The 144,179-nt window shown below is 42.9% G+C and overlaps 4 protein-coding genes across 4 annotated transcripts; 3 read left to right on the forward strand and 1 right to left on the reverse strand.

Annotated features, from left to right (window-relative positions):
- The first annotated feature begins 21,762 nt into the window (after positions 1–21,762).
- Positions 21,763–29,023, forward strand: lig4 (ligase IV, DNA, ATP-dependent). The gene is made up of 5 exons (XM_083759103.1): positions 21,763–21,870; positions 23,293–23,939; positions 24,682–26,114; positions 26,511–26,654; positions 26,845–29,023. Exons 2-5 carry the CDS (start codon positions 23,301–23,303, stop codon positions 27,383–27,385), a joined length of 2,757 nt encoding a protein of 918 aa, XP_083615229.1. The 5' UTR covers positions 21,763–21,870; positions 23,293–23,300; the 3' UTR covers positions 27,386–29,023.
- Positions 29,024–36,343: 7,320 nt separating this feature from the next.
- LOC310853941 (NALCN channel auxiliary factor 1-like) lies at positions 36,344–86,088 on the forward strand (the record flags this gene model as incomplete). Its single annotated transcript, XM_083758415.1, has 3 exons — positions 36,344–37,447; positions 81,305–81,476; positions 85,730–86,088. The coding sequence occupies exons 1-3, from the start codon at positions 36,617–36,619 to the stop codon at positions 86,086–86,088; spliced, it is 1,362 nt and encodes a 453-aa protein (XP_083614541.1). The 5' UTR covers positions 36,344–36,616.
- A 23,477-nt stretch (positions 86,089–109,565) lies between these two features.
- Positions 109,566–111,527, reverse strand: LOC310853942 (endoplasmic reticulum chaperone BiP-like; the record flags this gene model as incomplete). The annotated part of the gene is made up of 1 exon (XM_083758416.1): positions 109,566–111,527. The coding sequence occupies one exon, from the start codon at positions 111,525–111,527 to the stop codon at positions 109,566–109,568; it is 1,962 nt and encodes a 653-aa protein (XP_083614542.1).
- An 899-nt stretch (positions 111,528–112,426) lies between these two features.
- Positions 112,427–114,223, forward strand: LOC310853943 (CTP synthase 1-like; the record flags this gene model as incomplete). Its single annotated transcript, XM_083758417.1, has 1 exon — positions 112,427–114,223. One exon carries the CDS (start codon positions 112,427–112,429, stop codon positions 114,221–114,223), a length of 1,797 nt encoding a protein of 598 aa, XP_083614543.1.
- Between the last annotated feature and the right edge of the window lie 29,956 nt (positions 114,224–144,179).

The following is a 144,179-nucleotide window of genomic DNA, read 5'->3' on the forward strand; positions in this document are numbered from 1 at the left end:
TTATAGATACTCCCACTGGCTAGTACACCCAGCTGGATCAAAGCGCCGGTTTGAACTGATTGGCATCACTATCCTCACAGCCTCGTGTTCTCACTGGTGAGGCCTAAAAGAATAATAATAATATATATTATATTATTATATTATTATTAAAGCCAGAATCAACACATAATTGTACATTTTACAGTTACAGTTTAGGTATTTGACACAATTGACAGTCTTCTGCAGAGTGACATTATGAGTGCGAATCAAAGCAAAAGTAAGCACGATCAAGTGCAAACAACAATGCAGTGCGTTACATTGGTGCCGTGACCCGGATCCGGTTTCCCCGTGGGAGGAGGTCAAAAGGGGGGTGAGTGTCAACTGTTAATTGTGGACGACACCATAAAGCATTACACGTGTTTACAATAGGGTCCACCTTGTTCAATTCATCATAACATTTAGAGACGTACAAATATACACTACTATAGCCAAAAACAGGAAATCATCATAGAGGTAAAAATGGGGTGATTCAGATTTGATAGGGTCCATTTTCGAATTGCAGCCGTCCGTAGGTGCCCTTTGAATGCGGTTTTGAAGGAGTCAAGGGATTCACATGTCTTAATGACTGTTGGTAGGGCGTTCCACATTTTGGTGGCATAGGAGCGAAAATAATTTAGTCCCCAAGTAGTTTGTGCCGAATCTGGGTTGCACATGGTTTGTTGAACTCCCTCTGCTGTTATGGGTGTGGACTTCGTTGACATTAAGGAAGTATTTAGACAGGTACATGGGTATCTTCATCTTGGTGGCGTATTGAATCTTGTGGACCAGACCCATTGCAAGATGCTGTACTCTGTCGTCAACCCTAAGCCATTCCAGCCTATCAAAGTGGGCAGGGGTGAGGTGGGTTCGGGGAGTGAGGCCAAGTAGTAGCCGGACCAGTTTGTTTTGGGAAGTCTGGAGTCTTGTTTTAAGCTAAGGGCCTTTTAGGTACTGTGGTACCAAGAGGTGCATGCATAGTTGAAGAAACCTTGTACGAGGGCTCCTGTTAGGGTCTTCAGGGTGTTTTTGTTGACCAGTGAGGAGATCCTGTATAATCTTGTTCTTTGGTTGACTTTTTTGATTACGTTGGTGGCCATTTTATCACGTGAAAGATTTGCCTCCAGGATGGAGGTATTTTCATCTTTACGTGTGATAATTGTCACCCACTCTAACAAAGAAGCCGATAATCATTGCTACTCTACTTTGCTATAGCCCTAGAGCAACAGGGGGTCTACCCAGTAATAAACAGAAAATACTTTTTCAGGCGGGTCACCAATTTCATCCAATCAGGAGCGAGAGAACCCCATTTATCAGCTTCAATTAATTTGATGTGGTCTTTTTGTTCATTTGATCACTTCCAATTTTACTTATTTATCCTATATATCCAGTATGAGTTTTCGGTATCCACTATCCTGACCAGAATTGTATTTGTTTTATATAGAAAAGACATGCAGGAGACAGAGACAGGGAGACTCAATCTAGTCGTTACAGTTGGTACCTTATAGACTATAGAGCTTCATAACACATTTGAACAAAAAAACCCAAAGACAACTCTCTGAACTCTTACAATTAAAATGATCTCTTAAAATGTGTCTGTCTGTCTGTCTGTCTGTCTGTCTGTCTGTCTGTCTGTCTTGTTGTTGTTCAAGTCTCTAACTCAAGCCCCTGTTTTCTTCTGTTTTCTTTCAGGGTTACCTTGGCAATCCCCCCTCCCCCTCCCTCTCCCTCTCTCCACGTGTCTCATTCCCTCTTGTGTGCCTTGACTGTAAACAACTCCACGTGCTTGCAGAGCATGCAGAACGAAGGACCCGCCCCCTCTTGCACAATATGTCACCCTCCCTACTGTTTTTGCTACCAGCCTACCACACACACACGGCCAGTTTCCCGCATGCCACATCACTTCCGCAGAATCCACACATGCCTGCTTACACACACACACACACACACACACACACACACACACACACACACACACACACACACACACACACACACACACACACACACACACACACACACACACACACACACACACACACACACACACACACACACACACACACAAAACTGGCTGGCTGCTGCTGCTGCCAGCTCAACACATGCTTTTCAAAGGGACAGGAGCACAACAACACTGCATGATAGTCATTGGTCAATTGGTTCTAATTCCTGTCACGCTATACGTTTAGGCTCCAGTTTCAGACTGAAACGACTGAAACAGTCGTTTCAGTCATGAAACGACTGGACGTTTCATGACGTCCAGTCGTCATGAAACGACTGGACGTCATGACTGGACGTCATGACGTTTCATGAAAACGTCATGAAAACGTCATGACGTTTTCAAGTCATGACGTTGAAAACGAGTCAACGTCATGACTCGTTTTCGTCGAGTCATGACGAAACTTCACCCTGGTTTTTGCGAACGCTGCATTTACAAGATTTCCGTATATATAAACATTCAGATTTCAAATATAAAGTACTCAGTACTTAGTAGCAGCTCCAGCGATTAGAATTTCTGCATCCCGCGTTGTTTAATAAAAAGCATTTTTATCCGAGCTGTTATTTTGCCATTGGCTTTCAACTACGCGCCCCTATCGGTCGGGAGGAGGGTGGCACTCGGTGTGTTCGATATAGGTACGCTGACCGCCCTGCCAATACAGACTAATAGGCGAGTGCGCTCCCGGTGTGCAACTGTGGATTTCCCAAATGAACCCCGTTTGAAAAAAGTAGCCGGGGAGCTCGGACAAAAATGCTTTTTATTAAACAACGCGGGACGCAGCAATTCTAATCGCTGGCGCTGCTACTAACTAACACCCGTGGGACACTTTGTGAGTACTTTATATTTGAAATCTGAATGTTTATATATACGGAAATCTTGTAAATGCAGCGAGCGCAAAAAACAGGGCAAAGTTTCTGCATGACTGTCATGATAATCATCATGGCAGTCATGTTCCAGGGCTAAGGCTCTGTTTAATTAGGATTCACACATTTTAGCTAAAAACAACAACAACCATAGAACTAAATTCAAGTTCAGCTGCATTTAAATAGGCTTTTGGATTCTGGATTCTGCCCTCCCTCCAAAAATGTAAAAAATGACAAACTTTCCTTTTGCCCCAATTCCCCGCCGGCGGGGGCAGGCGGCTGTCCACCTCATGGTCAAGGTCTCAGGTTCCAACAATATTTTAGATTTTCCCTCTTGGACCCCCCCTGGGGTTTAATAGGTTTTAAGTAGCATGTCACATGACATGTCAAACTAGGGGGTTTGGCTGTTTTTAGCCCAATGAGTGTATTTTGTGCAAAACTAATGCTTGGAATGGATTCAGAATCATGAAACCCCCCTAATTTGTCACATGCTACTTAAAGAATAAGGAAGGTTTGACATTTTTGCCTGCCATAAGATGTTAATGGGAGGGTCACAAGAAACCCCTATAAAAAATTACCCAATAGCGACAGCCGATCAGCAAGTGGATTCATGAATGTATGTATATAGACAATATTCTAGGCCAATTAAAAAAAACTATATACAAAATTTCCCACTTTAAACAAAAGAAGCCTGTCGGCAGCCAGACTATTAAGAGACTATACTTGAATGGATGTTTGTCTATACCTATAGCTCCTTTCCCATGCCACGTAACATTTGCACCATTATCAATATAGACACAGGCTATGCAATTTGTCACTGCAGTGACAGTGACAAATCTCCCAAAACAATGTGTGTATTTTTGCCTTGTCAGGTGTGTGTGTGTGTGTGTGTGTGTGTGTGGGTTTGTGTGCGCCCCAGGGTGAGGACATGTGTAGGCTATTTCTCACTGCTTGAACAGGTAACTGGGGCTCTGAGAGAAAACAAGCTTATATGCAAATCCTGGTCGTGTGACTGTGATGCCATTATCATTCATCTGCCCCATCACCTGCGTGCCGCATGCGGAGCCGCAGGCCTGCATGCCATTCAAAAGGTTCACACGCTTTCCGCTGCATGCTTTTTGTACATGGTTAAAGGCGGGATATCTTCAATAAATCAAAATATGGATGGTCGGCACTCGCTGCGCGCACCCGCGCCCACTCTATCCGTTTCTTCCAATCACATTTATCTCCAATTCCTTCTCTCAGATGGCATTTACACGGCCCATAGCAGACACTGTGATGGTCGCGATGATGCTGTCAGTGCCCTGATCGCACCACCGGAAGTGATATGCGACAACACACACTGTATTAGACCAGTAAGACACCTGAGGTCGCATGCACGCATCCACCTGGGTGAGAGCAGACTGCTGGGTGAGCAGTGAGCACTGGCGTTTAGTCTTAGCACTGGCTGCCGGGCGTGGCTGCACTAATAACTTTGGGGCAGGCCCGTATAGAGTTTGAATGGACAGGTATCAGTCAAAAGGGAGACATCGAAGAGGAAGGATGGATGGGGAAGGATCAACATATGGAATTTCAGAACAGGTCAGCTCCAGATATGGAGATCTAAGGTTTTGAGGTCAGATGTAGAGTTGCTGGCCAATATTGATGACATCAGGGATCTCCATATATGGGCTTAATATTGATGACATCAGGGATCTCCATCCATCATGTGACATGATGTTGTCACATGATGTCACATGCTCCATCCCTGATGATGTCACATGATGTCACATGGTCCATCCCTGATGATGTCACGTGCTCCATCCCTGATGATGTTATGTGATGTCACGTAATCTCTCACCCAGAGCGACCAAACAACCAACCAACACACACACTGACGGGAAATGTGCGATTCCATTGTTAACTGTGACCTTCAGTCGCAAACAATATAACATCCGGTCGCGGATTTTCGTCTCTTCAAAATAAGGGTTGAGCGGGGGAAATCCTGGCAGTATGAGGTGAATTAATTAATGAATCCTGGCGGGTAGTGGACAGTGTTGTCAAAGTTACTATTAAACATTAGTATTACCCCCCCCCCCCCACCCACACACACACACACACACACACACACACACTACACCCCTGGTTGATCTCAATGCTACAAGGCAGGTATTCCGTCCGTGGCGTCAGCACAGACGGAACATCTCTCTTCTACACCTTCCCTTTCCTGCTACACTAATGTTCAAGAAGGACAACTGGCTCAGGTCTATTCGAGAGAAATACCACTTCTGTGAAATGTCAAACTGTGAAGACAAAACATACAGTCATTGTATAGAGGCTGTGTATGTTCCTCCTCCAACTTGCATAACAACATACCGTACAAATACCATGTTATAGTGGCGACATACGGCACACATGTTGAGCCACATGTATGCTTGCAACTTGGCCTCAGTGTGTGTGTTGTTACTGTACGAATGATGTCACAGCTGTAGCCGCACTGTGACTCCAAGGCCACGCAGTCACCAGCAGTGGTGGAAACAGTACTCAATATCTGTATCAATACTGCATGCAGTACTCTATTACAAGTCAAATAATTCTAAATGTACTTGAGTAAAAGTACAAAAGTATTGGCATAAAAATGTAGGCTACTTAAAATAGGCTACCAAAAGTAAATAATTCTGCATAATGTCCCATTTCAAGTTTTCAAAATGTATACAAAATATTGAGCTTGTAGATCGGCTATTTTCAAATGGCCGAAATGTATCTAGAGTATTTAATGTAAGTTTTGTAATAATAACACAAATCTACAAAGTAACTATAGTAACTAAAGTTTTCGTATTTATAGCGGATTAAAGGAAAACAAGTGCCAACCCTGGATAGCCATACATGGAGAAGACTGGATCATCACCTAGATCTGCATATATGGACAATCTCTCTGCACAAGGCGGAGAGAGCTTCCTGTTAGTTTTGGCATGAGAGAAAGGACAGTGGGCGGGTCCGCGGGGGGTGCCCTGGGCGGGTCCGCGGGGGGTGCCCTGGGCGCGGCGATCGCTGGGGTGTGGTCAGCACTGGTTTACTGCACCTGGCCGGCTTTGGGGCTGCCTGCCCTAAAGTCATTCGCGCAGCCGTGCCCAGCAGCCGGCGAAAACTAGAGTTCTCAACAGGCCCGAAAATTAAGGCCCGGCCCTACATGGGCCCTAACTGGGCCCTAATGGCCCGAGGCCCTACCTGGCCTTAATAATTAGCACACATTTTACGCCCTACCCGTCCTGAAAACGTAAATTTTAAAAAGGGTCCATGTATGGGCATTCCCAGACCTGTTGTTTCAGGGCGATGTCGCTTCAAGTTCTCACCATCATGTTTGGACATGATTTGTTGGTGAACGCAGAGCCAGCAATACAAAAACTAAGTGCTGTAACATACCAATTCACATTTTAATATTCACATGAATCCATTATTTACAAGGACAGGGGGAGACATTTTTCCCTACTTTCTATACTTCCTGTCTGCACTAAAAAGCTCTTTGGATTTGCAGAAAAGCAACACATAAACGATCCATTACGCAGCTCACGCTTCCCCTCCAACATGTAATCCACACAACAGGAAAGGCGCACGACTGTATGACATCAGAGTTTTAAACACTGTAGTGTGTACATCTCTCCCATATCACGAATCCAAAAACCATGCCATGTGGGACTTGTGGGTCATGCACACAGTCTGTCAACAATAGCATGCAAGGGGGATTATGGGTTGGGGTGGCAGGCTGTGCACACTATGCATGCTTGTTCGTCAATCTGTTTCTACCTACAGACTACTACAGTATAAGCACGCCACCCGAGTACATCGGGTATGCACGCATGCAGACACATCTTTCCTATATTATTTTTATTTATTTATTCATAGTGCAAACATGACAAACATGATGAGTATACAGTGCACCTTTCCCCCCCTTTTGAGCTGCCAAACAGACAGACAAAACCTATAGTGTTTAACAGTGAGCTGAAATTGTGTAAAAATAAAATAAAATAAATAAATAACATATACAGAAAATAATCAAAAATATAGAATCTATAACTGATAAATCGACGATTTTTTTAAATCAAATGTTTTTTTTATTTAAGACAAAATAGCACAACCAAACAGGTTAACATCATGAACGAATAAACAAAACACAAGAACAAGACAAGTAATACACATACACACAGAAAAAGAACAACAAACAAACAATCCCACCCACCCCCCCCCCCCGGGACCAACGATGCCACAAAATGCACACCTGCGCCAAGATTCCTACCACTGTGCAATAGGAAAACGATAAAGACTAAATCATATCCTTGTAAAGAAGGAAAACGATATGCACATCCCAGTTTCTGAATACGGTGCTGGACCCAAAAAGTGACTAAATGAAGAAACTTCAGACTTTTAATTCATCGACTCAATGCCCAAACTGTAGGTTGGATATTACTCATACTACACTGCTGTTGACCTACAAGAGCCATGCACACAACGATTTTCCACTCGCCTGGACTGCACACACGCACACATGTCCACTCACCTGGATACACATCACATGCACACAGGAAACATGGTATAAGTCAGAAATCTAATCTAGCTCAGCCTTGGTGGGAGGGAGGGAGGAATGTATAGAAGGAAACATCCTCAGGGTTTTGGCACCTGTCCAAATCTGGTTTTCACATCCTATAGGAGTCTAATCTCACAGCTTTTTTGGTAACAATGTATGTATTGCATTTAGATTTTTTTTGAACAAACAAACAATACAACAGAACAATAAATACATCAGACAATACAATTACTCAAATACATACAAATACATATATAAATAAAATATAATATAATAAGGGCACTTAGAATGGTAACAACAACAGAGTCCTTATGGCCACAAGACCAAACAGCTGCAGAGAATACAATTAGACATTTTCAGTTTCCACCATTAAATAAGATAAATCATTAACCGTAATATATTGGATAAACCGTCCCCATATTTTATCAAACATCTTTTGTTTATTCTTCAGAGTAGCCAATAAGTGATCCTTTCCAGAGGAAGGCACAATGATAGCTCCCTAAACCACTGAGCAATACTGGGTTTGCCTATTTTTTTCCACGATAAAGCTATAGCCCTTTTGGCTTGTAGTAAACATAAATCTAAAGACCTAATAGAAACAGTTTTAAGCTCAATATTTATCAACAATATCTTCTGAATCTCCCTCCTTACTTCTTCCCAGAATTCTTTCACTCTTAGGCATGCCCACAGACAATGGAAAAGTGTACCTTTTAATCTCACAGTTTTAAATCTATAGCGAGGGTATTGGCCCTTGTGCCCACAGAATATGGGCTCAGAAACTGCTATTACAGCTACTGTGTAGGTGTCAAATCAACCTGATTATGTTGCTTTTCAACAAGAGGAAATGTAGCCCAATGGTGACATGCTGCATATGTTGCTGGTATACTGAGCTAGTTTACTCTCAAAGATCCTGGAGTGAGTCCCTTCTGTTTTAGCTTTGTACCCACGGAAGTGTACTGCACAGAATGTGTGAATGACTCAGTTAATGCATGAATGGCTTATTGCTTTTTTCATCTTATGCCACGCAAGAACCGTGACAGATCCCACATGAGATGGATTATATGGCACATCATTGTAAAACCATAACACCAAGTTGTGAATAAGACAGTTGGTTGTCAGGAGGAATAGAAGTAGTTGTAGTAGTTTTCTCTGTTTCTGTTGAGCAGGCTACTACAAATCTAAAGCACCTACCTACTGTACCGTGTAGCTAAATAGTTTTGCAGTGTGCTGCTGAGAATGACAATAAAGATATAGTGTAGCATCCATCCATCTTCAACTGCTTTTCCGTAGTTAATTGGGTCGCTGGGGCAACAGCTCCACCAGAGAGCTCCAGATTTCCCTTTCCAGAGCAACATTAGTAACTTCCTCCTGGGGGATCCCGAGGCGTTCCCAGGCCAGATATAATCCCTCCATCTGATCCCTCCATCTGATCCTTGGTCTGCCCCACGGGCTCGAGAGACATCCTAACCAGATGCCGAACCAACTAAGCTGACTCCCTTTCCAGGCAAAGAAGCAGTAACTCTACTCAAGAGTCTCTCTCACGTGACTGAATTTCTCACCCTATCTCTAAGGGAGATGCCAGCCAACCGTCGCTTGTATCCGCGACATTATTCTTACTATAGTGTAGCATACTACTGTATATGTAATGCTTAGCTTGTTGAATGTGGTACTTTCTATTTTCATCAAAACTAATATGTTATGGAAATGCATTTTAGGTTTTGTCAAATTCTGGTTCAGGAACTGTACAAGAAGAGGTGTGTAGTCAGAGCTCAGCGCATCACCAAGGACAGCTAGGCATCGCCACAGCTACAAGCTGTAACAATCGTGGCCAGGCAAGGAGGTCTATACCGCAGTATAAATTAAGGGCAACACCACCAGGTTCATGAACAGTTTCTACCCTGCTACCATCAGACTGCTGAACAAGACATGATCACTGCCTGTTGTCAGGCTGGACTTGGACTTTTGCTCTTTGCCACGGACCTACCTGTGGACTAGTGACAATGAAATTACCTTATGTGGACTATGCGGTTGAACCTGACGTGCACTGACACTCTGCACCTTAATCCCAAGTACAACGCGCTAATATTTATTATTCTTGCACCTTAACTAACATCACACACCTTATGTCTAACTACAGGTACTTACCACACTGAATAGATACAGTATATCGTGTGTAAATATGTAGATTTCATTTATCTTTCTCTCACTTCCCCTTGCTCACCCTGTCCCCACTCTTCTTCTCCCCTGTACTGTCTCTTTCCCTCTTTTCACTTTTTATGGAAATAAGAAAATCAATGGAGCTTACACAAAAACAAATTTCCCACACTGTGTAAACCCTGTACACCTCTGGTGTGACAATAAAGTTGATTCTGAAGGTCCTGGGTTCGATTCCCAGGCACCGTCAACTCAGCATGTGAGTAGCACGGCTTTAAGTATACATGTAATGCGGAATTACTGGGAGACGATGGTGAGTGTTGCACTCTCCCTCAGCAATCCATCTCCCAGGGGTCTAGCTCATGCATTGTAAAGGGCACAGACACCAATACCGACAATAAACCACTCCGACTCACATACATTTCCATACAGAGCTCTCTCGTGTTTGCGTGGAGAATTCTTTAGCCTGATGCATACTTTATCGTCGTACGAGGCTCATAACAAAGTCACACACATCCACACACCCTTTAAAGGCAGGTGATGAACCCAAAGGGAACAAAGAGGCAGATGGCCGCCCACCCTAGAGTTCTGGGTTCCGGGTTCTGCCTGACATTTCTTCCTAAAGGGGAGTTTTTCATTATCATTGTCGCACTATTGCTTGCTCTGGGTAGATTTGTTTGTTGTAAAGTGTCTTGAGACAACTTGTTGTGATTTGACACTGTAATAAATTTGAATTGAATTGAATTGAAAGATCAAAGAAAGGATAAGAAGTGCTCCACACACACTGTAGGCTATAGATCCCTTAAATTACTAACTACAACATCAAAATGCAGCTTGTAGATCTGTTATGCTCGGTGCAGGACAAAGCCTAAACTAGGCATTAATGTAATCAGTGGTGGGCAGGACACTGGACAGTCACTATTTACTTGCACAGAGCAGAGCGGACACATTTGAGTGTCTGCTCTGTACTTAACTTGAATATTTGTATTTTTGGATACTTAGTGACTTTCACTCTACATTTCAAAGACGAGTATTGTAGTTTTGACTTCTCTACATTTATAGGAAGGGGAAAGGTATATTTAGATAGATTAACCACTTCACTCCATCTATTTCAAATAATTGACGGAACACTATGATTTTAATAATATTAAATCATAAATGAATAAATAAGTCATTTTAAAAGGCTTTTAGATCGGCTATTCTCAACTAGCCGTATCAGAGTGGTTAAACTGATTTTGATTACGGCATTTGAACATTTTGCTGCATTGGAACTGAATGCAACTAAATTGGGTCAATGGAAAAATAGCTGCACAGCATATAATGTGCGGCTTGGTGTGTTGTGTTTGACCTTAGTACTGCAGCTGAATGTTTACCTGCTACGAGGAATGTGAGCTTATGTAAGCCTTTATCTATCAGAAAGTACACGTTCTTCTGTTACCTGGACTATAGGGCACACACGCACACCAACACGTATTGCAAATCATGCCATATACATCACTGAGCTAATTTATAGAACACACGCACGCACGCAAGCACACACACACATCCTCTTACAGACTTACACATGTGTGTTTTACACACCAGACGAGGTCAGAGTGTCCAAAAAGCATGCGCTTTTATGAGCAATAACAGGGCCTTTACAGTCACACACCAAAGATAAAGGTCCATTCAGTTTACGCATGCTGAACACACAGCGAAAAACACACAGCGCAGCCACCTCAGGGGATGTTTACCATCCTGTGTGTGTGTGTGTGTTCCCATAAAGGCTTAGGTTGAAATTACATACCATGCCCCATACGCTCTATGGAAACTTCCTCCCTTGTTTGCCTAAAAGTGCATGACGTGTTTGCGCTTTATATTATCAGTGATATTGATGCTCCGTTGAGGTCAATAGTTTTTTCCACGGCGGATTCCTGTTCTCCGCTGCCATGTGCACACGCCCACTGCTGGGCGTGCACTGTGTGTGCTTTCACAGCCAGTACACTCAGTGTTCAATTCAAAGCTATAAGTATCAAAAACACTTTCTGGTTGAAGCGAATGGTGTAAGGATGGAGTGTCGTGGTTTTTGTACTTTTTCTGTTTTGCATTTGAGTTAACATTACTCTAATATTCGAATACGGTATTCATATATGTCTTCCCTGTGTATTGTTGGTGTTTTCCTGTAAGCTGAAAGCCTTCGAGTCAAAAGGCCCAATCGAACATACACCATTCTTTTATCATCATAACCCTAACCCCTCCCCCATTATCATACAACAAACAGCTGTGGGCGCAGCTTAAGTTCAGGTGGGTGGTGCTATGGTGAAAACCAGGTACCGGTATACTTAATGAACTGGTTTGTGTGGCCACATAAAACATAATTTTAACAGCTTTCTAAACAGTTTTTTTTTTTTTTAAACAATCTTCCTAGTATAATCATAGTAGGCCTACCTGATGATCATGTTTTAATAGAATCACGGCTTTAAACCGTTTCCAACAACAGCGTCCATCAGAATTGTCTGGGCCTTGAAAGAGAGAATAGCCACGGGATGACAGTGATTTGGGAGATAAAATGTTAACCACAAGGCATGAAGAGATGTTGAACCTTGCAGCCATTCCAGCTTTGTGGGTGAACCAACGAGTCTCAGATGAACAACACCAGTCATCTTAATGTAATTGCCAGGGATAAATCAAATCACACTGGGTACACTTGCAGCATATCCTTCTAGTCTGGATTTGTTGGTCTGGATACAGAATTACTAGTCTCGCGATAGCAAACATTCTGAGATTTCCGACAACCAATCGTCTAGCTCGTCGTTCTCAAACATTCTATTTTCAAGGAACCAGTGTCCATTTGGAACCCCCTCAAGGACCCCTGAGGGTCATTGGACTCTGTCGTTAACAGAACTATAGCTCAACCATCTGGGCACCTAGGCTGCTGAGCAGCGGGTTTCGACTCCCGATCCCGGCGGCCTTTGACACGTGTCTTCCCCCCCATCTCTCTCCCCATTTCCTGTCTACTACGACTACTTTCAACCTATCAATAAAGGCAGAAAAAGCCAAAATAAAATAACTATGCCTGCTTTGTAAAGCATGAAAGTCACTGTCCCAATATAAAGGGCGGGAACACGCACACACGCACATATGTTTTCTGGGGGAAATGCGCTAGATCCATTTCTAATGCCACAATCTGCTTCAGTCTGCACGCCCTCCCCAACCCCAAAGTGAGTTGTTTCCACTTTCCAGGGGTGTGTTTGTATATCTGTGCAGTCAGTCTCCAAGTAAAGTCAGCAGTCGAACCTTCCAGAAGGTCTTATCGCACCGCGGCTGCACACACTGTGCCACACAGTATACCTGGAAAAACTCAACATACAAATCCAGGGAAATGGATGTACAGTACACCGACCTGAACATACCTATGCAATGGAGCTGTGGTTCTCAACCTGTAGGTCGGGACCAGAGGGGCAGTCAGACAGATATTTTGTGAAGCCACTAAGGAAATCGGGACTTCCTGAAAGTTCATATAATGGCCTGTTGTGGCGCTGTCATTGGGCCCAAAAGGATCTAGAAAGATGGCGATTTACAATTCAAGGACTGACAGGCTTCATCCTTCATATCAGACCCGGAGAATGCTTTGTCCATATTTCTTTACAGTCTATGGTCAGGACCCACGTGATTTTGAGGGGTCCCCAAATGACAGTGAAGTGACGATTTAAGGGCTTTTAAGATCTTTTTTAGAGAGACCAGCTCAGTTGCCTTGTGGTTAGAGTGTCCGCCCTGAGACTGGTAGGTCGGGGTTCGATCCCCGGCCAGGTCATACCAAAGACTCTAAAAATGGGACCCAGTGCCTCCCTGCTTGGCACTCAGCATCAAGGCTTGGATTGGGGTAAGTCCCTGGCGACATACTAGCGTCATGTCCAGGGGGTGTAATGTTCACGCTACAGAAACAGGAGATAGGCTCCTGCCCCTATGGGCCTCATAGCTCTCCATGGCTTACTTATATTATAAGACCTTTTTAATAGCCCCAAAGAAAGAAAAGGAAAAGACTGCATTACTGGATCAAAAGTGATGAGCAAATACTATAAAAACTGGTCAACATTGGCCAAATTGTCAAATAATATAAGAAATTAAAAAATTAAAATATTTATCTGTGGAACAGAGTCAAATTAAATTGAATGCCTCAACTTTTACGTTCCATGCTTGTCAGGGTGGGGTCCCTAGTTAAAATTATATTTTGGAGGGTCACAGCCTGAAAAAGTTGGGAACCACTGCAATAGAGCCCGGTAAGAAGACAAAAGGGTTGAAATTGAACTTGCCCAATTAAAACATCCCTAATATCGGGCTAAACTGAACAGATACCCATAAATAAATCAACCACTGCTCCCTTGAAAAGAGGGAAGGTTTTTTTTCTCCCTCTGCTAAACCCAATATACTTCAATGACTGGAGTGCCCAGTGCTTACTTACTTTTACATCAAATCTCTTTGCGGATAATAGCCTAATCTATGGTCAAATTGATCTTCTATTTTATGTGAATGTTCGTCCCAAAATAGGGACGCTAGGATTTCTGCGGTTGAGATGGGGTGAGTCCTGGCCAAAATGCATCAACACATGAAAGGCAGAACAGAATGCTTTAAACGTGACATCATCTCAATGGTTGTGGTTTAATAGGCTGTTTACAGCTCAGCATTTCAAGGGTGTGACCTTCCATAGCTTGCACAATTCAACATGAGGTGTTGGCATCTGTTCTGAGCACAGCTGTAAGATGGCTTTAGGGGTCAACTTTCAAACAAAGGCACTCCTTCAAGTAGAGAGTGTGTGTGTGCGTGTGCGTGTGCGTGTGCGTGTGCGTGTGCGTGTGCGTGTGTGTGTGTGTGTGTGTGTGTGCGCGCGTGCGTGCGTGTGTGTGTGTGGGCTAGCTAGATGTGTAATTAAATCAAAAATAAATAAATCTCATGATGACATTTTTAGTTAGTCCATCCGAGTTAGTCCGTCTGTGATTTCTGATTGGGACAGACAATTAGCACACTGTGTACAATTGTTTAGGTATTGGCATTCGTAAATCGTAAACCTATGTTCCTGTTGTTCTACATCTAGCCAACTGGTTGAAGAAGCCGCAGATTGAGGATTTAACTTTTGCTCTTTTGAAAAATCAGAGAACATTAGGGCTTTATGGAAGATGCTTATGTATTCTACTGGTAGTTTGGCATATTCTATTACTCTAATGAATCCTATAAAAACATACTGAAATCAGTTGTGGGGACTGATCACTTTAGTCCATGGTGACAATTAATGTCTTTCTCTAAAGTAAACTGCCACAGAGGTTTACAGAACAAATGAAAACAGGTAATAAACAGAATGGTTAGACGGCATCGTGTCATCCAAAGTTGTTTGCGTAGTACAATGTTGGCACCACTTCCTGGATCCAGTCCAGACTTTGATACCTAGCCAATCATGCTAAACTCCATTCGAAAACAGCAAAGTCATTATTTGGGATTATGCAAGAAGTTGTTTTGGAGTGGTGGAAATTAACCAAGTACACTTACTCAGGATACTGTACTTAATTACAATTATATAATTCTACTCCACTACATCTCAGAGGCAAATACTGTCATTTTTATTTACCGGTATGTCATTAGTACATTGTACTTTTACTCCACTACAATTATTTTAAAACTTTACTAGTTACTTTGTGACTTTTTGGCAATTATTACAAAACATACAAACAAACAATTGTCACGTTGCGACACATTGTGAGCTTGTAAGATCGACTATTACATTTCTTTTTAATATATTATACATTTTGAAATGAGACATTCTGCATAATGAGTACTTTAAGTACATTTCAATGCCAATACTTTTGTATTTTACTATTTGTAAATTGCCAGTATTATATTGCAGTATTTTTTTTTAAACAATATATTTATTGCATTTTCCTTTTTACATTTTTACAAACAGACAGTACAACAGTATTGATACTTTTACTTAAGTAATTCTTAGTTTTACTTTTTCCACCCGGGTGACAATGTACTTTGACCGTCTTGTTGTGCTCAATACAAGTATAGAAAGCGAAGTTGAGTTCAGCCATGTGATATTTAGAGCGAAGGTGAGCGTCTATCAGCGACACGCCTCAAAGGAACCACAGCAGTGACTTACACCAAGTAAACAAGGACTGTCGGCAGAGGGACAACAAAACCCATGTTAAAATTGGCCTAAGGGAGGGCCTCTGAGTACAGTAAACTCTACGTGGATGACGATGACATAATAGGAGAGTCTTGGTGGACGGAAAGGTCAAGGCATCCAGTGATAATGTACAAAACAGAGCAGCAATTTCACGCTCTTATTTCTCAAATACATAAATATACAATAACAAATTTAGCAACTTCATTCTATATAGATTTATAGTTATAAGAGATTATGACTATATTACAATGTTCAAATTGCGGTCTGAAAATGTATAGTCATCAATAGTCATCATAAATAATCAATCAATCATAATTTATATTTCATATTTCAGAGCCCTGTTAATCCAACATTGCCTGATTATTGCAGTTGTGCTTTTCTGCATTGCACAATGGACTGGGAGAGAAGAATGGCAAGCAACAAAATCACCAGACAGATCCTAAATACTATAAAGTAAGTCTGTGACTTTGAACTTTGACCTTTTTGACACAGGAATTAATCTCCAGTGACTAAATTAGGGTGAAATCCGCTAAACACAAACGCACTAACTAATATACTGACAGATAATTCAAAGTTATATTTCCATAATTGTCTCCACCAGGCCGAATGTATGGGGAGAGAGTATGTTTTGCACTCCGTCCGTCCGTCCGTCCGTGTGTGTGTCCGTTCAGTCAAATACCCATCAGATTGTGTATCCTGCCCAGAGAAAAGGTGAGTCTCCTCAGCCCCTGGGCCGGGGTCAGGGTCACTCCAGTGCAGGGGCACTATGATACTGACCTCTTGACCTGCATACTACTAGTACTGTAGGTCTGCTGACAGGAGCTCGACTGGACTTTGGCCACCAGGTGATGACGGCGGCTAGCCAGTTCGGAGGAAATGCATGTCACGCTTTAAAAAAAAAATCAAACAGGAAGAGGACAGAGTGTCTGTGAGAAAGGAGAAAGTCACGAAAAGGAGAGCTCACACAAGATCGAAGCCAAGACAGAAAGCAAGAGAGATGGTACACCACAGCAGGACTGCGTGTTGTTATGACACAGAGAGAGGGAGAGAGGAGATTGAGATGCTGAGAGAGGGGTAGGTAGGGAGGGAGAGAGAGCAATTATAAACAAGTAACAAATAAAGGACAGAGCACAGCATGGAATGGCAGTGATGTGTGAACGCCAGTCTAATTTTAGCAGAAGGTCACTGGCCGCCGTCTGGCGCTCCCTGATAGTTGGAAAAGACACGGACACTTTGTATGTTTGTTATGTGAGCGTGTGTTGTTATTACGTGAACAGGATCGCCCTGTCCTCGTGTGTCCTGAGCCCGTCTAAAGATCCTCAGGTGCAGTCACTGCTGAATCAAACCCCGCTACGGAAAGTTGGTGAGCGGTTTTCGATATGTATGTTTATCAAACAACTTATTAAGAATACAAGAACAGTACATGAGGGTACACAGACGCTCAAACAAACCCACAGTGTGTTGCTAATGTGCGCCAGCTTGTGTCCCCGGGCCTTCATTTGCAGCATGGCGTGATCTTGTCGGCGTTTTAGAACCTTGGATATAATCAAGGTTCTGAACAGAGGTAGGCCCACTACCAAACAAAGTCATGAGCCTGTAGCAGGTAGGCTATATTTACTGCATGCCGTGAATGGCTGCTTGCTTAAGGATGGTGGGCATGCAGCAGCACCCGCTTATCCATCTCCCTCCCCACACTGATGGGAAATCCAGACGGGACTATACCAGTTAATGCACTGTTCCTGATTGACAGTGATGTTATGTTAACTTCAAAGTGTTGATCCCTCGTTATCCAATTGGTTAGATAACCTCAAGAAACAACAAATGCTTCAGGGTGATATCAGTATAGGCTAACAGAAACAAATCGACAACGTCATGCGTTCCTTTGTAAACAGACACAGGCTCAGAAAGTACATTGAGTGCTGCTTAATCATCTCACAGGAGGAGTACAGCACAACACGGTTACCTGACTCATTCAGCTCATCGCTATGCCTTCATTTCAGAATCACTATAGGCTCAATTCGACATGATGCGCCCATCTACCCCCCCCCCCCCCCCTCTCTCTCTCTCTCTCTCTGTGCGAGCTGATGCATGCCACGGAAGCACAGTGACGTCAGTTGTTTACCATCTTCTAGGTCGCCGCTCATTGCAGTTGCACAGGCACATACAGCAGAGCTTATGTAACAAGCCGCTGTTATGATCCCGCCGCTAGCGAGCAAGCTCGGCTTCCCTGGCCCGCCTCTGCATGAGGGGGGGGGGGGGGGGGGGGGGGGGGGGGGTTACGTGACCCTGCTGCAGAGCAGCAGAGGACTGTTTTGAATGATGCTACTGCATATGTAAACAGAGCTGCTACCTTAAACACATCTTAAATCTGAGTTTATTTTTGTATATAGCCCTATTTAAATATCCTGATTGATATCTTGAGAAAAAAATGATATAAGTTGTCCCAAAGTGACTGCAAACAAATGCTGCTATTTGTTTCAAAAAGCTTTGTTTATACCCTGTATATAACATGTATATAACAATGCAATGTGACATGTGGCTCTGTTTACAAAATGCTGTAACCCTCTCCAACTGAATATATACTTTCCCCATTTTCAACAGTTTTCACGATATTTTGACACTTGCTTTGGCAATGTAAACGTAGGCCTATGTTCTCTCATGCCAATAAAGCTCCTTTGAGTTGAATTGAAATGAATGGCTTCCCTGACGCAGACTGTAGCTCGCCTCCTCCGCTCCGTGCACACAGCCACACACCCCCATCACGTCCCAGGCCAGTACTGCACGCACACATGCAGCAACACATCATACAGTACAGAGGGACCCGGACCAGTGTGGGTGTACTCGTGTACTATTCTTGTACAGTATTGTACGTGCGCGCGCCATTCAGGCAGCACAGCCTCCTGTATCAGCAGTCAGCACCAGTGTCTTGGGTTACAGACAGTGGAAAAGCAGTGAGTGAGTTCGTTCACCACCACCACCACGTACCACTCCCCCCAGCTACCGAGCCCATGCAGGCTCCTCCACTGCAGCACAGAGAGAGAAGTAAACAACCGAACCGTGGCTGTGGCGTGTGACTCAGGGCTCCCTGCCTTCCCTGCTCTGTGTTGTGCACGCAGGACGCAGCTAGCACGCAGCGCCCTCTCCCTCCAACACGTCAAGACTCAAGCAGACCAAGGTGTCCCCCTGTTGGTGGACGGGTGCAACTGTCGGTTAACAAATGATTACAGCAGTGGATTTTAACCTTTTTCATGTAAAGGGCAAGGCCCATTATTTATTCGGCTTTTGATCCACGGACCATCATTTGATGAGATTTTGCCTCTCAGACCCAAAACTGAGAACATTTTGTCCACAAGCTAATTTTGACCACAGCACCTCAAAGGCCCCTAAAACAAGGCTCCAGACTTCCCAAAACAAACTGGTCAGGCTACTACTTGGCCTCACTCACCGAACCCACCTGCCCACTTTGACAGGCTGGAATGACTTAGGGTTGACGACAGAGTACAGCATCTTGCAATGGGTCTGGTCCACACGTTTCGATACACCATACACCACCAAGATACCCATGTACCTGTCTAAATACTTCCATATGTCAATGAAGTCCACACCAACAACACCAGAGGGAGTTCGACAACAAACCATGTGCAACCCAGAGGAAGTAAGTGAGCCCAGAGTCCAGACACTGTGCTCACTGCTAAAATCTAAAATATCTAAAACCACATAGGATATTACACACATAAATAACCTCAGGAAAGTGTTCTAAATCTTCTAAACGTCATTAAAAGGAGAATTCCATACTAGAAGGCTTTTTTACTGTTATTTGTAGTTGGAAATAAGCGAATTAGCACAAAAATCCAACCCCCATTGAGGGCTTATGGTAGGTCAAATAGCCAATAATGCACTTTTGCACAAAATAACACCTGGACCTCTTTGGTGGGGACATAACTACAAATAAAGTTAGGAAAGCCTTCTAGTATGGAATTCTCCTTCAACAAATATTGTTTTTGTGTCCCTTTAACCCTGGGAGTGTGATACTGGAACTCTGTGTGTAGAGTACGGTTTAGGAACTTTTCGGACAAAATGTGCTTTTTGACTAGAACCTTTTCCCTCGTGTGATTTTAATAAGCTAAAGCTAACATTCAACATGACAAGGAAGATTTGTCTTGTTAAAATGTTTCACAAAAACATTTCTTTCCTCCCGAAGATCTTTTCTTTTTTAATAGCAGCTGTATACGTTTTCCTTTTCCTCGTTTTACCCCATGAGAACCACTGATCTAAAGGAAATAGGAATACTCAGTCTGGTTACTTCAGTGATCCACAATGAGATCTTAGTCTGAGAGGTTTAAAGGACCACTTCACCACTTTTCAATGTATCTTTATATAATAGGTCCTCACTAATAATCATGAAAAAATGGCACGATTTTTTTCTACTCAGTCTGTGTCTCATAGGACGGCTGTGGGCAGTTTAGAAACCGTCTTCCAGTGACATCATCATTAGGCAGATTATTTTTTATACAAAGATATTTAGATTTTCATTATCGTGAGAACGATGTCTTCCATTTTCGCATTGCAACTTTTCAGGACTAGAAACCCTGCCGTTTCTATTAGCCTGTATTCCCCATCGATGATGTCACTGGAAGACGGTTTTCTGAACTGCCCACAGCCCTCCTATGAGACACAGACCGAGTAGAAAGAAATTGCACCATTTTTTTTCATGATTATTAGTGAGGACCTATTATATGAAGATAGGTTGAAAAGTGGTGAAGTGGTCCTTTAATAAATGACAAGAGCCAAGAGGACTGTGGTCATTGTCAAGACAAACTTGACCTTTACACGCACACCCACACGCACACACCCACACGCACCCACACACCCCCCCCCCCCCCCACACACACACACATACACACACACCTTTGACAGGGAAATTAACTTTGACTAATTTCAGACTCACTCACTCACTCTCGTCCGAATGTTTTGCTCTAATAAAAAAGGACCAGTAACATGGGGACATGCAGGTGCTATGTTGTTGATATATCCAAGCATGTGTGCGGTGAGTAATGTGAACTGAATGTGACAGCTTCCAGGCTGCTGCAGGCAGCCCTCAGGTGATCTGGAACACGGTCCCAGCGCACCCTGGAATGATTACTTTGCAAGTAAGTCAATGCACTTGGCTCATGTGCATGGGCCATGGCATGCTACCATCTGGCAGTGGAAATACCAAAACACGTTTGTGAATGATGGTATCAATGCCACACGGTTGAAAATCACAACTCTTAATGATCTCTTTATAAGCATATTTCCTGGCTACAGTAGGCCACAAATATGTATTTTAACAGTATATATATATGAGACAAAAAAGGGACTCCTGCACATCCAAAAAGATGGCACCTGACGAAGCTCACGGCAAAACGCGTCGTGCTAATAAATAAGTTTGATGCAGTAAGTTGTCCGTCTCTGTTCCCTGGAGTGTGCAGTCCCTTCCTTTTTTGATATATATATAGTGTGTGTGTGTGTGTGTGTGTGTGTGTGTGTGTGTGTGTGTGTGTGTGTGTGTGTGTGTGTGTGTGTGTGTGTGTGTGTGTTCAGTAACAGAGGCCTCCCATCTGTCCAGTCCAGTAAAACTATCAAATATAAGCTGATAAATGGGTCCTCTCTCCTATTGATGAAATTGGCAACCCACCTGTATTTTCAGTTTTGTATGGGTCCAACTTAAGAGGCATCACATTCACATTTGTGATTCGTGTATAGGCTAAGAATGGTTATGAATTTATCCTCTTTTGTCACAACCCCCCCCCCCCCCCCCCCCATACATCAGTGAGGTATTCTGATGGATATGTTATATGTAACAGTGTCAGTAACACTATCGAGCTGAGTTAATCATTCTCTTTCTGAAAAGATTTCAGTGTAGAATGTCGCCCTCTCCTGGTCGAAGACAGAACAAGATTATTATTTCTGCAAAACAAAACGACGACGAGAAGGAACTATAGTTGAGCAGCTCATGTTTCCACGGGAAGATTGCAGTTGAAGGTTTCCGCTTCTTGTACAAATAAACAGAGTATTCTATGGAGACGTTGAAGACTAATTTAAGTCTCTACTTTCTTTTTTTTAAGTGACTCAGATCAAGGTAATAAATTAATTGAGGTTTGGTTAAAATACATACAAGAGGATCCCGCTTCCGATGCCAGTCAGTCACAAGTTGCTGTGCAACGTTTGTTATGAATGATGTTGTCTTTTGTTATTACATGCGTTTGGCTGCCAAGTAAGGGATCATGGGATTGGTGTATTGTATGTATTTTTTAATATCGTATTGTTGTTTGTGTGGTTTTATGAGGTAATACAGCTTTAACTTCAGGGGGGAAAAGTTAATATTAAACTCAATATTCCACAAAATCATTTAATGTTATTATACGTGAATACCATTATCAATAACATAGGTGATGATGATTATAGGTGACCATAACCATAAGTATAGTTAATAATGTGCAGCGGGTATAAAAGTGTAGGTTGTTATACTGCTAAAATAAAACTGCTAAAATAAATACTGTAGATCTACATCGACGTAGAGAACAGGGTGTTTTTATATTGTGCAATTTTCTTTTCTATATGAATTGCATGACATGGGATATTGTGTAGCCTGGTAACTAATAATTACTATTTTACTAGGAGTTGGATGTAAGAAGGGAAACAATTAGGTCTCTACTCTATATAGGTCTCTGATTAACCTAACCCTGGTCCAGTGCTTACAGCGAGTCTCTCACTGACGCCCTGTGGGAGTCCCTTCCACAGCTCTCTAGCAACCTTCTCACTCCCGTGCAAGGGTTTACAATTCCCAGCAAATAAACAAAACGACTTAACTACTCACCGACACAAAGCCTGCTAGACCTTGGTAAAAGTATATTCTCGAAGCTGGGAAGCATCTCAGGTCCCCAGCTTCTCTCTAAAATATACTTTGTGCCATTTTAATAACGCAATGTACCCTGAATATACCGGACAGAGTCATTTCTTCTACTATGGCATTTCCGGGTTTTGCTTGCACCGATCTGGTTGGATTCATTTCATTTAATGACTAAAATAATGCATTTTAGAGAGAAGCTGAGACACTTCCCAGCTTCGAGAATAGACTTTTACCAAGGTCTAGCAGGCTTTGTGTCGGTGAGTAGTTAGTTACGTCGTTTTGTTTATTTGCTGGGAATTGTAAACCCTTGCACGGGAGTGAGAAAGTTGCTAGAGAGCTGCGGAACGGACTCCCACAGGGCGTCAGTGAGAGACTCTCACTGTAAGCACTGGACCAGGGCTATGATCAACCTACAGTACCTACAATCACTCAGGGTCATCTTCACTGATCAAAGTTATATTTAGGTATTCAAAACCTAATGTGCAATAGTATTATCCTGTATAATCTTGTGTATAAATATTATTATATTTAGTCTAATACTGTAGGATTTAATTCAACATTTTATTTGATTCATTCTCCAGCAAGAATATACTGTAGCCTACTTGATACATTGTTTTAACTAATGTGACTCTTTTGTTTGATATATTACAGGTTTCACCATGGAGGGAACTTCCAAGAGTGACACTGCCAGTGCTGACCAGGCCTCTGTCGCAGCGCAAGTTCCCTTCCTTCACCTGTGCAACATGCTAGAGAAGATCCAGAAGTCCAAACTACGCCCGGACAAATCAAAGTGCCTCGGAGATTTCATAGAGTCATGGAGGAAATTCCACACCGCCCTTCACAAAGACAGTCCCCAGACGACGGACTCTTTCTATCCGGCCATGCGCCTCATAGTCCCCCCTTTCGAACGGGAGCGGATGGCTTATGGCATCAAGGAGAGCATGTTGGCTAAACTCTACATAGACGCGCTGGGCCTCCCGAAGAACGGCCCGGAGGCCAGCAAGCTGCTGAACTACAGGGCTCCCACGACGTCCCTGCAGGGCGAAGCCGGAGACTTTGCCGGCATGGCTTATTTCGTGCTGATGAAACGGTGCTCCGGGCACGGAAACCTGAGCATCAAGGAGGTCAACAACTTCCTGGACTCCGTGGCGGCCAGTAGCTCTGGCAATAAGAAGGAGCAGGTGAAGAAGAGCCTCCTGCACCTCATCACACAGAGCTCTGCACTGGAACAGAAGTGGCTCATCCGCATGATCCTGAAGGACATGAAGCTCGGAATCAGCAAAGAAATAGTCCTCCAGGTAGGGATGGGAATTATCAATGAATTAATGAATTCATAATTGATACGTTTTTCTTTATCTTTTAATCGATCAACCGGTTAGTTAGTTATAATGAATTGCATTTTTATAGTGCTTTTCCAAGTGCTCAAAGCGCTTTACAATGGTTCATGCATTGGGAGGTGAAGTGGCGAACAGTCGACGCCAGCGTCTTCACTTCCCACATTCACACACCATTGGTGGCGAGCTCACACCGACTCATTGGAGGCAATGTAGGGTTCGGAGGTAGATAGGAGGAGCTAGTATTCGAACCGCCGACCCAGGGATCATTGGACGACCTGCTCTACCTCCTGAGCCACAGCCGCCCAGTTGATTATTATTAGCATTATTATTATTATTTTAATCTGAGAATCCCTCAGTGTCTAACATAAAAATCTACATTTTGCTGATATACAGAAAAAATACAAAAGGCATATTATATTCCTTAAACAAATATCTATTTGACCATTTGAGATACAGGGCCAGGCAATGGCACCTTTTTATGAGGAATGAAATGTCTTGTCTATCACATGCAAAAGCAGAGACGTTTCTGTGGATACCAAGGTGGGGGGGACTTTTTTTTAACCAGCCCAAATGTGCGTTCCTCGGCCACGTGCGCAGACAGCATTACATTTACAGAAAACTGCCCAATGATCGAACCACAGAATGTTCGATTCACAGAATGTTCGATTAACTGTTAAATTTAACAGAATAATCTCTTGACCAGGTGTTCCACCCAGATGCTGCCGAGCTGTTCAACGTCAACACGGATCTGAAGAAGGTGTGCCGGCAGCTTCACGACCCCACCCTGTCCCTGAGCGACGTCTCCATCGGACTCTTCTCCGCCTTCAAGCCCATGCTGGCCGCCGTGGCCAACATCCGTCAGGTGGAGAAACAGATGGGTCACAGCCCGTTCTTCATTCAGACCAAACTGGACGGGGAGCGTATCCAGTTGCACAAAGACGGGGACGTGTACAAGTATTTCACCCGAAACTCTTTTGAATACACGCAGCAGTTTGGGGCGTCGCCGCTGGAGGGCTCGCTCACGCCGCACATCCACAACGTTTTCAAGCCCAACGTGGTGAGCTGTATACTCGACGGCGAGATGATGGCGTACAACCCCACCGCGGAGACCTTCATGCAGAAAGGGAGCAAGTTCGACATCAAGAGGCTCATGGAGGACTCGGAGCTACAGACGTGCTTCTGCGTGTTCGACGTGCTGCTGATCAACGGCCAGAAGTTCGGCAAGGAGCCGCTGAGGACGCGCTACGACGCACTGCAGACAGTCTTCACTCCTGTGAAGGGCAGGATCCACCTGGTGCCCAAGAAGGACGGCAAAACCATGCAGGAGGTTGTGGATGCTCTGAACGAAGCCATCGACGGCAGAGAGGAGGGGATCATGGTGAAAGATCCGTCGTCCATCTACAAACCCGACAAGCGGGGCGAGGGCTGGCTGAAGATAAAACCGGAATATGTGGACGGTCTGATGGACGAGCTGGACCTGCTGATCGTCGGCGGATACTGGGGCAAAGGGCGTCGCGGCGGATTGTTGTCCCACTTCTTGTGCGCGGTCGCCGAAGCTCCCAAGCCTGGTGAGAAGCCCTTTGTCTTCCACACCCTCTGTCGCATCGGCTCGGGTTACACCATGAAGGAACTGTACGACCTCGGCCTGAGGCTCGCCAAGCACTGGAAGGTCTACCGCAAGAACGACCCTCCGGCGACCATCCTGTGCGGCGCAGAGAAACCGGAGGTCTACATCGAGCCGTGCAACTCGGTCATCATCCAGGTGAAGGCGGCCGAAATAGTGGGAAGTGACATGTACAAAACCAACTGCACCCTGCGCTTCCCCAGGATCGAGAGGATCCGAGAGGACAAGGAGTGGCACCAGTGCATGACCCTGGCAGAGTTGGACGCGTTCCGTAGCAAGGCATCTGGTAAGCTTTTTTCACGGCACCTCTTCATCGACGGCGACGAGCCAGAGAAGAAGAAACGTAAGGTTCCGGTCAAGCCCAAGAAGATGGTAGGCATCATCTGCCATTTTAAATCCCAAGATCTGTCCGGGGTCACCAAGGAGACGGACATGTTTGAGGACGTGGAGTTCTGCATCCTCAACGGCAGTGACGAACACCCAAAGGCTGAGCTGGAAAAGGGCGTGGCCAGGTATAATTCAATTATTTATTATAATTTATTACTTGATTAAATGTCCAAAACATGTCCAAAACATGTCTAAAAGAGGACCTCAATGGAAATAAACTAAAGTCTCACGACTTTCTTGTGTCATCCTCGAACTGCTGTAACCATGTGGTTTTATTGCTTTTCAAATAAATCAAATCAGCAGAGATTAAATTAAGTGCACGGCACGCCACGCCACCTCAACCATTTCAAGCAAAATTGGCCGATTTACAAGCTTGTTTGGTTATTTTACCAGTTTGATTTTGTGAAACATTTTGCATATAATAAAATGCCCCAAAAAATAAGGTCTCTTAACTTTGTAAGATTTATTCTGTCACATATCCCAGGCATAAATTAATAATCACATTTCCTCCACCATTTCAGGTGTGGGGGCATCGTGGTGCAGAACCCCGGCAGAGACACGTACTGCGTGATCGCGGGAACGGAGAACATGCGTGTCAAGAACCTGATCGCCTCCAACGAGCAGGATGTGGTGTGGGCCGCCTGGCTGCAGGAGTGCCTGGACAGGTTAGAATGGTTTTGGATTTTTCATTCATTTGGTTTGGACTTTTTTCTTTCTAATTCAGTTAGTTTGAATTCGAGCAGGTTTGCTTAGTTTTAGTTTGTTTTTGTTATTTTATTATATTTTTTATTTTGTTCAGTTAATGATTCTTTTTGTTATTTTGTTAGTTTACTTTAACTGTAATAACCTTGACAGGAAGGCGGTGGTGCCGTGGCAGCCGCGCCACATGATCCACATGTCGCCGTCCACCCGCGAGTACTTCGCCAAAGAGTATGACAGCTTTGGCGACAGCTACTTTGTGGACACGGACGAGCAGCAGCTGCGGGAGGTGTTCGGCAGGATTAGCGGCGTCGAGGCCTCGGCGGCCTTGGATGCGGGCCGTGTGGAGGCCCGCTACGGCTGGGAGGACCTCCCCACAAGCATGTTCAGGCCCTTCAGGGCCTACATGGACCGCTATGCCGACATAGGGGACCCTATGTCCGCGTACCCCAAAACCGACGTTCCCGCCTCGTGTCTGGACACGAGGGCACTGGAGTTCCGCTACTACGGAGGGTCCTTGGTGGAGAGGCTCAAGGAAGGCGTCTCGCACGTTATCATAGCGGACGATACGAGAGTGCTGGATTTGAAGACTCTCCGGCGGCTCTTTAAGAAAAAGTTTAAGATCGTGCGAGAGTCGTGGGTGACGGAATCCATCAAAGCGGGTTATGTGATCGATGACACTGACTACTTGGTGTGAAGACCGTACTAGTGAAATCTGAAATTCTTAAGTCTACACCGGACAGGCACTTCTACCTCAACATGACGGTTTACAAAAATGCATTTTAGAGATTCAAGGTATTCCAGTTTGTGGGCAATTCAAAATGACATTCCGAAAATATATGCATTCCTACTTTCCGTTTATTGCCAAATAAATATGACAAACATTCTACAGGGCTTATAGATCAGCTATTCTTGCCAAACGTTTGTCTACTTGTCTCGTATGACATACCCACACAATAGGGATGGGGTCATGGAATTATTTCCAAGAAGTGTCTCATTCTGTATTTGAACAGAATACCAGGATGTTGTCATCAATAAGCATGAATTAACATGTCTTCTGGCAGTGTCCACTCAAAAGCGTTTGTGGCCCACCCATTTGACCACTTAACATGGCAGCCGAAAAAGGCTGCCATGTTAAGAGGTCAGATGCGTGGTCCGTGAGCAATTTCAGAGCATTTTTATTTGAATGATCAATCAATCCGATTGTGTTCCAGATTGGATCAATATACTTTTACAGTATAATATCCTATTTATCAAACTATTTTTCCATGTTTTGTTTTAAACCATACCATACCACAAATGTAGTATAGTGTTTGGAGTCTTATCATTCATAATGCAACTGGTCATCTACTAAGTCATAAATGTCTTAGTGTTAGATTATAAATATTAACCTTTCTGCCACCTGTATAATAGGAACTTAACTCCTATAACCATAACTCCTGATTTGTAAGTAATGATAAGTGGGCTCAAGAAATAATTGCTGAAAGGACATCACCCAGATATCTTGAATTCCTATAATAATCCAGTCGTTATTTATTTGCAATCTCCAAACCCCCTCTGTGCAACTATATGTTCAAGGTGTGATTAATAAGGTGCTAAGAATTTTAAAGACTTGCTGTACAAACACCCTGACCTGTACTTTCTAAATCTGAAAAAGGGAACTGGCCCTTTTAACACATTCTGTGACAAATTTCAGTTGAAGCCCAATGACAATATCAAATTAGGTGGGCTAATCCTCTGTTTCTTATGGGAGAGTGGCGTTTTTGTAATTTCATTTCAGGGCACTTATTTCTTTCCAAACCAATCTATGAATCACACTGTATTGATTTAAACAGCTGTAAGGGAATCCTATGTTCCCTCAGCCCTTTGTTCCCTCTGCTCTACATGTTTCGTCAGTTTAGGATGGGTTATTGCATATGTGGTCTAGCAAAGACTGGTTCATTTATCCATTAAATAATATGTTCTTTTAGGGGTAAGCTTATTGTTCATGCAATTAATGATTATATCACAGCATTTTTTGAAAAAGGATCTGACTTAAATGAAATGGGGCGACTGCAAACAAGCGGATTAAACTACAAAACAATGACAAGGCATGTCATGTATTATTTGGTTGAAGTACAAACAAAATACGCCAAGAATATGTAGTTCGTCTGCGTTTTGCATAATTTAATAACACTTCTAGACTCAAAGTACTCAAATGTTATAATCGGTTGTTTAGATAATCGGAAAACATGTTTTCTACCTTTTTGTTTTGTTTTTTCTTTGCTCTGGAATCTTTGACTATTCTGCACTGATGTAAAAAGGGAATCAATATTTCTGAAATAAAATAACATCGTGGCATGGTCAATGTTTTGGTTTTACTTTCTTTGAGAAGTGAACATACTTCAGTCAGATAACTCACGAATGGATTTAACCAATATTTATTATAGAATGAGAATACAAGTGTGCATATAATATTTTATCTTGGCTTTTGGCTCTGCTACATTTTTCTCCCTGCTCGGCACAATCAAACACCAGGTCCATTATTAAACATTAAGAGCAGGGAGATATGGCCCAGGCCGTAGCGTAACGGTCTGGGCACCGGACTGGTGATCCAGTCGCGGTGTGCCGCGGGTTCGACTCCCGGACCCGACACGGCCTTTACCGCATGTCATCCCCCCATCTCTCTCCCGTTTCCTGTCAGCCTACTTTCTATCCCTTAAAAAATCAATAAAGGCTTAAGCCGCAAAAAAATATATATATCAAGAGCAGGGAGATAGATATACAATAAAAAACCCCAATGGCCCCATGGGGAACATAAATAACAGCCCACCGGTGGTGGTGGTGGAGGGAGCAAACATCACATAACAGGAACCATAAGCAGAAGGAAGGAGGAAGAGCATGCAGTCTAGTCGGCTTAAGTAGCCCACCCAATTGGTCAGCTGACTACCACATCAGCGAATGACATGTGGGTCTTGCACACACTGAATACACCCACATAGTAATGCAGCATATTAACCCCTTGAGTATATGTATGCGCCCTTGAGCACGGCATGAAACCCCTCGAGTATATCTGACTCGCAAGCTACGTATCATTTATTATATTCTAAAAGGCCCAAAAACAAGAACACTCTTGCGTTGTCTAGGAAACCTATATGTGTAAAGCTGTTTGCTCACAGCACCACTATCTATTTTCGGGTGACTGTTCATTGCGAACGCAGTGAGCCACTTACTATGACAGCAAGGGCTGAATGTCTGTGTGTGTGTGTGTGTCCCGCTGTTACACCACCCGCCCGCCACCAGAGGGCGCAGCTGTAGCACACACACAGGGCGCAGCTGTAGCACACACACACACACACACACACACACACACACACACACACACACACACACACACACACACACACACACACACACACACACACACACACACACACACACACACACACACACACACACGAGCTGCGTTCGCTTCCCGCGTTTGCGCGTCTTACTTGTATATTTAACCCTATGTTGCTGATGTCTGAGGTGGGAGGTTCTTTCAGTACCTTCATGATGCTCAGTGACATCACAGAAGGTAGGTTTGTTTCCCTGCCCACAGGCAGGTGTTTGGGTGAATTTCACCCGTGTTTAGTGATAGTGTGATAGAGAAAAATGTAAAAGGTACCTCACGTTGTGACGTTGCCATACTGCTGTAAGCTACTTCAATCTATTTTGACGAGAAATATATTTTATGGAATATTTTTCATTGGGTAAAATATACCCGTGTCTACTGTTTAGTGATGGTGTGACTAAATGTACAGTATGTTTAGTGTTCTAGGGCTAAATGACAAGCTATATTTTTCCCCAAAAAATAGCAGATCTATACAGGTTCACAACTTTCGACACGCAACACCAGGACACGACCAAACAAGTATAAATCAGGCTTTTAACCCATTAAGACCTGAGGCCGATTCTACAAATGACTTAATCTTATATTAAAGTAAAACAGTTTTCTGAAAAACCTACATTGCTATGTCAGTGATTCTCAAACGCCTTCATGTAAGCACCACCATATATATACAAAGATTTTAAATTATGTCAGAAATAGCAGATCTACAAGCTGAACGGGTTAAGAGTTCATACCCAACTAGCGGACTTGTGTATGCGTGGCGGCAGGCAGGCTGCACACGACACACAGTGTGTCTTGTTGTCACCGCGCCCCCTGATAAAGGAATCCACAGCCGAGCACTTAGAAGGAGCAGATAATGAGTCATAAGAATCCAACGACAGAACGACAGCTTTGCAAATAGTCATTGAGAGCTAGCATTGCACAAATGCCATTTCCTAATGGGATAAATGCCCTAATTAGACTGGTCTGGGTCAGTGAGTGGAGGGACTGTACCACTGCGCGCGCGCACACACACACACACACACACACACACACACACACACACACACACACACACACACACACACACACACACACACACACACACACACACACACACACACACACACACACACACACACACACACACACAGAGTTTGGAAACAGACAGTGGCTGCCTGCCAGTGGGATAAAAAGTAACTAAGCACATGTACAATGTTATATGTACTAGTCCTTACCCGTTCTGATATATTTCAACTTGTATAATATATTTGTGTGTGTGTGTGTGTGTGTGTTTTTATGAATAAAAACAGCATTATAACATGAAAGTATTCTTACAAATGCATGGTAGGGAAACGTTTTCATGGCAAGAGCAAGGACCGCAACATTTACACTTATTAGACAACAGAGCCCCATTTGAAAAGTATCAAGGACCCCCAGTTTGACATGCACCTATATATGGAGTTATGGACAGTGGCAGAGATCCAATTTGCAGGTGGATTTGCGTCCAAAACGGTCTCAATTGTGAGCTTTGGCTTGCGAGAACTCATGGCTTTTGCAACCTGTGATGTTGTGAGCTTGTAGATTAGCTGTTTTCACCGGAGCGTGCGCTGTAGCCACTTCACGCTGTGTGTGTGTGTGTGTGGCTTATGTTCAAGACAGTTGTATCTCGTGTTGTGTTTATAGCGAACTGAAAACGGCCACGCGATGACGCACGCGCACACATACGCACGTGCGCACACACAGCTTAAGTAGTTTACACACACACACGCTCACAGCGAAAGTAGTCTGCACACACACGCACGCACACACACACACACAAATCCAGCCAGGCAAGGGCAGAAGGTTCCTATTATAACGACAGTGGGTGGCCACCTCAGAGTAGCCTGCGCACACGCTTTTAGCGAGGTGCTAAGCAAGGGTTGTTGTGGTATATCAATCAATCCGTCCACTCCATGTGCGTGAGCACGTGCAGTCTTTACGTGCGCGGCTGCACGCTGTTTCACCCACGTTTGGTTAAAAGTGATAGGGCCTATCAAGTGATCCAACAGAGCCAGCCCGATAGATAATCATTCCGTTGTGATCGTGGCCGTGCTGGTGCAGGAAAGATGAGATCTGTAACTGCGGGCGAAACAACTGAAGTTACGCGGAAAACTGTGTCCCAGTATTAATCAGTGACGGTCCCAAAATGCAATTCACTTGGAGTTTTGCCGCCCTGTGGCTGCGGGGGGTACTGCACCCGGGTGCGTTTTTAATTCACTAATAAATGAATTAATAATCATTAATGTGTCAAATCGAAAAAAGGGCTCCGTCACGCCCTCCATATTCATATGGTCAATGCCTGTGTGAAAAGTGGGAGCGATTGGTGCAGGCAATGAGGAGATAATGAGGAGATAAAATGCGGTCGGACACACACACACTCACAGTCACACTCAGACATTCGCTCTATTATAGTATAGATTAAGTAGTAGAATGTATGTGGATATTTTCACAATATAAAATACATTTTTGGACATGCTGTTGTTGATGATTCGTAGCAAAAGAGGCTGAACAAACAGTCGAAAGACACGCACATCCAATTACCTATATGTAGGCTGGGTGTCGGATCAAAAGACAGTCATAGAGTAAGAATAAAAAAGTCTGCACACCAATTTCAGCTCCCAATAATTTGTTACTTTAAAGGCGATAACGTTAAAGGCGATAACGTTTCGGGCCAAAGCCCTTCCTCAGACCTTTATTTACTGTGAGTACTTGCATTTCGAAATACGCAAGTATTCAAAAGTACAAATTGCAAAGTGAATTTTGTTTCGGGCATCTGGTTAGGATACCTCTCGAGCATCTCCTTAGGGAGGTCCTCGATGCACGTCCCACTGGGAGGAGACCAAGGCAATTGGAGGGATTACATCGACTCACTGGCCTTGGAACGCCACGGGATCCCCCAGGAGGATGTTACTAATGTTGCTCTGGAGAGGGAAGTCTGGAGCTCTATGATGGAGCTGTTGCCCCCACGACCCGACTACGGATAAGCGGTTGAAGATGGATGGATGGATATAAAGCTTAATTCATCCTACTATAAATGCACCACGTCTCTGCGTGTCTGCGTGTGTGTACGGTTGCAATGCACGTAACTCCAGAACCGTTTGCCCCACCGACTTCAAATTCGACACGTGTTCCACACCCCGACAGGGTGTGCAGTGCCCGGTATTGAGTCGGTCGGACCCACGGTTCTCCGGAACCACCACAAAAGGCTCTGGTCAGGCTCTGTTAAACAGCTCTATGTATTATGAAAGTATAATCATTGCTAGAGTGTTTCTTCAGAAACAGGAGTCTCTCCCCGTCTCTCAGCTTTTTAGTAAACAGAAAACGCACGAAAGGGCCAGGACCCAGGAGGATCCCAATTTCAACCAATCAGGAGAGAGAGACATCATACAGCATACAGGATGAACAAGGGAAATTGGAAGTAATGCAAAGAAATAACACAATTTTAAACTGGAACATAAACAATGAAGCTGATGAATATAAGTATTCTCTCCTGATTGTATGACCTGTAGGTAACCCACCTGAAAATGTATTTTCTGTTTTTTAAAGAGATGAGAGAACTTGAGAAGTGAAGAGTGGATACCCCCCAGCTACTGAACGTGAACAAACATTAGTAAGCTTTCACTAATTGTTCACAAAAATCACACCCGTGTGAACTGAGTGGTGCAACTCTCTCTCTCTCTCTCTCTCTCATTAGCAGGCAACAGAGCAGCACTATCTCTCTCTGTTTCTGGCCCCTACTGGTACTAATAGTCATATACTGGTGCTCAGATACACATAGGTACGCACGGACATTGCTGGTTGTAGAAGTGGTTGCACCACTCAAAAACACAAACATTCTGGTAAATAATGGCCATAGAGCACCGAAGTCCTGACGTTACTGTCAGTAGAGGGCGCCAGTCCACAGGTTTGTGTACTTTTTATTTTCATTGAAATCCCCATAGGGGGATTTTAGATATCTTCAGAAAAATAAGGTGAAGGTGGAAATGTACAAATATACCCAAAGAGTAACACATTAAGCGCTAGAAACGAGTCAAACAACCCAGAGACTAAATTTCCGGGTAGGCGGGTGGCTGCAGCTGCCCGTCGCACAACAGAAACTGTTAATTAATGATTATACTTTTTTTTATATAAATTTTTTCGTGGTTAGTACGAGTCGAGTCACCACCAGCTGAGCTTACGTCAACGAGGTATCTCAGGAACAATGTGTTGACAGCTGGGCATATTAGCAGCGGCACCCCACTGACAGAAAGGCAGAGATGATCGGTTTACGATCGGAACACAGTTCTTATATGAAGCGACCTAAAATCCCCCTATGGGAATTTCAATGCAAAAAAAAAAAAAAACACCCGTGAACTGAGTGGTGGTGCATCCCTCTCTCCGTTTCTGCCCCTACTGGTACTCATAATACTGGTGCTCATTAACGTCACATAGATAGGTGAACACAGACACACAGAGTCACAGACACACGCTCATTGCTGTTCCTTGGAGTGGTTGCACCACTCAGAAATACATGAACCTGTGTACTGGCGCCCTCTACTGAAAGTGACGTCAGACTTCGGTGCATAAGGCCTACTAGATCATCATCATTATCATCATCACCTTTATTTATACTCGGGAGTACAAAGGGCAAGCCCTCATGTTCAATGTAGCCGAAGTTACAATACAAAACAATACAAATCAAAGTACATATAAGGCGTGATGCCTTACATTATAAAATCGTGGTAAATTATAAAGGGAACTTTAAGCAGAACAACCGTCAATCAAAACAAACAAAACAAATTTTGAATTAAATTGAAACGGGAGCAATCACGGTTTAAAATGTTTTTGGAGCATTCCTTTGAGCTGGCCAAAATAATGGTGGCAGGGAGCTCAGTTTGAAATAATTCTGTTCTGATGTTGGGCCGCTGACATGTGAGAAAGCTGCATGCTTTGCCCAACTCTGTCTGAGCATGAGGAACCTTGAGGTTGGCAGAGGAAGTGTAGCGCCCAGGATTACATTCGATAATTGACACTGCATGGGTAAAAATGGGTTGCACATTGTGGGACCCCCCCCCCCATAATAAAAACACATTACAAATTAAATTGGCTGCTGGTGACCTTTTGAATATATCAAGACACACTGTGTGCCAGTTGATAAGAAAGTTACTTTTATGACCTGGTCACAGCTAAGAGCTAATAGATTAAAATGTACAGCTTTTTTGTGCACACACACACACACACACACACACACACACACACACACACACACACACACACACACACACACACACACACACACACACACACACACACACACACACACACACACACACACACACACACACACACACACACACACACACACACACACACACACACACACGTATTTTACTTTCAGCACAATGGACAGCTCATATCGAGTCACTCAATGAAATGAGTTGTCAACCATGAACCATTGATTGAGGATTATTTTGAAAAAAAAAGGAAAGAAATTGATAATAATAATAGGCTAGTAGTAGTAGCCTAATAACATATATAATTACATCTGAATATCAGATGAGATGGGCGAACAGAAAATACAGGTAAAGGTTTAGCTGGCCTATCTCTCTAAAGCTTATTTTACTTTCCTCGGCTTCCGATCATTTCATATAGAGATCAGGTGTGTGTGTGTGTGTGTGTGTGTGTGTGTGTGTGTGTGTGTGTGTGCGCGCGCGCCGTCGCGGTCACGGCGCAACAACAGCTGACGCTCGGCGGCGCAAGCAAGCTCCACGCACGCGCGCGCGCACACACACACACACACACACACACACACACACACACACCCACACACACAAGCAGAGCAGCCGCGCGTCTCCGCGTCCGCGCGCGAACATGGCGTCGGCAGCAACTTGATCCATCCGGGAGCAGGATGATGATGATGATGATGATGATGATGACAGTGTGGGCATAAAAAAAGAAAAGAAAAAAGAAAAACACCACATCACATCCTAGGCCATCTGCCGTGAGAACCTCGCCATGTTGAAACACGTCCGGGCCCTCTAGCTTCGTCCCACGACCAACGGAGCCGGGTTGGAAAATGTAAATGCACGCGAGCTAGTGTGGAGTGTGTGTGTGTGTATGTGTGTGTTGTGTGTGTGTGCGAGAAATACGCAGAGGAGCAGCTGCTGCTAACGAGAGAGAGAGAGAGAAGAGGCTAGCAGAGGAGGCGCTACAAGCAAAAAGGAGGCGAGACATGATGTTGCTAAAGAATTATAGCATCTTCTTCACCGGAGGAGAGGAGCCATGGAGGAGGATCATCATGATGCGGCCCGTGCTGGTGTGTTGTTGCGGCATATGATTTCTCCACCACCGGCAACATTCATTTAATGGGAATTATCGCCGATCGTCGCGGAGGAGGCACGCCAGGACAACCCTGCTGTTCACGAGGAGAAAAACACAGAGAGTGGACCGAGTCCTCGTCACGTCAATGACCGTTGTTGTGGAGCCAGCCGGAGGAAAGGAGCCCCCGCGGTGGAGTCGGCCGGCGGCGTCGATCGACGAGCCCGCCGTTCCCAAAATATGACCAGGGCTGTTTGGACGTGTTGGCACCACGACCACCACCACGAGCAAGACGGCGACCCCCACCACCGCGGCAGCTTCCAGATCTGGCTAGAGCAGCCCCGCGAGAACGAGAAGCCATTCACCGACTCGGAGAGGACCCAGCGATGGCGACTGTCCTTGGCGTCGCTCCTGTTTCTCACCATCCTCCTCTCTGATCACCTGTGGTTCTGCGCCGAGGCCAAGCACCGCGACAACTTATCCTCCTCCGACGCCGGCGACATGCCGTCGCCGCCGGGCACCCACCACCATCATCCATCACCACCACCATCATCATCATCATCCCCCCAAACCCGTTTAGCACACAGCATCAGCCTCAGAGGAATTATTAACCCACACGAGAATATTTTTATAGGAAATAATTCTACCAAACATTTATGGCGACTCGAAACTTGCCACCACCACCACCACGATAATAGTTTATCTAAAGACTGCTTCACTTTTGGAGACGCCGACACTTTGTGCCAGGGCCTTTCCGACAGCAACAACAACAGAGAGGGAGGAGGGGGTCCGCCGCGGACTGTAAATATGAGTGATTTGTACCTTTCCTTTTGTAACTCCTATTCGCTACTGGATCTGTTTAACGGCTCGACGAGTCCGGACAATTTGAACTGCAGCCTGTCGGACGTGCTAATGGTCGGCGGCGGCGACACTAGCAGGTGCAGCCTGTGCGTGCAGGCGTACCAACGCTACGACATGCACGCGCAGGAGAAATACGAGGACTTTGAGCTCATGACTCTGAAATACGAGACGGACGCGTATTCGGTGAGGACGTGCATGGAGCAGTGCAAGGTAAGAATAAAATTGCTTTTTTTTCTCTCTCTCTCTCTCTCTCCCCCCCCTCCTCCTCCTCCTCTCCCTTTTCTTTTTTAAAGCCGGGGGATCTTCTCTCCATCTGTTGATTTTGGGGCCAGATAGATGCCTCATGTTCCTCCTCCCCCTCCTCCTCCTCCTCCTCCTCCTGTCGTCATGGAGACGGACTGACAGATTCAAGGAGACTCCAGGCTCCAGGCAGCAGCACACAGGCCTCATGTTCATTCATCTCTCTCCACAGCATTGTGCAGCTCACATGCAGGCCCCCGCAAGCAGGAGCCCCTTCTAATGTGGACATGGAAGCCACGCACGGCTATTGGCTTTCAAAGCTCCTCGACAGCAGCCTATAGGTGACGCAGGGCGTCCTGTATTCTTTGACATTGACAGGCCTATATGAAAGTGTGTGTGTGTGTGTGTGTGTGTGTGTGTGTGTGTGTGTGTGTGTGTGACTGTGTGTATAGTATAGGCCCCTGGTTGGGCCGCTCTCTATATCGATAACCCAATTACCAGAACGCATAAGAATCCTATGATAATGATGGCCACTAGTGTTAAGGAAGGAGGACCAATAAGCCATATAGCAGCAGCAGCAGGCTGTTATCGGTAATTGCATGCAACTTTCGAGCCACGTTCGTACGTCAGACAGCGTGTCAGCCCGTCCGTCGTCGCAGGTGTTGTTCGACATGGCCGCAGCACTTCACGTCGAGTGCATTTCATTAAAGTGGAGAGGTGCTTTCCTTGCCTAATGTGCCGGAAAGCTCTTTTCCTCCACCATGATGTGTTTGCTCATTATTACAGCCTGTGTGTGTGTGTAGGCCTCGTTGTGTCCAGATGCTTAAAGCAGTATTGGGCTATATAGTCTACTTCAGACAAAGAATTAAAGTGCAGGCAACAGCCGTTCGTTCTATAGCCACATGACTACATCGTACAGGGTCTTGTCATAATGCTTAACCACACTCGCACACACTGGCACCCATATTTTGTGCACGTCATTAACATTTTAAAAAGCAGATCTACAAGATCACAAACCAGTAGCAATGTGATGTGTTGTGAACTTGTGAACATTTCTGAATTGGTCTTATTATAAGTGGTTAACTGACAACCTACAATAATATAGCCTTGTGATTTAATATTAACCTTGGCATCCCAGCTTGTTTACAAAGTGTGTAATGATAAACATGGCGGGGCATATTGGTGGCTTCATACACTAAAGGACGTTATATTGTCCAGTTTATTTTGTTGGTCAGAAGGTCTTTATAGGGGCACGGTGGCACATTCGGTAGTACTGTCGCCTCACAGCTAGAAGGTCCCGGGTTCGATTCCCGCTGTGGATACTGTGGGCGCTGGGGGCGTGTTCCCTCCTCCGCGTCAGTGCCCATACCCGATGGGGGGTTGGCGAAGGGCCTTTCACTTCAGAGGAAGTGTAGCGCCCAGGATTACATTAGATAATTGGCACTGGGTGAAAAAGACTGGGTTGATAAAAATTATAAAGATAAAAAAAAGAAGGTCTTTATATATGGAAGCGTTTAGATGGAGAGCTGTCCATGGTGCTGACTCAAGCTCCACTCACAGACGCCCTGGCCTTGAATCCACAGATGGGGACCATTCATTCACCAATCAGTTCACAGGGAGGGAACAGTCACACATGGAGGTGTCAGAACCGGAATCGAATTAGGCCATCTGCGTTCTTATACGAAACGGAACATAATGACACACACAGAAGGCACAGAGTCCCATTTGCCATGTCCTTCTAGTTTTGCGACTGCAGAAATGCTTTAGTTCTCTTTTACCTCAAAAGACTACTTTCCTCTTTCATTGTTGTAACTTGGACCTGACAAAGGCCTTTAAAATATCCATCCCTCGGCTGCAAAGTCACATCACCACACACGCACGCACGCACACACACACGCACACGTTTTCTAGTATCCTGACATGCGTGGCTGTGATAATTCTTTGCAGGTATAATTTTACAGTACAGTCATAGATACTTCACCCACCCATTTTTCATAGTGGCCAACATGCATAATTCTGCAGTCTGTATATGAGCATACTTTGCATATGCAACATTCCAAAGCAATTACAATGTATGACTTTGCCAAATAATGACTGCATGAGGAGCAATATACTAACTGCATTATTTTTGTAGTTGTTTGTCAAATCTTCTCATCCATGCAAAAGAGAATATTGCTTATGTTATGTTCATTATGTTGGTGATATGAGAGTGAATGAGAACCAGTGGGGAAAAAAAGAAACAAAGATTCAAGTGTGACTGCTGCAGCCACAGAATCAATGTCTGGCCTTATGGTTGAGAGTCAGCATGGAGTAAATCCAATGTGCTACATTGTCTGCATCGCTTCATTTTGCAACGCATCTAAATAGGGTTCTCCATCAACCCAAACTAAGGAGTTGATACTGACATTTGTCGTGTATCCAGTGATTCATTTGTAAATTATTAGGTGCCGGAGGGTGCGTGCGCGTGCGATATGCACGTGCAGAATTATTATTATTATTTTTATTATTATTCCCTTTTTGCCGTAAATTTAACACAATCATCGGCCAGTGACGGGGCGGCGAACACAATAGAGTAGGCACGGTGGCCCAGGCTGGCCGTAAGAACACAATATAGTAGGCATATTTAACATTTGCAGTTCAGCTGGCCCAGCAGCCAGTTGAACAGATCAACATAATGGAATGTCAGAACAGGTCAGCTCCATATATGGAGATCTAAGGGTGGAAACGGGGGCAGCGTCTTGAATGTACAGGGTTTGATGAGGGCCCAGGTAGGGCCGGGCCTGCCAGGCACGGCTGCACAAATAACTTTGGGGCAGGTCCGTCTAGAGTTTAAATATGGAGCTGACCTGTGTATCCTGAACTAGCTTTAACCAATTACAGCCACTATACTGAGTTGACTGGGGTCCCCTGAGGTTAAAGGCTTTTTCCCCTAATTCCCTCTACACCAAAATGCCGAAAATAGCTTATCTACAAGTTCATAGTCTCGCGTAGCCAGGCAACTATTCCACAATCTCCGTATGCTATATATAGATAAGAGTCTGGAACTAAACCTCCCGAAATCCGAGCAAGGAAGCGGCCATTTCCATTTACGAAAAAATATCTTTACATTTGTTCTCAAGCTATATATGCTTAGATGATTTCGATAAATTTGCACGACTGTAAAGACTAAACGGAAGTGGGGAGGAGGCTTCACTGCCGCTTCATCGCTTGCTCATGATCAGAGCTACCGTTGTTCCAGACTGTATGACGGAAGCATTTGAAAATTGCGAGGGGCAACAGTCTGGCCACGTGAGACTAACAAGTTCACTGTCCATCACCTCGCTTGTCTATCTTTACTAAAATGTTTAGCCCAGAATAAGGCAGCTATAGGGTTCATGTATGTGGTTAAACACAGTCACAGTCACAAACGGGTCAAGACATGCACATGTTCCTCGGCCGCCTCTTGGCATTTGGAGCGAAAACAGTAATTTAGTCAAGCAGCTAATTTCCCCCCACAACGACCCTTCTGCAGCACATATCACCTTCTTGATTATAGGTTTGGACAAGTCCTGTACGGTGCTCCAGCAGCACTACAGAGATAACAGAAGTGAAACGATAACGTTGACTCCCCGTTGAGATAATGGCTACCTGCCTTCTAAAAGCCTCGGTGCGCGTGCGTGCGTGGCGTGCGTGCATGTTCTGGCTACAGCTCAAGTAGTTATCTGTAAATAAGATATGGCTATATGGCTAGATATATCGACAGTATACACAAAACCAAGAAGTAACAGAACAAAAGAGACAGAACTGTCATGTCAGCAAAAAAATAAATAATAAAAAATTGGCAGCTGGCACCTGTCTGGACAACGTGTCTCCCCCCGCGATCACAACAATGTCCAGTTTGTCCACAATATCAATTCGGCTACGCATGTGTGTGCCGCCCCCAGAGAGAGAACGATGGAAAAGCTATTTGACATTTCCACGATCAAGGTTTGACATGGAGGTATTAGCCTTTGTTGTGCGCGGGGAGAGACCTTTGTGGTCCCCAGGTGGTGCTTTGATCTCCCCCTAGTCCCCCCCCCCCCCCCCCCCCCCCGAGGGTGAAACAGTATGCGGTTCAACATGGACGTTATTGCTGTTTTCTCCATGCTGGTGGCCCATGCAGTCAGACTCAGCCATCCATCCATGCCTCTGGCACTCACTGTCAACCCAGCCTGCCTCTCACACACAGACTGCCCCCCCCCCCGGGTCACCCTGAGTGAACCCAGGTCACCAGTGGTGGACAGTGGTGGAAGTAGGTTTTCTCAAGTACCGTACATAAAGTACAATTTTGAGATATTTGTACTTTACTTGAGTATTTATAAATCTCCCAATATTGTCAAATTGTACGTTTGACTCCACTACATACCTAGGAAGGGGGAAAAGTACATTATGAATGAACCACTTAAGCTGTTTTTCAAATATTGTGAGAATAGCTGACCTACAAGCTCACAATGTGTTGCATTGCGACACATTTTTAGAAAAGTTCTGGGAAAAATAATAATAATACAATGCAATGGCATTAAAAATTCTAATTTGACTGAGCAACTTGTAGTGGAGTAATATTTGAAAAATTACAAAAACTTTCTTTTAATGTCCCTTTAAGGGTCCATTTGAAATCCCCCCTCAAGGAACCCTGAGGGTCCCTGGACCCCACTTTGAGAACCACGGCATCTATAGCCCAAAATAGCTGATTTATGCCTTTGTTCTCAAGATCAGATTCTGAAGGAAACAAACAGCAGAGGGTGCTGTTTTTCCCTTTTTGCAGATGGGTTCCCAGATTGGGGCAAAGCGTTCAAGTGATAAAGGACTGGTTGACCAAATTGTTTCTATATATATATAAAGTACAGGGCATTCTTTGCTTTATATTGGACATGGAGAATTTCCTGTTCAATGTGAATGTTGACCGGTAGGAGATAGAGAATGATGAGCCAGATGAGACCGCTACCCAGTAGTGGAAAAAAACTCAGTACTCAATTGTTTTACTTAAGTAAAAGTTTCAATACTGCAATGTAGAACTACTCTGATACAAGTAAGAGTCCAGAATTCAAAATGTGCTTGAGTAAAAGTACAAAACTATTGGCATCAAAATGTACTTAGTAGAAAGTATACTCACTATATGCAGAATGTTCCCATTTCAAGTTTTCAAATGTATAAAAAAATATTTTGAAAATAGCAGATCTACAAGCTCACAATGCGTCGCATCACGACACATTGTGCAGCTTGTAGATTGACCATTTTCAAATGGCCGTAATGTATACAAGGCTGAACTGTTTAATGTAGGCCTATGTTTTGTAATAATAATCAAAGTAACTAAAGTTTTCAAATAAATGTAGTGAAGTAAAAGTACAATGTTTGCCTTTGAGATGTAGTGGAGTAGAAGTAAAAGTATTGGAAACTGGTATATTCAATTCAAGTACAAATACCTCAAAATTGTACTTAAGTACAGTACTTATGTACATGCACTTAGTTACTGTCCACCATTACCCAACCCCAATGGCACTAATGGATGTGCATATTAAATATGAAAAGCTATTTACCAGCAGCGAAGGTTTCATAATCAAAACTGAGCCGATGAAGCATAAATGTAGCTTTCTCAAAAGCATCTTAGTGATATATTTAGTGGTCTACTGTTACACTCTGAGTCACAGAGGAGTACACATCATGTGAGCCGGTAGCACCGCCCTAAACCAGTCCTCAAACAGTTTCATGTCAGGGACCCACTCACAAAAAAAAACATGCAGTAAAAAGAAAAAATGCCCGTAAAAAGTAGGAATTATGTATTTATTCTAACATGAGATCTATTTTTTTGGCATCACAAACTGACCAATCATACATGAAACAATGTAAAATGAGTAATTGCCTAGTGCCAGAATCTTAAAGAGTGCCATGATTTTATTCCACCCTAAAACATGATCGTCAGGTCTTATTGTTATATATAAGGAGGAAGAATGTTTTCAAAAAAGTGTACAGTATTTGTTAAAATGTCGTTTTTATGTTCATAAAGTTCATAAAGTATGCCTGGTTTGCCTGGTGGGTGGTGATGAACTTAAGCCGCACCCACAGCTATAGTTGTATGATAAAGGGGGATGGGTTAGGGGAGGGGCTGATAATGTGATGTCACTATATTACTGTTTTTGAGTGGTGCAACCACTCCAAGGAACAGCAATGTCCGTGTGCACCTACAGTATGTGTTCACCTATGTGGCCATGAGCACCAGTATATGACTATGAGTACCAGTAGGGGCGCTGTTGTGCCAGAAACAGAAAGAGAGAGATAGTATTAGTGCTGCACTGTTGCTTGCTAATGAGAGAGAGAGAGGAGAGGAGAGGGGGGGGGGGGGGGGGGAGTTGCACCACACGGGTGTGATTTTTTCATTGGCACGTTTGACTGTCAAGGGTTCAGCCTCCAGGAAGAAACCCTAAATACAAAGTGAATACTTCATTGCACATAAAAACTACTCCATGGGGTGTCTAATGAAGTACATAGACACATGAAAATCTTGAAAAATACAAAAAATGTGGCACCAGTAACATTCAAGCAGTTCATTTATTATTATCAAGGTACCTTTTTGACCCCTAAAGCATTGGTTCTCATTGGTCCTTGGGGGGGTTCCAGGGGGGCCTGCAGCAAAAGTACTTAATATAGCATCACAATTATCGTAGCACTTTGGCCAAAGCTTCGATATTGCGTCTTTTAATTTACACCCGTATAGGCTGCCAATGACTTGATATTGAGTCTTTGATCGCTTTGTTATAAACTAGAGCGGTGCCCATTGGAGCCTCTACAGCGGTGCCCGTTGGGCACTGGCCTACTTGGAACGATGCAAGTTGGAAATGAATGACCCACCCAGATATTATGTCTGTGTCCCTTTTATGCCCATATATGGAATTCTTTGTCAGGCATGCCCAAATATGGAGTCTATGCAGACGTCAGAATGATGTCAGAACAGGCCAGCTCCATATATGGACACTGGGCAGGGGTCCTGTCCAGAGCCCGGGCAGAGGCCTTTTTAAATCTACTTTTAGCCCTGGGCCGGTTGCTAGGCAACGCATTGCTCACCCCCGCCCGCACGAAACCTGCTCACGCACCCATTTACTTATGTTTTAACGGGATCTTTAGATGCCATTTTCTCAGAAACTATACGGAGCTGTCCGTGGTGTTGATCAGACATCCGAGGTTCAGATCAAATTTCAGATTTTACAGTGCATCGTGATTAGAATATTAACGTTTCTGGAGAAAGATAGCCAGCGTGAGCTAATGCTAACATTAGCTTTTTCTTCTTCTGCTTTTTTGGGGAAACGAAAAAATGGAGGTGCTTCATAGTAAAATCTCACAACATCCGCGGGAGCCAAGCGATATCGCTGATGGCCACATCTCTTCTTGGGTTCCCTGGTACAAAACACTTTCAGATTGGGCCAAATGCATATAATTCTGGGGGTCCTTGGTACAAAAAGGTTTGAGAACTACTGCCCTAAACTAAGTGATGCCAAGAGGCAGCGACCACGTTAGAAAGCTGCAAAGCTTTATGATTACTACCACGTCCCACGGTCACAGTGCAGCCTTACAAAAGTAAACACAGACAGAGAGTTGGACAGTATAATCCTGTTCCATTTAACATGATCTTCTATCACAATCCAAATCATAATGGAGCGCACGCAGAGCAACATTATGGCGAGCAGCGCACATAATTATTACAAGAACGGAGATGCAAGGAAATGAAAAAAAGGAGACAGCAAGGTTTGTAATTAATCCATGCCGGTCTGTCGGTTCCCCCATCGTCTTCTGCTGTGATTAAAATAGTGTAGCATGTTTGCAAGTTCTACCTCACAAAACTATGCAAATTAGCGACTCCCCCGTTGGCAGGGAGTAATAAGTAAAGTAAGTAATAATTACGACCGCAGGCCGCATTTACTATGAAAACTTGCATTTCCTGTCAGTCCGTCAGTCACCTCCATATATGGTCACGCATCGTGACATCACATCTAGTCACCCATGTCTCCATATATGGCCACACATCGTGACATCAAGTCTCCATAAATGGTCACACACCGTGACATCACGTCTCCATATACAGTATGATCACACATAATGTCAGTCTGACATCATCAAACCCTCTACAGTGTAGACTCTGTAGAGGCTTTGATGATGCGTCGCATTGTGAGCATTGTTGTGCCAGCCTGGCTCATATAGGCTGGAGCAGACAGCGGTATAGAAAGCTCATCCTGGCTTGAACTTGCGATAGTGTTTTCCCCCTGAATCAAAAGGCTTTTTGGTAAGCTCTTTAATTGACTAGTGGCGGTGGTGTAGTGTCTGCACAAGCTACGCGCGGTCAAGCTTTCTGCCGTGTTGTGAAATGAAAACCGCTAAGGGGTCACTCAGAAAGCAGTGGTGGAAGGTAACTAAGTACATTTACTTAAGTACTGTACTTAAGTACAATTTTGAGGTATTTGTACTTTACTTTAAGTATTTCTAATTTCCAATAGGCTGTGACACCTGCTTTTACTTCTACTCCACTACATCTCAGAGGCAATTATTGTAGTTTTACTCCACTACAATTATTTGAAAACTTAAGCTACTACTGTGGAAGGGTTATCATAATAGTACTTATATTGACCCTATAAACAATTTAATATAGGTATGGTTTTGCACACTCAATTATTAATTAACGTTCCAATTTTGGAGCTCTGGCTCATGGATTAATAACCTGGCCTTTATTAATCCATAGATATATAAAAGCAATAGATACAGTTCATTGGAGCGATGTGTCTACACTCTCCAGTGAAGCTATAGGAACTTCCTAGCAGCGAAGGCGGAAGTACTACTGGTCAATGACATGTGTGATCTTTCCGGGACTTCATAATTTCAATCCAAAGGAGCTTTATTGGCATGAGAAAAACATTTACATTGCCAAAGCAAGTGCCGCTGGGAAAGAGGGAGTTGCGCCTCTGATTGGCCTACCAGACTTCCCCTTCGTGCTTCCGCTATGCTTCGCAAGGAATCTTGGGAAAGCTTGCCTCCATGTTGCCTTCAAGAGAGACACACGCCCCAGAGCCGAAGGAGGCGTCGTCTACCTGTTTTATGTCTATGGGTTCAACTCTGGTTATCCCTAAACTACCTTGCCTTTTTTTACTATTTTGAAAATAATTTTTGAATAGTTCAACTAGCCGATCTACATCGACACGTTGTGAGCACAGATTGGCTATTTTAACTATTCAAAAAAGTTTTTCAAAATAGTAAAACAAAAAAAGGCAAAGAAGTTTAGGGATAAGGGGTTTAGCATGGACGAAAATAGAACTCCATTGGATGCACCATTCGGTAGCGGTAGCTGATACAGTATAGAATAGATACAGTATACTCTATTAGCCACCTCTTCACACAGTCGAAGAATGAACAAGACTGATTATTTTGTTTCCAGGTTCCACTCCCCTGACTCTTATCTTGCTGCGTACAGTACAGTCATTTGGTGCTATAGATCTAGGGCACCCTGCTGGGTCAGCCAGTCAATAGTACCAGTGGTGGAAAAAAGTACTCAGTTGGTTTACTTACCATATTATGTAGAATTAAGAATGTAGAAGTGATTTTTTTTTTTACCTGAGTGAAAGTACAAAAGTGAGGCTATCAAAATTTAATTAACATTTGATATGGGGCTCTATGGCCTAATTAGTTTCAGTTTGTAAGTCCTGACCTAGGATTGGAAAAGTTCAGGAAACTGAAGCACACCCCATGCAAATATATGAACACGCTTCATGCTACTGAAGATCGATTTCACACGTTCGCAATGCAATGTGAGAATGACATGACATGACAGAATGAAGCCGTCTTCTTTGACTTGTGCTATTAACTCCACCATATGTACCGTTGTTCACTGTGGATTGTGGACACAGCGTTTGTGCCCGGCCGCACATTTTCTTTTGCATTCGCATATGTGCAGCATGGACAATGTTTCAGACATACTAGCCCTGGAACATGACTGCCATGATGATTATCATGACAGTCATGCAGTAACTTTGCCCTGTTTTTTGCGCTCGCTGCATTTACAAGATTTCCGTATATATAAACATTCAGATTTCAAATATAAAGTACTCACAAAGTGTCCCACGGGTGTTAGTTAGTAGCAGCGCCAGCGATTAGAATTGCTGCGTCCCGCGTTGTTTAATAAAAAGCATTTTTGTCCGAGCTCCCCGGCTACTTTTTTCAAACTTTTTTGCACATCGGGAGCGCACTCGCCTATTAGTCTGTATTGGCAGGGCGGTCAGCCTACCTATATCGAACACACCGAGTGCCACCCTCCTCCCGACCGATAGGGGCGCGTAGTTGAAAGCCAATGGCAAAATAACACCTCGGATAAAAATGCTTTTTATTAAACAACACAGGATGCAGAAATTCTAATCGCTGGCGCTGCTACTAACTAACACCCGTGGGACACTTTGTGAGTACTTTATATTTGAAATGCGAATGTTTATATATTTTAATTATTTGTAAATGTAGCGTTCGCAAAAACCAGGGTGAAGTTACGTCATGACTCTCGTATGAATACGAGAGTCAGACATACATTACGCTCTAGATTTAGTTGAGGGAAAGGGGAAGGTATCAAAAACGAATAGAATACGCACATCACTTGGTAGAGAACCTGGTCAAACTTTTTTGTCAATAAAGTATAACTTTTGGAGCAGATGAGTGTTCTTTTCTCTTTTTCAAAAGTGAAGGTATCCCCATAATCCCTCTCGCTAATTCTAACGGAATTATGTAATATGTTATTAAGTGTCTGGGACATTGTAAACTGCTAAAGTTCATTTTGCAGTGCACTTTTCTGGTGAGCATCAGTATTTTCTTGGGTGTTGTGGCAATCTATCTATGATGCATCCGTTTATATATCATTGTACATGGATTTTTACTTTGTAGTTATTTCAAAAATATTTGTCATGGTCTGTTGACAATGTACTGTAGATGATTACGTTTTTGTCTGTGCCCTGAGGCAAAATACAAAATAGAGTGTTCAGATGCGGTTCACTCACTGTGCAAGCGAGGCGTGTACCCTTTTTGTAATGAAGGTTCAGCACATTCAATACGAGTTTAGAGCCCTCCATTAAATTGAACTTATTTGAATGACATTTTATTTTCGTGTCATGCCACTTTGGCCCATCCCACACATTTAACAAAATAGAAAACAACTGACATGTTCTTGACCTTCCTGTTCAAATACTCTTTATGCAGAATGTTGCATATAAAAATCGTATGAAAAGAGCAGTGCGTCGCATCACGATGCATTGTGAGCTTGTAGATCAGCTATTTTCAAATGGCAGAAATATATAGGGCTGATGTGGTTAATGTATGTTTTGTAATCATAATAATAATAATAAAGTAACTAGTAACTAAGGGTTTCAAATAATTGTAGTGGAGTAAAAGTTTGTCTCTGGGAGTAGAAAATACTCAAGTAAAGAACAAATATCTCAAAATTGTACTTAAAATGTACTCAGTTACTTTACACCACTGACTATTACTAAATGTACACAGTACCTTACCCATATTCTTTTGCTGCTTATAGCTCCGTCTTTCTACAGCTATACAGTACTTTGATTAGTTCCAATTTTCTGTTGTTGCAACAGCCCTAGTCCCGTTGGCAGTTATTCTAGTCGTCACCACTGTAATGATCTAAATGGAAGTTGGCTGGCCTGCTGGTATTGTGCTATATAGCTTGGATTAATTCCCTCTCCCTTGGAGACCTGAGACCAGATTCTACAAATATCTTCTAAATCAGGGGTCTGCAACCTTTTTGAAAAGGAAGTGCCATGTTTTTATTTAAGCGATATTACACGCGTGAGGGTCTTTATAGTCATTAATACACGCCTGCAGTTCCGAAAGGTATCGCAGAAGTGCATTCATGACGATAAAGAACACCCTCGTAGCACTACGACCACAAATGTCCCAAGAAACTAGCTAGCCTAGCCACAGAGTCTGCTGCACTCTGGGAGAAAAGCACAGCTGAAATCTTTGTTTTGATTAGGTGTTCCTTTTTACTGGTTTAATGAACGGCTAGAAGCTGTTGTATCATTTCTAGATACGGTAGTCACTAGTCAGTGTGCCATTAATTTCATTTTATTGGGCATACCTCGTAAAATATTCCAACATAAGTTTTTCCCTTCTTTTGAAATATTTTCTTACATTCTTATAATGATCATTAGACTATAACCCAGCAATACGCAATAACCACCAGACTCACTCCCCAGTCAGAGTTCAGAGTTTTAACCTTTTCCCCGCAAAAACACGTAGTCTGCGTTATTTGTCTAGAAGTGACGCTGCCAAAATACGTACAGTGTATATACGTTTATTCAATTGTAGGCTACTATAAATGTGTTTGATTCATTCTAGTGGAAAGGCTACTCACAATAGCTTTGGATGGCTATCTGTTGTTAGCTTAGACCCTGGGCTGCGCCATCTTGATTAGTGCACACGCAGTCGCGCACGCACGCTTTCAGTGGCTTTAGTATCCAAAAACCTCTCCCAGGCAGCATTTCTGGTCAAAACAGAGCTTATTGCATGGAGCCTGGTGGACGCAGTAATGGCTGCCAGCCACTGCTTTCTCCAGGCAAAAAATAACATCACGTCGAGACAACACACACCATTTAGCTGACACAACATCCGGTCGCGGTGTTTTGGATCTTTAATAACGGCACGATATCCTGGCATGTTATTAATTAATCCTGGCGGGGAAACGTTTAATTAATGTAGAATGGATGTCATTGGTATACATACAAATGTGAGGGACTTCATTTCTTTATTTAATTTATTTTTTAAATAGTTTATTTTAAATCAGAAATCCTGTCTCTCACACTTATGCCAGTGTGCCAGTGATCAACCTCCTTTGTCCAATGTTGGCACCGGTGCCAAAGGTTGCCTACCCCGGTTATAAATCATGACAGTATTTATTATTATCAGTGGTTCTCAAACTATTCCATATTGTCAAGGTGATATGTAATTGACCGCCGACTGAAAATATGTTGGACCAGGATTATGAGCTTGTAGATCTGCTATTCTTCAACAGCTGAAGTTTCAAATGATGGTTAAAGTGGTTAAAAGCCAAGGTGTCAAAGATGCGTTCCAGTCCTAAATGGGTTAGAGTGGCGTGTGAATGTACACCCCGTCGTCTCACTGGGCCTCTGTGTTATTAGCGAACCACTTTCATTTTGTGAAAAATGAAAGCCTGGATTTACGCATGGGCTGCACTGGCCTAAAAGTGGGAGTCAACCCTTCCACGTAGGCGTCGCTCCAAATTATGTGACGTCAGGGAACACCGTGAGGAAATCATTACCAGTGGAACTTCAAACGAGGCTATGCGAGGCAAATGAGGAGAATAGCTGAAGAACCCACCACACCGTCTAAGAAAAAAACCAACGTGTTCCGACTCTGTGGAAATAACTTTGACAGTCCGTTAGAATGGTATACTCCAGCAACCAGTGGTTTCTGCTTCTGGTCGACACAATAACAGTGCTGCACTGGGGGGGAGGAGAGACCGGGGCTGACGGACAGATCGGTGAACCAATCAGGATGTGCGCAAATCTGAGCCGTGACCCTCCCATCTAGGCCAGAAAGGTCTAGCGTTAGCTCAGGCTAGACGTGGTGCAACAGTAGGGCTGTCACGATTATGCAACTTTACTGGACGTTTGTCACTTTGTGATGTGTTATCTGCAACTCAGAGTTATGGAGGCCTGTGAAATTGAAAAGTTTTTGAACCGCTGTGATAGACTTTATTATCTCTGGAGAAATGTGTTATGGGCATTCCGCTGCTAAAAGCACAATGACATACAGTGCATACATACAGTATGACAGACATAATATTGTTCAGTAAGGGCAACACATTATTAGTCATTTTAGCCAGGCCTGATTCTACAGTAGCTCTTTTAACGTCTATTGATTCATTACGTCAATTACGGCACTGGCCATAAGCCGGTTAATTCAAGTTGGCAGCTTCAGTCTGTCAAATCCTGTATGTACAGTACACAAAACTGAAGAAGAAACAAATAAACCAGTAAGACGCCTGAGGGCATCTTACTGGCCCTAAAGGGCGAGGTGGCGTGCACGCATCCGCCTAGGTGACAGCAGACTTCTGGGCGAGCACTGGCTCTTTGGCATGGGGGGTTAGATGAACATAATGGAATGAATTCTGTATACTGACCATATATGGAGCGTGTCTTGAGTGTACAGGGTTTGATGTGTCAGATCAACATATGGAATGTCGGAACAGGTCAACTCCATATTTGGAGATCTAAGGGTGGCATGGGTCACCATGAGTGTCAGTGTACAGGGTCTGAGGAGGGCCCTGTTAGGGCCGGTCCTTAATTTTCAGGCCATATATGGTAATGCCTGGGGTGATGGACCGACCAACCAACCAACAGACGGGAAATGCAACGTTTTCATAGTAAATGCAACCTGCAGTCACAACAAGAAACAAACAAACACATGGTATTGGTATATGTATGTATGTAAGAAACATTAAACTTGGACTTAAAAACTGTGAGTGCACCCTTATGGCGATAATTATACTTGGAAAGCATCCTGGGATCTTCCTTCGTATCCAATGATGAGCCCACCACAACATCATCGTCCAAAAACCAATTACGGCAAAACATTCATCCCTTGGGTTTTCTAACAGAAGGAAAGTCTTTGTTTTCTGCATGTCTCACACAGAGCTCAGACAAATACAGTCAGCACTCTGAAAACTGACATCATGTTAGTGCAATACAGCATCGATTTCCTGTAGGAACGTGTACTGTTTTTTTAGCAGTGCACAACACTGCTCATTTAAGCCCAAACCACACCAAAGGGTTGGGTCGGGACAATACGTTTTTTTTTAACACTTTGACTTCTATTCACGAGTTGCTCGAGTTAATTCATTGTAGAACACTTTCCCTGCAATTGACGAGTATGTTTTCATTGTTTAATCCACGTTTTTAAATCAGTTTTAAGTCATACGGGAAATCCACCGGACAGAATGGGATATGATTATTATTATTTTTGATGACGTCATCGCAAAAAGGTCGGTCGCTCCGGCGTGCAAAGCGATAGGAAATTGAGTCCCCATTGTTTACAATGGGAAACCTGCCCCGTCTGGTCTGTTGTTGTGGTCGGCACTTTGGAATATTTTTGAACACTAAAACAAGCGATTACACCGTTTTAAAGTGGATTTTTCATGGCAAGCAACTCAGCGGTTGGTGTACTGGCTGTTCAAAAGTAACTTTAAAGGGTAAGACCACTTTTTGAGCTGAGTTATTTTGCTCCGTTGTGTTGTTTATTAGCAATTTAAGTAAGTAATTTAATAGTCGCTCAGACTTCCATTGTAACAGGGAAACAGCTCTCAAAGTCACTCTTTTAGCACATAAACCAACGCAACAAAAGCTGATTCTGACAGTTTATGACATCAGGAAAACTCATAAAAAAACCCTCATAACTCTGTCATTTCTCAACAGTTTTGGGCACGGGGTGGCTCACCGGAATCGGGCCGGCACCCTGGGCGCGTTCCTGTGGGTCTGGAACAAGCCCTCCTCCCTGGCCCGTGTGTGTCTGTGTGTTGTGCTATAACGCTATTTTCGGGTTCGGACAGACCCAGGGACACACATAGCTGTCTATAGGAGTGGTTGCACCACTCAAAAAACAGTTGAAAATGGGGAAAGTACTGTCAGTTGGAGTTGGAGGCGGTACATGCACTGTGTATACAGAGCTATGTCAAATTTGCTGCTGTGGTTGATGTATGGTGTTAGATAGCTCTATATTCCCATAGCAACCGTTGCGGTTTGTTCAGTAACGGAGGTCTCCCCATAATATCTCCACAGCTCGTTAGTAAACAGAAAATACATTTTCAGAAAACAAAACAAATGAGCCAAAAAATTGGAACTGGAACATGAGCTGATAAATGATCTTTTGCAGGGTTTTCTCTCCTGATTGGATGAAATTGTTCAGCCGCCTTGCGTCTCTGAGTATTTATTTTCTGTTTACTAAAGAGCTGGGGAGAGACCAATGCTTCTGAACAAGCATGCACACATTAAAATATGAATAGAGCTTTGATTTGAAATTAAATGCAGATGCTACCACAGTGATATGCATTGTGTACAACTTCGTACGACACTACATTGCATTCACATTAGCTAACGTTGGCTATACTTTGACAGGGCACATATACGTTGGTCCGATGAACTAACACAGACACATGCGTGGCTTGGTTAAGACTCACCGTGACTCCCGACATGCATTGCCGGTTAACTTAAGACACATGCGTGGCCGGTTAAAACTCACCAATATCCAGATTGATAATAACGTACTAGAAAGGTTTTCATCCTCATCGATGAAAAACTAACCTGGAAAAATCATATAGCACTCATCTGTAATAAAGTAAGTAAGGATATTGGAGTCATTCAAAGAATACGCCACCTTGTGACAAGAAAAATCTGTATTCATTTATATTATACTATGATTTATCTCATATTGTAATATTGTATGGGCTAGTAATTTCAAATCTAATCTTATGGTATTTTTCTGTTACAAAAACGTTTTATCAAAATGATTACTTTTTCTAGCAGACTCACCAGTTCCACTCCTCTGTTTAAGTCTCTGAAAATTATTCAGAGACTTTTTTTTATACCAATCCATTCACAAAGTACTCTCCCAGCTTGTTTTCAAAATATTTTCCAGTTCAACAATGAAATCCACAATCATTACACCAGATCAGTAAATGATCTTCATTCCGTTTTCTTCAGGACTACATCTTCTGCCCAATTCACCATCAAGTACAGAGGACCTCATATTTGGAACAAATTACCGCCTCACATCAGAGACTGTACTACTAGCCTTAGTACTTTAAAGAGACAATTACAGCAGTTCCTTTTATCAAGCTTGGGCAACACGCCCTAGTCACCCTGCTCTTTATTTATCATTATTAATTATAATTATACATGTTCCTATTAACAAGCTTGGGCAACATGCCCTATAGTCACCCTGATCTTTATTATAATTATTAATGTTACTACCTGTATCAATTCTTGTTATTATTAATATTAATAACAATATTACCCTTATTATTATTATGTATTTTCATTCTATGTTTTAATGTTATTATAATTAGTTTAAGCTCACTTTGCAGCTTTAAGGAATGCCACTCGATAAGCCCCTCTGGTTTTTTTTGGCCCTTCCTATTTTATTTTATTTTATTTTATTTTATTTTATTTATACAAATGTATTTCCCCATTTTAAATTTCCTTCGTTTTTTTAATGTACACAAATAAACTAAACTAAACTAAACTAAACCTGTGGCTTCCCTGTGAGGTTGGGGTAGGGTTTGTGCCGGTAGGGTGTCGGACTAATGCCTGTCGGACTGTTCGTATACGTCGGACCGAATTTGTGCACACCTTTTCGACACCTAGCTCTCCGGGACGGTGCAAGTCTTCATTAGACTGTACCGGTCACTGCTGACAACGGTTGAATAACACCGTAGTATCCCAATGCATTGTGAGCTTGTAGATCGGCAATTTTCAATACATAAGAGAGATGCATGCAATGACAGTCGAGTTTATCAAAGTTTGTCTGAAGCCGATGGTGGCTGCTGCTAGCACACACAAGCCCTGCCCCCCAATAGCTCTGGTGGAGTGTAGGTAGATAGGCTAATAGCGTTAGAGTAAGTAAAAAAGAGCAGTGGGGTGAGCTCACCCCATGTGTGAATGTAATGCACATTGCACAATCTATGTAAAGCGCCTTGGATAAACTGCGCTGTGTACCGGGTTTGATCCCCCGGTATAGAACTGTGTGCTCCTCATGTGAATAGATGTGTTTCTACGCGTCACCTAGAAAACAGTTCAACACAATTCAAATGTTGACGTGGACGTGTTACAGTGGTGGAAAAAGTTTTTAACTTATAGTATCAAATCAATACTGCAATGTAGGAAAACTCTGTTACAAGTAAAAGTCTGGAATTCAAAATGTACTCGAAAGTGCAGGCATCAAAATGTACTTTAAAGTACCAATAGTAAAAGTACGGTACTCATTATGCATCATGTCCTATTTCATGTTTTCAAATGTATACAAATAATTTGAAAGTAGCAGATCTACAATGCGTCTCATCGTGACTCAGCTTGTAGATCAGCTGTTTTCAAAATGCCAAAATCTATAGGCTCTATAGGGCTGAAGTGGTTCATTTATGTTCTGTAATAATAATCAAAATCTACAAAGAAACTAGTAACTCAAGTATTCAAATAAATGTAGTGGAGTAAAAGTACAATATTTGGATCCAAGATTAGTAGAAGTAAAAGTATTAGAAATACTCAAAGTAAAGTACAAATACCTCAAAATTGTACTTAAGTACAGTACTTAAATAGATGTATTAGATACTTTTCCACCACTGGCATGTTATGTATAGGACGTGCACGAACGTGACAGTTCTGTGCATTCCCCCCCCCCCCCCCCCCTCCCCCCACTTGTCGCTACGCCTGTCAGATCGGCCAATCAACCCTATACCAGAGCTCTCGCTGAAGATTCATTTCTAGGTGCAGCGTGAGTCGCTTCTTAAAGAAACGTGCCAGCTATTTTCAACCATATCTTCGTATAATTGGTCTTGACTAATGCTATTATAAGATATGGTACCGTTTCGTCTATACACACTGTGTGTGTCAGAGGTGGGCTGTGGATATGGTTCAGAAATGTGCCTACTAATGACAACATTGCTTGGTATTCCAAGCCAATGGAAACTGGAGTCTCTCTTCTTTGTAAGATTAGCATGCTGAAACATAAAGCATTGGTGTGGCATGAATTTAAAGTTAGAAATGAGAATATACATATTATGGAAATAAAAGGTGAAACATTTCCTTTATGTAATGTGCCGGTATATTTTCTTTTGATGCCACCCAGCTCTCTAAAACCCTAAATACAGCAGGTGGATATTCGTACAATACAGTGTTGATTTTGACAAATTCAGATTTAGTTTTAGTCAACGTGTCCGCTTTTTTCTTTCTTTCTTCTCCACTAGTCTCTCCCTAACATTTTAGTATAGTTTATAATTTGTTGACAAAATTGTCAATATATATAGTCTTAGCTTTAGTCATCATAGCTTAGTTTTTATTTCTTTGTATATTTCATTTTCTTCAATTAAAAAAGGCAGTCGACGAATATTCTTCGTCATAGCTTTAGTCAGACGAAATCAACACCGGTCCAATACATGTGTGGACTACTGTAACAGATAACAGGTTATGCTGGAGTAGGATCCTTGTTAAGCCTCACAACGCTCCACATTAGGATGATTGAGGAGGGTTGTCTCTCGCCGTATAATGAAACGTCAGTAGGCAGACCTGAGCATTGTCTGTGAGACGTATAGAGAGTGCTCCGATGCCATGTCCAACAAGCCCTGTTTGTTCAAAGGGCTATTCTATGTGCAGCGTCTTCTGTCATCGGCTCACTCAGAGGCGAGGCGCGATGATGTATCCTGGTGCAGTGAAGCCAAGCTGATCAGTACGGCCCTTCTTCATCACCACACCCCTGTGTTGTGCATATTAATTGATTTGGAAGTGTGCAATCCCCGTTTCTTATATATATATATATATATATGCACCGTCTGGAAGAAACCTTTTTCAGGAAATAATAAATAAATAAAATAAAATAAAACCCATCAAGCTCAAGTGGAGTACTTTTTAATACCTTTCATTGGTTCAATATTTTATTTTTTAACACACAGACCGTAAAGGTTGTTCAATAGCACCGATTTATGAAAAAGAAGATGGCTAAATGTGTGGAGTTAGCTGGTTTAGCAGATAGTTTGAGGATCCAATGGAGTTCGGAGGTTTTCGCCAAAGCGCCTTTGAATACTTTCCAGTGGTTGAATATTTTGTAACAAACACACAGATGTAAAGGGTGTCATTGATTTGTTAAAAATAATAATAATACAAAAATCATCAACAATGTAGTTGGTGTCTTCCGCATAGCAACGAATACATTTTCAATATTTCTCTCTTTATATTTATTTAAATAAATAAAACACTGGAAGTATAGTATGAATAAATAGCAGCCGCAACGGGGAGGCATACTTTGGTTAGACATAGCATTGGTTAGACATAGCATTGGTTCGACTGGATTAAGGTTGGTGAGGGGTGCGTTAAAGGGTAAGACCACTTTTTTTGAGGTTTGGGTTGTGTAGTTACTTTGCCATGATGCAACTCCAAATGTGGACAAGAAATAAAAAATAACTGCTCCAGTGATTAGAAATTGATAATTCAAAATTTGCTCCTCATTGACTTACATTGTATCTAAAACAGCTCTCAAAGTCACTCTTTTAGTACGTAAACAAACACAAACAATGTTGATTCAGACAATATAGAGCATCACCAAAACTCATGCTGTTTTATTTTTTCATAAAAATGTTTTCTTCCTGTTGATTTTACTATTTGAAGATCTGGATCCAGATCCACGGATCCAGTCCGGGTTTTCTTCCCAATAAAATGGACAAATCAACAGGAAGAAAACATTTTTATGAAAAAATAAAACAGCATGAGTTTTGGTGATGCTCTATATTGTCTGAATCAACATTGTTTGTGTTTGTTTACGTACTAAAAGAGTGACTTTGAGAGCTGTTTTAGCTACAATGTAAGTCAATGAGGAGCAAATTTTGAATTATCAATTTCTAATCACTGGAGCAGTTATTTTTTATTTCTTGTCCACATTTGGAGTTGCATCATGGCAAAGTAACTACACAACCCAAACCTTAAAAAAAGTTGTCTTACCCTTTAAGACGACCGGATTAAGGTTGGTGAGGCGTGCGTTAAGGGTTGCGAGAGGGTTAAGGTTAGGTTTAGGTGTGCTGCCCTGTGGGAGTTTAGGGTGAGGGTTTGAGATATCGGACCAATGGTATGTGCATTTTATTTTTAAATGATATGCATTCTGTCACTGTGTGGCTTTGTACTGGAAACAATCATATTTTGGGTGGGTCTACTGCCACAGTGAGTGTAATGCGGAATTTATGCTTGGTTACGCATCATGTTGTGCACCGGCACACAAGCTTATAGCGCACAAGCTTCGCTTGTTTGGATTTTGAAAAGGCAGTCATGGTTTGAATCTGGACATTCCAAATTGCCCAGGCAGCAATAATAACGCTTCAACAATGTCCTCCTCACACATTCCTGACGGAATGAAATGCAAATCAAAATGGAAAGAGGCCAAATTATTAATACAAAAAGAGGGCATAGAGGAGAAAATGCATTCTTCAAGCTGTCCACAAAGAGTACGGTAATTTAATGTAACCTGCTATGGTGATTTGGTTTAGCTCATCTTTGGGTGGCTATTACCTTTATTTTGGCACACAACAGACTAAGAATTGAAACAGACTCATGTTCAGTGCAAAGCAAAACACTCCTGAGACGTTTTGAAAGTAAGCTCCATTAAAGCTCTGTCCTTATTTTAGACTTTCTCTTTATTTTGTGGCTTTCGCCTTTATTTTATATTTTTTATAGAGAGACAGACAGTAGGCTGACAGGAAATGGGGGAGATAGATGGGGGAGTGACATGCAGTAAAGGCCGTCGGGATCGGGAGTTGAGCCTGCGGCACACTGCCAGACTCGGGCTACCGGCCAATGTGCCTGGACCGCTGAGCCACGGCCCAGGCCTATTTTAGACTTTCTTATGCCTATATGTATACTACTCCAGAAGAGGCAAATTAAAGTGTCCAGTTCGTCTGGGTACAGACTACAACAATATGACGTCATTCAGAGGGTACAGACTACAATATGACGTCAACCAGATGTTCCGGTGGCTGGATCTAAGAATTTCAGGTGCCTCATAGATGTTGTTCAGGGACTGTGATTGGTCAGATGCTGGTCAGACATTGTACATCGTTTCTGCATTCAGCCCAGTTTCTAGTTCAGTGGTTTTCAACCCTTTTCATATCATTATTTATTCGGCATTTGAGCCATGGACCACCATTTGATGACATTTAGCCTATCAGACCCAAGGCTTTTGACCACAATTCCACGCTGTATTGTTTTGATGTTGGTACCATAGGAGAGATAACATGCAATGTTGATCAAAGTTCTTGTAAATTAAGTAATGCCAATGTTTAACAATAATTTAACTCTTGAGAGTATAATTATTTTTGAGGGTGGATAATGTCCAGCTGTATGTGCTAATTTGGAGTGTTTGTATAAACACAAACATTGAAGACAAAGGTGAAGACGCAAATTCTGGTTGGCCGGAATGAGATGATGTACGATGATAAGATCGCCCCTCACTTCACATGGGTGTGATTTTCTTTTTTACTCATTTTACACTCAAGAGTTAAATATACCAACTCTCCTTCATTCAGCAACCCCCTCAGGGACCACTGGTTGTGAAAAACACTGTTCTAGTTAATTCTGTCAGCAGTGAAGCAAGTGTATGTACAGTATGGGGATAGTTTGGTAGAGACATGGGCGGCAGCCGGCAGGGACAGGTCAGTGTCTCTAGAAGCAGGCCCTCAAAGTTGTATTCCCAATTTCCCGCACACTGTATCCATTCCCGTAGAAGTTGGGTTAGAAATTGCTGTGCTGGCCCAGGCCGTAGCGTAACGGTCTGGGCACCGGACTGGTAATCCAGTCGCAGTGTGCCACGGGTTCGACTCCCGGACCCGACACGGCCTTTACTGCATGTCATCCCCCCATCTCTCTCCCGTTTCCTGTCAGCCTACTGTCTGTCCCTTCAAAAATCAATAAAAGGCGTAAGCCGCAAAAAAATATCTTAAAAAAAAAATACAAAAAAAAAAAGAAATTGCTGTGCTGTTGCTTAAAGATCAGAAGATTTAATAACACGTTTAATAGAGAATTTGTTTAAATAAGGGTAGATAAAAGCACAGACTACAGAGGTCTCAATTTTAGATTGCCAAATGATAAACTGTTTAAGCTATTTCTCAGCATGAACGAATGAATCTTTTTTTTTAATTAGAACTTAAAGCATAACAAATTCCTCCTTAAATTCCAACTCCCGAGTACCAAGGCGTTTGTGAATACCTACTGCCTGGACGAGACGAGTAATCTCTTTGTAACGTTCAAATCCAGATGCCAAATTTCATGATGAAACACATTCCCTTTCTTCATGAACTCAATATTGAGCTTCATTTCACAATATTGAAGGTGGATGCGGGCGACATGTTCAGCAGGTTGACAGGTGACAGCAGCTAAACGAAGGGCAGTCACACTAATTAGTGTACACTTCACACTGCAGAACAAGCGTGCTTCAAATCAGTCTTCTAGAAATACAAGAAATAAATGTTTCAAAAGCCAGGGGCTGACAGGCAGCAGATGCCATGAAATGGAGTAAAATGTCGCAACACCCTGGCTCCACAGGCCTCCTCAATGAACCTACTGTCACGGAAGCTGCAGTCCACAGACTTGGACCTCCTTTCTGTCCCCAAAACAATCAAGCAAACCTTGGAGGACAGAGCGTTCAGTGTGGCAGCCTCCCCACCCCTGTGGAACTCTCTCTTTCACATGCTCCAACAATCATTCAATTATACAATTATTATTAAGAATAAAACTATTTCAAAATATGCTAAACTTGGCCAAGTGATATAAATTCGAAAACATATTTTGGTCTACAAAATTATGGTAATGAAGATATATTTTAGTTGCTAAAAATGTATTGATCATTGCCAACGGGAAAATGGGTAGGCTTGACATTTGAAATCATGAAATCATTAGTGCCTTAGTGTTTGATCTCCAAAGCTGTCACAACAGAGGTTGGATTTGACCTAGCTGCAACAATAATATGGTAATAGTATAGGGTAATATGAGGACATGTCAATGATTGTGTGGTTTGGATGATGAAAGACCACCCGTCACGTCTCTCCATCAGTGCCACGAGGTGACATGAGGGTAAAACAAGACATGCAGTCAAATAAAGGCATGGCCTCCCTGCCCAGTCGGCAGCTATTTATACTATACTATACTATACTATACTATACTATACTAGTGCTTGTTGACTGTGGTGTGTGGTGATGGTTTACGCCTCATTTGACCAAAATGGCAATAGCAATATTCATGAATACTGTCTTTACCAATAATAACAAAACGTGCCATACAAGAACAATGTGGGTGCAACTAAGAGATTTGCAGAGTAATTCCACGCATGGATTTTTAAGTGGTGCAACCACTTCTACATCCAGCATGCAATGTCCGTGTAGCTGTGTACGTGTGTGTGCAGAGCCGAAGAGTTTGCTAAATCCTCAAGGGCCCCCCCCCCCCCCCCCCCGCATAGATAGATACGGAGGGAGAGAGAGAGAGATCATAGGCGGCGGGTGCGTTTTACCTTTGGGTAGGCTACAGAATTGCGTTGGGGGGGACTGCCGCCGCGGATTTATTTATTTCCCAAATGGTCTAAAAATGAGTTATTTAGCATACTTTTACCAATGAATTAGCCTATACACAGACAGCGACTGATCAGCCTATTTTGGACGATATGGGTCTTTTCTCGAGTCAGTGTGTAGTCTCACTAGTCTGTGTATGGTTAGGTCTCTTTGGTGAATTCTTGATCAGTGTTATTATGTCACGCCTCAAGAACAACTACAAAAGAAACCCGATTAGCACATTTTAACACCTTTTGTACGGCCGGTGTCTGAGTGTCTCTCAAGACAGACTGTTGCCTCGCAACAATAGAGGAACAACAGGGGAGGCGCTGTTTTCCCGAATATTTGACGTTGGGATTCTCAGATTGCCGGCGGAGAGGTCCAAAATGTTCGGAATTCCCAGAAAATATGTAATGTAAATGTAAAATGTCCACGAAAATCTTCATGGGGGCCTAAAGGGGCCCTGGGAATCTTCATGGGGGCTGTGGCCCCGTGGCCCCCACAGACTCTACGTCGCTGTGTGTGTGTACCTGTAACCATGAGCACGAGTGGTGTGCGCATGTGTGAAATTGGAACGACAGAAGTATGTGACATGGCTGCCACCTGCTGGACGCAAACGATACAGAGAAGAAATTGGAATGATACAAATTGGAACGATACAGAGAACCAATAGACAGGAGTTGCACCACTTGGTTCACACTGGTGTGATTTTCAATGATGACCAACGAACGCTCCACATGAGTTTTACTTTCACTTCTCCTTCATCAGGCACTTCAGGCTTTCATGGTCAAGGGTAGAGCAGGTCGCAGATAACGGAAATTCTTACAATAAACTAGCGCGTGGCCGGCCCAGGCCGTAGCGTAACGGTCTGGGCACCGGACTGGTAATCCAGTCGCAGTGTGCCGCGGGTTCGACTCCCGGACCCGACACGGCCTTTACTGCATGTCATCCCCCCCATCTCTCTCCCGTTTCCTGTCAGCCTACTGTCTGTCCCTTCAAAAATCAATAAAAGGCGTAAGCCGCAAAAAAAAAAAAAAACTAGCGCGTGGCCTGGCTTGGTCCAATTTGGTTTACCTTCGCAGTGTCACAGTATATCAAAACCCCCACGTGCCATTTGTGCTGTGAGTTGCAGTAGCCACTTCTCATGGGGCTCTTGAGCCTATGTGTCATGTCCTGGTCAGGTCAGACCAACGGCAGTCAGTGGGGGTAATCTAATTAGGTATTAACCATAGACTGTAAAAAATATGGACAAAGCGTTCCCCGGGTCTAACATGGACGTAAAATGAAGCCTGTTATTCCTGCACTGTAAGTCGCCATCTTTCTAGATCCGTTTGGGCCCAGCTGGCCATTGGCTGGCTCCGTTTGGGCCCAGCTGGCCATTGGCTGCCCAGACAACGAGGCGGGACTTCCCCCCTTCTTCTCCGTTGGTTTTTATTTTGACTCGAGTGGGTGGGGACTCCCGATCATAGACTGTAACGGTAGCCACGCCCCTCAGAACATACGCGACTTTATGGTCATTTATTTTATAAATGGGACCATAATTTTCCAAAAAGAATATTATGACATTAGAAATGAGACTTTAAACTAGTGACTGGAAGCAGAAAGTATTCATGACCATGTTTATTAAGGTAATACAGTCTAGGTGAAGTTGGGCCCAAATACATGGACTTCTATGGGGCTATGGGTTTTTTTGGGTCCAGTGACAGCGCCACAACAGGCCATTATATGAACTTTCAGGAGTTTCAGGCTTCACAAAATATCTGTCTGACTGCCCCCCTGGTATTAACCGATTATGACCTGAGGTCACTTTAGCTTTTAAAGGACCACTTCACCACTTTTCAACCTATCTTCATATAATATGTCCTCACTAATAATCATGATAAAATGGGAAAACATTTTTTTATACTCTGTCTGTGGGCAGTTCAGAAACCCGTCCACCAACAATTATTTATTTTACAATAAAGGTTTAGATTTGTATTATTGTGAGAACGATGGCTTCCACTTTCGCATTGCAACTTTTCAGGACTAGCCTGCAGTTTCTATTAGCTTGGATTCCCCATCGATGATGTCACTGGTGGACGGGTTTCTGAACTGCCCACAGCTCTCCTATGAACAAGTAGAAATAAATTGTGCCATTTAGGTTGAAAAGTGGTCCTTTAACCACTTTAACCATTATTTTTTAACTTTAGCTGTTGAAAAATAGCAGATATACGAGCTCATAGCTACGAGCTTGTAGATCTGCTATTTTTGAAAAATCTTGAAAACGTTTGCAAATCTTTGAAATATAAATACATTTGTTCACAGCAAAGAATTTAACTCAAATCTTTGCCTCTGGCCGGGTCCCCTGGAACAACATTCTCAGATGGGGCTCGGTGGCCAATTACATATAGTTTTTGGAGTCCTTGACATGAAACGGTTTGAGAACCACCGATATAGAACATATAGGTTTTTCAGAAAGCTGTCATGATTTAGATTTCTAAAATGGTTAGTCCCAATACTTGATTCTGATTGGCTGGTTACCATCACGTGACCGGTGATCATGTGACACACACACACACACACACACACACACACACACACACACACACACACACACACACTTTATGAACACCATTTGCAAACCCTAGAAGATCTGCACACATCAAGTGCCGTAAATGCCTGTGCTTAAGTGGCCATGATGCGTCACTGACTTGTCCCACGACATTGTGGCATGAAAGTATAGCAAAACTGTTGGAACAGTTTGGATGTGTTTGCTGCTAGGGTTTGTTGTCGGTCTGTTTCAGTGCTGGTGCAGCTTCAAAGCGCAGAATTTGTTTTGGGATTCTTGGGACAAAAACAGGCTTATTAGATTACCTGTTTCACTGTGGTAAGCCACCATGCAAATAGCAGGAACGTTGCGACAAAGCCCATTCCCCAAGAAAATATGAAGATTTGAAATATGGAAATATCAAGGTATTTCTAAGCCCCCGCTTTGATAACACACAGAATGAGCTACTCCACAAGCTCAATTTCCTACTGCAGGGGTTCCAAAATGTTTTCATGCCAGGACACCCAAAGCAGTCTGTGGCCCCCACTACTGTGAACTGGCTTTTTTGAAAGATGTGTGTGTGTGTGTGTGTGTGTGTGTGTGTGTGTGTGTGTGTGTGTGTGTGTGTGTGTGTGTGTGTGTGTGTGTGTGTGTGTGTGTGTGTGTGTGTGTGTGTGTGTGTGTGTGTGTGTGTGTGTGTGTGTGTGTGTGTGTGTGTGTGTGTGTGTGTGTGTGTGTGTGTGTGTGTGTGTGTGTGTGTGTGTGTGTGTGTGTGTGTGTGTGTGTGTGTGTGTGTGTGTGTGTGTGTGTGAGAGAGAGTCCTCACTGGACTGAATGCAGAAAGGCTGTATTTATTTATGTAAAGTAGACCGATGGGGTGAATCCAGGTAAAGGCTCTCAGTTTCATTGATCCCACCGATTGCTGTAGGCCCAAATGCACTTCAGTCATTTGTGAGGAGATGATGGGGATCAAAGAGCCGTGGTGAATAGTAACTAAGTACATTTACTTAAGTACAATTTTGATGTATTTGTACTTTGTAGTAGCAGTAGAGTATGTCACATTTTCAGTACTTTTACCTCTACTCATTCACACTTTCAGAGGCAAATATTTTACTTTTACGCCACTACAATTATTTGACAACTTGAGTTACTAGTTACTTTGTAGATTTTGATTACAAAACATAAATTAACCACTTCAGCACTATATACATTTCGGCTATTTGAAAATAGCCGATCTACAAGCTCAAATGCATTGTGAGCTTGTAGATCTGCAAACAAGACATTCTGCATAGTGAGTACTTTCTACTTTTAAGTACTGTAAATGTAAATTATTTTGTACTTTTACACAATTACAATCATATTTAATTTAATGATCCGTGGGTCGGCGGTTCGAATCCCGGCTCCTCCTGTCTACATGTGTGTCCTTGGGCAAGACACTGAACCCCAAATTGCTCCCGATGTGCTGGTTGGTACCTTGCATGCGGCTTCCATCGGTGTATGAATGTGTGTGTGAATGGGTGAATGTAATGCACAATCTATGTAAAGCGCCTTGGATAAAGGCGCTATATAAATGCACCATTTACCATTTATAGAAAAAGCCACAGCATTTTTTCCATTTGTTTCCTGTGATAAATAGGAACATACTGTATAAAGTTAGTTCCATTGATCCATGCAGAAATGCGCATGCATAAAGTGAGTGGCAAATCGAGTGGCAAAGTGAGTTTAACTTCGTTTTAAACGCGATCAGATTCTCTGTTTGGATGTATGGGATGTCAAGGCCAGGAAGTAGTTTTGTGCCACTCAGTAGGCGTTCCCGCATAACTTCCGGGTATGGCGATGATGTCACGTACAATACCCTCTATAGATGATTAATCGTTTAAGATACGTGCTCTGAAAATGCATGCTGTCCATGTGCAGCCGAACAGCTACCGTATTAAGGTGGTCAGATGGATGGACCGCGATCACTTAAGAGATTTTCAAGTGGGCCTTGAACCAGAAAAGGTTGGGTTAAAGATGAAAAATTGTATTATAACCATGATATACTTAAAACACTTAAGTGGGTTTACTTTGACCAGTGGTCTATTCTTGATTTATTCCTTTTTTCCCCTCTACACACAGCCAAAAATAGCCAATCTACAAGCTCACAATGCCTCGCAATGTGACATGTTATGAGCTTGTAGATCTGCTATTTTCCGTGATTGTCCGACCTCAGAATAAGGACACCAGGGTTCATCATGTTCTGGAAGTATTTACACAAAAGGCTTTTTTGGCAATATCACAAAAGTAATCTATATATATGTTTGGCATACCCGTGCATTGCAGTGACAAAAGAAAGAAAGAAAATAAATGCACCTAAAGCACGTTTGAAAATAGCCGAGGTAGTGTGAGAGCCATTGTTTGTGTGAGCACTGACAATCCTCCGTGCCTCTCACTCTCTTTCTATCTTGGATCTAACGCCGTCGCTGACTCATAGGCTTTTTATAGTCCTGTCATTGCACTTCACAGCCACGCTCGCATTATCACCGTTCCGTCAGAAAGAGATACGGTGTTATAAAGAGTTTAAGTGGGAGTTAAAAGTTGGCACATATACCTATACCCGAAGGTTGTACTGTATGTAGTCTGTATGTATACTGTACAGTATACTGTATACATTATGATAGGAGGAGGACCGCAGCATTTTCCCACACAGAAAGGGCAGTGAGGGACAACGTGTTGACTCAAGTGTCCTGACCAGGGACTTGCAGCTATTTTCGGGGCGCAACCCAGCACTCTTTATCTAGCCTACTGGAGATGCGGTGTACGACATGGATTTAGAAACAAATTAGTTAAACGCAAAAAATGCTGCGTTCAACTTTAGGGGACTTTCTCCTGAATGCTGCCTTCCTGTATGGCATGGAAAGGAGTGGCATTTGCATTTCTTTCACTATATAGTAAATGCTGCATTCGTGGTCGGGAAAGGGCAGTTGCTTTACAGACGGATAAAAGGGCAGGGGCTGAAGCGCCCTTTGATGTCTATGTGTGCATGTGCCTGGTCCGGGCGACAACTAGGCTACTTGCAGAAGCACCTCTTGACTTCGCAAAATTCCAATACCCAAAATCTCAGCCACTCGCTCACTCATACTCCTGAGTCTTGCATGGTGGTGTTACGGTGAAATTGGTGATCTGCCGAAATATGTGACCATCTTGTGGACTTCACATACCTTACATGGAGGCCTTTAAATAAGTGTCCCAAATACCGCTAGGTTCAACTCTGCTAATAAACAAACTGCAATGATTCACGTTCGGACACTGACGCTATGTGATGTCTACACGATTGTCACATATTTCAGTAGGTCACCAAGTTCACCGTAACACCACCATGCTGGAGTGAGCGAGTGTGTGAGCTAGTGGCCGAGATTTGGGGTATTGACGATATGCACACGGCTGCCATCTTGCCAGCATGGTGCTAACTAGGTGCAACTTCCCATAGACAGCCCATTCATCCAAACAGAACAGTCCTATCTAATTGTATTAAATAATGTCAAACTCACCAACATTGCAGCTGTACGGAAAGCTTGAATTATCCTCTTTCTATCTGCAATGTGTTTGTTTAACGACAATCCACTGTAGACATTTTTATGAGCTACTCCCTGTCAAGAAATTCCTTGCTGATTATTCTTTTCTAAGTGCTGCAGAGTTTGGAAGTGCTCGTTGACTATCACTCAACAGCCCATGCATACCACCCGTTTGGAATTTGCACAGTTGCTTTACTGATGATAATAAGTGCTTCCAAACCCTGACAATAATCATCTGCAAGGAATTTCTTGATAGGAAGTAGCTCATAACATGTCTATGGTGGATTTTTATGAAACAAACACTTTGCAGATAGTAAGATGATAATTCAAGATTTTCTTACAGCTGCAATGTTAGTGAGTTTGACGTTATTTACGTAATACAATTAGATAGGACTTTTCTGTTTGGATGAATGGGCTGTCTATTAGCACCTTGCTGGCAAGATGGCAGCTGTGTGCATAATGGTCAATTGGAATTCAGGACAGGAGCAGGGCTAGATATGCCCCTATCCCGGCCCCCCTGACAGGCTCTCGGGCCCCCCTGATAATATTAGTTAACAACCTGAACGCTAATATACTTTGTTGACCAGGGATCGCATTGTTAAGCTTGTAGATCGGCTGTTTTCTACGATTGTTCACACGCCAGAATAGAGATGCTATATACTGATGCTTTGCGCTAAACATACACATGCGCATAAAGAATTTGCGGTATAGTCAAGAACTGAGTACGAGTGCCTTGTTTTTTTAGTGCAAGCCAGTGCTGAGTATACTGTACGTAATAATTGAGTGAAAAGTGCAACAATTCTTAATTCTACAACAACAGCTGTGAGTGCGGCTTCAGTTCAGGTGGATCACCACCCATCAGGCAAACTAGGCATACTTAATGAACTGATGGGTGTGGCCACATTAAACTTTAATTTTAACACTTTCTGTTCACTTTTTTTGAAAAAATAAAATCTTTCTCCTAGCATAATCATAATACCTGATGATCATGTTTTAGGGGGGGGGGGGGGATCACGGCATTCCATCTTTAAGTAAATCACTTGAGTACTTTTTCCACCATTGCCTGTCACACTATACTGCACTGCCTGACTAAAGGCAGAAAATGCTAATTTGTACATGCGCATGAGGCCAGAAATGTTGTCTGACCAAAAGAGATAAATCCCGGGCTTTAACTCCTGTCCCCTTGCATCTTGTTAAATCACATTCAAGCCAAAATGCTTTACCTTGTTGACTACTTAAGTAGGCGTGAGAGGAAAAAAACTAAAAAGGCACCCAAAAGGCAAACAAAGCAGTGTCACCTGAGGTGACTGTGGTTCAGGGCATGCTTTGTGGTTCTGCAGATCAGTAGAAGTAACAGCAGTGGTGGTCAAAGGTACACAAATATTTTACTTAACCAGAAGTAAGTACCAATACTGCAATGTAGAACTACTCCATTACAAGTAAAAGTCCGGAATTCAAAATGTACTTGAGTAAATGTACAAAAGTATTGGCATCAAAATGTACTTAAAGTACCAAAAGTAAAAACGTATACGCAGTATGCAGAATGTCCCATTACAAGTTTTCAAATGTCAAAAAAATCTTTGAAAACAGCTCACAATGCGCACGCATTGTGAGCTTGTTGAGATTGGTTATTTTCAAATAGTCGAAATGAAGTGGTTCATTGCAAAACTGTCAGGACTGGGGAGGCTCCACTGAGGTTCTCTGCAGCACAGGGCTTCCTCCACGGCTGCTGTCACGCTCTCCCACACTCCTTTATGTCTGATGTGACAGGTGCGGGGGAAAATAACCGAGGAGATGCTAAGTTGCTAACGCTTTCACAACACAGAATGTTTTCACTTTTGTGTTGTCTGTAGACTTGATCTTACACTAAGCTGTACGGAACAAAACTAGGGAGAAACGATTCAAGGCCAGAGCTTAAAGATGATTTCTACCCTGAAACATGATCATCAGGTATTAGTATTATATAATAATTTAAAAAAGTGAGTGTATAAATGTTCGGCCCAGAAGAGGGTCGTCAGGATTCAATTGGTTAGTCTAACTGTAAATGGGATGTACTGTACATGCTCAGAGTTGAGCGAGGAATGTCTGAGGAATGTCCTGTGCACAGATCCACGTCCCGATGGCCCTTAGATATCATGTCCATCTTGTCCCCTATGTCCCACGTCCATTGATATCATGTCCCCTATACGTCCTACGTCCCCATATACCTAGATAATAGATATCCATGTCCATCATGTCCCCTACGTCCTATGTCCCCATATACCTAGATAATAGATATCCATGTCCATCATGTCCCCTACGTCCTATGTCCCCATATACCTAGATAATAGATATCCATGTCCATCATGTCCCCTACGTCCTATGTCCCCATATACCTAGATAATAGATATCCATGTCCATCATGTCCCCTACGTCCTATGTCCCCATATACCTAGATAATAGATATCCATGTCCATCATGTCCCCTACGTCCTATGTCCCCATATACCTAGATAATAGATATCCATGTCCATCATGTCCCCTACGTCCTATGTCCCCATATACCTAGATAATAGATATCCATGTCCATCATGTCCCCTACGTCCTACGTCCTCACACAGTATACCTAGATATCCATGTCCCTTATGTGTCCCTAGATATGCATATCCCTCCTTTCCCCGTGTTCCTACAGCATGATCTAGTATGAGAGTGACGACACTCGCGTTGACTCCCATTGTAACAATGGAATGTGGAAGTGCTCATTCCATCTCAATGGAATAGTTCCGATGTTTGGAACTATCTATAGCACCCCGATTTGTGGCGAGATCAAAGCGTGTCGCGACTCTCTTCTTCTACGGCTCTGGTTCCTATACGTCCCCATGGCATCACGTCACCCACGTCCCCTACATGTCCCCATGTCACTATACATCACCATGTCTCATGCCTCATTGACAATGTTGGAAGCAGATCAAGCGCTGCGGTGATTGAAGGTTCCCCATTCACACTGATCACACAGACTGATCAAATCAAACTGCAGGGTCTGCTTCCTGGCTAACTCAATTTGCTCTTAAACGCTTCCCTTCTCACACTGAACACGCACACGCTTGCGCAGGCACACATGCACTCACACGCGTGCAAACACACACACGCGCGTGCACTGCAAACGCGCGCGCACACACACACACACACACACACACACACACACACACACACACACACACACAGAGAAGCTAGATGAGATCGGGGCACTACCCATTGAGCTCTAATGAAAGCGGTTACCTTGGCAACTGCCTGCACACATTTTCAGGAGGACCCAGATTTCCTGTCGGTGACCGGTCTGGGATGCTTTTATTTTGGTGTCCTTTTGATAACAGCATCCCTATAGTAGGCCTGTCACAATTATTGCATAATCGCCTAAATCGCAATGTTTGGAGACAACCGCATTTCTTATTTTTTTCTTTTTGTACAATCGGCATAATTGTTTATAGAGGGAATTGATCTAGCTCAGAAAGCATCGCAAAATGTTTGAAATTTTACTTTTTTTACGAGATAATAAATTATATTAAAAATTAGATATGTTTTGTAGGAATGGTTAACTGAATATTGAACGCCCCTAACACCACCTCTTTGGAAACCTCCTTGCACCACCCCTATGTAAAATGACAAACAGTATATGTGACCTCTTTGGAAACTCCCTTGCACCACCCCTATGTGAAATGACAAATATACATTTTTTGTGTTTTTCGTTTTCATGTCATATGAAAGCATGGAATCATAGCTTCAAATTGACATATTGGTTGTTCAGTTTGACCCACCAGTTTTGGAGATATGGCTTATAGAGTGATGCCTTACAGAAAACAGGCTTGAAACAGGCTTGAAAGGTTCACTTCTGTGGTCTCTAACATTGCACCTAGCTACATGTTTAAGCATTTATTTCATATTTACATGTCGATTTCAGCTCTGACATTTATTTGAGACATGCTCTAGTGTGAAGAGTCTGCCTGTGCTATTAATTCATTATGGATTAAAAATAATAATAATTTCAATTTTTTCTCCTCTGGTGAAAAGCCTATGTAAAATGACAAAACAATTCTGAAGCCACAGTATCCTAACGGCACAGCTGCCAAATTCCAGACTCTGCATTTTGCACAAGGCTTGGAATTTGGCACACAGTTTTGGTGCAGTTTTGGTACATTAGCAACTCAAAGGATCCCCACAATGCTCTAATAGGGCTGCTTACATCACAGCCTGTGTGGAATGATGAAGGGAGTGTTGTGAGTGGTGGTGAATACTGTACGTTGTGCAAAAGGCAAACAGGGTTTTTTCTACGGAATGACTTGGTTGCCGCTAATTGTTTGTCAAGTGACAAGTGGCTGGGGAATGGTTGTTAATTGTCCTAGTTATGCATCCATACTCTTTTTCAGTGGTGGAAAAAGTACTCAAATATTTTACTTAATTAAAAGTCCGGAATAACATTTACAAGTACAAAAGTACTGGTATCAAAATGTATTTAAGTGTACTATTAGTGTATTTTAGTACTATTTCACAAGTTTAAAAAAAAAGGCAGATCTACAAGATCACAATGCGACGCATTGTGAGCTTGCAGATTGGCTATTTTCAAATAGCCGATGTATAGCGTTGAAGTGGTAACTGTCTATTTTGTAATAATCAAAATCCACAAAGTAACTAGTAACTACAGTTTTCAAATAAAAGTAGTGGAGTAAAAGTACAATATTTGCCTCTGTGATGTAGTGTGTAAGTAAAAGTATTGGAAATGCTCAAGTAAAGTACAAATACAAATACCTCAAACTTTCATGTACGCTATTTTTCTGTTTTTTTGTGAATGGATGCTTCATTTTACTTCATTGTACTTCATTTTACTTCGTTGTACAAGAGTGACATGCAAAAAATCCAACAATATCAAAAATGGCCGCGTGTTGTTGTGAGCTGTCAGCGACTATTTTTGCCATTTATTACTTTTGAGTGTGATAATGACCATGTTTAAAAGGCGTGAATCTCGTTTGTGTCCGAGCATAGGCATGGTATCGCCCCGCCTGCCTGTGATTGGTCTACTGACACTGCCCGTCTTGACTGTCCTCCGAGACGCGAGGGCCGTGGTGAGATTGAGAAATAAATAATAGGCTACAAGAGAATGACGGCTTGGCACGCGCAACAGAATGCAGCCTTGTACCTAACTTGTAAGTTTTATTTTTGTAGAAGAGGCAAACTAATATTGTTGATGCCGTTTGCTTTGATTGAATAACACGTATGTTGTTATTGTTGTGATTTGATTTGAGTGTGTTCTAAATAAAGTGTTAGTGTTGATTATCGTGTATTAATCTAATTATAGTAAACTAATCCTATTACACTAAAATGGATAAAGATGAAGGGGAAATATATCTTTTTATAGTACAATAATGTTTCAAGTTTACACAAATTACACAATAATCAACACAAACACACCCAAATCAAATCATATTATGGCATGCATGTTCAATCAATTATTCCATCAAAGCAAACGGCATAAACAATATTAGTTTGCCTCTTCTACAAAAATAAAACTTACAAGTTAGCGTTCTCTTGTATCATTTCCCACTATGGAGTAACCTCGCATCAGACTATCCAGTATATCCACCTCGGAGGACAGTCGGTCAAGACAGGCAGTGTCGGTAGGCCAATCACAGGCAGGCGGGGCGTTACCATGCCTATGCTCGGACACAAACGGAATTCACACGTTTAAAAGAGTCTGTGGGTTTTATACTGTATATAAAAGACAGCACTCCAAAATCCTGTGGAAAAGTGACGCATGTGCACTAATAATATAAAGTGGGGCACTGGGGCCCTGGGTGAAACACAGGAATCGGTTAGTCTAGACACCAAATGGCTCACCATTAGGCTTAGCCATCTAATCCAACAATACATAGTGTGTATTAGTCCCCGTACTCCTTCTGAACAGATGACTCTGTCCTCAGCTATATCTGTAAGAAATAGGGGTTGGGCCATGCATCCAGCAAGCCCAACCCAGTAGTCACTTTGAGTGGCACCACACAAAGCCAAGGGTGACCATGTACTGTATGTGTTGTCGGGCATTACTATTACTAACCCTACCCCAAACCCCAAACCTAACCCTAAGCGCAAGCACGACGCAACGCATGTCGGACCAAAGCAAACTTTACTTACTTTATCCGCAAAAGAAAAAGTTGTTTGGGGTGGACACAAAAATGATGGCGTGAGCAGGATTCAAACCCAGGAGGTATGGATTGAAAGTCTATTGTCTAACAAGCCATGTTACGAGCTGGCTGCTGGAATGCTTTTCCATAGTCTACTAAAGCAATAAGCCACAAGAGGTGTCAGGTTACCGGGTATTTTATAATGTCTGAGAGGTGTAGTGCCATTATAAAATACACGTTAAGCTGAGACCGCGCATGGCTTTTTCTGTTTGTGTTTGTTTGTTTGTGGCGTTTTTCTAAAACGGTTACAAACATTTTGCAATATTATAATAACCTCATCAAAATATTAAATTCACAAAAGTAGCTACGCTTTGCGCCCACCAGAGCGAGCCACACTGTTTTCACTCGGCCAGTCTCTGTGACGGGGGAATATGAGGCGCTTGCTGGCCGCCAGGAGCCACACATTCACGCTTAGACGCCCGCACGGCCAGGGTGTGTAAGGCAATCAAGTGCTCCCCTTCCCGAGTTCAGCTACAACGCTGCGGGATCAGCTGGGAATGACATAGTGATTCAAGGTGTGGATTATCGTGAGATTTACAACCAATCAGAATCAAGTATTGGGACTAACCGTTTTAGAATAGATAACACGCCCAACTCATGGCTAAAACGTGGCAATGTAGATCGGTAGTTGAACTATTCAAGAATGTTTTTCAAAATAGTAAAAATAAAAAGGTAAAGAAGTCTAGGGATAAATTAGCATGGACGTAAATAGAGCCCTTGATGTCAGTGCGCTCCAAGGACTATTAAAAGAGCACAGGAAGAGAAGACCGTACGGTGGACTCCATGTTGCTCCCTGGAAGGAAAGAAACATGCACAATGGGCTATATGCAGCCAACACTTCCGCATTCAGCTTCCTTGGTCTCAATTGCGCATGTTTCTTTCCTTCCAGGGAGCAACATGGAGTCCACCGTACGGTCTTTGCTTCCTAACCTTATTTAATTAACCTTGGTGCATTCTAGGAACCACTGTGTGAGCTGTCCATGGTGCTGACAGTTACCTCCAACTATGTGAGCTGTCCGTGGTTCTGATGTTCACAATGCAGTATATAGCCTTGTGTCTGTTGAGACTTGAGTGAGTGAGCATGTGGGAGAAGTACTCGGATATTTACAGATACATACCACACTATAAAGAAATACTCAAATAAAAGTCCTGCATTCAAAATGTTGCTTTTAGAAAAGTAGCCGATCTTCAAGTTCACAACCCGTTCTGAGCTTGTAGATTTCCTATTTACGAATATTATATGTATAAAATAGGGCTTAATGTATGTTTTGCAATAATAATCTATCTAAAAGTAACGTGTAACTAAAGTTTTCAAAAATATTGGTATGGAATAAAATGTACAATATTTAAACAATTTAAAATACTCAAATAGGCCTATCAAAAAAAAAGAAAAAGAAAAGTGCTTAAGTAGCCTACTGTACTTGAGTAATACTTAGTTACTTTCCCCCACAGGCTCTAAGTAAGGTCTAGCTGTCTGTCAGAGGCAGCCTATTCTTTAATACTTAGTTACTTTCCCCCACAGGCTCTAAGTAAGGTCTAGCTGTCTGTCAGAGGCAGCCTATTCTTTAATACTTAGTTACTTTCCCCCACAGGCTCTAAGTAAGGTCTAGCTGTCTGTCAGAGGCAGCCTATTCTTTCGGAGTGGATGTGGGAATGTGTTAAGACCCTGACAGATTAAAGTGTGGATGTGGTAACGTGTTAAGGCCCTGACAGAAGAAAGCGTGACTGACGCGAGTGTCACTGACTCACTCACATCAATGGTGCGTCATATCCGTCAGGGCCACCAAAGTCCTCTCCTTGCTGTGGTGGCAGTGATGAGAGCACCGTTTCTCAACCAGTGGCCCACTATGTTAAAGTGGTTAAAATGACAGGTTAAAATGACAGTTTTCTGAAAAAGCTAAGTTTCTATGTCAGTCGTTCTTCGATTAAAAAAAAATAGCAGACCTACAAGCTTGTAGCGGGCCACTCGGTGGCGCGCTATGAGCTTGTAGATCTGCTATTTTAAATAGCTAAAGCATAACGTAATGCTAACACCAAAAGGGGTTCCCGCCTAAAATGGGTTAAAGTGGTTAAACTGATTGTGATGCTATATAAACAAAATTCACTGGGGACTCCTGGAACCCACCTCAAGGAACCCCCTGTGGGTAAACCAGTGTACGTCTTTCCATGCATGGTTTGGTTGCACCATGTGACAATGACATGTGACACCTTCAATCCTGGCAGGTAGTTTTTAGCCTGCATTAGGGAGGGACCATATCTTCCACAGCAATCACGGTATCAGCAAACAATCAACTGTAGCTGGCTACAAAACATGTCACTGGATTAAATGTGGAGTGACTGTTTGTCGTTTGGCTCGCAAGTTACAATTTAGGCATTTTCCAGAGTGGCTTACAATAAGCAAGGTAATAATCACTTGTTGCGAACGCAATGAGCACTAACTATGAGACCCTGTAGATCATGTCTGTCTGTCTGTCTGTCTGTCTGTCCCGCTGTTACACCACCCGCCCGCCACCAGAGGGCGCAGCTGTATCACACAAAACACACACACGCACGCATGTACGCACTCACTCACTCACTCACACACACACACACCTTAACTTAAAAAAACTTAACTTAAAAAAAAAAACTTAACTTAAAATGAAAAAGAAAAAACTTAACTTAAAAAAAAACTTTAAAAACACTTAACTTAAAAAAACTTAACTTAAAAATAAAATCTTAAAAACTTAAAAAAACACAAAAAAAACTTAACTTAAAAAAAACCTTTAAAAACACTTAACTTAAAAAAACTTAACTTAAAAATAAAATCTTTAAAAAACACAAAAAAGAGAACTTTAAAAAGAAAACCTTAAAAAAGTATGTAATTTATTCTAATTGTTGTTATTGCCATTTACGAGCTGCGTTCGCTTCCTGCGTTTGCGCGTTTTACTTGTAGCATGCAGAGATACAGTGTAGTGCCTCAAAGAGACTAGGATCCCATAAACCAGGGCAAGAACCCATCTGTACCAACAATAGACCTACAATAGAGCTACACAACGCATCTCTCCGCTTCTGAACTACATTATGAACAGTGCTGGAAAGTAACAAAATCTATTTACCCAAGTGCTGTACTACACGTTGTACTATGTTACCACAGGGATAACTGGCTTGTGACGGCCAAGCTTTCATAGTGACGTTGCTTTTTGATCCTTCGATGTCGGCTCTTCCCGTCACTGTGAAGCAGAATTCACCAAGCACTGGATTGTTCACCCACTGATAGGGAACATGGCTGGGTTTAGACCGTCATGAGACATAGTTTCACCCTCACTGAACATGTGTTCATTGTTGCAATAGTAATCCCGCTCAGTACGAGAGGAGCTGCAGGTTAATTTGGTGCATTCTATCCTGGATTTGAACCCAGATCATTTTTTCATCCATTTTTTTTACCACTGAGCTAATAGAATATATTCAATCAGTAAATCTATAGTTTCACTGATGAAGTATTGTACACCACTACATTTGGGAAGGCAGTAATTAGAGAGCAGGTTATGCGGTTACATCCATTCAAGTTTGCTTTGAAAGCTTTTTTTTGCTTTATAATCTTTGAAAAAAAAAATCTTATAAACATAACAATGAAGGCGGCTGTGTGGCCAGATGCCAACACAATATAAAGTGCCTGAAGGACATTGGCGCTGGAAATCTTTCTCATTGTAAGGAACTTGCATCCACTTAAGTCGTCAAGAATTTGTCTACCATTATGCAGTCAAAAACAGAACTAGACGATGAAATGACCAAAAGTCTTTTTTTAAAGTGAAATATCCCTTTAACCCTGTATTATATTTGCAGATCTGCTATTTTAATCGTATATTAATCGTATTGTTTATAAGAAAGCTTTCTCCAAGAGTACAATGACAAACCACAGCCCTCTCACGTATTAGAAGGACATTATCAGTCAACAGAAAAAAGTTTAGGTGTTTTTGATTAATCTATCATGGTTAAAATGGAGTTTTAAGTTATAATGGGTTTGTATAGGGAGGGGGCGGAGCAGCTAAAATTTATATCAAATATCTAAATACTGAATCAAGCAACTTAAAAACTGCTCGGGATGTTCACATAAGACTGAGTAGACGATGAAATGACCAAAAGTTTTTTGGTCATTTGTGAAATATGTGAAATATCCCTTCAAGTGAAATATCCCTTTAAGACTAATCGATTTTGCCTAAAATAAATCTAATCCTGTTGTTTGTTGATATAAGAAATAAAGAAAAACACTTGCTTCTTGATTATTTGATTAACCTACATGAGCGAGATCACGTCGGTTATTGGTTCTACATTTTTGAGTGGTGCAACCACTCCTACATCCAGGAATGTCCGTGTGTATCCGTCATCAAGAGCAGCACGAGTGGTGTGCGCATGCGTGAAATTGGAACACGGGGTAATGCTGCGTGCATGCATTTATTAATACCATTTATTAATACTCAGAAACAGAGAGTGGGGTAGTGCTGAGAGAGAGAGGGAGGGAGAGAGAGAGAGAGAGGAATTGCACCACTCGGTTCACACAGGTGTGATTTTGATATATTTTCGGTTAACTGTCCAGCCCTAGTTTCCTACTGAAAGGGTTAGGGTGAAGATACCGCTTTAACTCGGTTGTTTTCAAACATTGTCATGTCAAGGATCCCCCAAACTGATATGTATTAAACCACGTACCCCCATCTGAAAATAGTTTGTGCCAAGGACTCCCATAAGACTCTCAAAAATAGCTACAGTACAAGCTCCCAAGCCTGTAGATCGGCTATTTACCAATATATTTTCATTCGAAATCAGCGGCGTAAAATGTTGTATGAGCTAAAACGAGTTCAAGTGGGTTCAGCCTCCCCAGAAGGAACGGTTCACCTCCTGTGCTAAAAGCGTAAATGGTCTTTAGTGGTACCAACGCAGAGAGCAGACGCTCCGTAAAATGGTCTTAGTGGTACCAACGCTGAGAGCAGACGCTCCGTAAAATGGTCTTAGTGGTACCAACGCAGAGAGCAGACGCTCCGTAAAATGGTCTTAGTGGTACCAACGCAGAGAGCAGACGCTCCGTAAAATGGTCTTAGTGGTACCAACGCAGAGAGCAGACGCTCCGTCACTGTGGGGTGCCGTTACTGACGATCTGCATGTGAGAATGAACGCTACCGTGTCTGTATCAAGCGCTCAATGATGGAAAGTAATGAAGTGCCTTTAATCAAGTACTGTATACAGTTGTGAGGTAGCCTACCTTTACAGCAGTTTAATTTGAGTATTTTCTATACTTTGTAGTATCTCAGAGGCAAGCATTATACTTTTTACTCCACAGTTATGGAGATATGGTCCCTTTATTGTCCCTTTGTCCTCCACAATTATCCCTTTACTACTACTTTGCGATGATGCTACTAGAGGGTTTGGGCCACTACGCGTCCCTCACACATACGTCGCACCCCTGATCCAACCGATATTATGTGTGAGCCATGGTGTCGTGGGCTTTGTCAGAGTACCCGTGGTACCCGTCTGTGTCCCATTTGTGCCCATGTGTGGAGATCTCTGTATCTGTCCGCCTATTCCTTTGCCCTTCGCGTGCCATATACTGTATGGTCGGCCCCATGTGCACATGACCTATATGGGCACATTGGTCGGATCTGTGGCTCTGGACAACTGGATCTCCATATATGCTTCGGTACTTTCACCTTTGACACAAGTAACATCGAATACAGGACCTTTATACTACTCTACATTGTGATATTGCTAAGTTTACTTAAGTAAAAACAAATGGCATACTTTTTACACCACTGGCTGTATCAAGCGCCCCCTGGAGCCTGCCCGCTCTGCGCTGAAGGGACCATTCAACCTCCCTCTTCAAGTGTAATAAGGGAGCAAATGATCTCGTTGCTTTCCTTTGGTTATATAGCTACAGCATGATTGATGCGGCAGTGCCCAGCCCGCTGCGGACCCCCGCCTCGCCTCATCTCTCCGGGGGAGGACCTGCAGGGATGACCTTGAACACTCTGGGTCAGGAGGACCCCCAGGGGGGCTCCCCGCATGATTTCGGAGGTCGCCAGATCCCAGTGAATTGACAATTTAATGACTTTTAAAACCAAAACAACTAACTACCGGTCAAACATTGGCCAAATTGTCAAGAAATATAAGACAGAGGCAAACATTTTGAAAGTAGACGATCTACAAGCTCACACGATCGGCTATTTTCACAATATTTATCTGTGGAACCGAGTCAAATCAAATTGAATGCCTCAACTCCTACAATCCGAGTGCTCATCACTGGTCCTCAGCTGTCCACACCAATGCATCCATGCATCCATCCATCTTCAACCGCTTATCCGTAGTCAGGTCGCAGAGGCAACAGCTCCAACAGAGAGCACCAGACTTCTCTCTCCAGCGCAACATTAGTAACGTCATTCTGATCCTTGGTCTGCCCAGAGGTCTCCATCCAGTGATGCAGCTCCTTGCAACAAAACCGCTTTAGAGACCGCTGCAGCGGTCTGGACTGACCAGTTGCACATTGGTGCCATTTGGGGATAATAGTTGCAAGTAGTTGCAAGGAGTTCCAAGTCGTTGACTGACAACAAATGAATTGGTTGATCCACGATTATTTCACATGATCAATAATGTTAATTAATATGCTATAAAAACAGATTTCCAAACTCTACATTATTCCACGTCAGTGAATCTGCAATGCCAGAAGCCTTATGAGCTGGATTATAACACATCTCTCCGGTCCGCTCATGAGCTAAATAACACATCTCAGGGTTACGGGCTACATTAATATTAGGGATGCACCGAATGGGAAATTCTTTGCTAAAACCGAATACAGAATAATATATGAAACATTTGGCCAAAAACGGAATACTGAATAGCCAAATATGATTAATATTATATATCATGTATTTTATTTACCAGTTTTTGTACCATTGCTGTCATGGCCGTAACTTTGTTGTAGAGCTGCATGATAATGTCAAAAGACATTATTGAACGGGTACTCTTACATCATCACTACAAAACAGTAGGCCTATGTTACGAAAAGTAACCCCGGTTCTTTAGCTATTCAGTTTCGGCTCTATAATCAACCGAACAGAATACCGCCGAATATGCACTAGTAGTTTCAGTGGCCGGATATTCGGTGCATCCCTAATTAATATCTCTCTCCGTTCTTCTCCCCCAATCCTCTTCCCCTCAGATGGCCTACAAACCCTGGCTGTGCGCTCAGTATTTCCCCACCAGCCAGACGTCCTGTCAGAAGAAGGTGCCGTGTCACCAGTACTGCCTGGAGGTCCAGCAGAGCTGCCCTTACATCCTGCCCGACAACGATGACCTGATCCAGGGAGGCAGTCCAAGCTTCATCTGTACGGGTCAGTATGGTGGCGAGAGAGAGAGAGAGGCGGTAGGAGGTGATAATTGTTGTGATATTTGGTTAATTCCGTGATGGTTTAACCCTTGATGAGGTCCGATTTAATTTAACAGTTTTCTGAATGACTCATGTTGCGTGCCACGTATGCATAATTATGGTGCTCAAACTTTTTCTTGTCAAGGACCCCCAAAATTAGGTAATAGGTATTTGGCCGCAAAACTAACCATGTGTTCCCAATGGATTCAATGTATACCGGTAGTTACTTTGCATTGGTTACCCAGAGACAGACTTAACCAATTACACATTGCTCCGTGTTGTGAGCTTGTAGATCAGCTATTTGTGCATTAATTTAATAAAAGAAAAAAAAGGGGGAAAAAACAAAAACAAACAGTTGAAATATGGTGATGCAAGGTTTCTACCCCTGAATGTTTAAAGTGACAAAGCAGCTTATACACAATGACCTCCGTTTGGCTTGTGCTTTCTGATAACTCGTTCTATACTGTACTCTGTACTGTAGTGGTCCTTTTGTTGTGAGGGATGCCTGGGTTTATGCGAGGACACACTCCGAGAACGCTGTGACAGCACTGGATAGATTGTGTCCCATGTCTCATTTCTAATGATGTGGTTTTGTAAACGAATCAACAAAGCAACATCAGTCATACGGCCTGCCCACGGTTTCCTGGCTATGGGAGGCAGATGGGATCACAGTTCTTTCCCCGTCTCTATACACGACTACACCTGCCTTACATTAAATCCGCCATACTACAGAATGAAGACAATATAGCCCATACAGTATACACAGAATGAAAGACAGGACAACCCACACCGTCTAGAACAAGATAACGTTCACGCCTCTAATCCAGTTTGAACCCTATTGTGGGGAGGATCTACTATCTCTAAGCTCACAACGCATTGTTAAGCTTGTAGATCTGCTATGTGCACCAAGTACAGAACCAAGTGGTCATTTCACGTATTTTAAGTATAGAGGTTATAAGTGGTTGAATTAATTAAACTAATAATAATAATAAAGAATATCCCGTTTGCATCCGTTTGTCCAGGCTCATACAGTATACTGTAGTATATCTTGTGAAGAATTTAATTAACGTGTTTTGAGGTCACAGTAGTCACATCGCTCAAATCATTTATTTCAGGGAGACAGTTTTCCACTGCTCATTGTAATACCAGAGGGCTTTATTCTGCACAACTGCACAATGTTACAAGATTTGCAATGGTGGAAAAAGTACATTCTTTACTCAAATAAAAAGTAGCAATACTGCAACGTAGAAGTACTCTGTTATAAGTAGAAGTCTGGAAGTAGAAAGTATGCAGAATATCCAATTCCAAGTTATCAAAAGTATAGCAATCTTTTGAAAATAGCTCTACAAGCAGATAGCAGATCTACAAGCTCACAATGGGAGCTTATAGATCTTTATTTGATTATTTTAATGGGGCTCAAGTGTTCATGTATATTTAGCAAATCCAAATCTACAAAGTAACCAGTAACTAAAGTTTTCAAATGTAAAAGTACAATATTTGGATGATTGGTTCCTAGATGTAGTGGAGTAGAAGTAAAAGTATTGGAAATACTCAAGTAAAGTACAAATACCTCAAGATTCTACTATAGTACAGTACTTAAGTAAATGTACTTGGTTACTTTACACGACTGAAGATATGCTGCACAGAGCTTTGCAAGCCTGATGAAGCTGCACTGTGTTATCCAAGTCAGTGGTTCTCAAACACCCCCATGAGTTACACAGCCGTAAGAGTCCATTTGGAACCCCCCCAAGGAACTGTGAAGTGTGAACCCATTTGAAAATATATGCCAAGGACCCCCATAAGAGAAGATTTTTACGGCTCGAGCAGAGATTCTAAAACCCGTTTAATTTCAAGGACCCCCAGTTTGACATGCATTAGTCTACGGGCCCCCATTGAATGGCATTTCTAACTCTGGGAACCCCAATTTATATTGTAAAATTAATGTTAATTTAACTCCGAGAGGCCACGGTAAACTTTATTGTCCACAAGGGAAATTTGTCTTGGGCTTTCACCCCAGCTACAAACAAAATACATTACAGAGGGAGACACAACATTACACAATTGCACACCTGATGTGGATAATCTAGCCTAGAGTATATAAATGGAACCGTTAGGGTCCATTTGTACTCAGAGTTACAGGTCCATTTGTACTCTCAGAGTTACAGACCCATAAGGGTTAATTTGGTTCCAAACTATCATTTACCTGGGGACCCCCTGGAACTCCCTGAAGGACCCCTGGGGGTCCCCGGACCCTACTCTGGGAACCACTGATCTAAGTAACATAAAAGCAAAGCAAAAGCACCCCTTCTAAAAAAAAAAATACAAAAAAAAAAAAAAAAATACATAACAGAGCAGCTTATTGTTTTTGTGAAGTGGTTAAATGGATGAAGAAAGAGAGGAGCCATTAAGTGGTGAAGTAATGGCTCAGTCTTTATGGGTGGTTGTGTTCCAACAATCTCACTGCACTGACTTTATCAGGGCCAAACGTAATGACATAAATGTCAGCATGCAAGATCTCACAGAAAAAACTTTTGGGGCATTTCTACTTCATGGGGAAGGCCAGAATCGGGACAGAGCGCAGAGTCCGAAACACTCAAACCCATAGCAGCGTCTCTATTCTGAGACTCACACATTGTGCCCCTCAAAAAGGAGCAGACCCAGTTATAGAGCCCTGTGGGGATCCTGGTCAAGGAAGAATAATAGAGTTTGTGGTTAGAATTAACCAGCTTTGGTGGCAACTTGGATTTAATTCTTGGCTCATACTAGACTGGCTGACATGTTTACCTTTTTGCCTTGGTGGTTCTCATGTGGTCAGGGGGCTCCCAGGGGTCCCTGAGGGGGTTCCAGGGGTGGGGGGGTCCCCAGAAAAATGAAGAACTTAAAAATAAAGTGTTTTATGGAATATCATACTTAACCTAGTTAATCTATTTTAAACTATTTAAAGAAATATCCAGATTGATAATAACATACTAGAAAGGGTAACCGTTCCATGTCCCCCATATATGGGGACTAGGTTGGCGGAGGGTGTGTAGAGCCCAGGATCACATTAGATAATTGACACAGGGGTGAAAAATGAGTTACAAAATCGTGGGATAAAAATTATTTAAAAATAAGAAAGGGTAACCGTTACTAAACCGTTACTAAACCGTTACTAAACTGGTGAGTCTAGCAGACTCACCAGTTTCAGTCTCTGAAAATTCTTCCCATCTTTGACAAATATGCATTTTCTATACCAATCAATTCACAAAGTACTCCCAGCTTGTTTTCTAAATGTTTCCAGTTTAATAATGAAATCCACAGTCATTACACCAGTTCAGCAGATGATCTTCATTCCGCTTACTTCAGGACAACATTTGCCAAATTCTCCTTCAAGTTCAGAGGACCTCATTTTTGGAATAAATTACCGTCTCATATCAGAGACTGTACTAGCCTTAGTACTTTCAAGAGACAATTACAGCAGTTCTTATTATCAAGCTTGGGCAACACGTCCTAGTCACCCCTGCCACCCCATTATTAATGTTACTACTAGTATCATTTCTTGTTATTATTATGATTATTACGTATTATTTTCATTATATTTAAATTTAATTATAATTAGTTTAAGCTCACTTGGCAGCCACTCGACAAACGTATTTCATCCCTTTTGATTTTACCTTTGTTTTTTTTAATCTACACATGTGCAAATAAACTAAGGAAGCCGATCTGCAAGCTCATAATGTAGAGCGGCTATTTTAGAACATTTTGAAAAATGAAAATTATATATATGTAATACATAAAAATAAAATAATTTAAACACATTTTAAACACAAATTTCCTTTTATTTGGCCCTGGCACAAAATCCGTCCGGCCAAAAACGATTTGGAGGTCCCTTCCTTGACATGAAAATGTCTGAGAACCACACCATTCTCAAACTGTACCTTAGGTTACAGTTAAAGTCCTACTATTTTGAACATACAGTACATTGCTGTATGCGAAATTTGTTATCCGCATTTAACCCATCTCTTGGTGTGGTGAGCCGCAGCCATGCCGTGCTTGGGAATCATTTATAGTTGATCTAACCCTTGATGCTGAGTGCCAAGCAGGGAGGCATTTTGTTCCATTTTTACAGTCTTTGGTATGACCCGGCCGGGAATCGATCCCTCGACTTCCCAGTTTCAGGGCAGACACTCTAGCCACAAGGCCACTGAACCGAACCTTTATTCCTGTTCTTCTAACCAGGGCTCTTGGGGGACCGGCAGCCGGAGAGCGAGGCGGAGTGCTGCGATGTCAGATGGGAAGCCGCCAGAGTTGACCACCAGCCTTCAGGCGGGACGCTAAAAAGGACTCCTCCTCCTCCTGCTGCCCCGTGCCAACCCCAGGGGGGGGCCACGGGGGTCACCTCCGCCGCCGCGGCCACGCCCCGACTATGTGGCGGGCGACTGAAGATCTGCCTGCTCGCCCTCGTCCTCCTACACACTGTCATCGTCATACACACGACGGCCTCCCATAATTCCACGGGGGTGGCGGGGGATTCGCCTTCGCCGGGCCCCCTCGCCATTTTCGCGCCGGAGGAGACTGCCGCCTCTAGCGAAGAGTAAACCTCGGGGTGGGATGGGGGTGGGTTAGTGGGGGTTTGGGGGTCAAATCAAAGATTTTACAATGCTTGTAAAGAATGATGTCTTTTCAAGAGGAATAATGTTTCCTTATATGGCTGTTACAGTGTCGCATGGCTGCCAGGGACACACACGCGTCTGGCGGCGAGACATTCTGGACACGCCTCCTCCGCAATCTGCCGCCAATGAAACCATCCATCCACAGGAAGTGGGAGGGATATATATAGTATCCAAGAAGCTATAAGGATGCTGGGATTGGACATTGGACCAAAAAAAACAAGATTTCTGACGCCCGGATTTATAGTTTGTATAGCGCAGCGGAGTCGCACGCCTGGCTGTAAGTAACCAATGTACAAGCTTGCGGATGTGACACGTTTTGAGCTTGTAGAGCTGCTATTTCCGGGGGCGCGACTCCGCCGCACGACCAAGTATAGGTCGGGCTTTAGGAATCACACTCCCCCCCCCCCCCCATCCCCTCAGAAGCACTGACCTCTCGCCACTTGAAACCCACCCATCGTTTCTATTTCACCCATAATGTTGTATACATCACACCGTCTCCCACTCTCTCTCTCTCCCACCCTCTCTCCTGTTGGGGAATAAGTATGCATCGAGTGTAAGGCACTGATTCTCAAAATGGGGTCTGGGGGGTCCTCCACAAGGGTTTCAGGGAGTCGGCAATTAAACAAGTTAGTGAGCCAAATGTATCCTTAAGTGTTTGTAACTCTGAGAGTGCACCAATGGAACCAAATGGACCCTTACGGTTCCATTTGTAGTTAAAAGTATCATTGCAGTTGAAGATTGTGGTTCCAGAGATAAGAAAGGTAGGAAATTGGGGGGGGGGGGGGGGGGGGGGGGGGGGGGGTGATAATTGTTCTTGCTTGAAGGCCTATCTCGATTAGCCAGAATTTACCCATGATCCTGTTTCCCTAGACATTTATTTTTAAAGAAAACCCTAAAAAGAACGATGTGATTCTTCTGTGGTCTAGTGTTCAATGACCCATTCTAGGTTTAATTTCAGTCCATATATATATAGGTTAGGTCGTGTTTGGACCTAAAGTGCTTCAAGCTAGTGGTGACAGAGAAAGAAACTCCTCGTAAATCTTTGGTCTAAACTAGGCAAGAGGGACGGGACCAGACACACCCTCTGAGTGCACGTGTTGAGTGTGACCAAGTGCACATGTTGTGGGTCTGCTACAGAGTCCTGAGAGGCTTGATTTAACTCGTACAATAAGCTATATGCACAGCAGCAATTTGGGAAATAACTTCCATACTTCCTTCAGTAGGGAAGATGTGTTACCGATGATACTAATTAAGGCTCTGTTCCATTCTGGCCAAACAGACTCACAGTGTTGCTATTGTGTGTAACTCTGAGTGTGTACAAATGGAACCAAATGACCAAAAAGTTTGAGAACCACAGTGTACACTAAATGAAACGGAGCCTTAATTAGTATCATCGGTAACATGAAGGAAGTCGGAAGATGCCCGGAAGTAGGAAGAGTTATTTCCAAAATGGCGTATACTGTATGCATGCGAATTGGACGCATAGTCCGTCTCACAGAGGCCCACTGACTGTGTATTCGTGGTGGCTCACGTCTGTGGCAGTGGCGGAAGGTTCCTATAACGGCAGTGGGTGCAGCCACGCATATTTGCGCTGCGGCTGGCTGCTATTAGCTCTTAAAAGAGCCGTTGTGTTGTGTTATTATTTTGCCAGTGGGTTCTTCTGCTCCTGTGCACCCCCGGAGTTGACGCCACTGGTCTGTGGCATAAGCGAGAGGTCAGAACTGCTTCGTGGGAGTGGCGCCTAATTAATGATGCTCCGACATGTGCGATATGTTGCTCCTACAAAAATCACATATTTTAGAATACAGAATTCAGCCATCAGTGGAAAACAATAGGATGTTTGTACTGACACAACGCAAGATCCATTTAAAAGAAATGCAAGCAGCACTGGATTTTTGTTTACTTATTTACATTAGCAAAGAGCCGAGAAGTGATGTTTGTAGACACACATATATGGGATGCTTTATATATATATATATATATATATATATATATATATATATATATAGCATCCCAAATTGAAAATCCAGTGATCCTTGATTTTTTTTTTTTTTTTAAGGTATTTTTTGTCAAGCAACATAGCAGCATAAATTAGGCACTGCTCGGCCAGACATAGTCTTCTTCTCTCCTTCCTTCCTCCATGTTCCGCTCCTGTTCTTTACTGCGCGTAAAAAGCCGGCACAGACAAGTGATGTCAGCTCTACAATCAGCCCCTGAGCACCGACCGGCGAGGAGAAAAGACCAGGTGGTGTGATCTTGGCAGAGGAACACCCGCTGAGCGGTCAAACCTAAAATCACCCGCGCCGCGCTGTCGATATATACTGCCTTGGTTTCAATGGAAGGGGATTGGAGCGTCTGCGATGCAAGCAGAATGCCGATCAATCAATCAATCAATCAGTCAATCAATCAACCATCATACTTCTGTTGGCTTGGGGTTTTTTTTTAGATTGTTTTCTTTTATTATGATTATTTTTTCCAGATTCCTATGTAACCCACAAGTAGTGATCTAACCTCAAGCTTTCACAGACTAGCAAAGGGCTGTGTTAGTGTCAGCGTTAGAGTATTTTCAAGGGCTGATTCGTCATATGTTCTTCATTTTGTTTGTGTGACTGCTGCTGCTGCTACTAATGGGCAATGACATCTGGATAGATCACACGGCACACGGTGGTCAAGGAAAGAATTCCCACTGGCCTTTGAGGGGGACATACAGTACGATATACACAGATACATACGCTGATGTCACATATTGGCCCGATTACCAAGCTAGAACAGGAAACATTATCAGTATATCGTACCCCTTCTTCATCACTGAAATCCAATTAAGAGCCACATGTAATAACACAGTAAAAGAAGTACATTATGATAGATTTCTGGAGAAAGATAACTAACTAATGAAGTCTAAAATACTGTATATGGATGGGTCAAATGCATGTACAGTATGGGTCCAATTGTCTTGACCAATCAATTAGTACAGAGAATGGGAACCAAGGGAGATAAAGTGATGCGAGTGTGAAGGTTAGATAATTGAATGAGTCATGACCAAAATAGGGATTGAATGATGATTACAGCTGAACAACAACATACTGACAGGTTTATCTTTCTCCATATGCCTTTACAACCGGTTGTTCTTCATACTAACAGCGGTTCTCAAAGTGGGGTCTGGGGACAAATACATAATTTGGGGGTCCTTGACATGAAAACCACTGTTAGACAACCATCAGAGTGTTCTCAAGATAACAGCTTGTAGGCCTGTACGGATGGATGTCTCCCCCAAACCTGTCCCCCTCCCCCCCGGCCCTCACCCTTTTCGGTTTGCTCAAAGCTTATCGTGCGATATATCCCTTTTCCTCTTCAAATAACGCTGTCCGTCGAGGATAACAGAACTGCGTTATACCGTACATTCCATTCGAAGACAGCTGTGTGGATGTATTGCCGTGCACCATAATAGGAATGCTCGTGTAAACCCCCCTCCCCTCCCCCTGCCAGTGTCCAGCTGTTCACGATCGGATTCCTGTGGATCTATGCAGATGAACCCCCACCAAGTCACCTTGTCCTTTCTGTTGTAAATATGTCCTGCGGAAGAAGTGCCCCCCCCCCCCCCCCACACACACACACACACACACACACACACTTGTGCCCCAACACTTTTACTCAAACCAACAACCCCCACGCTCTCTCCCTGTTGAAATCTCACTGTGTTTTATGTTTGCCTCCTTGTTTTCTTTGTTTTTTTTGTCTGGTTCTTTGGAGATTTTTGCTGCATTCTTCTGTTGTCTAAAAAGCAGTGGTGTGAGTTCATGGGTAGGACTTTTAAGCTGGGTGTTACGAAGACGAGACGGAAGAGGTCGCGTGAGACTATGTTGAAGAGAAGAAGAAAAAAACGAAAGAAAAAACTGACGCTTGAGATGAGAAAAGGGTTCAAATATAGCGAAAAAAAATTATGATACTGTTGTCATATTGTCATACTAGAGATGCTTTAGTTTGCTAATTTACTTTCTTTTTTCTACAAAAAGACTTGGATGAAATTATTTATAAAAACGCGTCCCACAAGTCATGATCTTTTTTGGACGTAAAAACAAATACACATTTATTAACATTTTGTTCAAAAGAAAATAAATATAAATTATGTTAAACATGATTTGTGTTTGTCTTTTTTTTGCTTTTTTTTTTGCTTGGAGTCAATCCTTTTTAAGTTTTGTGTGTGTGTGTGTGTGTGTGTTTACACATTAGACACATGAAGAGGAATTTAAACCAAAACGCATAATTTTCACAAGATTATCATTGTAGTTTGAGGTTTTATTTTTCACTCTAGAAGTTACTGCAAGATATATCGGCCACATATCGGTATCAGCCGATATTTGCAGTTATCGGTCAATATCGGAACACCTTTGTGTATTAACTTAAGCATTATGTTATACTTTAGCTGTTGAAAAATAGCAGATCTACAAGGTTGAGAACTACCGACATAGAAACATAGGTTTTTTTTTTTAAATCTGCCTCAGGTGTAAACGGGTTAAACGTCGGTATCGACCAAGAATAATTCGGTGCATATCCCTAGCAAGAATGGAACTTTCCTCTTCTACCCCAGATTTGAAACTGGTTTCCTGTGCAAGTGCTGAAATTGTTACCTTTGAGCAAATAAGAGTCTAGTGCTTGCTCAGGGGATAAATTGCATTTTGACCATCAGGTAAAAATTCGTGTCAGATCCTGTGTCTAGGTGAGACATCACATGAACTTTGACACGATCTAAATGTCTCAATAGAAGAGCAGGGATTCAAAATACAACCACCACAATTGTATGAGTTCTATTATATTACACAGATTGGACAAAATTACATTTTATTCATAAAATAAGTTACATAGTGAGGCATTAATAGATTATGGTTAATTTGTTGCCAGTAGCCTATACTTCATTGATGTCCATGTGCGCGTGAGAGTCTGCCAGCAGGTGAGTTTATTTGTAGGCATACGCTTGGTTTTATATTTGTCATCTTTCCATTCCCCCAACAATAACAGAGAAAATAGCCATATGTTGGGAATATTTCCCTTTCAGCTCCTATGCTTTGTGCATGTTCATAATAATGTTCAGTCTAGAGTCTAGACATTACAGTAATGTTACACCAGAGACTGCATACTATGTTCACATAATAAGCGTGCACAAAAATAGACTGTTCCTACTTCCTACCTAAACTGCTGTATATAATGGTACTGTGGCAGCTATTGATAAATGCGTAAGTCATGCTATTAAGAAAGGGACACAATGTTATTGCAGTGGTTGGACAGCAGGGAGAGCTAAAATACAGAGAATGTTGCAGAACCAGGACTTAAAAGTACTGTAGTATATAATCGGGCATCTACTCCTTCCTTAAAGCACTCCTTGGAGTTATTTATTGGGCATTATGATCCACGGACCACCATTTGATGAGATTTAGCCTCTCAGACCCAAGGAATATTTTGTTGTCGTTGGATAAGATTTTGTCCACAATTCCATGCTGTATTGATGCAGTGCCATAGGAGAGATAATAGGCAAGCGTTGATCATAACAACAACTATTCTAAATTCTCTAATTGTGTACACTTTTTGTAAATTATGTTAAGCATGATGTTCAACAATAATTTAACTCTTGACAGCGTAAATGAAAAAAACTCGGATGAATGATTATTGAATTATTAAAGTTACGAATATTTGGAGGTCCCGTTTTCATTTTTTCCACAATCATCATCGGTGGTTGTTGCAAATTTGCACTTCACCATGTTGCGCTTTGACAAAATAAACCCATAAAACGTAACAATGTGTAGGTGCCCTAATGCAATTTGTTGTTTTCACCCCATTAAGGAATGGCGGATCCGCCTAGCCCCGAAATACCCGTATGTGCGTCCCCAGGAAAGGGCCCTGTAGACACAATACACGCTACAAATTGCTCTAGGCACACAACATCAGAAATGTAGGTCTGTGACCTATGGGGGTCAGAAAGAGAAGGATGCTCTGATGGTCACTATTCCAGGCACACAGAACTAGTAGTAAGGAAACTGACACTGTGGACCAGGGAGTCAACCCAAGGCACAGCTATAGGAAAGGAAAGAGGCGCACCACCTAAGTACTTACAATTCATTTGAGTTACTAGTTTTTGCTTGTAACTTAAGACAACTTAAGCAAGACTTTGAGCACTTTGATGTTTGTCTGTTTAAAGCCAGAGTAGTTGGCTCCGGGTGTTGAATGTAGTAATGTTCAGCAACTACAGACTAAAGACAAACGTACATATTTTCAAGGGGAAAATAAATAAATAGAATCATGTGAGAATTCTCTCAAATCTTGTGGAGGAAAATCGAGATTCACATTTGAGCCCTGTGGCACAACAGTGGAGCTAACAACACTGCATAGCAGACCCTGATGTGCAGGGGTCATCAACATGTCCGCACACGGACAAAATGTGTCCGTCTTATCCTTGGCACATTCTAGATTTTCTGATTTACACACCATTATAATGCTTTTATTTTGGTCATAAGACCCAATTACTGAATGCCAAGACTCCTTGGGTTAAAAACCCATGTTTTAGCACAAGGAGTGTTTTTTGTGCAAAACTAATGCTTGGAATGGCAAGTGGTTCCCAACTCTTTATGTGTTTCTGTTTCTGGTAATAGTATTGTCTGCTCATTTTGTGTCCGTGGCAAAAGAATGTCCACCACAAGCCAGCATGGCGATGACCACTGCTGATGCTATACAGGAGGTTGCGGAGGACAGCGATTCAGGAGTACCGAGTTGATGTTGGTTAGTGTATTAACTACGAACGAACCACACTCTTGGGATCGCAATGCAGAAAACTCCAGCTCTTCTGGTGAGCTGTGCTACAGTGGTGTACCGACCCAAGAAAGCCCACCCAGCCAGGCCTGTTTTAGCTGCACCGAACGAAAATAAATTGTCACCCAATGTAAAAAAATATATCGTATGTGTACGACTATAGACTTCCTTTGAAAGGGATTGCAGTTCTTATTTATAATGTAACTTTTATGACCAAAGGGAGTGGAGAGAGAGAGAGAGAGAGAGAGAGAGAGAGAGAGAGAGAGTCAGCCCACTAACATCCCTGTCAGTCAGACCACAGACAAACCACAGTCGTTCAATGAGAGCCAAACAAACTTCACACTACAAAATATAGCTACAAATGGATGGAAAGTAGTAGAAACAGACCAAAGATATGGCCATGGGGAATAGGCCTACATAGAGATGTCTCAGTGTTGCCACCAATCCAATCAAATGAACTAATACATCCACCCTGTCACAATCTATAACCCAGTACAATATACTAGCTTGTAAATTGTGTACAAAAGGGTACAGTTTACAGTATACTGCACCCTGTCACAACTCACTACCTTCGACAACAGACGTTCACTACAGACACAGTTCATTCACATCAGCCTTCGATTCCAGAGCCAGTCACTGACTATGTTTCATTGCCACCCAGTCATTGGGTTCTAAAATCACAAGCATATAGAACATGGTTGTAGAACGGCTTGAATCACACATACACATCATATAACACAATTATCAGCAGCAATAGAAAAGGAGAGCGAGTAGAAAAGGAGAGAGAGAGAGAGAGAGAGAGAGAGAGAGAGAGAGAAATGTTCCTACCCCGAGATGTCTTTCTTGGCTCTATCAGTTGTGTAGGTGATGGCCAGGTCCTCATTCTCCTGGCTATCTTCTCACTTTTTAGTGCTGCACATATATAGCATTCTGATGTAGTTCCAAGGATGTCAAACTCCTCACTGATGCCGTCTGGGGGTCACTCACCAGTGTCACCACTATGGCTCTTGTACCCGTGTGTATGGCTCCCAGAGTAGGTTGGGAGGGACAGCATAAGCCTTGAATATGAAAGAAAGAAAGAAAGAAAGAAAGAAAGATAGATGAATAACCCTGAATATAAGACAGACCCCAGCTGTTGTTGATTAGGTTGTAAGACTTGCTCTGGGGGACCCTGGTCAACTGTTGTCTTGGGTTTATTAATGATAGCTTGGTCTGTTGAGCTACTGGACTTCAGTTTCCACTAGATGGCAGGAGAGTCTTTTTTATGACAGGTTTTCACAGCAGAAACAGAATGTAACAGTCAAAGTTATGGTCTGTGGGCAAATACATATCCTATCCGGTTTGGGGGTCCTTGACGTGAAAATGTTTGGCAATAGCAACCTCTGCTCTATTTGTGTGTGTGTGTGTGTGTGTGTGTGTGTGTGTGTGTGTGTGTGTGTGTGTGTGTGTGTGTGTGTGTGTGTGTGTGTGCTATTATGTTAACAATGTCTTTGGGTTGTCAGTATACTGACAACCCAACCTATAGGCACCTATAGGTGCTTTTCCATCAAGAATTTGATGGAAATTCCCCCCCCCCCCCCCCCCCCCCCACACACACACACACACACACACACACACACACACACACACACACACACACACATGCACGACGTACACACGCGAAACTGAGCATTAATTAATTTACAACATATACCGGAATTCAATTAACTTGTCTTTCACTTTAAATGTTAATGCTAAATGTTTTAGCTAACTCACCTGGAATTTGGGATCTGGAAATCCATTTGAAGATGAAGATACCGACCTTTTCAATTTGTTGTGAAGATAACTTCTCTTTCAAATCACAGTTGTATAGTTTGCAAATAATAAGACATAACTGTACAACTCTGCAGTACTTAGTAATGTTGCATTAGCTATAGCCTAAGTTGTTTTATTTCACAATTTCTGATTAATATCATGGCATGTGTTTGTTTCAAACGCCTGCTGTCAAGTGCACTTAGTGCAGCTGTGGCGAGGGGGCGGGAAGGATTTAAAAGAGCCCGCCTGAAGCAGCATGCTAGCTGATCAACTCCAGAGCCATACAGTAAGACAGAGTTACAACAACTCCGTTCACTTCATGGGCTCTTCTGCATAGACTTATATTGGCGAATAGTGACAAGAAGAGTCTACACAGTACATGCTTTAGTTTACACTACAGTGACAAACGAGTTAGTACATGAACCACTTGACCGGGCTGTTTTCTGCCCCCCTCAATGTCGTAACTCTCTTACTCTATGGCTCTGGTCTACTCTAGGCACTGGTTCCAAGGACCCAAACATTGGGTCGGGACCATACTCTATGGTCGGGACCACAAATTTTTTGTTTAATACATTTCGTTTTTAATTATTATTTCGAAAAAAAATCAAAAAACGTTCCCCAAAAAAAGAAGTAACAAATTAAATATATATATTTTTTGTAATAATGGAAAGTAAGGAAATTCCATAACTTGAAACAAGTTTAGTAGTAGTGAACCACATATACCAGCTCACAGTCAACGACATGGCGTGAAACGACGCGTTGTGAGCTTGTATCTGCTATTTTCACTAGTGTAGGACCCTGGGAGACGTCAAATATCTCTTTTGGGTCACAGGTAAAAGTTTGGGAACCACTGGTCTAGGGAGTATATGCACCAATAACCTGCATTCATGGAGTGTGTGCTACTCAGCTTCTAGGGATTATATATAGAGGCCTAGCCGCCTATCTAACACCGTCACACACACACACACACACACACACACACACACACACACACACACACACACAGACACAGAGAGTGCATCAATGTATCATAGCCTATAGGATACATTTTGTATCAAACCATTGCATTTTATTGTCAGTTTAGAACGAAACAAGGCTGATAAAAGCAATCACATTCCTTCAGTGTATTAGTATTATTCACATGGTCCTTGGTTTATCAGCTGCATAATGTAATAAGGATAATAAAGTAGTGCTGTATGCGTCGCATAGGAACAAGCTTGTAGATCGGCTATTTTAATAACTAGAGAGGTGCCCGTGGGGCCTAGCTACGGCGGCCTACTTGGAATGATGCAAGTTGGAAATTAATTCCCCTTTTTATGCCCAACGTCAGAATGATGTCACAGTCTCTCTGTGTCCCTATATATGGAGTTCTGTGTGAGGTATGTCCAAATATGGAGTGTTTTGAGATCAGAACAGGCCAGCTCCATATATGGATGCTGGGCAGGGGCCCGGTCCAGAGCCCGGAACTGTGGTATATTCCTTTAAACAAGCTTTATATAGGGTTGGAATCTGTTAGGAAACTTAGGCTTTTAATGATTCCGGTTCCTTAAGAATTCGACCCTTAAGGTCCCTGCCCTCTGATTTTTTGTGCCGTTTCTCCATCGGTTTTCCTAAAAACGCGTCCAGTGAGCAACCACCTTTACAGTTCTGTAACTCTGAGTACACAAATGGATCCCGAAGGTACACTGTCAAGAGTTATGGTGGTACATTTGAGAACCACCGGTATGTGATGGAACCGATGCCCCGGTTCCTCAATGTTGGATCCGGTTCCGGATCCCAACCCAAATGTTTTTCTTTTCCTCATCGTTGTTGATCTCCTGTTTGAGTAGTTCTCTGAACCGTCTTGTAAGGATGATCTCTTCTCGAGGCCTTCGAAGGTCGTCCAGCTGCTCGGTCGATTCTCCCCCCGAGAGCGGCCTTCCCCCGCCCCCCAGCTTCTTGCACCCCATTCTCGTGACAGGTACACCTACAAGGACTTCCCCTCTGCGTTTTATAGCTTCTTGGTGAAATTACGGCACATTTTCCCTTTTTATAGTTTTCCACAAACAACCTGACAGGAGCGCAGAAACTCGTCGGGTCGTCTCTCAGCTTATTTCTGATATCTTCAAATACTTCCATCAACTGGGCTTCATCCTCTTCTGCAGACAATGTGCCTTAAACAAAGAAACATGTATTATGATTTTTTTCTATTGTCAGGTATGCACATACAGTAAAGGAATTGTCCTCTATTCATATCTTTATATATTTTTCTTTATATTACAGATCTACAAGCTAGTAAGATCTGCTCTTTATTAGCAGGTATGTGTTGTATTATTCTAAGTAGTAACCAAAGGTGATCAGGCTTTCTCTGTAACTGCTCCCATACAAGGGCCGGCAAATCAAACAGCCTGTCCAAGTACACATTTTAAGAAAAATAAAATATTGTTGGTATGTCATACAGGCATGTGTGTGTAGCGTTCTTGAAGCACGTGTTGGATTGGGGGTAAGTCCCTGCGACATACTAGCGTCATGACCAGGGGGTGTACTTGTACATCAAGCTGCCTCACGCTACAGAAACAGAAACAGGAGATAGGCTCCTGCCCTATGGGCCTCATGGCTCTGCAAGGCTACTTACTTAACTCTGTATGTTGGGTGTTTTATGGTTTTTTCCTTTTCTTATGTGAACGTGTATGTTATTTGTATGCTGCTGTGACTCCATCTCCAAGACAAATTTCTCCCAAGGGAGACAAATAAAGACAACCTTGAACCTTGAACTCGACATCTGACCTCAAACCATTAGATCTCCATGTATGGAGCTGATCTGTCCTGACATTCCATATGTTGATCCTACCCATCCATCCATCTTGTTCGATGTCACCCTTTTGACTGATACCTGTCGATCTAAACTCTAGATGGGCCTGCCCCAAAGTTATTGGTGCAGCCGCGCCCGGCAGCCGACCAAAACTAGAGTTCTCAACAGGCCCAAAACTTAAGGCCCGGCTTTACCTGGGCTAAAAGTTAGTCTGGAGCCCTGCGCCTAGCAAGAGCTATTCATATGGTGGTGAAGAGTGAGATCAAACTTTGATTGATTTTCTTTCATTGACATGTTTTTGTAAACGCCACAGTAGTTCATATTTGACTTTTTCTGTAATTCTTTGAAGCTTTGCTTCCGATTCATTCTAGTGCAGCTATAAATATCCTAAATATCCATAAAAATAAGATCAATCACACACTTCTTGAACTAAAATATGCCTTCCCTGTATGAATCCCCATGATGTTTTGCTACAAAATGCTCAACTAAGAGATTTCTTTACTTTATGACTCATCCAGTGTCTTCAGATTCGTTTTTTGTTAACCAACTGATTCAGGTTGTTTTCATTAGAGCTTTTGATGCAAACTTTACAACAAAAATTACCTGACGAAGATGTGACAGATACATCGAAACGTTTAACGTTGTTAAATAAAAAAGGCTCAAACTTTCTGAGATGCTCCAGTGCCTCTAGTTTAGCCGCACACCCTGTATATTTAGTTTGTTTTGATCATTTCATTTCAAGTGACATTTACTGTCTTGTGTTGATTTCAGTGTTTAGTTTAACTGCTGAGTTAGCTGACTGACCTCCACTGTTCTCCTCCCACTCATCACTGTCTTCAGTGACGTCAGTGTCAGATTTAACGTCAACTTCAATTTCAGCTGCAGAACAGTGTGAAGAGATGTCTTCTTCATCCTCTTCATGTTTCACTGCTAGTAATGTCATCATTGATCCACCGGGTGCCTCTGGTCTTTGAAGTAACCCCTCCTGTTGGTCTTTAATGTGTGGAGGCTCTGGTTCCTCCTTGACCAGACTGGAGCTCCTCTCTTGCTGTTCCTCTTTAATGTGTAGAGGAGCTGGTTCATCCTTGACCAGACTGGGGATCTTCTCCTGTTCAGGCAGCGTGTCTAAGACCAGAAAAATAACATGATAATGTAAGCAATGATACCTCATGTTGTACATGGATCATGGAAGACAGAAATAATGGATTTACATTTAAGGAATCAAATGATTCCTAAAGAAAATCCATATAAAAACTTTTCCAGAATATTACAGACTGCAACAGAGGAAGTGTCTTCTGTGTACGCCAGAAGACACTGCCCCTGCTGCCACCCTTAGATCTCCATACATGGAGCTGACCTGTTCTGACATTCCATTTGTTGATCTGACCTCATCAAACCCTGTACACCCAAGACATGCTCCATATATGGCCAGACCTCATCAAACCCTGTACACTCAAAACACTGCCCGCTGCCACCCTTAGATCTCCATACATGGAGCTGACCTGTTCTGACATTCCATATGTTGATCTGACCTCATCAATCCCTGTACACAGTACACTCAAGACATGCTCCATATAATATGGCCAGTACAGAACTCATTCTATATGTTGATCTGGGCCCCCATGCCAAAGCGCAAGTGTTCGCCCAGCAGTCTGCCGTTACTCAGGCCAAGGATTCTCTTTTCTGGTTTTGGGCTGGGTGGGGACCACTTTGTCAATTATGTAATCAGGCTTTGGGTCAGGGTTCAGGTAGTGATGGGCGTCTGATACTGAAGCTCCGACACAAGTTTCAAACCCCGCCTTCATTTACATATGAACCACTGCTAAACTAAATCCACTCTAGATCCACTCTAAATCTATTGGCATTATTGGACAATTCCGTAGTCTGGTTAATCAAAATCGTCTCCCTACTCTTTATTATAACTTAATTTATCCATATCTTATATATTGAAATATCATTTGGGGAGCTACTTATAATACTCATCTTCACAAACTACAAGATTCTGCAGGATTGCCACATACAGTGATTGCTGATTGGTCTGCTCATTCTCTTTTCAAACAACTTATATTTTACCAATCTTTAATTTAAATACATACTAAACCTGCAACTTTATTTTCAAAGTATTGTTCCAGCCAGTTTAATTTCCTTTGCCATGTAAAGACTTTTTCCAGTTCAACAGTGATGTGCACCACTTCAATACAAGACAAGCAAATCATTTACATCTCCCAAAGTTCCGTACTGGTCTGTGTCAGTTCTCCATCAGATACAGGGGGGCCCAGCTATGGAACACCTATACAGCAATCTCATCAGATTCTACTTCATTAACAGTTTGACTGTTTTTTACGATTAACCCGCATTTTAATCAACCCCCCTTCACTGCCGAGATTGTTGTATTACCTTTAGAGCATACGCTGAATTATTTGGGCTTTTAATCCGCGAAAATCCATCAAAAAAAGCTCCCGTGGTTTGTTATGATCTGTGTGTAGCATCCACCATCTTGGTGCACCCGGAAGACGCACACAAGATTGGTTTCAATGAGGCGTTGCACCCAATGCATTTCCATTGGCCTCAATTTCCCAGAAGCCCTAGCAGCCCACAGCATGTGACGATTTCCGGTTTCGTCATCACAGCGAAGGCATCCAGTCTCATACTCCGCGACGAAGACGGATTTTCTTTTGATTCATTACATTACGGCGGATTAAACACATAAAACAAAAGGCGGGTATGTCCGATACGGCAGCGACATTAACCTGGAGTAATCCATTCCCGGCACGGAAACTGTTAAATAATTTCAAACATAAGTTTAGGACCCACTTAATTGACCAGATCACTTAATTATATTTCTTTGCATCATGTCTTCTTTTCTCTAATCATGTACTGTAGATAAGTATTCTAATCATGTTGTTTTTTGTTTTGTTCTTGTTTTATATACGGCAATCATGTATTCTGGATACACTATATCTCTTGTACAATGTTTCATTGTATTTTACATAGGTAGAGGCCTCGTATAATTGGGCTTTTTTACCTCAGCCTAGCACTTTTACCTTCTTATATTTATATGTTCACTGTATTGTTTTTATACTGTGCTGAATAAATGAATACAAATATAAATACAAAATGAAATGTGTCAAATATTTGAGTGTTCCCTATCCTACAAACATAATCTCACACTGCTCCATACACAAACACACTCTTGTGTTTATTTTTGTTTATTTTATTTCAATGTTTAATTACAGTTTAGGCATTTAGCATACACTCTTAATCCAGATCCATGAATTAGAGGATAAACCTCACATTTTGCCAAAATAGTTGAATACAAAAATGAATCAATCAACTTCAAGTCTGTAATTGTACAGTACATTCCTTCTAAGATTTCACAACAAAAATCAAATCTGATAATATAGGCCTAATTACTATAGTTTTGCTGGTCCTGTATTAGTGTTTCACTGTCTCTTCTGCCTAAATTAAATGCAGTCTAGCATTTCGCCAGCAGATGTCACTATCACTGAAGCTTTAACCATTTTTGAACCAATTGGTTCAAGTGGTTCAGTGGTTCATAAAAGCTTAATTTGCCCATCACTAGGTTAGGGGCTGACATATTGTCGCCCGGGGTGGGTTGGGCTCAAATATTTAGGCCCGATTAAAGCTATAGTCGAGGCTTTGAAGATATGTTTTGGGTACACGAAACTGACGTGCAATTTAGTAGGCTATAAATCAGGCTTTAGACATTCCTATATCAGATTTGGCACGTAATTGTAATTTTAAAAAGTTGAGACTATGCAATATGAATTGGTTGTTGACTTTTTGTAAAACTTGTTGAAGCAGCGATACTGAGTGTTTATACCGTTCAACTTCCATCTGAAAGCATCTGGTAGTTTCTGTTCATCTATCTCCAGCACTTCTGTTCGGGATGGATTCTCATGGTTCACTGCAGGCTCATGAGCATCAAAGCTAAGGTAGAAATGGAACATTTTTAACATACATACTTTAGACACTTAAAACATATATACTGTACTTAGTTGACTGGGGTCCCACAGGGTTCTATACTACTAGGTATTCTAGTAAAGAAATTGCCAACCTCTGATTTATTGTTCATAAAACTCATAGAAAGACTATCACTTCCAAATATCTTCATAGCTAAAATAGTAGATCTACAAGCTCACAACGCATCACAGTAAAAAAAATCTGAAATATCATAACACAGCCCCTCCCATCTGAATGATCAATTTTCTTTTCATATTTTCATGTAAATAATAATATTAATTAGCCTACTACAAAAATACATTATTTAATTAATTATTTGAGTTTATAAAGCGCTCAGCTGTGGAGACAAATATTGAATGCTTCACGATAAGAAACTTATATTAAACAAATGAATAAACAGGGGTGAGAAATCAGAAGGCTAGAAATGTTTGAACGGCTTTCTGGTAATAAATAAATAAATAAATAAAAAGTTCTGAGATTGGAATGAATACAAAAAAGATACAATGAATGAATTAATGAAAACTAGAAAAAGTGCCCTTCTGGGCACAGGTCTCCACCAGGATAGGAATGTAGGACATTGCAGCTTGCCTTCATCTGGTGGTTGGATAAAAGGGCAACAAAAGTAAATTATCCACAGATCCGTGCAGTTAGAGGTAAAACACTTTTCGGCCAGTTATAGCGCCACCTTGAGGCTGAGTTGAAATTGTTCATGTGGCATTTCATCCTCGGCCTAGTGGGAATGTGGGTGCACAATTTCACGGAAATCACGCGATGTGTTCATGATTTGCAGCATTTTGTTTGAAACTGAGCACTCCTGTGAACTTTGGAAGCCAATCTTAACCAATCAGGATGGAGTCTGAGAAATCTGAAAGACCGGTTTTGTTGAATGGCTCTAGAGAGACTGTGTACCAATTTGCGTGATGTTTGGACAAAATCTGTAGATGTACTGTGCAAAAACTTGTTTTGCACAAAGCGGCCTCCTGGTGGCGCTATAACAGGCCGTTCTGGAAAGTTTGGGGCAGAGGTTCATCGTTGGCATCCAGGGAGTGGTGTGCAAAATTTGGCATCGACCGGGTTAACGGTGGCCGAGATTAGCTGCTCACGGACACACACACGGACGGACGGACACACGGACGGACGGAGTGCAAAACATACTCTCCCCCCATGCCTTCGGCCTGGTGGAGACAATGAATGGGGGATACAAAATATCTACACGCCCACTTGTTGTGAGCTTGTTGTTGTGGATCAGCTATTGTTCTAACCTGACTCTGCCAGATGGGGGCGGTATTGAGTGACCGGCGCCACAGCGTCTTTCTACTGTAGCGGTAGCCGTTTCTGGAGGTCTTCTGTCTTTGTCCTCTTTTTCCCAGCGCCGGAAAATGGGAAAAACGTGTTCCATTCTTTTAAGCAAGCGAATACATGCCCTACACATCCGAGACGATACTGAGGGGTCTTTAAACAGTGTTAAACCTAACGCTATCAGGCGTTCGTTAACACTTTTTCCGTTTACAGGCTTAGTATCAAATATCTTATTTGAATTACTAATAGTACCTTTTATGCGCAGATGGGTGTTACAAAAACGACAAAAATCTCCGACCTCCATGATAACTTTTTTTAGCAACAACTAGTTGTTCTGGTGAAATACTGGACTACTTGTTTACTTCCTGCTGTCGCACCTACCATACGTCACGTAGACACGTCAATATGATTGGTTGTGTTTGCACGGCCACACGGTGGACAGACGGTCCCATCCTGGACTATTGACTAACTGTGGCACTGGCACTGGCAGTTGCTAACATTAGCAACTTAGCATCTACAAGAGTGACTCTTTACACTGGGGACTGGGAGACGCAGAGTCGATCGAGTTCAATGTTCATCATTTGCTACACATACCTATCTCTGATCCGACCATGAAAAAGTCTCCATCTTGTTCCAACTGTAATGTAATAGTCTTCTGTTAATGTGTTGCTTAAACTTTCATTGACAACAACCTCAAATTGTGCTGTTGTTGTTGTCATGTGGTTGCTGGGCAGCCAGGAAGTGGATTCTCCTTTCATCATGACGGGTTGCTTTCAGCTGCATACAGCTGCCACCTACATGTCGCCAGCAATTATTCATTATCATTACTGTACCAGAGTGTGTACTGTACAAGCCCTCATCCCTGGCCTGTCTATAGGAGTGGTTGCACCCTTTGAGTATACTCCAAAACAAAAATAGCAACAACGTAGCCTACAATAAAACAATAATTATAAATGGGAAAAAGAAAGAAAGTGAAAAATGAATAATAAAACAGTTGGAATTCGTTAACCAGACAGTACTACAATTGATCAACAAATAGGCCTATAGGTCACCACACATCCAAGTATCTCTGTAAACATGAGAAAATATAGGTCACACATCCAAGTTGAAAGAGTTCAATAGTGTACATCTTTTCTAGAAATCACAGTGAAACAGGAAAAAAGAAAACGACACATCAGGGGTGGCAGTGGCTCAGGGGTGGCCGTAATAGAGTGCAGGCTGGTAGTGCAGCCGGATGGGAACTGTGAGGTTCCCAGTTCGACTCCCGGTGTCAAATTGTCCTTGAGCAGGACTCTCACCATCTAATTGCACCTTCTTATAATTATTTCTGAGCTGCTTAAATTATATGTTCCCTCAAGGTCATTGAGATCAGCAGTCAAGCTGCCCCAGCTGGTTTGGACCAGGACGATTCTTGATATCAAACTTTTAGACTTAATGTAACTTTTGCCCAATCGGAGAAGACCATGGGCTAACTAGAAGGACTCACACACTCGTCTTCTTCACTCCAAATTAAACATTATTATTGGGAAATGTTTCGGTACACAGACCAGAAAACGTATCATACGTACTGAAACGTTGTTTGTTTCCCAATAAAAGGAAGTAACCCTGCCAGGCTGGCCTGCCATGTTCCATAACAAAGCTGTCACCAAATAGAGACTCGTCTAGAGAAATGACTGCCGCGTACGTCAGCTACTGTAGCTGGTTCTATGGGACTAACGTCTGTTTTACAAACACAAGCAGATCATCGACAGACGAAAACCTCACTCAACTAAACAAAATGATAAGAAAACAAAAATGAAACTATCTGAAGAATCAACCAAAAAAACATGCAAAGATATACTGTAATTAGAATGCTATTTGGCACCTAACCAGAGAATAGAGGGTATGCGTGTGACATCATCAAACCCGGAAGTTATGCAGGAATACCTACTGACTGGCAAAAAACTACTTTCTGGCCTTGACAACCCATGCATCCAAATTCCAAACCTTACAGTCTATGATCCAAACAGAAAAGTCCTTTCTGATTGCTTTAAACAACGTTAAACAATGTTAAACTCACTGCTTTGCCACTTGATTTGCCACTCGGTGTGCCATTCACTTTAAGCATGCGCATACCCTCTATACACAGTGGCACTCCTTATAGTGCATATTATGTAAGCATTTGCATGTAATGCTGTTGAGTCTCTATAATTCTAAAAGGTGTTGAGTAAACTAAAAGGTCTTTCCCTTTGAAGTTACAACAAATACCCGTATTAAATGTACTTTGTCTCTGCATACCAGATGAGGCTAGATTAAGACACCATAAGAGTTTAGACAATATCAACAAGTGGAAGTGTGTTTAGACTGTAATTTAACAACCACTTTCACCAATGTCAAAATGTTTATACCTTGTCCATTAACCAAATAAACCCTGGTATAGGGTATTCTGGGCATGCCTATGCCTGTTCTTAGTTCTTACAACATGTTGCAATACATTGTGAGGTTGCAGATTGGCTATTTTAAATGAAAAGGTTTGGTGTAGAGGGAAAAGGACAAGCTAGACTCCGAGCAGGGGTGCCCAGACCTTTTTGACTTGAGAGCTACTTTCAAAATGACCAGCGCAAAAGGATCTAGGCCTACCCACCGAAAAATATGATCTCATTGCTGAAATTAGTTTAAAGAACATGACAAACACACTTAGAATGGGAAATATAGGGGGGGAAATGGAAATAGTTTTTGTATGTAACTTTCTAATGCTACTGATCTTTGTGCTCAACAGTAATCTGTTGTGGGTTAACAGGCTTTTTTTTATGTCAATCAATCAAGTCACCTTAATTCAAGTGTCAGATGCCAAATTATATATTTTTATATGTTTTAGGGGCCATGTCATGTGATCTACCTGCACACCCTTTGTGATCTACTGGTAGATCGCGATCTACCTTTTGGGCACCCTTGAGCTAGAGCCTTTAGCCTGGGGGACTCTGTTCAACATTGGGTTTCATTCAGTCAACTAACGTATAAACGTAAAGTATCTTCATTAGAGGCTCTCTCTCTCTATCTTCCTCAATCCTCAATCATGTTGATTGATTTGGTCTGTCCCACATCCATGGGAACAAAGAGTAATTTCTCACTTATTAACTAGTCCCACAAAATTGTTCAAGTGTGTCTTTGACTGCCTATATGTATTGAATACTTATATTGTTAATGTTCTCCTACAGTCTAATATATTTATTATATAAAGCCCCTTTGAATATTATTTAATTATAGGAAGAAAGATAAAATACCCATTGTTGAATGTACTTTGTCTCTGGCCAGCATGGGGCCCAAATAAAGACACCAAGTTTAGGGCAGCGACATCACAAAAGAAGATGTGTTTGGACTGTAATTTAACAGCCCCTTTCACAACTGTCAAACACCAGAACAGCAGAGAATTAACGTGTGTATATTGTCTCTTGAGACAGACTGCTGACTCATGTCAACCGCAAAAGAGGGCACTGTTTTCCCTTTGTTTTGCAGATTGGTTCCCAGATTATAACCTGTCCATTAAACCACATGAACCCTAGCGTCCATATGCTGGGTATGTCAATATAGGCTCAAATCAAATCTGACACTGCATGCTTTCATCAACATGCTGTGACATTCCTTCATGACCTAATTATAGCTGTACCAAATGAGGAAATTCGCCTTGATGTAACCCAGATTGGCCATGTGTTTTACTCATAATTTATCGTGATCATAATAATAGACCAGGTAATAGTCCAGGGCCCATGCCCACTGAAATATCTGAGGCAGCTCTGATCTCTGCCTGAGCCACTATAGGCTGTCACACTTAATTAAGAGGCATAAGAATTCAAGTTCTGACATTTCTTACTTAATTAAAAGTATCAATACCACAAGGTGGAAATACTAAAAGCGATAAAAGCGGTACAAAAAGCGAAAAAAGGGCACCTTGTGCGGCACGTGGAACCACGTACGGGCTACCTTAATAGTGTTACTTTCCACCCTAACCCATGTAGTCACCATGAAGTTCGTCCAAGCACATAATCTTAACATCAATACAGTAGACCAGTGTTAAATCGAAATAGTCAGGACTGTTGTTGGAATGCTAATCAACAAGACGAGCCTGTTGGACCTGGAGGCAGGTGGACCAGAAATGGAACTCATTACAGGCTAGGATGCCGCACTCCTCAGTCCTCACAGACATGCTGCTGTCTGCTTCACTTCACACAAAGGGTGAGCATCTCTGACATCAGAGGCGAGAGGACGTACTTTCTCCGTCTCTATTGCATTTCTTTTTTTTATATTGTGGAAATACATTTTCCGCATTATTATATGTATTGTAGTGCAGGTAATTGCAACAACCACCAAACTTGTGAGAAATGAAGACGGGGCCAGAATCAGAATTTTATTAGATTTACAAGGTAAAAGAGTGGGTTAAACTCATTGTTTGAGCATACAGTAGTTCCCATCATATTGTTTTGTCCATAGAAAAGAAAATGGAGAAGGGACGGGGAGAGGGTCAGGGCAGTGGGGAAAGGAGAGAAAAATAAACAAAGTCAGAAACGACATACCGGTAATTTATTTTACACATAAACCTGAGATAGGAAATAAAGGTGCGCGAGCATATAGCAGCAGGTGCATTAGGACAGTGCTAGAATGAAAAAAATAACACACAAAAGACAAAAGTCAATTAGGATTAAAAGGATTAAAAGAAAAAATTAACACACAAAAGTCAATTGGGATTAATGTGCAAAATGTAAATGCGTGTGTCAACAGCATAATCTACATAAATGAGACCAACATTGGTATAATCTGCATAAATGAGACCAACATTGGTATAATCTGCAAATCGGTAGAGCTAAGAAAAAGGTCAATTCCCTTGTCCATGGTACATTGTACATTCCACAGGTAGGATCAAGGAAAGAGCCAAGTCCAATTAAGTCACTTGTCCCTGGGTAGGTGCAAGGAAGAGCAAATGCTGCTGGCCTGCTGCCTTAAATCATATACCTTTCAACTAGCTATAGGTTGAAAGTGGTTTAATGATTTTCTCACAATTGTCATCTGGACATTTGGACATTGTAAGACAAAAATCACACCCGTTTGAAGTGAGTGGCGCTAATATATTAAGGTCTAACTCATGTTGATTAGGTGATGTAATGGTGATGTAAAACAAACGGTGCCAACCATATGACATAATGAGGGCCGATGACGTACATTTTCCCTTCATTGTTGTCAAGTAACCACTCCAGGTGGACTTTGAATAACAGTAAGAACAAAGACAGGCCTTGGAGACGAACTGTCTTGCATAATTAAGCCAGCCAGCTAGTAGTCAGACCTACTGAATAAACAGTTGAGTACATTTGTTCAAGAACATGAGATATTGTATAGAATTATGGAATTTCAGATTCCACATTTCACAGAACAAACATTGAACTAAAGACAAACATTAAACCTGTATAGGAGCAGCTAGGGGCTAGCGCCCCTCAAAAAAGAAGTAAATAAAATAATGTGGAATTGGGGAACTTCATCAGTTGTTTTGGGATATAGTTGGCAATAAAACAGGTATAGGTTTAATTGAGCGGCGCTATATGCACAGCTTTGTGTGTCTGTATGACCACGGAATGTGCTCAGCTGATTGATTGGCTGAGCAGGGAATGTGCTCAGCTGATTGATTGGCTGAGCAGGGAATGTGATGAATCCCAGCTAATAGAAGACATTGTATTCTCGTTAATAAAAATAAAAAATAAAAAAGAATCACACTCGTGTGAAGTGAGGTGCGTTCTTACATCATACATCGTCACATTCCGGCGAATCACAACTGGCGTCCTCACTTTTTATCCTGCATTCCGTGGTACACACAGAAAGCTGGCTATAGCTTTCTGTGCACATTCCGTGCTCAGCCAATCAAAATCACTATGGGCTACACACAAAGCTGGACATAGCCTAAAAAATGTTTAAAAAAAAATAGAGTGAGCGACATTCTTGTCATTATATATCACATTCTGTGCATTCCGTGCTCATACACACAAACACAAAGCAGCAGAAAAACTGCACTAACAATGATGTAATATTGCTGGCTACCATTGAAAATGAATGGTAGCCTGTAGCTTTGAATCATGTCACTCTCTTCACACAACTCCTGCTTGTTTAAGGGCAAAACTAAGTTCCATTTCCGTGCTCTTTTTTAACCCCGTCTGACATACGCGTGTTGCTGACGCGCGCGTTCATGAGCTCAGCGATGCAGCGATGCTCATGGTGCTTCTTTGTAGCCTTGTATCATTTGTAGTTGCCAGTGTGAAGCCAGCATCAGAGTTAGTGGACACTGAGGAGTTTACATCGTACAATACAGTCACAGCTGCTTAAAACGGGAAAAAATGGTGGAAAAAGGATCAAATGGGGGTCCATGGTCTAACAGTGCATCAAAGTGGGGTCCTGGGGGGATTCCAGGGGGTCCTGAGCTAAATGTGTTAATTGCAAACGATATTTTAAAGGAAACATATTTATCTCCATATTTCAACTTTTTATGTTTTTCAAAGTCAATGTCACTCACTCGCTGTTTCATAATTGCTTGCTCCACATCAATTTAACAAGGTTAAAAATGGGTGACACAATAGAGTGAGCTTGAATATCAGCTATTCTCACTATTTTTCAATAGACATCAATAGGGCTTATTAAGTGGTTAAGAGAAGGCCGCCAACAAATCAAACTCTCATTATTAACAGTGCCACTAATGCCGTAAATCTCATCCATTTCATAATTATAATGACTTATTTTCCTGCTCGCCCTCTCCACTGTCAGGTTGGGCGCCAGCTGCTCCGTCATAAAGCTTTTGAACAATGGGCTGCACCACTTCTTCCAGTTCCTTCTTCTTGGCCTGGAAGTCATCCAGGCCGGCATCCGGGTGAGATTCCATCCACTTGATTTTATCCGCCACGGCTTTCTCGATGACTTCCTTCTCCTCATCTGACAACTTGCCACCGAGCTTCTCCTTGTCGCCGATCTGGGCGCTCAGGGTGTAGGCATAACCCTCCAGGTCGTTGCGGGCGTCGATGCGCTCCTTCAGCTTCAGGTCCTCATCGGCAAACTGCTCTGCCTCGTCCACCATGCGCTTGATGTCCTCGGGCGTCAGGCGGTTCTGCTCATTGGTGATGGTGATCTTGTTCTTGTTGCCCGTAGCCTTGTCCTCCGCTGAGACACGCAGGATGCCATTGACATCTATCTCGAAGGTGACCTCGATCTGGGGGACGCCGCGCGGTGCAGGAGGGATGTTGGTCAGACCAAAGCTGCCCAGCAAGTGGTTGTCCTTGGTCAGGGAACGTTCGCCCTCGTAGACGTTGACCGTGACAACGGCCTGATTGTGAGAGGCGGTAGAGAAGGTCTGTGATTTCTTTGTGGGCACCACAGTGTTCCTGGGGATCAGCTTGGTCATTACTCCTCCAACGGTCTCGATGCCGAGAGTCAGGGGGCAAACATCAAGAAGAACCACGTCGCCGGTGTCCTCCTCTCCAGAAAGCACTCCAGCTTGCACGGCAGCTCCGTAAGCCACAGCCTCGTCGGGGTTGATGCCTCTGGAAGGCTCTTTTCCGTTGAAGAACTCCTTCACCAGCTGCTGGATTTTAGGGATTCTGGTGGAGCCTCCAACCAAGACGATCTCATCGATGTCAGACTTCTCCATCTTAGCGTCTTTCAACACTTTTTGAACAGGCTTCATTGTGGAACGGAACAGGTCCATGTTGAGCTCCTCAAACTTGGCACGGGTTAGGGTCTCGGAGAAGTCCCCGCCATCAAAGAAGGACTCGATCTCCACACGGGCTTGGTGCTGAGAGGACAGGGTCCTCTTGGCCCTCTCGACCTCGCGACGCAGCTTTTGGACAGCACGGTTGTCCTTGCTCACGTCCTTGCCGGTCTTCTTCTTGTAGAGCTTGATGAAGTGCTCCATGACGGCCTGGTCAAAGTCTTCACCTCCCAGGTGAGTGTCACCGCTGGTGGCGACTACTTCGAACACACCGTTATCGATGGTGAGGAGGGAAACGTCAAAGGTGCCGCCACCGAGGTCGAACACTACGATGTTCTTCTCTCCGTCCTTCTTGTCGAGACCGTAGGCGATGGCGGCGGCGGTCGGCTCGTTAATGATCCTTATGACATTCAGTCCGGCAATGACGCCGGCGTCCTTCGTGGCCTGGCGCTGTGCGTCATTGAAATAGGCAGGTACGGTGACCACGGCATGTGTGACCTTCTTTCCCAGGTAAGCCTCTGCGGTCTCCTTCATCTTAGTCAGCACCATCGCAGAGATTTCCTCTGGAGTAAAGGTCTTCTTCTGGCCACTGCTGATTTCCACCTGAAAATGGGGCTTGGTCTTCTTCTCAAGAACCTCGAAGGGCAGGTACTTGGTGTCCTTCTGCACAGAGGGATCACTCCAGGAGAGGCCAATGAACCTCTTTGCATCAAAGATCGTGTTCTCAGGGTTGGAGGTCATCTGGTTCTTGGCAGCGTCACCAATCAAGCGCTCGCCCTCAGCCGTGAAGGCCACGTAGGATGAGGTGATGCGATTTCCCTGGTCATTGGCGATGATCTCAACACGGCCGTTTTTGAAAACTCCGACACATGAGTAGGTGGTCCCCAAGTCAATTCCAACCACTGTCCCAAAATTATCCTTGTCATTGCTGGCAGCAAACACAGTGCTGGCCACCAGCAGAAGCAACAAGTACAATAGCCTCATCTTAATCTTGTCTGCACAGCTTCCCTTGAGAAATACCTTCACAAATAAATCTCTAAGACAAACTTACGATTAAACTACTTATTGATTTCTTCAAAATCATTTAAGAATTCTGCTGTCTGTACCTTTATACACTTCTGCTATGATGTAGGCATGATGTTGCTATGATGTCGTCCAGGGTGGACGGACCGGGATGTACAGTATACAGTAGTAGGATCTATAAATGCATTTCTGTAATGCACGTAACTCGAGAACCGTTTGTCGCACCACCCCACACACTGAATAAAAGTTTGGAGCATCTTAAAGTGAGTTGCGAGCCCCTTCTTCTTATGTTGACTGTCTATACAGTTTTGGCTCAGCACCAAAGGAGGATGTGCGTTACATATCTCACTCTGGAACGGGTACTCTGACACGGGTACAACGGGACACAGAACTTCATATATAGGAATAAATGGACACAGGAGATCAGAAATCTCCATATATTGACACGGGTACAACGGGTATTGCATAGCCGGGTGGGGCCTGGATCTCCAACTTGCATCATTCATGGGCACTGGCCTAGTAATTAATAACTAGAAACAGTGTGGGCTCGAGCAGCTCTCTACTCAATGATGATGTATTGACACACATGTCGTCACAGCCCCCTCCACTGTTTTCCTATTGGTTGACCCACATGACGTTTCACAGCCCAGAGGCCAAATGGCCCCGGGAATAATTACAAATTTACCCCCAATCTGGGGACAGCTGTACAGATTCCTCGATCCCACCATACTTACCTCTGGTCCTTTGTTGACGTCATATTGCTGATGCCATATGACATCACATCTGTTCATACAGTATAACCAGTGCGACTTTAGGAAAGGTTTCACATAGATTAAGGCTTAGGGTTGTACTGTATGCTCATGAAGTACATCCTGGTCACCGGAGGGGTCATATCGGGCATCGGTAAAGGCATCATAGCGAGCAGCGTGGGGACCATTCTCAAGTCATGTGGTTTGCACGTGACCGCAGTCAAGGTCGACCCCTACATCAACATAGACGCGGGAACGTTCTCCCCCTACGAGCACGGCGAGGTGTTTGTGTTAGACGACGGGGGCGAGGTCGACCTGGACCTGGGAAACTACGAGCGCTTCCTGGACATCCGACTGACCAGAGACAACAACATGACCACCGGAAAGATCTACCAGTCCGTCATCAACAAGGAGAGGAGGGGAGACTATCTGGGCAAGACCGTACAGGTGGTGCCACATATTACAGATGCCATTCAGGAGTGGGTGATGAAGCAGGCCAGAGTACCCGTCGACGACGACAACGTCGAACCACAGGTGTGCATCATAGAGCTAGGGGGCACCGTCGGAGACATCGAGAGCATGCCTTTCATCGAGGCATTCCGGCAGTTCCAGTTCAAGGTGAAGAGGGAGAACTTCTGTAACATCCACGTCAGCCTCGTACCGCAGCCCAGTGCAACAGGAGAACAGAAGACCAAACCCACACAGAACAGTGTCAGGGAACTGAGAGGACTCGGGTTGTCTCCCGATCTGATTGTGTGTCGCTGCACCACTGCACTGGAGAATTATGTCAAAGAGAAGATCTCAATGTTCTGCCACGTAGAACCTGAACAAGTCATCTGTGTGCCCGACGTCTCCTCCATTTACAGAGTTCCTCTCCTCCTGGAGGACCAGGGCGTTGTGGGATATTTGAGCCGGCGGCTGAGCATGCCCATCGAGACACACCCGAGGAAGATGCTGACCCAATGGAAAGAGATGTCCGACAGGTCAGAAGGACTCCTGGAACACTGCTCTATAGCACTGGTTGGAAAGTATACAAAGTTCTCGGACTCCTATGCTTCTGTGATCAAGGCATTGGCGCACTCGGCGCTAGCCATCAGCCACAAGTTGGAGGTAAGGTGTGTAGACTCGGCTGATCTGGAGCCAGCCATGCGGCAGGAGGAGCCAGTGAAGTACCACGAGGCCTGGCAGAAACTGTGCAGTGCTGATGGTATCCTGGTTCCCGGAGGATTCGGTGTCCGAGGGACTGAAGGGAAGATCCAAGCCATCAATTGGGCCAGGGAACAGAAGAAACCCTTCCTAGGGGTGTGCCTCGGAATGCAATTAGCTGTCTGTGAATTTGCCCGCAACGTGTTGGGATGGGAAGATGCCAATTCCACCGAGTTTGACCCAGAATCAAAACATCCAGTGGTGATTGATATGCCAGAGCACACCTCCGGACAGATGGGTGGGACCATGAGGCTTGGAAAGAGACGAACCCTCTTTAAGACGAAAAACAGTGTATTACGTAAGCTTTACGGTGATGCAGAATATGTCGATGAAAGACACAGACATCGCTTTGAGGTCAACTCAGGACTGAAGGGTCACTTTGAAGAGAAGGGCCTTCGTTTTGTAGGTCAAGATATTGAGGGGGAAAGAATGGAGGTGATAGAGTTGGATGATCATCCATATTTTGTGGGGGTTCAGTACCATCCTGAGTTCACCTCTCGTCCCATCAAACCATCGCCTCCCTACTTCGGTCTCTTACTGGCTGCCGCCGGGAAACTCCAGAACTACTTGCAGGAGGGCTGTCGCTTGTCTGCACAGGACACCTACAGCCATCATAGCGGTAGGAGCACCCCTGGCCCTGACGAAATATCAGAGCTCAATTTGTCAGATTTTAAGTCTATGAATCTATCAGATTTAAGTTAAAGGAGAATTCCATACTAGAAGGCTTTCTTACCTTTCTTTGTAGTTGTTACGTCCTCACCAAATAGGTCCAGGTGTTATTTTGTGCAAATCTCCTTATTGGCTATTTCCCCTACCATAAGCCCTAAATGAATTGCATTGAATTGAATGGGAATTGAATGGGGCTATGGGGTGTTGTGCTAATTTGCTTATTTCCATCGCTCAAAATGATAATTCTTTTGTATATATCCTCTCTTCATAATGTAAATAATATCCCAAGCGGCACACTTTACTACTTAATTGGTTGGAAATAAGCGAATTAGCACAACACCCCATAGCCCCATTCAATTCCCATTCAATTCAATGCAATTCATTGAGGGCTTATGGTAGGGGAAATAGCCAATAAGGAGTTTTTGCACAAAAAACACCTGGACCTCTTTGGTGGGGACGTAACAACTACAAAGAAAGGTAAGAAAGCCTTCTAGCATGGAATTCTCCTTTAAGGTCTCTCAATAAACTGTTATCAGTATCACTACATAGATATTGGCCTGGAACCTTTCCTACATTTCCAACGGGCAAATTAAAAGAATAAACCTGAGCCATATTTGCAACTGGAACCTGATTGGTGCCTCACAACATAAACAAGTGTAACAGGTAGAAGGATGTTTTCTCCCGTGTAGCTCTGGGCTAGATTGCCACATTCCTACAAAATTCTGTACAACAAAGTGTAATTATATAAATATTTAGCAGTGGAGATGGTACTACAGTAGGCAAAGTTGTGGCGGCTATTTGACACACCATTATTGTTAGGAATTACATTTTACTAGTGGGTAGGCCTATTTGTTAATAAATGACTCCTTCTCAGCCATTATCACCTTCTCTGTGGTTGAAGAAAGTTTGTAGTATCTTACAGCACTGTTTCCTAAAAAGTGGGTCCAGAGACCCATTTGTGGGTCACAGACCCATTGTTATGGGTCACAACTTTTCCTACATTAAAAAAATATATATATTTCATAAGAAAATGTAAAATTATTTTTAAAACAAACAAACAAACAAACAAAGAAATTTGAAATACAATTTATAATAATTAAGAAGTAGTAAATCGACAAGCTTGCACGCTTGTAGATCTGCTATTTTCACTAGTCGGGCAAACGCCTAATCTCTCTTTTGGGTCTCAACCTGAATAGCTTGTGAACTACTGCCTTACAGTATACATTGGAGTATCGTATCATTATAGAATACTAGACCCAGCCGACTTGGGAACGATGAAAATCGGGAATACATACCCCATCCATATGCAATACCCGTTATATCCATAGTACCAGTTTTAACCATCTGTCTGTCTGTAAGTCCTTGTGCAGTGGTAAACGTCTGTGGAGAATGTGTGGAGATCGTCTGAAGAGTGCAAACTGACTGTGAAAAGTGGACTGACAGGGAATCAAATAGCAGGTGTGGGAAATAAGGCTGGGGCAATCAATTGGCTCTGGCAGAGCCTGGAAATTGCAAAGGTGTGGTGACGTAGGCTCATTAGGTCCACTGGCAGAGCCTGACCAGAGCCTTTTGTGGCGGTTCTGGAGCCGATGGGGTTAGTGGAAAGAAGTGAAATGACACAATCCTCCAGTCTTCCCTGCCAGACAGCTTGTACCATCTTCCTCGGTTACACTTCCAACATGATCAGCTCCGGAGTCAGGGAGAGCATCCGCTACCTAGCAGAGCACAAAATGGTACAGTACAACAGAATCCACATAAAGAATCAGACCTGTACTGTACTGTACTGTACTGTACTGTACTGTACTGTACTGTACTGTACTGTACTGTACTGTACTGTACTGTACTGTACTGTACTGTACTGTACTGTACTGTACTGTACTGTACTGTACTGTACTGTACTGTACTCCTCCCTGGCCTGTGTGTGTGTGTGTGTGTGTGTGTGTGTGTGTGTGTGTGTGTGTGTGTGTGTGTGTGTGTGTGTGTGTGTGTGTGTGTGTGCGTGCGCTCAACAGTGACACCCATCGGTCACCCAGCGGTATTGCCGTACTCAAGCGGATACGAACATGGGGACGGACAGACAGACAGACAGACACACATAGCTGTTAGTTGGAGCGGTTAGGTACCGATAAAAAAGAGGCGTGTGTGAAGGCTCTGTGTGACTGAAACACAATAGCCAAAATTGTATATTGTCTTTTCTAGTGCCGTTATTTCCACTAAAAGAATACTTGGTGTTGAGTGGGGCGGCGGTGGCTCAGGGGTAGAGTGCCTGGATGGCACTCTACCCGGGCTCCCCCAGAGTTACTGTCGAAGTGTCCTTGAGCAAGACACTGAACCCCTAATTGCTCCCGATGTGCTAGTTGGTGCCTTGCATGGTTTCCGCTGCCATCGGTGTATGAATGTGTGTGTGAATGGGTGAATGTAATGCACAATCTCTGTAAAGCGCCTTGGATAAAGGTGCTATATAAATGCACCATTTATTGTAGTTGAGCACCCACCCACAGTCGAGGCAGTCAATGGAAGCGTAAAGCACCTGCTCCACATCCTAATAGGGACCTGGTGTATGTGTCCATACACCAGGGGTGGGCAACTTTGAAGATGAAGAGGGCCACTATAGTTCCACACTCACTCCAGAGGGCCACATTGCATATACTGTCATATCACAAATAGCAGATCTACAAGCTCAAAACGTGTCGCACTGCGCTTGGAGATCTGCTATTTTTGCTATATCTGGAATTGAAATCCTGATTTCATTTTTTTTTTGCTATTTTTTAATTGGAATCCTGACAAGTCATTTAATTTCAAATACACTTAGTTATAGGTTAGGCCTACTTATGTTAACTTTATGAACTTAAATGCAAATTACATTGGCCATAAAATAGACAGCAAAAGTCATTCAGCTACTAATATAGACTGAAGTAATTAAAACGGGTCATGTCTGCATGTTTGGAATTGTAACAGCTGAAATAATAATGCAGTATTTGGATATTAACCTGCGGGCCACATTAATTGAAGGAGGGGCAGCATGTGGTCCTCGGGCCGCCAGTTGCCCATGTATGCCATACAATAAGGTGTCTATACAGTATACATTGTATCTCTGTGTACAGAGAGACACACACACACACACACACACACACGTATAGCAATTAGCAAGTTTAGCTCACAAACACACACTATTCGAATATCCAATGACTGTGCATTCTTTCTCCAATTTTCCCCTGTGGACACAGGCGTCTTCCATCAGTCTTGTGTGCGTGTTTGTGTTCATAGCCAGCCATCTTATTTTTCATCCGGGCTAAATGATGGCGACATGGCACCGCCACCGCACCACATGAAACTTTTATGATTTCATGAATTTCTGCGTTTGGGCCGGGGGTCTTGTGCAGTTTGAAAACAGATGCATGTTCAAATGGGAAACGAAGAACTGTCATTACGGGCCAGGGGAGACCGTACAGTACCAAAGTTAGTAAAAAAGAAGTATTGCATTGTAGCACATAAAGGATGCCTTCACACTGTCCACAATAGATGCATTACAAACTGTACCATTTGCCTGCTTTTATTATGTTTCATTCTAAAACACAAAAAAAGTATGATAATGTCTATACAAATATTCAAAAGTCAGAACAGTTGGCTTGGGCTTTCACCCATGCTGCAGCCATAAAAGACAAACAGACATACAGCAAACAATAGCCTACACATAAATAAACATACAGCAAGACTCCTAAAATCCCCTAGATAAACAGAATGAATCAATAGAAGCAAAGGTCTGCACAAAAGCCACAAATCCCTTCAATAAAAACAAAGATCCTCCAGTGTTTAAACGGTTTATTAAGGAATAGGGCCTACTGTATTTATTTTCAAATCTATTCTGCTAGAAGGGACCCAGAACCTTCTCCCCAGAAGGCAGTAGCTGATACCCTGCAGCATTTAGATTAGAACATATATTTTTGTACCTGCATGCATATGACACATAGGCTACGCATGCATGCACGCACGCACACACACGCACACGCACACACACACACACACACACACACACACACACACACACACACACACACACACACACCCCTTTTGAAATTAGATAGATAAGAGGTAATTAGAAAAATAAGAGGCAATAAAAATAAAACAAGCACCACCAAAACTGTCCTCCGCTAAGCAAATAGGAATAAAGGAATAGCCAGCACACAAGAAATGTCCTTTTAACATGGTTTATTTACCGCTGATGGACAACTGACACGTTTCTCCCTGTTGGGCCTTCCTCAGCGTTGTGACAAGCTAACAGGAAGTGATGTACCCTATTGTCCTGAATATAAGAGTAAGTTTGTTTTATTTTCAATGGAAATATCCTATAAAACAGGGTCGTATTATAATCGGGGACTAGACTATTTGACATTCCACAAATGAGTCTTGGAAAATGGGGGTCGTCTTATAATCAGAGTCGTCTTATATTCTGTGCAATACGGTATAATATGCTGATATGATACAATCAAGCGCAATTGAATACAGGTGCCAACTGTCATCACCTTGAAAGCTATGTTTACATTCATATGGTACGGTTGATACAGGATAAATGCCATGTGAAATAGTAGGCTAAATATAGAAAATAGTTTAAAAAAAAATGTACACAATCAATATTATATTGTATATATCAATATACAAGAGGGCAGGCCACTACAGGGCCTAAAAACAAGCACAAGATTACAGTGTCTCACCGACACCGTATCGCGTCCTAAAACCAAAATCATCTAATCTCGTTTGATTAAATAAGAACACACAACAACGGCACATAACAGTCAATGAGAACAAACGAACAGGACTATGATCACATTATCGTGAGGCACAATGTCCAGACCCTGTAAGTCACAACATTTCCTCCTGCCCCGGGGGAGAGTGCGAGTGTCCCTGGCCATTCTTGTCCAACCCGTTCTACTCCACAACAAAGGATTTGCGCGTGCACACGTGTGTACACAATGGTGACACACAGTGTCATGTTCTCTCACAACAGGTTAGCTCGTTTTTTTTTTAGCTTTTTCCACCTTCGGAAGGTCAAACACTATACCTCTCCCAAAATTACCTGGAAAGGGTTATTCATGCTCTTATTGAATTACTGTACCCCGGACAGTTTTTACATTGCTTGATTCAGTAAATAGATATTTGATATTCATTTTAGCTGCCCGCCCCCTTCCTGTACAAACTAACTTAAACCTCCATTTTAACCATGATAGATTCATCGAAAACACCCGTCCTTTTTTCTGATAACCAAAATTGTCCTTCTAATACGGTAGGGGGCGTGTATTTTTATTTAATTAATATTTGTAATAATTATTTTTGATGTTTTAGTCTCCTCCGGCCTCTCCAAAATAATTATTAAAAAGAAATGGGTATTGTAGTCTAGGAAGGAAGTGCAGCCCAGAGACACTGGGCTCACTGCTAAAATCTAAAATATCTAAAACCACATATTACACACATAAAGACCCCCAGGAAAGTGTTCTAAATCTTCTAAACGTCATTAACATATATCTTTTTGCAAAAAGGATGAAGTGTCCCTTTAAGGCTTAAGCTTACCCCCAGTTCTTTTCTCATTCAAATATAACTTTGTCTTATTTATTTAACAAGGCGGTGTAACTTCCGTGTGGATCCAGGACTTCACGTCACGTGGTCATCAACTTGCTGGTGATGGACATTTTACACAAACAAAATGTTTGCCACAGACATACAAAATGAGTGGTCAATAATATTACCATAAATACTAAATGCATACTAGTCCAGTACACGATGAAGGAAAAAGTTGTGCATTGCTGTGGGCTGAACACGGGCCGGCATAGGAAAATTGCAACTAATGATCCAGCAATAGCTGGAACCTCTCATACGTAGTTTGGGTGATGGAATGTGGTACTGTATTCCTGAAAAGCTAGAGCTGCTATCAGTATATCGCAGGAGCACACTCGAGCCAAGGTCAACTTAGCCTAGCGGTGAGACTGACACCTTCAATATCACTGGCAGCATATATACCGTACTGCAGGGTGACACCCACACTCGCTTTTCATTATTGTACCTGACCACGCAGTGGTGGAAAGTAACTAAGTACAATTACTTAAGTAGACCTACTAAACTGTACTTAAGTATACCATTTTGAGGTATTTGTACTTTGAGTATATTTCCAATTTCCAATACTTTTACTTCTACTCCACTACGTCTTGGATCTAAATATTGTACTTTTACTCCACTATATATGTTTGAAAACATTAGTTACTTTGTAGATTTAGATTATTACTACAAAACGTACATTAACCACTTTCAGGCTTATGTACATTTCGGCCATTTAAAAATGGCAGAGGTACAAGCTCATTGTGAGCTTGTAGATCTGCTATTTTCAAAAGATTTATATAGCCTACATTTGAAAACTTTAAATGATACATTTCTGCACAATGAGTACTTTTACTTTTGGTACATTTTGATGCCAATACCTTTGTACTTTTACTCAAGTGCATTTTTAATTCCGGACTTTTACTATATTGCAGTATTGATACTTTTTTCTTAAGTAAAAATGTACCTTTTCCACCCCTGCTCCTTCACACGACGTGAAGAGGAGCTCAGCTACTGTAAAACCAACCAACACACACGTGAAGAGGAGCTCAGCTACTGTAAAACCAACCAACACACAGGAGGGGTCGTCACAGCTGTCACTGCTACTGACCTGACCTCCACTACACCGACACATCCACTCATGTCAAACATCGCTGAGCAGTAAGGCCTAGGGCTTTCAACGCAGACAACACAGCTGTGTGGAGAAGATCTCATCATCCCTGAAGGACGTCATGACCAGAAGCCGGGGTAATAATCGCCTGGAAGGTGCTTCACGACATGAGCAAACATTTCGTGGAAGTCTGGGTGGGCTCTGGGGAAATCGAATGGAACCACTTCATCTCCACGTTTGAATCCTTCCCTGTATGGAGGCAAAACACTCCCCGGGAAATGGATGTAGGATGGATGCCACACCGTGGGATGTCTCATGGTCATGGAGGGAACACAAGAACAAAGTTAATCTCTACGCTGAACGGGAGGCATACGTTAGTGCATAATGGCATGATTTGTGCATTGCTGTGGGCTGAACACGCGGGCCGGCATAGGAAAATTGCAACTAATGATCCAGCAATAGCTGGAACCTCTCATACGTAGTTTTGGTGATGGAATGGGGTACTGTATTCCTGAAAAGCTAGAGCTGTTATCAGTATATCGCAGGAACACACTCGAGCCAAGGTCAACTTCTGGGTGGGCTCTGGGGAAATCGAATGGAACCGCTTCATCTCCACGTTTGAATCCTTCCCTGTATGGAGGCAAAACACTCCCTGGGAAATGGATGTAGGATGGATGCCACACCGTGGGATGTCTCATGGTCATGGAGGGAACACAAGAACAAAGTTAATCTCTACGCTCAACGGGAGGCATACGTTAGTCCAACGTACCAATAGTCTGACATATGTGGCCGGTTAAGACTCACCCGTGGCTTCCGTGTGAGGTTAGGTTTCTGGTTTAAGGACTTCAGTGTTTTGTACCATACTATAATTGTATGTATAAGTACAGAACAAAGAATGTTTGCTTTCGCCATCTTTGTTGAAGAAGAGTCTGGGCAATTATGATTTAGTCTCACTAGAAACACTAAAAGTTTCTAGATTCTGGCTTAATCTACTTTACTGGAGGTCAATGCTTGAAGTGTGATTACCTTTGAGGGGATTAAGTATGTTTACCTACACCTTACCACATTACCTAAACCCATTAGTGTCAACCTCAGAACCATCAGATCATGGTCTGATTTGGTCTGGCTTTGTGTTTATGCTATTGCCCTGGCTCTGCTCTAATTGAGAGCAATTTAGAAGTTAGGATACAATGGTTTGTTTACTCCCCTGCAGTATCATGAAAGGAAAGGGGTTACCCTGTAGGCCGGATGTACAATAATAAGTTGTTAATGACATTGGAGACACACAGGAAATACAGGGTTTGGAGGATTGACCTAATTTGCTTAAGTTGGTCTTAAAAGACTCGGACACACCCACTGGTCTTTTAAAATCAATGCTATATACAGTGTCTGCCAAGACTGCAGATGACTGAGTGATTACCTCGCCGTGGGAGGATATGGGGGAAAGCTATAGGGGAGTGACAAGAGAAAAAAACAAAAGCAACCATCCGAAACAAAGACAGCAACATTATTGATTGAATCATGGACGGGCTGAAGGGAAGAAGAATAGTCAGTATTTAAGCATGCAGTGCATGATCGGGTGAAAGTGGGGGAGAGGAGGAGGAGGCCTGGGGGCTGGGGCTGCATGTAAAAGCACAGAATGTGTCTGTTCCAAGGCGACTGATGCAGCTCTGGTGAATCATATCCTCTCGGCTGCTTCTGTGGTGGTCACAAGATGGATTGTGTGTGTGCGCGTGCGTGCGTGAGAGAACGTGCATATCTTCTCACCTAGTGTTGGTGTTGAGTGGGTAGTATACAGAAGCCTGTGAGTGTGTGTGGCACGCACACACGCGCACGCGCACACGCGCACACACACACACACACACACACACACACACACACACACACACACACACACACACGTCTGTTTCTATATACTGTAGACTCATACCTTCATGTTCCAAATACCCTCCAGAAAACAGCTAAAGAATAAACTACACACTCCCACAAACTAATCTAAATGTTTGTAAGTGTGAAGATTAGTTCAACACCACTAGTCAATATTTAGAGTTGATATATGTGTAGTGCATGTGGCTTCTGTCTTAAAGGAGCCTGGAAAACCGAAATACTAAATAATCTTATAGTCCATATTAGTGGTGTTCAGCATTGCCAGAGGACTCCTGTATATCTAAACAGGAGTATATGACAACATTAACCCTATTTACTAATCACCGGCACCTGTGTCTGAGGAATAAAGCGGTTAATGAGCTCTGCCTGTACAGATATCAGAGGATAGTAGTAATCTCATGAGTCAATAGTCAGCCTCGGTGCCTTTGGATTTTTAATGGGACTTGGTGAAACATACCGTGTACATACTCTAGGGGCTGCTATTAGAGTCTGTTGAAAATCTTAAATCTTCCCAGCAGGCTCTCACCATTAAGGCCAGCCGGGGCGCCTGATGGAGGGGAAAGGAACTGGTTGGAATAACATGTTTCTTCCACACACTACATCCAGCTGGGGAAACTCCCCTCTCTCAGGTGAAATTAAGCTTGGAGTTTAGACATAAAAGCTGCATAGAAGAATGCATAGAAGCTAGGAAGCATGAGTCCGTTGCTCTCCCCAGGTAGGGGTATTATATTAAGCCCAGGATTACATTAGATAATTGACACTGGGTGAAAAAAATGGGTTGCAAAATCGTGGGATAAAAATGTAGTAAAACCAAAGAAAAACACGACTCTAGTAACATATATTACTGTAACTAGAAGTTCGACCAGCACGTGGCTGGTCTCACTCTATAGCGGCAAGGGGAAAAAAAGGTGTAACACAGAAACCTGTGGCCTGTAGAATGGGGAAAAAAGGAAAAAAAACATAGATTTTATTGCTTGTTTCTCTGACAGGGACAGGGGAGGGGACAGTGGCAGGGACAGGGACAGGGGAGCGCTCAATTTGATTCATTCGTCCTGCGCATGTGCAGCATATTATACTGTATGGCAGTAGGCTACAGTATATACCTTTATTCCTGCTTGGCCTGGGTTTTACTAAAACAAAAGGGTTCACCAGCTGACTCTAATTGTGATCCATGACAAATATTGTTCTAATCTTTTTGTTCGTTTTTGTTTTTTTATGATTATCATCATAATCTGTCTGGACTACATCACTTTGCAGCTCATTTTTGGGAGAGGGATGAATAATGTTCATTATTTTCTGTGGTGTTACAAAATGGTGATAACTAAAGACAATTGCCAGACCAGTCTGACAATAAAGTATTCATCATCATCATCATCACCCAGGACTGGGTTTATTATATCTGTACATCGCTCAAAGCTCATTTTTGGAGAGTGATATAATAATGTTCATTACTTTCGTGTTCATCACTATCGTAATAACTCAAACCAAACATTGAAATTGCTCAGCCAGCGAGAGCATGTATTTCATCATGTCCGTCTGTATCATGGAGTCTGATTTATGCGGCGATTATTAGATCTGCAGGGTCAATTTGGCCTTGTGACACCGCCGTAATCATTTCTGTTCCTCCTCTCCACTAGAGAAAAGATAGTGCCCTTAAAGACATTCTTATAGCGTGGCTCATATGTGAAATCTGGTGCTGGAGGATATTTGTTTCACAGTCAGGTTAGTGTGGAGGACTGTGGATTTTCCATAGTTTATAGAGAGAGGAGATGGTGGGGGACAACTGGAAGATGGCCTCATTGACACGTTTGCTCAACAAATGCTCCACGCACGCACACACACATGCACTCATGCACACGCACACATTGGAGAGGATGTTCACTGGTGGTGTCGGGCTGTGGGAAGATGACGGTGTTAAAGGGAAGTTGAGACTGAACGGTGCGTTTTCTTGTGTAAATCACTTACAAGCTCTGAGGAGAGTATACCTTTGTGGCTTATTGAGCTAAGCCTATGATATTCAGAAACAGTTTTTTTATGATCGTTGAGAGTCCAGATCTACAAGGCGTATAGTGTATAACTTAAATTGATTCTGAATAGTGTGCTTGTAGCACACACAGCTGGAGCAAACCATGTACAGACAGACAGACAGACAGACAGACAGGCAGGCAGGCAGGAAAACGCACAGGGAGACGGAGAGAGGGATTGAAAGCTGATATTATATTCAGGAGGCTTTAGAAAGTCTGAATTCAAAAAAATTCTCCTGGAAATGTTTAATTCATTTCCAGGCGTCTCTCAGACCATGAGTCGTGTTTGAACAGACATTCTCTGGAGGTGAGGGATGAAAATTCATTCATGAGAATCTACTTGTTGTGATGCTGCACACACCTTCATTTAACAATACAATATATTAACTTCAACAAAGCCAGGTACAACATAAGGCCCAGTCAATGTATCAGAGAGTCCCTGCAAGACTCCACTGGCTCCAATTTATAATCAGAAGAATGTTGCTTGCCAAAAAGAAACAAACTAACCATTTAACGCTGCAATGCATTGATAGCGAAAATAGACCGTTTCATTTTGGCCCTCACACAATGGGATATAAATTAAGTGCTACTAAACTCAATGACTGATGTTATACAATTTGTGTAGTGACACCCGAAAAGGGAGCCCAATTTGAGCTGGCACAAATGCTTCAATTCTGTTAAATAAATAAAATTTAAATGAATACAAGGCAATGCAGAAAGACAAATAAACAAAGTAAAATAATAAATATGTAAACAAAAACCCTCACAGAGAAAAAGAGGGGTATACGTACGTATATAGACCAATTCACATAGGGGTGCCCTCCCTGGGCGCGGCCATTACTGAGGTGTAATCCATGGAGAAGGTGTATGGCCAGGTGTATAGCTAATCAGTGCTGTTGCGCTTAATGGTACACCTCAGTAATGGCCGCACCCAGGAAACCCTCTGTGAATCGGTCTATAGGCAGGGACCTAACTAGACACAAGGACTGGCTGGGGCAAACAGGTGACTATGGTTGACAATCAGGGTGGAGGACTAGTACCAATGAAATACCAACTCATATGACATTACACAGAATATGTTAGTATCACAAACCACAGCAGGTCTACAATTTGAATATAGAAACAAAACTACAACGAAGAAAGAGAATATTTACCTATAGGGACGCCTGATGATAAAGTAGGCCCATCTATCATTAATGTTGCAGTAACACAGCTGCATGATTATGCAAACAATATCACATACATAAATCAAAACAGCCATCGATATCCTAAATAAGTTACACATCAAAGCTAATGAGTCTGAAAACGTGAAAACGTTATAACAAGGTGCAACTTCCCATTGACAGCCCATTCATACAAACAGACAAGTCCTATCTGATTGTATTACACAACGTCAAACTCACCAACATTGCAGCTGTACAAAAAGCTTGAATTATTTATTTATTTATTATTATATATCCTCGTGTTTGTTTCATAAAAATCCACCATAGACATAATGAGCTACTTTGTGTCCTTGCAGGTGATTCATTTTCTAAGTGTTTGGAAGTGCTTGTTAAGATATCACTCAACTGCCCTGCGTACGTACCACCCGTTTTGAATGTGCACATAATGCAGGAGGCAGCAGGACGTTGCTTTACTGAAAACGAGTGCTTCCAAACTGGCCAAGATGGTCTGCAAATGGTCAATTAGACGTCCGTCTGAAACCGGGCTATAACTGGTCTAAAACTAAAAGTGAACGTTTTATTGCGGTCTAGGCTTTAGCTTATATAGACGTTGATTAGCTGTCTATAGACCGTCTATATATAGCTGTTGAAACGACAATGTTTCAACATCTAATCTAAGCCTAGACCGCTAAAAGAAAACTTTATTTTTAGACCAGTTATAACCCATTTTTAGACGTCCATTTAGAGGTATTTTAGACGTCTAATAGCCTGAAAAATGCTCAGTGGGCTTCAACTGTGAGGTCCTTCTACTCATCCCCGAAATGTATCGATCATTTTACAAGTGCGCCGCTTTCCAAAGCGCTCAGCCATCGGACTGTGAACATCCATGGCACTGACAGAAGTTCCTCCTGGGAGGTAAACAGCTTAGTGAATCTGGCCCAAATCATTATTTCTTTCCGCATTTCTGCTCTGATAGTGACAGTGAGGGAGACAGGAAAGGTGTGAGAGAGAGAGGGGATGGAGATGGCATGCAGTAAAGATTCTCGAATCATATTCGAACCCAGCTGTGGGAAGGACTAGGGGAAAAAGCTTTTTTTTCTATTAAAGTGAAGCCATGGCGAAACATTCTCGGTATAAAGAAGTGTTTGTATCACTTGAACAGTGTGACATTTGAGAGAGAAGGGCAAGACATGTTACATTGTTTTGGGAATATTTGTTTTGGGAAAAGCTTGATGGAGATGACACGTGATAAATAACCCAACTGTGTTCCTAAAATGTCTGCTTCGAAGACACAACCTGTGGAGTGGAGCAAAAGTTGAAGAAGAAACTGAATTATATTTTCTCTTTAAATGTCTGCTGTCAGGCATGATATTTCACCTTCTGCATAAACAACAGCCCTTCAGCTGAATCCACAAACATTTGCACAGGAAAATGAGCGCAAACTTGTGACTGAACAGATGGGCAAGTGCTAATATTTGCACATGTTGATTAGATAGTTTACCTCTTGTTTATCTATATGTCAATAAACTAATACCTTGAAGCAAACCAGGAGTTGTCATGGTTAAGTCAAGTTAAATCAGGTACATTTTATTAATATACTATAAGAATCAGCTCTACCACGCGCACGCACGCACGCGCACACGCACGCACGCACGCACGCACGCACACACACACACACACAGAGCGAGACATAAGAGAATTGTCTTAAGCCTGCCTTCAAATAATACATATAGGCTCTCATCCGGTTCCATCCTGTCATCCATTTGACAGCTTGAGTGTGAGAATGCATTGTTAAAAAGATGCATGTTATTACAGATGTCAGCTCACGCTGGTCACAAACGGGTTCAAGTTGCTCTGCTTTAGTAAAGTTGTGATGATACAGTATATATTTACGCTCGAGAGAAATGGGAAAACACAAGATTGTAGAGAGAACACTTAACAATGCGTATTCAGTGCATCGTTGATTGGCATGTGAAAGACACGGTTGAATAATTTAGTGGGCCTCAAGTCAAGTCTGTTTCATATAAAGTACATTTAAAAACAGCCAACGGCCGACCAAAGTGCTGCACAGCATGAGAACAAAAAACCTAATAATTACAGATAGGTTGTTCCACAGATTTGGAGCGGCGACCAAAAAGGCTCTTAAGTCGGGGGCGTGGAACATTAAAAGGCAACTTCACCCCTTTTGCAACCAGATCTTATTTTAAATAATGAGGACACAAACACAGCTGCCTCCCCCCCTCCCCTCTCCACAAGGAGGAGCAGTGCACCAAAGCATGATGGTCATTGTAGGAATTCAGCAATCCAGTCAAACACGCAGACCAGACGGCATTCTTTTTCTGGCCATATAGGGTACAAATTTCAAATTGTGCTATACGGTTATCTATACCACAAATACTAACAATAAGTGACTGCAGTTTCTTCCAGCAGTGAAATGTCTCTTTATATATGAGCCCCTGATCTGTTGATCATGAGTGGCCTATTGTTAATATCCGGGGGAGGAAGCAGCTCTAGGGTCACGAGAACAAGAGGAAGACCCAAGCTGCCGTATCACCCCCTCCAGTTAACTGGAGTTAATAAGTGAGAAATGACTCATTGTGCCCGTGGAGGTGCATCGATGTGGGGGCAGAGACACACCAGATCTATTAACATGACGATTGAAGAAGATTGCAAACTCATTACGTTGACAGAGAGAGAGAGAGAGAGAGAGAGAGAGAGAGAGAGAGAGGGGTATAGAGGGGGAGAAGGGGGGGGAATGGGACTCTAAACCAAATATTTTCACATAAAATAGACAATCTATCTCTTGTGTCGTTATGACCAGAGCTTGTAGATTGACTATTTTCGCAGAATGTTTGCCTATTTTTTATTTGGACCTTGGGCATTCAAAAGGAACTGGAGTGCTGTAGGACATAATCTGTAGTGCTGTAGGACATAATAGGACATAATATGTCCAAGGACTACTTGGACATATTATGGAAGGTCACTGCTGTAAGTATGATGAAGAAAATGTCTTCCCTCTTCTCGCTTGAGAATCCAGAGCATATGGGGTGTTGGCAAGCATGGACCAAGATAAATGAAGATACTAGCATAGCATAAGGTCAGGAGGTCCTTTGTAGATAGCAGCTGTTGTCTTTAAGAAGCTTACATCCTGCTTTTACTACAGTATACAATTTACAATTCAGGCATTTAGAAGACGCTCTTAATCCAGAGCGATTTACAGTAAGTAAGAACAACACATGGTAATACATCGAATACATTGAAAATATAGTCATCAAGAACCATACGTGAGCTAAGAACCTAACATCCGTCTAACAGTGGAATATCTATATAATGAAACATACAGTATGCATATAGCACTACTGTATACGCCGTATACACAATAGAGTGCTATGTCTACAAAGTCGAGAGGCAGAAAAGAGATGCCACAGAAATTTTAATTTGAGCACCCATTTTGCCCCTGATGATAAGGTGCCCTTTATTGTCAATGTAGGATTTGTTGCTTGCAGATAAGGTTAATGAAATAATGATTAACTAATGCTTAACTAATACATTAGTTAAGCATTAGTTAGCATTATTTCATCACAATTCATCATTAATTCATGATGACTTCATCATGAATTAACTGTAGTTATAGTTAATCATGATTCATGGCATTTATGATTTCATTTATAGATCAGATTTTTTCGCCCAAATCTATGCCCACGATGAGTGCTCAAAGGCGGGTAGGTTTAGTCAGCAGACTCGGTCTCTCTGGAGGTAATTTTTCTCAATTATATGCCCACGATGAGTGCTCAAAGGTGGGTAGGGGTCTGTCCGGAGCTGTGCTTTATGGATCATTTTTGGACTCACCCATTTTTACCTCCAGAGAGACCGAGTCTGCTCACTAACCCTACCCGTCTATGAGCACTCATCCTGGGTATAGATTTGGGCAAAATGGGGGAGTCCAAAAATGATCCATAAAGCACCATGAGGGAGAGCTCCGGACAGACCCCTACACACCTTTGAGCATTCATCGTGGGCATAGAATTGAGAAAAATTACCTCCAGAGAGACCGAGTCTGCTCACTAACCCTACCCGTCTATGAGCACTCATGAATGAATTCATCATGAATTCATCATGAATTGTGATGAAATAATGATTAACTAATAACTAATGCTTAACTAATGTATTAGTTAAGCATTAGTTAATCATTTTTCATGAACCTTATCTGCAAGTGTTACCTGGAAACTTATTGTGGAAATATCATAGCAGATGTACCCATCCTAACTAGTTGCACTGGAAAGTGTATTTGGATGGCTGGTGCAAGGAGAAGTCACCACGCTAAATATCATAACTGAAGTTGTGGACATTGAAGGGATGCACATCAGCGTCGGAGAGGATCAGGCACTGTCAGATCAGTTACGCAACTTTTGGGAAATCGAATCCCTTGGAATCCACATGAAAGAAATGCATTACCAAGCCGTGCATATCCACGGCTTCCCAAGCCGTGCATGCCTATTCCCACTATAGGCTGAGGAAGAAATGCCACTTTACAGTTTTCAAATCAGCCTCATGGTGGCGCTGCAACAGGCCAAGTTGCGTCTCACACACTCTCCTATCCTCCTGGTGGAGACCTGTGCCCAGAAGGGCACTTTTTCTAGTTAATTTCTGCATCTCTTAGGGCCCATTTAACCATATAATGCATTTGGATGGCAAAAATGGCAGATCTGCAAGTTCAGTGTCTTGAATGAGATGTGCTGTGAGTTTGCATATCTGCTATTTTTCAGCATAGGACCGTTGCACAGTGCAGTATAAACAAGGCTTATAGGATTTATTAGTCGTTTTTAGAATCCACTTCCTCAGGAGCATATCCCAAGCCGTGCATATCCACGGATATCCCAAGCCGTGCATATCCACGGCTTCCCAAGCCGTCTATCCACTATAGGCTGAGGAAGAAATGCCACTTTACAGTTTTCAAATCAGCCTCATGGTGGCGCTGCAACAGGCCAAGTTGCCACACACACACACACACACACACACACACACACACACACACACACACACACACACACACACACACACACACACACACACACACACACACACACACACACACACACACACACACACACACACACACACACACACACACACACACACACACACACACACACACACACACACACACACACACACACACACACACACAAATAAATTGAGTTCACTAGGAAAGACCAAACATCAGACATGGGAACCCTTTAAGATGGTTTATTGAACGAGGGTGGAGGATGGTCATTGCTGTCACAATGCCATTGCATGAAGTAAGAATGCGGGGTATGGTTGTCTATGGGAGCGCATCATGCGCAGCATGAGACGCACAACATAAACATCCATGGCATACAACATGGTGGGCCAGCATGATCGTCTATGAGTGCGCTCTGACATGCGAAGCATGGGACGCGCAGTATAAACGGCCAGGCATGGAATACATAGTGAGGCAGCATGGTCGTCCATGGGTGCATAGAGTGCGAAGCACAGATTACGCACAACATGAACGGCCAAGGCTTGGAATACGTAGTGAAGCAGCATGATCGTCTATGAGTGCGCTCCACATGCGAGCATGGGACGCGCAGTATAAACGACCAGGCATGGAATACATAGGGAAGCAGCAAGGTCGTCCATGGGTGTGCAGAGTGCGAAGCACAGATTACGCACGACATAAACGACCAAGGCTTAAATGAATATATGGTACTGAAGCAGTGTGGTCAGGTTCGAGGGGGCGGACCCAGATACTTGGCTTAGGGGTCGAGGCGAGAGCCTGAGTGGTATAGTAGAACCCCCTTCTGGAACCTGCAGAGTATAGAGAAGGGAGGGAGGGTGGGTTACAAGAAACTGGCACAGGGCATTTTTTGTCAGTTGAGTTTAAGTACCCACGGTAATGGGCGACGTAGGAGTGGCCAGCTAGTTGGAAGTGGGTGAGTGGTAGCATGGTTGGCAAGGGTGGAGTATTGGTTGGCAAGGGAGGAGATGGCAGGCAGGTGGGTTGTCTTCTGCTTGGCCAAACCTCCCGAACCTTTGTTGTTCCAACTCCATTTCACTAGGAAAGACCAAACATCAGACATGGGAACCCTTTAAGATGGTTTATTGAACGAGGGTGGAGGATGGTCATTGCTGTCACAATGCCATTGCATGAAGTAAGAATGCGGGGTATGGTTGTCTATGGGAGCGCATCATGCGCAGCATGAGACGCACAACATAAACATCCATGGCATACAACATGGTGGGCCAGCATGATCGTCTATGAGTGCGCTCTGACATGCGAAGCATGGGACGCGCAGTATAAACGGCCAGGCATGGAATACATAGTGAGGCAGCATGGTCGTCCATGGGTGCATAGAGTGCGAAGCACAGATTACGCACAACATGAACGGCCAAGGCTTGGAATACGTAGTGAAGCAGCATGATCGTCTATGAGTGCGCTCCACATGCGAGCATGGGACGCGCAGTATAAACGACCAGGCATGGAATACATAGGGAAGCAGCAAGGTCGTCCATGGGTGTGCAGAGTGCGAAGCACAGATTACGCACGACATAAACGACCAAGGCTTAAATGAATATATGGTACTGAAGCAGTGTGGTCAGGTTCGAGGGGGCGGACCCAGATACTTGGCTTAGGGGTCGAGGCGAGAGCCTGAGTGGTATAGTAGAACCCCAAAAGTATCTTACCGCTTAGATTACGAGACCATGGATCGCTGGGCGTTGTGCAGGTCCTGGACGTTGGTGCGGATATAGCCGTGGTAGGCTTGCGACGACCACCGGCCGAGGATTTGTATGACGTGGTCTGGAACTCCCTTGCTCGAAGCCGTGGATGCTGCTCCGATTCTGAAGGAGTGGCCGGAGAAGTGTTCTGGAGAGAAACCCGCTTTGGTGAGGACCAGGCGGAGGTGGGAGTGGAACCAGGTTCGGGTAGCGACTGAACCTCTGCTTGTAACGAAGAGGGGATCTGATGGTGTTGCGTGCTGGGCGCGTCGGTGAAGAGTGTGGTTTAAGAGGGGCTCGTATGGGCTGAGGAAGGTGTTGAGTTTGTAGAGGAAGATGGGAGTGGTTTTACCGAACTGGTCCGTTTTGCTGTGCTTGATGGTGAAGATGAGGGAGGAAGCGCTGTGGGTGGTTAGATCGACCAGCCTGGGGTGGAGAGCCGGGTCGAACCTGGAGTTGGAGGAGGTGAACTCGGAGCTTCTCAGGAACCCAAAAAAGGCTAAAAGAAACATGGCCTCGAGCGTGGCGTCGGTGTGGGGGTCTGAGTAGCCGGTGCGGAGGACGTGGATGCAGCTTGTTAGGATTTCGGCTGTGAGGGGTTGGCGTTGGGGGGGGAGTTTTGGCTCGATCCTCTGGAAACCTTTGAGTAGCAGGGTGATCTGGGGGTGTTGGATGGATGGATGGGGGGAGCCGGTGATGAGTTTGGTGAAGAAGTTGATGCCGCACAGGTAGACTCGGATGGTTGCTGACCTTGTGGCTGAGGAATGGAGGTGGCTGATGTAGGAGGAGAGGGTGATGAGGTCCGAGGATGGGAAGTGGACACGGAAGAGGGTGTGGAAGGATCGGAAGTTCTTCCAGGCTGTCCAATAGGAGGAGAGGGTGGATGGGGCGATGCCTTGCAGGACCATGTGCCGGGATTGGGTGAGGAGGTGGTGGAGTGGGTGGTTCAGGGGAAGGTCATCTCCGAAAAGGGTGGAACTGGGGTTGGTGTTGGGTCGGCTTCTGGCGCCAAGCTCCTGAATTTCTGAAATGCAAAACGGGAAAGGGAGTCAGCGATTGCATTTTTATGACCGGGGATGTGTGCTGCGCGGAGGATGAAATTGTTTGTGACTGTAATCCAGGTGAGTCTGCGGAGGAGGGCCATGATGGGGAGTGAAGATGATCTGCCTTTGTTTATGATGTGCACGGTGGAGAGGTTGTCGGAGTGGATCAAGATTGATCTGCTGGCCCACTCTGACCCCCAGAGGGAAGCCGCCACGACCACTGGGTACAGCTCGTAGAGCGCGGAAGAGTGGACGTCGCTGGCTGACTGGGCCAGCAACGCCTGGGGCCACTCTGCGGCGAACCACCGACCACCGAAGTACCCTCCGTATCCGATGGAAGGTGCTGCGTCGGTGAATAGCTGTAGGTCTTCTGGTGAAGTCACAAAGTCCTGATAGAAAAATGAGATGCCATTCCAGTGGGTCAGGAGCTGGTGCCACATCCTCAGCTCGGAGAGGCACTCAGGAGAGAAAATGACTTGGTGGTGGAGCGAGGGGACTGTGGATGCCAGTAGGAGGAGGTGGGAGATGAAGGAACGGCATTTTTTTTTTTGTCAGTTGAGTTTAAGTACCCACGGTAATGGGCGACGTAGGAGTGGCCAGCTAGTTGGAAGTGGGTGAGTGGTAGCATGGTTGGCAAGGGTGGAGTATTGGTTGGCAAGGGAGGAGATGGCAGGCAGGTGGGTTGTCTTCTGCTTGGCCAAACCTCCCGAACCTTTGTTGTTCCAACTCCATTCAATGGAAATCACTATTCATATTTTTTAATTAAGTCTTTGCTACTCAAATTATACTGAATGACCTTTAATTTGCATGTACATACTCATTTAAGAGAAGTTTGCAATATTGTATTAACAATATTGCAAATATAAGGTTCTGAATAACAAACTTTATTTAATTGTCTTAATATTGTTTAAATAATAAATAAACAAATAAATAAGACTATTTGCAAAAGGGAAAACATAATAATGACTTTGTAAATCATGCACCTGGATTATTTTCCTCTGCCCTTCTATTCAGAACCATGTACAACAGAGCAAGTTAGTGTCGAGGGAGGCAGGTAGGAGGCAGGTAGACACACATCCACAGAGGCAGACAGAATCAGTGAGTGAGTTGGACTAATGCCTTCTGATCTCTTGCCTTAGGCTGTCCATTTCCCATCATTCTACTCTTGTCTCCCTCTGCTTTCATCTTCTCCACTCGGCTCAACCTGTCCCTGCTGAATACAACTCTCCTGGAAATATTGTACTGGTCGATGAAGAGGAAGCGATGTCCAAAATGTATACTGGGCCAAAGTTAGCTCAAGGCCCGCTCAAAAAGGTGAGTCAGACAGCGTTGAGCTCCAAACAATGATTGACAAAATAATGTGTTGATTTAATGAGTGAAAGCTGAATTGCCAGTATTATGTTCAACAAAAAACATCAGTTAATTCCATTTTTATTTATCTGTACTTTTTTTTTCTTTTTCTGTATTTTAGAACTGTATATTATATTTTTCGAATTGCTTACATTACACGTCTGGAACAAACTTCAGAATTAACTGTGTTTGTTCTACTTATCCAATGTAACTTAACTTTTAGTGTTTTCAAATGTCCATTTAGAACAAAGTGTTTGCCTGCTTCCTTACAAATTTGGCAGTGATATATTTCTTCCAGTGTGAGTCAAGGTTGTGCTAATTGAAATGCAGTGTGCTCGTTGCACTCCGCAAAACGCAGGCATGGTCGGCGGTCGCACACAGAATATAAATCATGTTTGCCGCTGCAGATGTTTTTATTATTATTATTATTATTTTATTCCTGCACTGGAATTTTACTATTTTTTGTTTCATTTCCACTTCTTTAATAACAATTTTTTATTATTATTTATTATTATTATTATTATATTTGTTTTTTTGTTGTTTTCACATGACCTTTTACTGTTCAGAATAAAGTGGTTGTCGGCTGGCTAATTTAGTTGTGATGTATTAATTCCAGAGTCAAGCTTGTGCCAATTGAAATGCAGTGCAGGACCCCAAACACAGGCATAGGCCTTCCAATGTATAATATATCCATTTTCACAGAAACCCAGGTGGAGAACCATGCGGAGTAGGCATTCCATCAGATAAACCAGAACTAGTAAGTTTATAGGTGATGGCTCAAATGGCCCATATTTTATTATGGAATTTATAAGCTATGTTTTTATCATTTTTGTATTCGAATGCTGTGATGATGATCCTGATACTGTTTGATTGTTCTGTAGGATAAAAAATAAATAAATCGGCTTCCCATCATGCACCTGTAACCCAACATGCATTGCACTGTGTCACGTGATCGGCTAATGGCGTTGCTTACTCTATGGCTACTGGGTGTCGGGTGTTTTTGGCTGCACATGCAAAATTGGGCAAAGACAAATACGGCAGAAATGGTAGGGAACAATGTCGATATCACTCAATAGCGCGGCGCAATGCTGAAGTGCGTTATTGAGCTGGCGCAGGCTACTGACGTGTGATAATTAGAGATGTAATGGGCGCAAACATAGCAATGGAAAGTGAAAAGTGTGGGTAGTGATAACAGAACTTTGCGTATGATAACCCCACTTCCACCACTTTCCCCTTACAAGATACGGTGCTTCTCCATAGTGTGACATGATGGTTTGGCCCTCTATGTTGATTTCTTTGTAACATGCCATGAGTAGTTTGTGTTGTCGCTGCAGTATTGTGGAGCTGGTCTGAATTACTTTTGGCTTTTCCTGTAGTTGAAGCTGCACTCTCTTCATTTCTCGTTGGAGATTTTCACATTCTCAATACCCATGGGTGTACGTGAACGCTATGCACCCAAACAATGTGCAGACTGCCAGCGGCATTCCCCTGAAAGTGGGAAAAAAATGAAATGCTGTTCAGATACAAGACACACACAGCTGCTGCCTTTGACAGTAAATGTCACTGTGTGATTACCAGTGATGCAGTGTGCACTGCGACTACAGAAACCTAACTAATCGAGGACGATCTCGCCAGGCTCAACTGACCGGGATATCTCTCACACACACACACACACACACACACACACACACACACACACACACACACACACACACACACACACACACACACACACACACACACACACACACACACACACCCCCCCCCCCCCCCCCCCCGAAGATCAGACAAGATCTCTCCTTTCACCTACAACAGCAGATTGTCCGTGCCCTACGGAAAGAGCCAGTACGCTGCCAACAGAGACTTGGCAAGCATGGACCAAGAGAAATTAAGAGATCGTAAAGTCAGTAGGACCTTTGGTAATATATATCAGTCCTGTTCTTTAGGCACTTTGAACTGCACAATGCACATCCTGCTTTACTAGGAGAGTGCCACAGTTTAACTTTAACTAAGAATGAACCATATTGCCAATTCCAACCCCCATCATTATGGTCACTCCTATAGACACCAGGAGCTCAACCACAATGGTGTCCTATTGATTGATATTGACAAAAAGTGCATATATGAAACATATAATTATATGTATATATATATATATATATATGTATTATAATTATATTTGTACACAAATCTCAAGACTCATGCGTTGCCGGTTAAGACTCACCCGTGGTGTCCCTGTGAGGTTAGGTTAGGGTTTTGGGTAGGGGTCGGACTGTCAGGATGTCGGACCAAACGCATGCACCCGAAATGCCATGCGGTTGAGAGTGGTAAAAGAGAAAAAATATAATCAGTACAACTACATTCATACAATTTGTAAAACAGCGTGACACAACATGGACCCGTTAACACATCTACCTACACCGATGTGGACATACTGTACTAAAGAAAGATGGAGGGGTGGAAAGTACTGACGAGTTAGCCAGATGTATGGAGGATCGAGATGACTGGAGATGCTTGTCCAATTAAGGATGACCTAGAAAGGGATATCACCAAACCCAAACTTTGGCATTAGACGTTTTCCGCAAACAACGGATACAAGCGTGCATGTGCAGCATGTGCTTGTTTTAATTGGCTCATGCGTTATTTGCGTTAACCCTTGTTGGGTGTGGTTTGTCAGTAGATTGCTTGCTTGCGTGCTAGAACCTGTTCATTCGTTTGGACAGAGCTTGTGTCACATGTTACATAAAGTACATATACTACCTGGTTGACACTGACAAAGGACATTGTTCTTTTGCGGTTGGTACTGTTTTCATGCATTATGAAAGACTCACATAAAAGCTATCTTGCTTTTGAGTGTGACCCTTAATTTACTGTAATCGAAATAATTGCCCGTACTGGCAAAACTATAATTAAGAAATAAATTAAAGACTATAGTTTCTTTCCCTCATACTCCGTTCCCTTCATTATTATTCATTATCTTTCCTTGTTAAAACTCTGTCTCTCTCTCTGGCTTTCATAGCCGTAGCTGCCAGGTTTTGCTGCATTATTATTTTCTTCTCTATAATTAGTCAGAGGCTTTATGGGAGCTCTTACGTCTCTCACACTTTGCAACGAGGTAAGACAGCTTGAAAATGATGACAAACTTCATAAACTTTTCGCTGTGCAGCATCATTGTACGTCAAAGTGAAAGAAAATGTAATAATACAAAAAATGCCTACAGTACATCTGCAGCTTGGCCTCAGTGTACTTCCAATACACAATACACCCGATATAGGCCTATATCGGGTTCCTGGGAGTCCCCAGTACAGCAAATTGATTGATTGTTAGGAACAAAATAGACCCTTGTGTGTTAGTAACTCCAAGAGCATACAAATGGAACCAAATGGGTCAATTTGGTTCCATTTGTACACTCTCAGAGTTAAATGTACACTGATGATACAGTGTAGTCCCGGACCCAAAGAGCAAAATGGTACTGTATCAAATGGGGGTCTGTGGCCTAATGCATGTCAAACTGGGTGTACATGGTATTAAATGGATCTTATTAAATGGGAATCCGTTACATTTACTGCAAGTAGGCTACTGTAGTGTGTATCTGCTACTACAGTATTTATTTAGGCTACTCATGGAATGAGAAGTAAAAAAAATATAAGTCTTGAATAAAGTCATTGGTCTAAGAAAGCAGATGACTGTACTACTGTCACTGTCCTTTTGCATAACCATTAGCGTTGTCCCGATCCGATCATGTGATCGGAAATCAGGGCCGATCACGTCATTTTAAAATGATCGGAATCGGATCGGGAGCAAAAAAACGTGATCGGGACATCCCTATAGTATCACTATTATATCCATATCATCATATTAGACTGGATATTGTCTGTGAGTTTGGATATTGTACTGTTGAGATATGGTAAAAGTGTTAAAAATAACACTAAATATCGAATCTGGAAAAATAGTTATCGGCAGATACTCAAAATCAAATGATCGGAATCGAATCAGGAGCAAAAAGACGTGATCTGGAAATCCCTAATAATCATATCGGTGCAAAATCTTTGCACAATCTACACAGAAAAGGTCTATTTTCATTCCAGCTCAAATATCCACTATATCGGTTGCATATCGGTTATCTGTGATTATCCCCTCTCTAAAATCGATATCGGTCACAAAAATCCCTATCAGTTGGACACTATTAGTGCTGTACTTAAGTACCATTTTGAGGTATTTTTACTTTATTGGAGTATTTCCAGTTTTCAGTACTTTTACCTCACTACAACTCAAAGGCAAATATTGCACTTAAACTTAAATAACTACAATTATTTGATCACTTTAGTTACTAGTTACTTTGTAGATTTCAATTATTATTACAAAACACACATTAACCAATTCAGCCCTATATATACTGTACATTTTTGGCCTTTTGAAAATAGGTGATCTACAAGCTCACAATGAGCTTGCAGATATAGGCTATTTTCAAAAGATTTTTATACATTTGAAAATGTCGAAATGGGACATTCTGCATAATGTGTACTTTAAGTACATTTTGATGCCAAGTACATTTTGAATTCTGGACTTTTACTTGTAATAGTATTTTCCCATGCACCACTGGTAGGTTGGGGTGTGATGTGCCATAGCAGAGTTTGTTGACGCAGAATGCTTACACCTCTCATCACTTCCAACCTCATACACGTACAGGAAACCAACATGCAGTGCCTGCCAAGGTCTGCAAGCTGTCAATTCTGGCTCAAGGATTTCCTGCATAGACACCAACACCAAACCCAAGCCGGAAATACTGTCCCCACTGAGCATTTTGTAGTCTAATAATGTGTTAAAAAACCTCTAAAAATGAAAGTTTTTGCCTCCATCTCACACTCAGTGTCCTCTGCCTCCTCTTCTCTTACACAAACTAACTTCATGTTAGTTTGAGTGTTTTATTGTAATGTTTTCGTTGTGCCCCTGTATTTACCTTTTTCTATATATTTGTCCACAAGTCCCTTAATTATGTATGTGCGCTGTTGTTCCTATATGCAGTTTTTCTATCACTGTTTTACTTTATTTAACGTACTGTTCAAGAGCGTTTTTCCCATAGCCATATACTCTTTTCTGTTTAGACTGCTGGTAGTAAATGGTTATTACATGTAACATGGCCTTTGTCATTGGCTCATTGATAGCCCAGCCATCACCTACTCTGTACTTAAAGACATGCCCAAATGCTGCCACCTCTATGACTCTGATGAAGACCGCAAGGTGGAAACGTTAGTCGTTCTGTATACTAGCACCTAATAAAAGGCTCAAAATGTCCGTGCTGCTCCAGTGTCCTCTCCTCCTTCTGTAACTTCATGTCCACTTTCACTACATTTGACTTGAGTGAATTAAAAGCATTTTAATTCCATGGATTAATATGGACACATCGCTTAAGAAGAATCTGTTCATAAACTTGAGCACAGGTCTTCTAGCCTGGCTCCCCACAAATTGACCTGGCCTGCCTCACGCTTCAGTCAGATAATCAGGCTACAGGTCTCCGCCAGGGCCAACAAAGTTTCACGGCAATCAGACGCTGCGTTCATGATTTGAGGCATTTTGTTCAAAATGGGCCACTCTATCAAACTTTAATTATAGGCCAATCCCAGCCAATCCGGATGTAATGTGAAAACTCTAATATTTGGACAAAATCTGGTGGCGCTAGAACAGACCGATACAACAGTGCCAGAGATTAGCTGCTCATGGACGGACGGAAACTGCGCACACACGCACGCCCCACCTCCCCACCCCTTCGGCCTGGCAGAGACAAAAGGCACATAACCCTTTTGCAACGCAAATAAGTAAACTAGTTTCAAAATAAATGTCAATGATAGTAATGCAAAGGACCGATTCACACTCGTACAAGTGGATTCATATCCATCTTTGTATACGGTACATAAAGGAGCAACGATGATGACGCATGTTCTCATAGACAATAAATAATTTAAACCGACAGTCAAAGTGTGTTCTTGTACTATTGAATTGAATAAAAAGTATGGCAAATAGCAACCGTGTGGCAAGGGAGTTGGATGAAAACATGGCTGGTGCTGCTGGCTGTCGACTTCACCATTATGCAGCTACTGCTGACTGCAGTCTACGGTCACGTAACGTTTAACCTTCTGTGTTTTGGTTCATTTGTGCCCAGATTAACGAACAGCGTCTCCTCACCCTGGAATTTGACCAAACCAACTGCATCAGCCATGTTTGCCGGCCCTATGCGTGACATGGTGATTTCCTTCAGCAGCTCGCAGTGGCAGTTCAGAACATGGTGGCATTTAGCTCAGATGATTAGTCAACTGCCTCATAATAACCCTATAGGGATCAAGGCACATACATGTTTGGGTATGTGTATGCTCAATTCTCTCGCTCTCTCTCTCTCTCTCCCCCTCCCTCCAATGGGATCTGCAGATTAATAGCCTTCTGGCAACAGATGACCTTTGGGAAAGCACCTTCACCTTACAGTCAGTAATATCCATGCATATCATACCAAAAACACCTACAGCGGCACCCATACATATTACACCAAACAGTGCTGTAGTCAAAGTCCTGTAGATACCTCGCACTGAAAGGTATACAGTATGATGGCCTTAAGACATTAGCTTGTTCATAGCCCCATATCTCGAACTGAAAGGTAATGTATAGTAGATGGCAGGCATTGGTCCAAGCTATCTCCCATCACACACAGAAATGTATGTGCATGGGTCAAAGCCCCAAATGTCACGCTGGAAGGAATGTGCATTGGTCTAAGCCCCACACCTCACACTTGACAGGTATGTGTGCATGGCTTGGGGGTATTTATTGCTGTTAAGACTGCTATAGTCAATGCTAAGTTCCCCTCACCAATGTGTCACGCTGACAATAGCCATAATGTGGCTGTCGTCGTACCGCGCCTCTGCAAATTGGTGACATTAATTAAAAGTGTGACACATATCTATTTATCACCGGCTCACCGCCATGTCTTATTCAAAGAGTGGGAGTCATTGTGTATGCGAGACATGCAGTTCACTATATGCAGTGGGTCTAATAGGTGAAATCACTGCGGTGCCATATAGTGTTTCTCTTGTACTCATGGGATAAACACTACAGTAGTAGGGTTGGGATTCTGCATCTAAATGCGAATCTGTTTATAGAATCTGAATCCTTCTGAATGTGTTTTGGGTCAATTCTGCATGGACAGTGAGTGAGTGAAAGCCATTTTCTCTTTTGCATGAAACTGTCCAGCGTTTAGTGCACTTGGTGAGGATTATGTGCATCGTTAGCCTCCTAGAAATTAATTACAATTCCTAAATTAAAACAGCATATTTACTTAAGTACTGTAGGCCTACTTGAGTATAATTTTGAGGTATTTGTACTTTACTATGAGTATTTCCAATTTCCAGTTATTGTACTTTATACTCACTACATCTCAGAGACTTGTACTTTTACTCCATTATATTTATTTGAAAACTTTAGTCACTAGTTACTTTGTAGATTTTCATTATTATTACAAAACATAACTTCAGCCTTATATACATTTCAGCCATCAGCCAACATAGCCGATCGATGCTCACAATGCGACACATGGTCAGCTTGTAGAGCTGCTATTTTCAAAAGATTTTCATACATTTAAAATGCAGTGTCCAACAAATTGTTGGACTACTACCAGGATATAGCCCACTATTTAATATGCTCGCTGCGAACCAACAAGGCATGGAGAGAGAGAGAGAGAGAGAGAGAGAGAGAGAGAGAGAGAGAGAGAGAGAGAGAGAGAGAGAGAGAGAGAGAGAGAGAGAGAGAGAGAGAGCGAGAGAGCGAGAGAGAGGATTGCACAAGTGGAAGTTGAGGAGGGGCTGCAGGGAAAGGTCATTAGGAACACCTGTTGCATGCAGAGGGAAGACAAATGGCCTGTCCGTACACTCGTTGTGTCCATTTACTGCCGTTTCCCCCCGTCGCCGAGGCCTGCAGCCATGCATGTGAAGTAAATGAGCTAAACAGAAGAGAACTGAACCACCACTGGTGCAAAGTATACATTTACTCATGTTACCGTGCTTAAGTACAATTTTGAGGTACTTTTACTTTACTTGAACACTTCCATGTTTCTATCATTTATGCCTCTGCTCCACTATGGTACATCTCCTGTTATGGCGCGTTAGATACAATATTTTGTTCGAGTAGCACGATTCTATACAAAGTCAATGCAAAGAAGTGACTTGGTGCGATGTTGCACTGACCAGGGCGACCAAAGTGAAGCGAGTGACTAGAAAGATATTTATCTTGCAGTGAGGAAATATTAGAGGCAAATATTGTACTTTTAAGATATTTTTTTGCGGCTTACGCCTTTTATTGATTTTTGAAGGGACAGACAGTAGGCTGACAGGAAACGGGAGAGAGATGGGGGGATGACATGCAGTAAAGGCAGTGTCGGGTCCGGGAGTCGAACCCGCGGCACACTGCGACTGGATTACCAGTCCGGTGCCCAGACCGTTACGCTACGGCCTGGGCCAAATATTGTACTTTTTACTCCAATACAATTAGTTACTTTACAAATTTAGATTATTAATACACATACTATTACCACTTAAATGACATTTGCAACCTATCTTCATATAATTGGTCCTCCTAATGCTTGTTATAATCTGTTTTATGAAGGCGAGGCGAAGTTCTGCGTAACCCAAGCGTACATGCGGAAAAATTGAGCACTTGGGTAAAAAAAAAGATTCACGGGTCTATAACATTCACACAACCTACTACTACTGCGGTGTAGCCGGGTTCCATTGATTATAGTGGCAGCGTACCATTGCGGACTCCCGCGGACCCCTTCCAGGAAGAGAAAGCCTGCCATTACAGTTAGCCTGGATTCCCAGTCGTGGATGACACTGCATAGGTGGGTTTCTGAACCGTCCACAGCCCTCCTCTGACTGAGACACAGACAAAAAATAATTGAACACCTAGAATAACTGAACGAAGCAACTGAAAAACACATTATTTCAACGGCAGTGGATGAGAGAAAGGATTTTAGGCCAACCACCAAACGGTAACCAATGGGTGCAAGGAGGGGCACAACCACGGGCGGGACTTGACAAATGGTGAATT

Source organism: Protomyctophum parallelum (genome assembly GCF_964188405.1).
Source record: "Protomyctophum parallelum genome assembly, chromosome: 23".
Lineage (NCBI taxonomy): Eukaryota > Metazoa > Chordata > Actinopteri > Myctophiformes > Myctophidae > Protomyctophum > Protomyctophum parallelum.

Bases quoted from the DNA above. Each gene is read 5' to 3' on its own strand.
- lig4 (XM_083759103.1), top strand. From the start codon at position 23,301: ATGGAGGGAACTTCCAAGAGTGACACTGCCAGTGCTGACCAGGCCTCT. The intron at 23,940-24,681 runs GTAGGGATGGGA...TCTCTTGACCAG, and splicing joins GCAAAGAAATAGTCCTCCAG to GTGTTCCACCCAGATGCTGC. The intron at 26,655-26,844 runs GTTAGAATGGTT...TAACCTTGACAG, and splicing joins CTGCAGGAGTGCCTGGACAG to GAAGGCGGTGGTGCCGTGGC.